This window comes from Bufo bufo, chromosome 6 (assembly GCF_905171765.1).
Source record: "Bufo bufo chromosome 6, aBufBuf1.1, whole genome shotgun sequence".
Taxonomy (NCBI): domain Eukaryota; kingdom Metazoa; phylum Chordata; class Amphibia; order Anura; family Bufonidae; genus Bufo; species Bufo bufo.
In genome coordinates this window covers 424,178,588-424,283,659 of record NC_053394.1, presented here as the reverse complement: position 1 = coordinate 424,283,659, position 105,072 = coordinate 424,178,588, and the positions used below count along the sequence as shown (strand labels likewise).

Sequence of the window (105,072 nt, the reverse complement as noted above, 5' to 3'; positions counted from 1 at the left end):
GGATGTGTCCCTGCACAATCTGACACTAATCAGTGTCGCAGGTATCAGACTGTGCAGGGACACATCCCCATCAGGACCTTTATTGTCGACTTCTAGGATTTCATTCATAACTTCTAGCAGGTGTAATGGAGGAAGGTCACAACATAGAGTCATAGGTATTAATGCTCTAGGGGGCGTGGACTGGCGCGCTGGTGAATGGACTCAGGAAACGTGGCTCCTCCCAACAAATACTAATCTACTGCCATCCAGTGCTTAAAAAAAAAAAACATCCTACACTAAAAAGCCCCAACACACCAGTCGAGACTAACCTAGCCGCTTTCCACCCTCGCTGGAAGCGGTTCAAGCACATACAGTGGATATAAAAAGTCTGCACACCCCTGTTAAAATGTCAGGTTTCTGTGATGTAAAAAAATGAGACAAAGATAAATCATTTCAGAACTTTTTCCACCTTTAATGTGACCTATAAACTGTACAACTCAATTGGAAAACAAACTGAAATCTTTTAGGTGGAGGGAAGAAAACTAAAAAAAACTAAAATAATGTGGTTGCATAAGTGTGCACACCCTCTTATAACTGGGGATGTAGCTGTGTTCAGAATTAGGCAATCACATTCAGAATCCTGTCAGCATACACCTGCCATCATGTAAAGTGCCTCTGATTAACCCCAAATAAAGTTCTGCTGCTCTAGTTGGTCTTTCCTGAAATTTTCTTAGTCACATCCCACAGCAGAAGCCATGGTCCACAGAGAGCTTCCAAAGCATCAGAGGATCTCATTGTTAGAAGGTATCAGTCCGGAGAAGGGGACAAAAGAATTTCCAAGGCATTAGATATACCATGGAACACAGTGAAGACCGTCATCATCAAGTGGAGAAGATATGGCACAACAGTGACATTACCAAGAACTGGACGTCCCTCCAAAATTGATGAAAAGACGAGAAGAAAACTGGTCTGGGAGGCTACCAAGAGGCCTACAGCAACATTAAAGGAGCTGCAGGAATATCTGGCAAGTACTGGCTGGGTGGTACATGTGACAACAATCTCCCGTATTCTTCATATGTCTGGGCTATGCGCAGGGGCGTAACTAAAGTTCTATGGGCCCCGGGGCAAACTTTGATTTGGGGCCCCCCCACTGGGCCCGACCCCCCCCTTCCCGTCATACACAGGGGACTGGCATAGCAGCAAATCCTTCATAGGGGCCCAGCCTTGGGGGCAAAATCATGAAATATATACAGAGCGGGCAAAATGGATAAATCTATATACAGGGGGCAAGGGCAGGGTCATAACGATAGGGTCGTAATGCCCCTGCCTTTATATAAATCCATTTTGCCCCTCTGTATATATTACATTTGTCCCCTGTGTATATATTACATTTTTTGCCCACTCTGTGTATATATATATATATATATATATATATATATATATAAAAAAAAATTCACTTTACCCCTATATATGTCATGATTTTGTCCCCCAGGCCGGGCCCCTATGAAGGATTTGCTGCCATACCAGTCCCCTGTGTATTGCCACTGTGCCAGGTGCCCCTCTGTGAGTTAAGAAGCCAGCGGTGTTTGCACATTTACACACCTTATCTGAGGAGACTGCTCCTCTCCCGTCATCCTGCATGCGCCGCGGGCCCGCGTGAACTGGTGAGATTACAGCAAGAAAGCAGCGCCGGATTGGTGGAGGTGGAGGCGGGGCTGGGGGTGGGGCGGGATGTAATTAACTGTGAGAGCACAGCGCTGTGCCGCCGGTCAGGCACGACCTGACTGGCCATTAGAAGATTAAACATTTTTAAATCACTGTGCGACCGCGATCGTTACCACTGGCAAAGGGGGCCCTCTGGGCCCCCCTGGCTTAGGGGCCCGGTCGCAACTGCGACCGCTGCGACCCCTATAGTTACGCCACTGGCTATGCGGTAGAGTGGCAAGACGAAAGCCTTTTCTTACCAAGAAAAACATCCAAGCCAGGCAACATTTTGCAAAAACACATCTGAAGTCTCCCAAAAGCATGTGGGAAAAGGTGTTATGGTCTGATGAAACCAAGGTTGGACTTTTTGGCCATAATTCCAAAAGATATGTTTGGCGCAAAAACAACACTGCACATCACCAAAAGAACACCATCCCCACAGTGGAGCATGGTGGTGGCAGCATCATGCCAAGGGGCTGTTTGTCTTCAGCTGGAACTGGGGCCTTAGTTAAGCTAGAGGGAATTATGAACAGTTCCAAATACCAGTCAATATTGGCACAAAACCTTCAGGCTTCTGATAGAAAGCTGAACATGAAGAGGAACTTCATCTTTCAGCATGACAACGACCCAAAGCATACATCCAAATCAACAAAGGAATGGCTTCACCAGAAGAAGATTATAGTTTTGGAATGGCCCAGCCAGAGCCCAGACCTGAATCCGACTGAAAATCTGTGGGGTGATCTGAAGAGGGCTGTGCCCAGGAGATGCCCTCGCAATCTGACAGATTTGGAGTGTTTTTGCAAAGAAGAGTGGGCAAATCTTGCCAAGTCAAAATGTGCCATGCTGATAGACTCATCCCCAAGTGCTGTAATAAAATCAAAAGGTGCTTCAACAAAGTATTAGTTTAAGGGTGTGCACACTTATGCAACCATATTATTTTATTTTTATATTTTTTCTTCCTTCCACCTAAAAGATTTCAGTTTGTTTTTCAATTGAGTTGTACAGTTTATAGGTCACATTAAAGGTGGAAAAAGTTCTGAAATGATTTATCTTTGTCTAATTTTTTTACATCACAGAAACCTGACGTTTTAACAGGGGTGTGCAGACTTTTTATATCCGCTGTGTCTGAGTTCCGACCCCGACCTCAAGTACTGAAAACATACTGCACCCCCACTGGACACGCTCACCCCGAGGAGACAGCCTCCTAAGTCCGGACCCGTTCTGATCTGACGCCAACTCATTAGCAGGTCAGCCTAGTCTGGAGGGGGGAAAGCCAGCCGCATGGGGTACTGAAGCTTGCACTCAGCCACCATCTTCACCCCCACCACTACAACAGCAATCAGTGGACCGAGCGCTGGGGAACATATCGAGTCATAGACCGCTGTGCTAGAGAAATACCACAGCACTTGAGTGCAGGAGGGATCCCTTGGAGCAGAGTGGAGAGACTCCCAGCCTGATCACAAGGCTGAGAATTACACTACTCACCAGGCCCAATAGCCAAATAGATTCTGGCTACAAATCAAGCTAAAGAGGCCCATCTGCCCTTATCACTGCGGCAGGCTTAACAAGGACTATTGCAACAGACCCACCAACTAGGAGCATTGCTCCAATTTTTCAGATCCTGCACAGGATCTACGCATCATTAAATAGCCTCTTTTGCTACCCACTACCCCACTCTCCACATCTGACCCCTACTGCACTTAGCGAAGAGACTGGTCAAAAGCCCTTTCTTCTTGAACCCTAAGGGCTCAATATAATGTGACCCTCCCATCATTCCAGCGGGGGACCTGAGGCATACTACTAGCCTACAGGATGCAAAACACCTAGAATAGAACAAGAGATAACTATAGCATCTACCAACTCTGACATGGATAAGTTCCTGACTAAACAAAACACTATGGCAGCTTCCAAAACACTGTCGCCCAAAGTAATCCCTGCATCAGACTAAGACCAAGCAAGTGATGATGGTGGTGAACACTCTGAAAATAACGAACCAATCTCTAGAGCATTTCTTACCCGTCTACTAACCTCCTCCCTGGCCCCCATTGCTAAAGACATCTCTGAGATCAAGCAAGACCTCCAACATCTAGGCCATAGGATTAATACGCTTGAACAAACACAGACGTCTGTCATAAACCACTCGGCAGCAGTCTCTTCAAATCTCCAAATTCAAGAGGCACACATCAAGTTGTATGCCACTATGGAAGATCTAGAAAACAGCAACAGACGCAATAATTTGAGAGTTAGGGGGGTCCTAGAATCAGTTGAAGCCACAGACATTGCGACTACCTTAACAGATATATTCTCAGGTCTACTTGAGGACTTCGAAAAACAGTCTCTGGTCATTGAAAGGGCACACAGAGCTTTGAGACAAAAACCCAAACCCGCTGAACCCCCCAGGGATATCGTCTGCAAACTACTAGACTTTCGTATAAAAGAAAAAATCCTACAGAATGCTAGATCCTCTGACTCTCTTATCTAGAATAGCAGCCAAGTAGCCATATTCCAAGATCTGGCACCATCCACGCTTGCAAAGCGACGATTGCTCAAGCCACTCACAGATGTCCTACGCCAGAGACAATACGTGTTTCGCTGGCTATTCCCGTTTGGCATCTCCATCTCGGCCAATGGAAACCTCTACACAGCTCACACGTCAGAAGAAGTGATTGCAGTGTCGGCGGAACTGGACATCCCACTGGATCTGCCACCAGTACTAGAAACGGCGCATTCAACCATCGACATACCACCTCTACCTGTGCTGTTGCCATGGGGAAACAGTTGAAAAGCACAAGAATCAAAGAGCCAAGAAGAAGTCCCAAAGAGCTTTGACTTCACTAAGACGTCTGGAACCCGCGTGAGCTGCTGAGACACATCTCCTGAGAGACTGCTACTAATCTGCTGAGTATTATATTTAACCTTCTTTTACAGGTTTTCACTGGTTGATGTTCTACGGGTGCGTCTGACAGTACCCCTTTACTATATTACAAACACCACAAGATGTTCAATTTTGTGTTCTTAGACATAGTACACATAATTCCACTACCGGTCACTCTAAAGGTGGTACACACCCCACCTTTACATTTTCCTTCCCAACTTCTGCCTCCCCTACCACACGAACCTCCTCACCCGAGATCATGTCTCATGCTCAGGCTATCAATCACTACACTCCCAGATGGCCACTGACATACAAGCGAGGTCTTTGTCTCATATAATGTGAGAGGCCTCAACTCACCCGTTAAAAGATCTCAGATCTTAGCACACCTTAAAAAACTAAAAGCGGACATCTTACTATTACAAGAAACACACTTAACCCAATCCAAATCCCCCACTTTCCACAAATCCTTCTACAATCAGTGGCACCATTCATACTCAACGTCTATGAAGTCTAGGGGAGTTGCCATTGCACTTAACAAACATGTGCCCTTCCAACATCAAGATACCCTTGCTGATGACCAGGGTCGTTATATTTTTATCAAAGGTAAAATAGCCAACACGTTAGTAACAATAGGAGACCTCTATGCTCCGAAAAAGAATCAAGACACCTGGAGTGCACGCACCATGAGAGAATGCAAACAATTTATAGAGGGAATCTTCCTTTTAGGAGGAGACTTAAACGCAGCCTTACATCCACATTTCTTTGTAATTTCACCCCATTTGGAATTTTTTTCCCGCTTCCCACTACATCATATGCAATATTAAATGGTGGCGTTAAAAAGTACAACTTGTCCCGCAAAACACAAGCCTTCATATGGCTATGTGTCACGAGGGTGTCAAGAGCCACGTCTGACTCCGTTATACCCGGGGTCAGGAAGTCGCAGCGGGTGGCTGCGCGTTCTATGTATAAAGATAGTGCTGTTTTTTAATGGTAGCTTTCTGGGTTTGCCTTGCAACCCTTTTTGGCTCACTCAGGGATCCGTAGCTTCTTCTCCTCAGCTGTCTCTTGTCCAGCACTCCTAACCTCCTTATATTCCCCTCTCCCACTTCTCTGGTTGCCAGATATAGAGCTTCCTGCCTGGACTTCTATACTGACCCACTGGAGCTGTGTAACTGTGTTTCCTGGTTGTTGTTCCAGAACGTTATCTGTTGTCGCCCACCTGGGATTATATGTTTGTCTGTATTGTCTGTCCTCTCCTTGGTGTTTTCCTTTTAGTGTCAGTGGTGTGGACTAGTGATCCCACCGCCCCGTTCACTACATAGGGCTCATCTTAGGGAAAGCCAGGGTTTACAAACTAAGAAGACAGGTTGGCATTAGCATGAGGTGCTTCAAACCCACATGCAGTTGTGCATATATATAGGGGAGCAAATCCTGCACTTGTGGCCCGTTGCTAATGGCAATCCCCAGCAAAATGCATACAATGGAGGATGCCTGCGGCGAACCACAAGTACCACAATAGACATCCTACACAAGGTAACAAGTGCGGATGTAATAATTAATATAACAATATAACAAAACAATAACAAACACAGGTGCACTCTGCAGTATCACTAAATCCTCAAACTGATTTTAAAATTGAGAGATTAGTCAACATGTCCTACGGTGTAGAACATGTCTAAGCCCGGACACCGCGACAAGGTTTCTCAAGTAGCCCGGGACCCTACACTCTCCTACCTGAGCCGTATGGGCGATACCAGGAGCCAGTGGGCAAATTACAGGAGCATAAGGCCGACTCACAAACAACTCACCAGTTACCTCCAGCATGTGGCCATGCTTGCAATGGGAGGAGGGAGGACTCTGTGAGTCCCACTCAAGACTTGCTGATATGTCCCAGGCCTCACAGGTGCACCTAAATGTGACCTGTAGATGGAAAACGGGCACATTTAAATAGGAGTTTCCCCAGTCGTCTCCATGACAGCACAAACTGAGATTGCCTTCCTCTGATAGGACAGGAAAAAGCACACAGAGAGGTTAAAACCCCACCCCCACCCCTCATCGCCAGTGTTTTTTCCTGTCCTGACAAGGAAGGAATGCCAGAGAGGTGCTGGGAGCTCTTCTGGGTTCCCTAGTCCTTTTTTTCTTCGGTTTTTACCTTTTTTCTTCTCGCCCTGCTACGGCAGGGGGTCATCCGTTAGACCGGAGGTCGGTTCCGGGGTCCGGCTCTTCCCTCCTCCAGGTGCGGTCTATGCCCGGGTCACCCTCATTCATGGTGACCCCGGCGAAATTCCCTCTGCGGCGGCCCAGGCGGGCTTGAAGCAGTGCGGTAGGGCGGCTGGAGCGACGCTATGACGCGCTTCCCTCCAGTCGCCAGGTGATGACGTCGGACGCCGGGAGGCGTGGCCAGCGTCGTGACGTCACGGAGGCCGCAGCCGGCGCCAAATTCAAAAAGGGACACCGATTCGGACCGCTCTGAGGCCTCTACGATTCACCCTACCTGCTGACAGCATCGTAAGTGGACGGGAGCTGAGAGGATGAGCGCCCCTACCACCACTGGCTCGGGTCCTGAGCCCCCTACCACTCTGGGCGGTGTGAGTAGCCTGCTGGCACCTTTTCTTATTGCATATTTTCCCTGCAGTGGCTGACCCTTTCCTCCCTTGTGTGTTGCAGGGAGAAAAGGAGTCTACCTCCTCTGTTAAATCCAAACCCAGGAAGTGCGGCGTCTGTTCTAAGCGCCTTCCTTCCTCAGGGTCCAAGTTACTGTGTAAGGACTGCACCTCTACCGTGGTGAAGGCAGAGTCCTCTAGTTTTATGGAGGAGATCAAGACTCTGGTCAGAACGGAGGTCCAATCAGCGTTGGCCGCTAGGGACCCCCCCTGCCTCCCCTATACCCCAGCCCTGTCAGGGCCACAGACCACCCTCCTCCAGAGGCCTGGACTACTCCGGGAGTGACCTGGACTCGGCCGACTCTGTTTTGTCAGATGCGGGGACTTCGGCTAGATCTCAGGAATTGGAGGAAAGTAGTGAGTACAGGAGATTCCTCTTTAACCCAGAGGATATAGAAGAATTGATCCGAACCATCAGGGCTACTATTAAGATGGAGGTCCCTAAGAGGTCCAAGTCAGTCCAGGAGGAGATTTTCGGGGGTTTAGGGGAGAGGCACAAATCAGTGTTCCCGGTCCCGGACAATATCCAGAAGATGATACGGGCAGAATGGGAGAAGCCAGAGAAGGGTTCCTTTATCCCACGGGGCCTCAAAAGGCGATACCCCTTCGACGAAGCGGACTGTGCCGACTGGGAGACCATTCCCAGGGTGGATGCTCCCGTCGCTAAGGTAGCGAAACGCACGGTCCTTCCGTTTGAGGACGCAGCGCAGCTCAAGGACCCCCTAGATAGGAAAGCCGAGAGTCTGCTCAAGAGAACCTGGGAAGCTACAGCAGCTCTCCTAAAACCGGGGGTAGCAGCGACATGTGTGGCTCGTACACTCGCGGTGTGGCTTGAACAACTAGAGCACCATTTAGCGAATAAGGCCCCTCGGGAGGAGATCCTGGATAGTATTCCTCTTCTGAAGAAGGCTACTTTCTTCCTTGCCGATGCCGCTGCAGAATCGGTTAGGCTTTCTGCCCGCACGGCGGTTCTGTCCAATACCACCAGACGGGTACTATGGCTTAAAGCCTGGTCGGGCGACTCCGTATCGAAAAACAGGCTGATATCCCTACCCTTTCACGGTCAGTACGTGTTCGGGTCCGACCTGGACAAAATCCTTGAGAATGCCACGGACCGTAAGAAGGGCTTTCCAGAGGACAAATCCAAGTCCAGGAGACAGTTTTTTCGGAGGCCCCAGCAGGATCCCAGGGCCGATAGGAGGAGCCGCGAGGGTCGCGGATTTACGAGAGGCGGGAGAGGAAAAGGTTTTTTCCTTAATCCCAACAGGGGAGATCCCTCTCCCTCTTCATCAAAACAATGACATCATCCCGGTCGGAGGAAGGCTCAGCTCCTTTCTAGGGGTTTGGGAGCAAGCCATCACGGATCCATATATATTAGGCATCGTAGAACATGGCTACACTATAGAACTGGATTCCCTTCCTCCGCAGAGGTTCGTCCTGACCAAGCTCACCAGGGGCCTCGAGTCTCCCTTATCCGAGGGCGTAAGAAACTTATTACGCCTGGGGGCAGTAGAAAAGGTACCCGCCAGAGATTTGGGGAAGGGTCACTATTCCCCCTTATTCCTGGTCCGGAAATCGAATGGCAATTTTCGGACCATCATAAATTTGAAACCCCTGAACAAACACATCACCTACCACAAGTTCAGGATGGAGACAGTCAAGTCAGCGGTGAAGCTCATCAAGAGAGGGTCTATGATGGCTACAATAGACCTCTCCGACGCATACTTCCACATCCCAATACAGGTCCGTTCCAGAAGATATCTGAGGTTCGCGGTGGAGCAAGGCGGGACACTTTGCCACTTTCAGTTCAAGTGCCTCCCGTTCGGCATATCATCGGCACCCCGCATATTCACCAAAGTGATGGCGGAGGTCGTAGCCTCCCTAAGCAAGGAGGGGATAATAATCGTCCCTTACCTAGACGACCTGCTAATAGTAGCAGAATCCTCAGATCTCCTTCACAGACACATCCAGGTGGTTCTCTCGCGCCTCCAGAACTTGGGCTGGTTGATCAACCGGGAGAAGTCCGACATGTTCCCAGACCATCGGAAGGTATTCCTGGGTATTCTCTTGGATTCAGTTCTTCAAAAATCTTTTCTCCCTCCGCTAAAGGTACAGAAGCTGAGGTCAAGGGTCCTCCACTTCACCAAACAGTCCCGTTGCTCAATAAGGCAGGGCATGGAAATGCTGGGCCATCTCACCCCCTGCATCCCCGCGGTAGCCTGGGCCCAATTCCATACGAGGCCTTTACAGAAGCTGGTTCTAAAGCAATGGAATGGGTATCGATCATCCCTGGACCAGGGGCTGTCAGTGTCCCGGGAGGTAAAGGCTTCACTGGGCTGGTGGCTCAAGGCAAAGAACCTGGAATCGGGAGTTCCATGGAGGCAGGAAAGTGTGTTTTCCCTCACGACGGACGCCAGCTCTTGGGGCTGGGGGGCCCTCACGGCTTCGGAGACTTTCCAGGGGATTTGGTCCGAGGACCAGAGAGAGATGTCCTCCAACTACAGAGAGCTCCGTGCGGTGTGGGAAGGCCTCAGGTCCATCCAAATACAGGCCAAAAATCGCCACGTTCTGGTCCATTCGGACAATTCTACAGCGGTGGCTTTTATCCAGCACCAAGGAGGAACAAGACACGGTCATCTCCAGAGGCTCTCAGACCGAATCTTCCTTTGGGCAGAAAAGAATCTACAATCCCTTGCGGCAGTACATCTAAAGGGATCCCTGAATCTCCAGGCGGATTACCTCAGTCAGCAAAGTCTGGATCCAGGCGAGTGGTCTTTGTCCCAGATCGCTTTCCAACAAATTCGGGACCGTTGGGGGAATCCCATCCTAGACCTGTTCGCATCAGCAAAGAATCGCAAGGTTCAGAATTTCTTCTCCCTCAATCGGAGAGACCCATGTGTGGCAATAGACGCTTTTACCCAGAGCTGGACGACTGGCCTTGTCTACGCCTTTCCCCCGATACCAGTAATCCCAAGAGTGCTCCAAAAGTTTCAGTCCGAAAGGTGCAGACTGATTCTGGTGGTCCCATTCTGGCCCAGGAGAAGCTGGTTCGGGCTCCTCAGGTCCCTCAGCCCGGAAGATCCCATTCGTTTCCGGCCGGAGGAGGGTCTTCTAACCCAGGGTCCCATACCGCACCCCAATACCAACCTCCTCAAGCTGTCCGCTTGGATTCTGAGCAATCCCTCTTGCTAGGGCTAGGGCTCTCTGAGAGAGTAGTTAAGACCCTCTTACTCAGTAGGAAGTCTAACACCTCCAAAGCGTACCTCAAGGTTTGGAGGAAGTTCGCCTCCTGGGGAGGAGTCAGGTTCAACCAGTCCACCCCTAATATCCCGCTTATCCTGGAATTCCTCCAGGATGGGCTGGATTTGGGTCTTGCTCCTAACACATTGCGAGTTCAGGTGTCTGCCTTGGGGGCCCTCTATAATACCAGCCTCTATGAGGTCCCCTGGGTAGCAAGATTCCTGAAAGCGGCAGATCGACTAAAACCCAGAGTCAGGAATATGGTCGCACCATGGAACCTCAACACTGTCCTTTTAGGGCTGTCAGATGTTCCGTTTGAGCCTCTGCTCTCCCTATCTATTAAGTGGCTCACTCTGAAAACCATCTTCCTAGTGGCCATATCCTCCGCAAGGAGGGTTTGCGAGCTCCAGGCCCTGTCCATACAGGAACCCTTCCTCAAGGTGCTAGACGACAAGCTCATTTTCAAATTAGACCCCTGTTTTCTCCCTAAGGTGGTCTCCTCCTTTCATAGGTCGCAAGATATAGTTATCCCGTCTTTTTTTCCTAATCCTAAAGACGAGCAGGAATCTAGATTCCACAATTTAGACGTTAGGCGTTCAGTTCTTCATTATTTGCACGCCACGGAGGAATGGCGTATCGATAAAAATTTATTTATCCAATTTGCAGGTCCAAATAAGGGTAAGAAGGCAGCTAAGAGCTCTATATCCCGCTGGATTAGATGCACCATTTCTGAGGCCTATAGAGCTTCTGGCAAGGAGGCTCCTACATCCCTTAGAGCCCACTCGGTTAGATCGGTCTCCACTTCTTGGGCTGAGAGAGCCTCTGCTTCGTTAGAACAGATCTGCAGGGCAGCTACCTGGAAGAGGGCCCACACCTTCACCAAGCATTATAGGGTGGATGTGTTTGCTGACGAGGACTTGGCCTTTGGACGTAAAGTCCTAGGTGCTGTAGTCCCCCCCTAAGTTACTTTGTTAGTTCTCAGTTTGTGCTGTCATGGAGACGACTGGGGAAATGAGTATTACACTCACCGGTAATCCGGTTTCCTGGAAGTCTCCATGACAGCACAACTTTGTCCCGCCCTTGTTTTTTTCTCTGTCAATAGACTATTTGGCTAGCTTTATGTTCTACCCCTTGTCCTAGTCCTGTTATAATACACTGGCGATGAGGGGTGGGGGTGGGGTTTTAACCTCTCTGTGTGCTTTTTCCTGTCCTATCAGAGGAAGGCAATCTCAGTTTGTGCTGTCATGGAGACTTCCAGGAAACCGGATTACCGGTGAGTGTAATACTCATTTATACACCTCCAGGAATCTATTTATACAAACTAAGAAGACAGGTTGGCATTAGCAGGAGGTGCTTCAAACCCACATGCAGTTGTGCATATATATAGGGGAGCAAATCCTGCACTTGTGGCCCGTTGCTAATGGCAATCCCCAGCAAAATGCATACAATGGAGGATGCCCTTATGCTCCTGTAATTTGCCCACTGGCTCCTGGTATCGCCCATACGGCTCAGGTAGGAGAGTGTAGGGTCCCGGGCTACTTGAGAAACCTTGTCGCGGTGTCCGGGCTTAGACATGTTCTACACCGTAGGACATGTTGACTAATCTCTCAATTTTAAAATCAGTTTGAGGATTTAGTGATACTGCAGAGTGCACCTGTGTTTGTTATTGTTTTGTTATATTGTTATATTAATTATTACATCTGCACTTGTTACCTTGTGTAGGATGTCTATTGTGGTACTTGTGGTTCGCCGCGGGCATCCTCCATTGTATGCATTTTGCTGGGGATTGCCATTAGCAACGGGCCACAAGTGCAGGATTTGCTCCCCTATATATATGCACAACTGCATGTGGGTTTGAAGCACCTCCTGCTAATGCCAACCTGTCTTCTTAGTTTGTATATATAGATTCCTGGAGGTGTATAAACTCCTATTTAAATGTGCCTGTTTTCCATCTACAGGTCACATTTAGGTGCACCTGTGAGGCCTGGGACATATCAGCAAGTCTTGAGTGGGACTCACAGACTCCTCCCTCCTCCCATTGCAAGCATGGCCACATGCTGGAGGTAACTGGTGAGTTGTTTGTGAGTCGGCCTTATGCTCCTGTAATTTGCCCACTGGCTCCTGGTATCGCCCATACGGCTCAGGTAGGAGAGTGTAGGGTCCCGGGCTACTTGAGAAACCTTGTCGCGGTGTCCGGGCTTAGACATGTTCTACACTGTAGGACATGTTGACTAATCTCTCAATTTTAAAATCAGTTTGAGGATTTAGTGATACTGCAGAGTGCACCTGTGTTTGTTATTGTTTTGTTATAAAGCCAGGGTTTAGGCACATGATCGGCGTACGGGTGAGGAACCCGTCTAGGGACGTCAGGGCAGTCAGGTGCCAGCAGCAAGGTGAGTCAGGGGTCACCACCTTTCCCTCTCCCTTGGACAGGGCCTTCCCATTTCCCTCCCTTTGCGTGACGCCGGTCATTACATTATATCTGGCCCTTATTTTGTGTAGGTAAAAAAAAAAAAAAAAATTTTTTTCTTTCTACCTACTTAGAATCCAGTATGGATCCAATTGCTGCTTTGTCAAAGCAACTTCAAGGCCTGTCTTTGGAGGTGGCAGGATTGAAGGCGTCGGTCCTCCAGCAACAGCAGCAATTGCAACAGACCGCAAGCCCAGCGGTTGCTACAGGTAACCAGGTTGTTGCGGAACCCAAGGTTGCTCTTCCTGACAGATTTTCTGGGGGAAGGGACAAATTAGTGACGTTCCGTGAGGCCTGTAAATTATATTTTAAGCTGCGCCCTTACTCCTCTGGTAATGAAGAACAGCGGGTGGGGGTTATTTCCCTGCTGCAGGGGGACCCGCAGTCCTGGGCGTTCTCTTTACCCACTGATTCCCAGGCTCTTCGCTCAGTGGATGAGTTTTTCGGGGCCTTGGGTCTCATATATGACGATCCTGACCGAGTCGCACTGGCTGAATCAAAATTACGGAGACTCCTACAGGGAGAGCGGCCAGTAGAGGAGTATTGCTCAGAGTTCCGTAGGTGGGCTACGGATACCCAGTGGAACGACCCGGCTCTCAGTTCTGCTCTGGGTTATCAGAAAGGATTAAGGATGCGCTTGCGCTGTATGAGACTCCCTTTTCCCTTGATGCGGTTATGTCCCTTTCTATCAGAATAGATAGACGTCTTAGGTACAGATTGAAAAATCCGGAGCAATTGGTAACCCCTCCCAAGCAGCAGTTAGTCTGTACGGACTTAGACGAGCCTATGCAGCTAGGAGGAACTACTCGTCAGGTCCATCCTCCTGAGGCTCGCCGTAGGCGTGGGGTTTGTTTTTTCTGTGGGGAGAGGGGTCATTTTATTAATGTCTGTCCTTCCTTTCTCAAAAACAAAAAAACGTCGGAAAACTACTAACCCCAGGCTGTGTGGAGGATGTCAGCCGGGGGGGTATACGTTTCCTCCATACGAACATCGCAATTTGTGTTGCCAGCGGTTGTTGTTTTTGGTGTTAAGACGGAGACTATTTCTTTTTTTCTAGACAGTGGAGCAGGAGTAAATTTGATAGATGCCCATTTTGCCCACACTATGGGTTTGTCTCTCTGTATGCTACAGAGACCTATTCCCATATTCGCTATTGATTCTGCTCCTCTGTCTCAGAGAAACCTCACTCACATTGTCCATAACTTACACCTTCGGGTAGGGGACCACCATAACGAGTTGCTTTCATGTTATGTTCTGGAGGGGTTTCCCACTCCGGTGGTGTTGGGTCTTCCCTGGTTGGTAGCGCACAATCCAGTGGTGGATTGGCAGGCCAGGGAGATATTGGAGTGGAGTGAGCATTGCAGAGAAAATTGCTTAAATAGCAATTGCTTAGTCGCCTCCATAGCTACCCTACCTTCATTTGTTTCGGACTTTGAGGACGTTTTTTCTGAAAAGGGTTGTCAGAAGTTACCACCTCACCGTCCTTATGATTGCCCGGTTAACCTGATTCCCGGTGCAAAATTACCCAAGACCAGGTTATATAATCTTTTGGGTCCGGAGAGACAAGCCATGAAAGATTATATCTCCGAGAGCTTGGCTAAGGGACACATCAGATCCTCTTCTTCGCCCGTGGCTGCAGCGTTTTTCTTCGTTAAAAAGAAAGATGGGGGCCTGCGTCCTTGCCTAGATTTTCACGAATTAAACCGGATAACCATCCGAGACCCATACCCTCTTCCTCTCATTCCTGACCTGTTTAATCAGATTGCGGGTGCTAGGTGGTTCTCCAAACTTGATCTTAGGGGGGGCCTACAATCTAATTCGTATAAAAGAAGGGGATGAGTGGAAGACAGCCTTTAACACCCCTGAGGGGCATTATGAAAATCTAGTCATGCCTTTCGGTCTGACCAATGCTCCTGCTGTCTTCCAACATTTCGTTAATGACATTTTTAGTCATCTTATCGGCAGGTTTGTGGTGATATACCTAGATGATATTTTAATTTATTCGTCTGATCTGAAAACACATGAGGTGCATGTCAGACAGGTACTGCAGGTCCTACGGACGAATAAATTATATGCTAAAATTGAAAAGTGTGTCTTCGCCGTTCAGGAAATACAGTTCCTAGGGTATTTATTATCTGCTTCAGGTTTCCGTATGGATCCTAGGAAGGTCCAGGCAATTTTAGATTGGGATCTTCCTGAGAACCTCAAAGCACTGCAACGGTTCTTGGACTTCGCAAATTTCTATAGAAAGTTCATTAAAAATTATTCGGTGATTGTAAAACCCCTTACTGACATGACTAGGAAGGGGACTGGTTTTTACTAAATGATTTGACGCCGCTAAAATTGCTTTTTCCTCTCTAAAAGAGAGGTTTACCTCGGCACCTGTACTAATCCAACCTGATGTCTCCCAGCCTTTTATTGTTGAAGTAGATGCGTCAGAGGTAGGAGTGGGGGATGTGCTGTCTCAGGGTCCGTCTCCTGGCAAATGGCGTCCTTGTGCTTTCTTTTCTAAAAAACTATCTGCAGCAGAAAAGAACTATGATATTGGCAATAGGGAACTATTAGCTATTAAACTAGCGTTTGAAGAATGGCGTCACTTTTTAGAGGGGGCAATTCACCCCGTCGCTGTGATTACGGACCACAAAAACCTTCTGTACCTCGAATCAGCTAAGCGTCTCACCCCTAGACAAGCTAGGTGGTCGCTATTTTTTACCAGGTTTAACTTTGTTATTACCTATCGTCCTGGGGCAAAAAATACCAAGGCAGATGCACTATCTCGTTGTTTCCCTGGAGGGGGTAATGTGAGTGATCCGGTACCCATTCTTCAAAGAGGAGTGGTTGTCTCTGCGGTACACTCTGCTCTGGAGGGGAAGGTGTTAGAGGCCCAGGGGGACGCCCCGGTCTCTTGCCCCTCAGAGAAATTGTTTGTACCGTTAAACCTGCGTCTCGAATTATTAAAGGAACATCATAATTCGGCACTTGCTGGGTAGTAAAGCAACCTTGGAGCTATTGTCTCGTCGTTTTTGGTGGCCAAGGTTGCGTCAGGATGTAATGGATTTTGTGTCTTCTTGTTCTACTTGTGCGGGCGCAAAAGTCTCTCATACACGTCCTGCAGGGTCTTTATTGCCACTTGTCATTCCCAATAGGCCATGGACACATCTGTCAATGGATTTTATCACTGACTTACCTTTGTCTGCGGGTAAAACAGTTATCTTGGTAGTAGTGGACAGGTTTAGCAAAATGGTACACTTCATTGCGTTACCCGCACTACCTAATGCTAAGACTCTTGCTCAGGTATTCATCAGTGAAATCGCGAAGCTTCACTGGGTCCCTCCCGATGTTGTTTCGGATCGGGGAACCCAGTTTATTTCTAAATTTTGAAAAGCCTTTTGTTCCCGTTTGGGGGTACACTTGTCCTTTTCCTCAGCTTTCCATCCTCAGTCGAATGGACAGACTGAGCGTACCAACCAAAACCTTGAGACAGACATATCGAAGATGTTTTGTGTCTGAAAACCAAGAGGTGTGGTCATCATATTTACCGTTCGCCGAGTTTGCCATAAATAATCGCCGTCAGGAATCTACTGGCAAGTCACCATTTCTTGGTGCATATGGTTTTCATCCCCAATTCTGTACTTTCAAAGAGGGGGGGTCTTCTGGGGTTCCCGAAGAGGAACGGTTTTCGTTATCTCTTTCATCTGTATGGCAGAAAGTGCAAGCTAATTTGAAAAATATGGGAGGTAAATATAAATGCATGGCTGATAAGAGACGGTCGCCAGGTCCGGACCTAGGAGTGAATGACTGTGTGGTGTTCTACTATGAATATTAAATTAAAGGTTCCCTCTTGGAAACTGGGTCCTAGGTTTATTGGTCCTTACAAAATAGTAGCCATCATTAACCCCGTGGCTTTTCGCCTGGAGCTACCTCAGACTTTTAAAATCCATAACGTCTTCCATAAGTCGTTACTCAAGAAGTATGTTCCACCTCTAGAACCGTCACCGCTGCCACCCCCTCCTGTTGTTGTGGATGGTAATCTAGAGTTTCAAATATCCAAAATTGTTAATTCTCGTCGGGTCCGCCGTTCTCTTCAATATCTGGTGCATTGGAGGGGTTACGGTCCCGAGGAAAGGATGTGGGTTCCAGCGTCTGAGGTAAACGCCAACAGGTTAGTTCGGGTTTTTCATGCCTCTCATCCTGAGAGACCTAGTCCTGAGTGTCCGGAGGCCCCTCGTGGAAGGGGGGGTACTGTCACGAGGGTGTCAAGAGCCACGTCTGACTCCGTTATACCCGGGGTCAGGAAGTTGCAGCGGGTGGCTGCGCGTTCTATGTATAAAGATAGTGCTGTTTTTTAATGGTAGCTTTCTGGGTTTGCCTTGCAACCCTTTTTGGCTCACTCAGGGATCCGTAGCTTCTTCTCCTCTGTTTCCTCTCCTCTCCGCTGTTTCTTGTCCAGCACTCCTAACCTCCTTATATTCCCCTCTCTCACTTCTCTGGTTGCCAGATATAGAGCTTCCTGGACTTCTATACTGACCCACTGGAGCTGTGTAGCTGTGTTCCCTGGTTGTTGTTCCAGAACGTTACCCTCCGGATCCCTGTTGGGCCTTGGTGGTCTGCTGTTGTCGCCCACCTGGGATTATATGTTTGTCTGTATTGTCTGTCCTCTCCTTGGTGTTTTCCTTTTAGTGTCAGTGGTGCGGACTAGTGATCCCACCGCCCTGTTCACTACATAGGGCTCATCTTAGGGAAAGCCAGGGTTTAGGCACGTGATCGGCGTACGGGTGAGGAACCCGTCTAGGGACGTCAGGGCAGTCAGGTGCCAGCCTCAAGAATGGTCAGAACTCTGGAAACTGAAATTTAATGTGGATAAGTGCAAGATAATGCACCTGGGGCGTAAAAACCCAAGGGCAGAATATAGAATATTTGACACAGTCCTGACCTCAGTATCTGAGGAAAGGGATTTAGGAGTAATTGTTTCAGAAGACTTAAAGGTGGGAAGACAATGTAATAGAGCAGCACGAAATGCCAGCAGAATGCTTGGATGTATAGGGAGAGGTATAAGCAGTAGAAAGAGTGAAGTGCTTATGCCGCTGTACAGAACACTGGTGAGACCTCACTTGGAGTATTGTGCGCAGTACTGGAGGCCATATCTCCAGAAGGATATAGATACTCTAGAGAGAGTTCAGAGAAGAGCTACTAAACTAGTACATGGATTGCAGGATAAAACTTACCAGGAAAGGTTAAAGGACCTTAATATGTATAGCTTGGAAGAAAGAAGAGACAGAGGGGATATGATAGAAACTTTTAAATACATAAAGGGAATCAACTCGGTAAAGGAAGAGAGCATATTTAAAAGAAGAAAAACTACCACAAGAGGACACAGTTTTAAATTAGAGGGGCAAAGGTTTAAAAGTAATATAAGGAAGTATTACTTTACTGAGAGAGTAGTGGATGCATGGAATAGCCTTCCTGCAGAAGTGGTAGCTGCAAATACAGTGAAGGGGTTTAAGCATGCATGGGATAGGCATAAGGCCATCCTTCATATAAGATAGGGCCGGGGGCTATCCATAGTATTCAGTATATTGGGCAGACTAGATGGGCCAAATGGTTCTTATCTGCCGACACCTTCTATGTTTCTATGTTTCTATGAGTCAGGGGTCACCACCTTTCCCTCTCCCTTGGACAGGGCCTTCCCATTTCCCTCCCTTTGCGTGATGCCGGTCATTACACTATGTGAACAGAAAAATAAAAAAGTTATGGCTCTGGGAAGGCAAACAACAAAAACGCTAACAAAAACATCCGGGCCTTAAAGAGTTAATCAGAACACTGATGACACATTACCCTTTACCACGATTTGGGAAGCCCACAAAGCCGTCATTTGAGGCGAATTTATTTCAATAGCTTCACATCTCAATAAATCTAAACAAGAAACAGTAAAGAAATGATACAGTGAGATCCAACAACTAGAACTCACACACAAATCATCTAACTCTAGAGATACCCTCCAGACACTAGTTTCCAAAAGGCAACAATCTAGAGATATCCTAAACGTACAATCAGCTAAATTTTACATGTCATGGAAAAATAGACTCTTCGTACATGGCGATAAGGTATCTAAACTAATGATTTCTCTCATTAAGAAACGCAAAGCACGCACGTACTGTATATACTTTCAGTAAAACAGCATTCAGGCTCATGGGTCACAGACGCTAAAGGCATATCTGACGCATTCTGTCACTATTAAAAAACCCTATATCAGCTAAGGGCACAAGACACAAACAATCAAAAAACCAAGAGACGGGAGGATATCAAAGACTTTTTCTCTTCTCTCCATCTCCAGATATTGTCGGGAGACCAACAAACAGAGGTCAGCAGGCCATTTACGCTGCTCGCAGTCCAGTCCATCCTGTTGAAGAGCCCTACGGGCAAGAGCCGGGGCCCTGATGGTCTCCCTATCTCATACTACAAATCCCTACGAGGAATTCTCCAACCCCTCCTCTTGCGCTTCTGTAGGGCTTGGCATTACCGAGACAACGCTTGAAGCACATATCTCGCTTATATGCAAAGAATGGAAAGATCTAGAACTATGCAGTAATTATAGACCAATATCCCTTTTGAACAATGACCTAAAAGTTTTTGCCGGCCTTGTAGCGCAGCGTTTGAGTCCCTTGTTGCCGAGTCTGGTCTCCCCTGAACAGGTCGGCTTTGTAAAAGGTAGGGAGGGCAAGGACAATTCCATCAGACTTTTATATCTCATGCAACACGATAACATATCCTGCTCCCCACTAGTCCTCCTTGGCACGGAGGCTGAGAAAGCCTTCGACAGGGTGGACTGGACCTTCATGACTGAAACTCTAAGCCATTTCCATATTCCTGACCCCTTTATCAAAGCCATCTCTCAACTATACTCCCGCCCATATGCGCGAGTTCGTGTCAATGGCCTACTGACTCGTTTGACATCCTAAACGGTACTTGGCAAGGTTGCCCACTGTCTCCCTCACCATTTATCCTAGTGATGGAAACTCTGATTCAGAGCGTAAGACAACACCCTGCCATAGCAGGATATATACGGTCAACGCAGTAGATCATAAAGCGGCAGCCTTTGCTGACGACCTTCTTTTGATTCTCACTGACCCTATAAAAGAACTACCAGCGGTACTAGACACGTTTACCAGATTTGGCTCCCTTTCCAACTTCAAAATAAACCTTGAAAAATCAGAGGCACTAGGCATACATATCTCTCAAGAACTTAAGAGCACTCTCGGAAGCCAATTTCCATTTAAAAGGGTTGTCCGGGTTCAGAGCTGAACCTGGACATTCCTCTATTTTCACCCCGGCAGCCCTCCTTTGCCCTGAGCTAAATCATGCAGGGCAAAGGCATTTTTTTTTAGATCCGGTGACGTACCGGGCTCTCCATGGGGCTGCCAGGAAGCCCGGTGACGTCACCGGCACTGATGGGTGGGACTTAGCGCTGCCCTAGCCAGTAAAACGGCTAGGGCAGTGCTAAAGCCCGCCCATCTGAGCCGGTGACGTCACCGATCCCACTGCCGGGCGGAAGCTTCTGCCCGGCAGTGTGTTATCATAAACAAAAGAGCCCGTGCCCGCGATTTAGCGCAGGGCAAGGAAGTGCATCGGAGCATGAGATGCTCCGATGCTAGCCTCAGGGGGGCTGCCTGGGTAAAAATAAGGGTATGTCCGGGTTCAGCTCTGAACCCGGACAACCTCTTTAAATGGCCAAAGCCATATAACGTACTTAGGGATTAAACTCGGCGCACGTTGGTCAGGTTTGACCAAACTCAACTACCTACCACTACTACAAAACTCTACATGAAATAGAATCCTGGTCCGCTCCCTTCATACCCTGGATAAGAAGGAAAAACTTACTAAAAGGACTCATTCTACCCAAATTCATTTATCTGTTCCAGATGCTGCTGATCAAGGTACCTAAGTCCTATTTTATAAAAGTCAGATCACTCTTCTCAAAATACACTCACCTAAAGAATTATTAGGAAAACCATATGGGGGTGTATGCCAGGGGGTGTATGCCAGGACCGGATGGCACACACCCCCGTATCCTAAGGGAATTAAGTAATGTCATAGCCAGACCCTTATTTCTGATATTTGCGGACTCTATACTGACAGGGAATGTCCCACAGGATTGGCGCATAGCAAATGTGGTGCCAATATTCAAAAAGGGTCCAAAAACAGAGCCTGGAAACTATAGGCCGGTAAGTTTAACATCTGTTGTGGGTAAACTGTTTGAAGGTTTTCTGAGAGATGCTATCTTAGAGCATCTTAACGGAAATAAGCAAATATCGCCATATCAGCATGGCTTCGTGAGGGATCGGTCATGCCAAACTAATTTAATCAGTTTCTATGAGGAGGTAAGTTCTAGACTTGACAGTGGTAAATCAATGGATGTCGTGTATCTGGACTTCTCCAAAGCATTTGACACTGTACCACATAAAAGGTTAGTATATAAAATGAGAATGCTCGAACTGGGAGAAAACATCTGTATGTGGGTAAGTAACTGGCTGAGGGATAGAAAACAGAGGGTGGTTATTAACGGTACACACTCAGATTGGGTCACTGTCACTAGTGGAGTACCTCAGGGGTCAGTATTGGGCCCTATTCTCTTCAATATATTTATTAATGATCTTGTAGAAGGCTTGCACAGTAAAATATCAATTTTCGCAGATGACACTAAACTGTGTAAAGTAATTAACACTGAAGAGGACAGTATACTACTACAGAGGGAACTGGATAGATTGGAGGCTTGGGCAGATAAGTGGCAGATGAGGTTTAACACTGACAAATGTAAGGTTATGCACATGGGAAGAAATAATGCAAGTCACCCGTACATACTAAATGGTAAAACACTTGGTAACACTGACATGGAAAAGGATCTAGGAATTTTAATAAACAGCAAACTAAGCAAAGAACAGTGTCAGGCAGCTGCTGCCAAGGCCAATAAGATAATGGGTTGCATCAAAAGGGGCATAGATGCCCGTGATGAGAACATAGTCCTACCACTTTACAAATCATTAATCAGACTACACATGGAGTACTGTGTACAGTTCTGGGCTCCTGTGAACAAGGCAGACATAGCAGAGCTGGAGAGGGTCCAGAGGAGGGCAACTAAAGTTATAACTGGAATGGGGCAACTACAGTACCCTGAAAGATGATCAATATTAGGGTTATTCACGTTAGAAAAAAGACGACTGAGGGGAGATCTAATTACTATGTATAAATATATCAGGGGTCAGTACAGAGATCTCTCCCATCATCTATTTATCCCCAGGACTGTGACTGTGACTGTGACGAGGGGACATCCTCTGCGTCTGGAGGAAAGAAGGTTTGTACACAAACATAGAAGAGGATTCTTTACGGTAAGAGCAGTGAGACTATGGAACTCTCTGCCTGAGGAGGAGGTGATGGTGAGTACAATAAAGGAATTCAAGAGGGGCCTGGATGTATTTCTGGAGTGTAATAATATTACAGGCTATAGCTACTAGAGAGGGGTCGTTGATCCAGGGAGCTATTCTGATTGCCTGATTGGAGTCGGGAAGGAATTTGTTCCCCCCTTAAGTGGGGAAAATTGGCATCTACCTCACAGTTGTTTTTTTTGCCTTCCTCTGGATCAACTTGCAGGATAACAGGCCGAACTGGATGGACAAATGTCTTTTTTTGGCCTTATGTACTATGTTACCATACTAATACGGTGTTGGACCCCCTTTTGCCTTCAGAACTGCCTTAATTCTACGTGGCATTGATTCAACAAGGTGCTGATAGCATTCTTTAGAAATGTTGGCCCATATTGATAGGATAGCATCTTGCAGTTGATGGAGATTTGAGGGATGCACATCCAGGGCATGAAGCTCCCGTTCCACCACATCCCAAAGATGCGCTATTGGGTTGAGATCTGGTGACTGTGGGGGCCAGGGCCGATCCTAGGGTCACAGGCGCCTGGGTGCAGAAATATTTCTGGCGCCCCCACATGGGCGTGGTTATCTTACTAACTCCTCCCCTTTACAATGTTTCTATGGCAACAACTTCAGCCCCCAACTTCAGCCCCACCAATTTGCTTTGACAATAACTTAGCCAACGGCTTTGACAAGTCAAAATAAATGTCATGTGCCAGTAGCCAGAGCCCCCCCATATCATGTGCCAGTAGCCAGAGCCCCCCATATCATGTGCCAGTAGCCCCCCTTATCATGTGCCAGTAGCCCCCCTTATCATGTGCCAGTAGCCCCCCTTATCATGTGCCAGTAGACCCCCTTATCATGTGCCAGTAGCCCCCCTTATCATGTGCCATTAGCCCCCCATATCATGTGCCAGTAGCCAGAGCCCCCCCCCCTTATCATGTGCCAGTAGCCAGAGCCCCCCCCCTTATCATGTGCCAGTAGCCAGTAGCCCCCCTTATCATGTGCCAGCCCAGTAGTCTCCCCTTATCATGTGCCAGCCCAGCCCAGTAGTCCCCCCTTATGTGCCAGCCCAGTAGCCCCCCTTATGTGCCAGCCCAGTAGCCCCCCTTATCATGTGCCAGCCCAGTATTGTACCTATATAAAAAAAATTAAAAAAATAATACACTTATACTTACCTCCAGCAATGCGATGCGATGCAGGCCGCCTCTTCCGTCTGTGTCCCTCGCTATACGGCTCAGGCGACGCGATGACGTCATCGCGCCGCCTGCACCGGCCTCTGATAGGCTGCCAGCACTAAGCCGGCAGCCTATCAGAGGAACAGGAGGGGACACACCTCTCCCTCCTCTGCCGCAGCACAGGCATCTGTATTGCCGTCCTGAGGACGGCAATACAGATGACTATGGAGATGAGCGCTTCCGCAATGGAGGCGCTCATCTCCTGCTCTGCCCTGCCGCCGGCCGCGGCCGCCCCCACTTGTCACCAGGGCCGCGGCCTTGCGGCACTCAGGCTTGCCGGCCCACCGGGAAATTTCCCGCTATCCCGGCAGGCCAGTCCGGCCCTGCGCTCGGCGCCTTTCGGGTGACAGCGCTGGGGTGCGGGGCACCCACTGCACCCCGTGTAGGATCGGCCCTGGTGGGGGCCAATTTTAGTACAGTGAACTACTTGTCATGTTCAAGAAACCAATTTGAAATGATTCGAGCTTTGTGACATGGTGCATTATCCTTCTGGAAGTAGCCATCAGAGGATGGATACAGGTTCTCATTCTGTTTACGCCAAATTCGGACTCTACCATTTGAATGTCTCAACAGAAATCGAGACTCATCAGACCAGGCAACATTTTTCCAGTCTTCAACAGTCCAATTTTGGTGAGCTTGTGCAAATTGTAGCCTCTTTTTCCTATTTGTAGTGGAGATGAGTGGTACCCGGTGGGGTCTTCTGCTGTTGTAGCCCATCCGCCTCAAGGTTGTGCGTGTTGTGGCTTCACAAATGCTTTGCTGCATACCTCGGTTGTAACGAGTGGTTATTTCAGTCAACGTTGCTCTTCTATCAGCTTGAATCAGTCGGCCCATTCTCCTCTGACCTCTAGCATCCACAAGGCATTTTCGCCCACAGGACTGCCGCATACTGGATGTTTTTCCCTTTTCACACCATTCTTTGTAAACCCTAGAAATGGTTGTGCGTGAAAATCCCAGTAACTGAGCAGATTGTGAAATACTCAGACCGGCCCGACTGGCACCAACAACCATGCCACGCTCAAAATTGCTTCAATCACCTTTCTTTCCCATTCTGACATTCAGTTTGGAGTTCAGGAGATTGTCTTGACCAGGAGCACCCCCCTAAATGCATTGAAGCAACTGCCATGTGATTGGTTGACTAGATAATTGCATTAATGAGAAATAGAACAGGTGTTCCTAATAATTCTTTAGGTGAGTGTAGATCTGGAAAAACAAACGACCCAGACTAGGTTTTTCGACACTAACACTCCCCAAAGCGCTAGGTGGACTGGGCGTACCAGACCTGTTCTTGTACTACTCGGCAGCAGTCCTCTCTAGAGTAATACATTGGGCAGACAAATTACATGTAGCACTAGAGGAATTCTCCTCTCCGATACCTCTTAGGACCTTACTAGTAGCACCAATTGACTACTTAGACACAATAACTTTCAAGAATGCCCTAACTCACGGGGTAGCACACTTATGGAAAGTACATGCAGCACACCTGCTACCGGCCCCCTCCCCGTTAGGACTCTTTCACACAAACGTATTGGTTCTGTTCAGTGCATTGGGGACCGCCCCCCCCCCCCCCCCCATACATATATACACTGCGTGCAGAATTATTAGGCAAATGAGTATTTTGACCACATCATCCTCTTTATGCATGTTGTCTTACTCCAAGCTGTATAGGCTCGAAAGCCTACTACCAATTAAGCATATTAGGTGATGTGCATCTCTGTAATGAGAAGGGGTGTGGTCTAATGACATCAACACCCTAAATCAGGTGTGCATAATTATTAGGCAACTTCCTTTCCTTTGGCAAAATGGGTCAAAAGAAGGACTTGACAGGCTCAGAAAAGTCAAAAATAGTGAGATACCTTGCAGAGGGATGCAGCACTCTTAAAATTGCAAAGCTTCTGAAGCGTGATCATCGAACAATCAAGCGTTTCATTCAAAATAGTCAACAGGGTCGCAAGAAGCGTGTGGAAAAACCAAGGTGCAAAATAACTGCCCATGAACTGAGAAAAGTCAAGCGTGCAGCTGCCAAGATGCCACTTGCCACCAGTTTGGCCATATTTCAGAGCTGCAACATCACTGGAGTGCCCAAAAGCACAAGGTGTGCAATACTCAGAGACATGGCCAAGGTAAGAAAGGCTGAAAGACGACCACCACTGAACAAGACACACAAGCTGAAACGTCAAGACTGGGCCAAGAAATATCTCAAGACTGATTTTTCTAAGGTTTTATGGACTGATGAAATGAGAGTGAGTCTTGATGGGCCAGATGGATGGGCCCGTGGCTGGATTGGTAAAGGGCAGAGAGCTCCAGTCCGACTCAGACGCCAGCAAGGTGGAGGTGGAGTACTGGTTTGGGCTGGTATCATCAAAGATGAGCTTGTGGGGCCTTTTCTGGTTGAGGATGGAGTCAAGCTCAACTCTCAGTCCTACTACCAGTTTCTGGAAGACACCTTCTTCAAGCAGTGGTACAGGAAGAAGTCTGCATCCTTCAAGAAAAACATGATTTTCATGCAGGACAATGCTCCATCACACACGTCCAAGTACTCCACAGCGTGGCTGGCAAGAAAGGGTATAAAAGAAGAAAATCTAATGACATGGCCTCCTTGTTCACCTGATCTGAACCCCATTGAGAACCTGTGGTCCATCATCAAATGTGAGATTTACAAGGAGGGAAAACAGTACACCTCTCTGAACAGTGTCTGGGAGGCTGTGGTTGCTGCTGCACGCAATGTTGATGGTGAACAGATCAAAACACTGACAGAATCCATGGATGGCAGGCTTTTGAGTGTCCTTGCAAAGAAAGGTGGCTATATTGGTCACTGATTTGTTTTTGTTTTGTTTTTGAATGTCAGAAATGTATATTTGTGAATGTTGAGATGTTATATTGGTTTCACTGGTAAAAATAAATAATTGAAATGGGTATATTTTTTTTTTTTGTTAAGTTGCCTAATAATTATGCACAGTAATAGTCACCTGCACACACAGATATCCCCCTAAAATAGCTAAAACTAAAAACAAACTAAAAACTACTTCCAAAAATATTCAGCTTTGATATTAATGAGTTTTTTGGGTTCATTGAGAACATGGTTGTTGTTCAATAATAAAATTAATCCTCAAAAATACAACTTGCCTAATAATTCTGCACTCCCTGTAGTTACTATACAGGTTCTTTTACTTGTTCTCTTCTGCATACAAGGCAGTTCATAGCTTTGCTCCTCTAAAGATTGCTAATACAAGACAAATACAAACACTTTGAAACAAGGAATGTCCCAGAATGTACAAGTCCACGTCCACTGAGAGTTAGGGCTCATGCACACGACCGTTGTTGTTTTGCAGTCTGTTTTTAACGGATCCGTTGTTCCGTATCTGAGTTGTTGTTTTTTTTTTTATTTAAGTCCTCTTCCGTTCCGTTATTCCACAAAACATATCCGCATGGTTTCTGTATGCGATCCGTTTTTTGCGGATCGGAAACTGAAACAGTAACTTATTAATCACCAAACACATGAGCAATATGGGCTGAACATAGCATTTCTACAGTATTGATCCGGATGAAATACGGATGTGTTCTATGTGCGTTTTGTATTTTTTGCGGACCCATTGACTTGAATGGGGCCTCGGACCGTGATTTGTGGACAATAATATGACATGCACTACTTTTTTGCGGAACGGAAATACGGAAACGGAATGCACACGGAGTACCTTCCGTTGTTTTTGCGGACCCATTCAAAAGAATGGTTCCGCATACGGTCCGCACAAAAAAACGGAACTGCAATATTCTACTTAACGTCTACCGACATTCATGGTTTGACTGATCGCTCTGCAATACCTATCCAAACAATGTATATTGTATTATATTGTCTTTTCTTTTCAATTATCTTTTTATTAAATTTTTACATTCTCAAGTAATAACAGAGTATAAGGCCTCATGCACACGACCGTTGTTTTGGTCCGCATCCGAGACGCAGTTTTGGCGGTTCGGGTGCGGACCCCTTCACTTTAATGGGGCCGCAAAAGATGCGGACAGCACTCCGTGTGATGTCCGCATCTGTTGCTCCGTTCTGTGGCCCCGCAAAAAAAAAAATAACATGTCCTATTCTTGTCCGAATAGGCACTTATATTAAAGGCTGTCTGTGCCGTTCCGCAAATTGCAGAACGCGCACGGACGCCATCCGTGTTTTGCGGATTCGCGATTTGCGGACCGCAAAACACACCACGGTCGTGTGCATGAGGCCTAAGACAGTGCAATTTCAAGTGGTGCAAGTATTTCCAGAACCAAACATTTAGAACAAAGTCACATTTCAAGGTAAGTCTCATAACCCAGGGATTTCGTTGATCCTAAGAAGAATATATTCGCCTTGTTCTGTCAACTTTCATACAGGTAAAGACAGGAACTTGATAAACAATGTCAATTTCAATAAGAACATATTAAAGAAACTGCAATGTAGACGGGAGGGAAGGGGTTGAGAGGGGGGGGGGGGGGGGGTAGAGGAAATTAATAAAGCCGAGATCATATACAAGCGTCACGAGTCTGTAAAGGGTGATAAAAAGAGTTGAATTTGGTGTGTGAGTGAGCAGTCCTGCGCAGTGGGGTTTCCTCACGTCTTATATTGTCTTACCTGTATAACATCTTAGGGTGGGTTCACACTAGCGTTAGAGATTCCGTTATGGCTTTCCGTTATAACATGGTTATAACGGAAAATAACGGAATCCATAAGACGGAAGGACGGATCCGTTCTTCTGCCCATAGACTTGTATTATGACGGAAAGCAAAACGGAAGCTTTTAAAAGGCATTCCGTTTGCTTTCTGTCCTAATAGAAGTCTATGGGAATCAAAACGGATCCGTCTGGGTCCCGTTATGCAAGTCCATCTTGCATAACGGGACCCAGACGGATCGTCATGCTTTCCCATAGACTTCTATTAGGACGAAGCTTCCATTTTGCATTCTGTCTGGGCATTCCGTTATTTTTCATTATAACCATGTTATAACGGAAAGCCATAACGGAATCCCTAACGCTAGTGTGAACCCACCCTTATATTGTCTTACCTGTATATTGCATTATATTGTCTTACCTGTATAATGTCTTACCTGTATTATATTGTCTTACCTGTATATTGTATTATATTGTCTTACCTGTATTATATTGTCTTACCTGTATAATGTCTTACCTGTATTATATTGTCTTACCTGTATATTGTATTATATTGTCTTACCTGTATTATATTGTCTTACCTGTATATTGTCTTACCTGTATATTGTATTATATTGTCTTACCTGTATATTGTATTATATTGTCTTACCTGTATATTGTATTATATTGTCTTACCTGTATATTGTATTATATTGTCTTACCTGTATATTGTATTATATTGTCTTACCTGTATAATGTCTTACCTGTATTATATTGTCTTACCTGTATATTGTATTATATTGTCTTACCTGTATTATATTGTCTTACCTGTATATTGTCTTACCTGTATATTGTATTATATTGTCTTACCTGTATATTGTATTATATTGTCTTACCTGTATATTGTATTATATTGTCTTACCTGTATAATGTCTTACCTGTATTATATTGTCTTACCTGTATATTGTATTATATTGTCTTACCTGTATATTGCATTTTATTATCTTACCACTTGATAATGTTAAACATTAATAAAGAAAATTGAAAAGAAAAGGAATAGATGCTCTAGAATCGTTATTACACAGGGAATGGAAGTAGTTAATAAAACAGACATGTCAGGAGAGGTGACCGGTCCTGTTTAAAGGGAATGTCTGAGTCCCTGAAGAAAAATTGGACATGGTGCGTGGTTGTCCCGATTCCCGTGGCTTTGTCTGCTGCTCCTCGCCATTGCCTGGTGGAAGTGTGATGTGCTGACGCCCTGCTCGTCACCGCTGCCGCCCGGGTGATGTGTGCAGCCAGCATGGCACCCCTTTAAGGACACACAATAAGGTAAAAAAATATGTAAACCTATCGGGAAAGTCCGTGTCACACTGGAGTTTATCCGAGCAGAATCCCCCCGCGGTATCCGCAAACCTTCCTCCAGATACGACGTCCACCGCCATATACATCCTGTATAACAGAGCAGTAAACGCCCAAATCAGGGTGAGAAGGGTTCACACAGCAGCTCAGCAGACTGTATCACACACTGCAGGCTTAGATACACCAGGTCAGCAGACAGTATCACACAAGATAGGATTAGATACACAGCTCAGCAGACTATATCTCACATAGCAGGCTGAGATACAGCAGACTGTATCACACACTGCAGGCTTAGATACACCAGGTCAGCAGACAGTATCACACAAGATAGGATTAGATACACAGCTCAGCAGACTATATCTCACATAGCAGGCTGAGATACAGCAGACAGTATCACACACTGCAGGCTTAGATACAGCAGCTCAGCAGAAAGTACCACACACCGCAGTCTTAGATACACCAGGTCAGCAGACAGTATCACACAAGATAGGATTAGATACACAGCTCAGCAGACTATATCTCACATAGCAGGCTGAGATACAGCAGACAGTATCACACACTGCAGGCTTAGATACAGCAGCTCAGCAGAAAGTACCACACACCGCAGTCTTAGATACACCAGGTCAGCAGACAGTATCACACTTGACACGCTTAGATACACAGCTCAGCAGACAGTATCACACAAGATAGGATTAGATACACAGCTCAGCAGACTATATCTCACATAGCAGGCTGAGATACAGCAGACAGTATCACACACTGCAGGCTTAGATACAGCAGCTCAGCAGAAAGTACCACACACCGCAGTCTTAGATACACCAGGTCAGCAGACAGTATCACACAAGATAGGATTAGATACACAGCTCAGCAGACTATATCTCACATAGCAGGCTGAGATACAGCAGACAGTATCACACACTGCAGGCTTAGATACAGCAGCTCAGCAGAAAGTACCACACACCGCAGTCTTAGATACACCAGGTCAGCAGACAGTATCACACTTGACACGCTTAGATACACAGCTCAGCAGACAGTATCACACAAGATAGGATTAGATACACAGCTCAGCAGACTATATCTCACATAGCAGGCTTAGGCCTCATGCACACAAATGCGTGCCGGCTGGGCCCGTGCTGCGGACCGCAAATTGCTGTCCGCAATGGACAGGCGCCGAATGTGGGGCCACCTTATGCAGTTCGCGGACCTATTCATTTGAATGGGGTCCGCGATCCGCATCCGATTGTTTGCACCGCAAAAAAGTAGTGCTTCTTATCCGTGCCTCCGTTCCACACAGCATCTCGTGGATTTCGGACCCATTCAAGTCGCCTAAACCGATCATGTGTGATACTATCTTTTGAGCTCAGAAATCAGTATCACACATCAGATACATTCTTATAGGGGTCCGAGGCATCTTTTATTCCTCCTGGGACGCAGTTGTTTGCGCTTTAGCAGAGCAGAGCTGTGTCGGCTGCGCTGCACATTTTCAGGCGTAATAACTACAATTAGGGTGTCTGTCTGCTCCTCCCTCCGCATAATGAGCCGGTGTCTCTATTCTCTTCCAAGATTATTCCAAATTATTTTAACAAGACCCTCAGAGCTGATAGTCCAGAGTATTCCTTCTCTAGAAGTCACCACCATATACACTGCAGTATTCCCCTGTTTTTTCTATAAGTAAGGCTTCTTTCACATGAGCGAGTTTTCCGTCCGGATGCAATGCGTGTTGTGGATACATAGAATCTGGACTGAGTCCTGACCCATCCATTTCAGTGGTTCTGTGCACATCAGGATCCGGACTGAATCCTGACCCATCCATTTCAGTGGTTCTGTGCACATCAGGATCCGGACTGAATCCTGACCCATCCATTTCAGTGGTTCTGTGCACATGAGGATCTGGACTGAATCCTGACCCATCCATTTCAGTGGTTCTGTGCACATGAGCGTCTGGACTGAATCCTGACCCATCCATTTCAGTGGTTCTGTGCACATGAGGATCCAGACTGAGTCCTGACCCATCCATTTCAGTGGTTCTGTGCACATGAGGATCCGGACTGAATCCTGACCCATCCATTTCAGTGGTTCTGTGCACATGAGGATCCGGACTGAATCCTGACCCATCCATTTCAGTGGTTCTGTACACATGAGGATCCGGACTGAATCCCGACCCATTCATTTCAGTGGTTCTGTGCACATGAGGATCCGGACTGAATCCTGACCCATCCATTTCAGTGGTTCTGTGCACATGAGGATCCGGACTGAATCCTGACCCATCCATTTCAGTGGTTCTGTGCACATGAGGATCCGGACTGAATCCTGACCCATCCATTTCAGTGGTTCTGTACACATGAGGATCCGGACTGGAGTCCGACCCATCATTTCAGTGGTTCTGTGCACATGAGGATCCGGACTGAATCCTGACCCATCCATTTCAGTGGTTCTGTGCACATGAGGATCCGGACTGAATCCCGACCCATTCATTTCAGTGGTTCTGTGCACATAAGGGTCCGGACTGAATCCTGACCCATCCATTTCAGTGGTTCTGTACACATGAGGATCCGGACTGAGTCCTGACCCATCCATTTCAGTGGTTCTGTGCACATGAGGATCCGGACTGAATCCTGACCCATCCATTTCAGTGGTTCTGTGCACATGAGGATCCGGACTGAATCCTGACCCATTCATTTCAGTGGTTCTGTGCACATGAGGATCCGGGCTGAATCCTGACCCATCCATTTCAGTGGTTCTGTGCACATGAGGATCCGGACTGAATCCTGACCCATCCATTTCAGTGGTTCTGTACACATGAGGATCCGGACTGAATCCTGACCCATTCATTTCAGTGGTTCTGTGCACAAGGTGATCCGGACTGAATCCCGACCCATTCATTTCAGTGGTTCTGTGCACATAAGCGTCCGGACTGAGTCCTGACCCATTCATTTCAGTGGTTCTGTGCACATGAGGATCCGGACTGAATCCTGACCCATTCATTTCAGTGGTTCTGTGCACATGAGGATCCAGACTGAGTCCTGACCCATTCATTTCAGTGGTTCTGTACACATGAGCGTCCGGACTGAATCCTGACCCATCCATTTCAGTGGTTCTGTACACATGAGGATCCGGACTGAGTCCTGACCCATTCATTTCAGTGATTCTGTGCACATAAGGGTCCGGACTGAATCCTGACCCATTCATTTCAGTGGTTCTGTACACATGAGGATCCGGACTGAATCCTGACCCATCCATTTCAGTGGTTCTGTGCACATGAGGATCCGGACTGAATCCTGACCCATCCATTTCAGTGGTTCTGTGCACATGAGGATCCGGACTGAATCCTGACCCATCCATTTCAGTGGTTCTGTGCACATGAGGATCCGGACTGAATCCTGACCCATCCATTTCAGTGGTTCTGTACACATGAGGATCCGGACTGAATCCCGACCCATTCATTTCAGTGGTTCTGTGCACAAGGTGATCCGGACTGAATCCCGACCCATTCATTTCAGTGGTTCTGTGCACATGAGGATCCGGACTGAATCCTGACCCATTAATTTCAGTAGTTCTGTGTACATGAGGATCCGGACTGAATCCTGACCCATTCATTTCAGTGGTTCTGTGCACATGAGGATCCGGACTGAGTCCTGACCCATCCATTTCAGTGGTTCTGTACACATGAGGATCCGGACTGAATCCTGACCCATTCATTTCAGTGGTTCTGTGCACATGAGGATCCGGACTGAATCCCGACCCATTCATTTCAGTGGTTCTGTGCACATAAGCGTCCGGACTGAGTCCTGACCCATTCATTTCAGTGGTTCTGTGCACATGAGGATCCGGACTGAATCCTGACCCATCCATTTCAGTGGTTCTGTGCACATGAGGATCCAGACTGAGTCCTGACCCATTCATTTCAGTGGTTCTGTACACATGAGCGTCCGGACTGAATCCTGACCCATCCATTTCAGTGGTTCTGTACACATGAGGATCCGGACTGAGTCCTGACCCATTCATTTCAGTGGTTCTGTGCACATAAGGGTCCGGACTGAATCCTGACCCATTCATTTCAGTGGTTCTGTACACATGAGGATCCGGACTGAATCCTGACCCATCCATTTCAGTGGTTCTGTGCACATGAGGATCCGGACTGAATCCTGACCCATCCATTTCAGTGGTTCTGTGCACATGAGGATCCGGACTGAATCCTGACCCATCCATTTCAGTGGTTCTGTGCACATGAGGATCCGGACTGAATCCTGACCCATCCATTTCAGTGGTTCTGTACACATGAGGATCCGGACTGAATCCCGACCCATTCATTTCAGTGGTTCTGTGCACAAGGTGATCCGGACTGAATCCCGACCCATTCATTTCAGTGGTTCTGTGCACATGAGGATCCGGACTGAATCCCGACCCATTCATTTCAGTGGTTCTGTGCACAAGGTGATCCGGACTGAATCCTGACCCATTCATTTCAGGGGTTCTGTACAGACGAGTAACCAGGCTGAATCCTGACCCATTTATTTCAGTGGTTCTGTACACAAGAGGATCCGGACTGAATCCTGACCCATCCATTTCAGTGGTTCTGTACACATGAGGATCCGGACTGAGTCCTGACCCATTCATTTCAGGGGTTCTGTGCACAAGGTGATCCGGACTGAGTCCTGACCCATCCATTTCAGTGGTTCTGTGCACATGAGGATCCGGGCTGAATCCTGACCCATCCATTTCAGTGGTTCTGTGCACATGAGGATCCGGACTGAATCCTGACCCATCCATTTCAGTGGTTCTGTGCACAAGAGGATCCGGACTGAATCCTGACCCATTCATTTCAGTGGTTCTGTGCACATGAGGATCCGGACTGAATCCTGACCCATCCATTTCAGTGGTTCTGTGCACATGAGGATCCGGACTGAATCCTGACCCATCCATTTCAGTGGTTCTGTGCACAAGAGGATCCGGACTGAATCCTGACCCATCCATTTCAGGGGTTCTGTGCACATGAGGATCCGGACTGAATCCCGACCCATTCATTTCAGTGGTTCTGTGCACAAGGTGATCCGGACTGAATCCTGACCCATTCATTTCAGGGGTTCTGTACAGACGAGTAACCAGGCTGAATCCTGACCCATTTATTTCAGTGGTTCTGTACACAAGAGGATCCGGACTGAATCCTGACCCATCCATTTCAGTGGTTCTGTACACATGAGGATCCGGACTGAGTCCTGACCCATTCATTTCAGGGGTTCTGTGCACAAGGTGATCCGGACTGAGTCCTGACCCATCCATTTCAGTGGTTCTGTGCACATGAGGATCCGGGCTGAATCCTGACCCATTCATTTCAGTGGTTCTGTACACATGAGGATCCGGACTGAATCCTGACCCATCCATTTCAGTGGTTCTGTACACATGAGGATCCGGACTGAATCCTGACCCATTCATTTCAGTGGTTCTGTGCACATGAGGATCCGGACTGAATCCTGACCCATCCATTTCAGGGGTTCTGTACACATGAGGATCCGGACTGAATCCTGACCCATTTATTTCAGTGGTTCTGTGCACATGAGGATCCGGACTGAGTCCTGACCCATCCATTTCAGTGGTTCTGTACACATGAGGAACCGGACTGAATCCTGACCCATCCATTTCAGTGGTTCTGTGCACATGAGGATCTGGACTGAATCCTGACCCATTTATTTCAGTGGTTCTGTGCACATGAGGATCCGGACTGAGTCCTGACCCATCCATTTCAGTGGTTCTGTACACATGAGGAACCGGACTGAATCCTGACCCATCCATTTCAGTGGTTCTGTGCACATGAGGATCCGGACTGAGTCCTGACCCATCCATTTCAGTGGTTCTGTGCACATGAGCGTCCGGACTGAGTCCTGACCCATTCATTTCAGTGGTTCTGTGCACATGAGGATCCGGACTGAATCCTGACCCATCCATTTCAGTGGTTCTGTGCACATGAGGATCCGGACTGAGTCCTGACCCATCCATTTCAGTGGTTCTGTACACATGAGGATCTGGACTGAATCCTGACCCATTCATTTCAGTGGTTCTGTACACAAGAGGATCCGGACTGAATCCTGACCCATCCATTTCAGTGGTTCTGTACACATGAGGATCCGGACTGAATCCTGACCCATTCATTTCAGTGGTTCTGTACACATGAGGATCCGGACTGAATCCTGACCCATTCATTTCAGTGGTTCTGTACACATCAGGATCCGGACTGAGTCCTGACCCATTCATTTCAGTGGTTCTGTGCACATGAGCATCATTTATCACTTATCAGCTCTGCTATCAGGAAAAAATCGCATGTTCTATATTGTACATTTTTCACATAGAGAAAGCTTCAATAAATTATCTTCCATACTATAAAGATAGTACAGGTGAAACTTGAAAAATTTGAATATTGTGCAAAGTTCATTTATTTCAGTAATACAACTTAAAAGGTGAAACTAATATATGAGACTCATTACAGGCAAAGCGAGATATTTCAAGCCTTTATTTGTTATAATTTGGATGATTATGGCTCACAGCTTATGAAACCCCAAAGTCACAATTTTCAGGTCCCCTTTTCTCAGGGGGTATGGATTAACTAGGTGACTGGAGTGTGACACTTTGAGCCTCGAATATTGAACCTTTTCACAAAATTCAAATTTTAAGCTGCATTAATGCAATTCCTTTTAATTTGCATTATTGAAATAAATGGACTTTTTCACGATATTCTAATTTTTATAGTTTCACCTGTAGATGACACGGCAGGGGTCTTTACCGAACATAGCCGGGCCCCACAGATGGCACAAAACTTCCGTATCTATGATGTTGTATAACTCTCCAGTGCCACATAGTGGCCAAACTGTGTAAGACCTGCAGCCTCCTAGAAGTGATGAAGTGCTCAGTGCTGCCATCTTGAGGCCAAAGGCTGCACTCACTTTTATTTTTAGTAAAGGCGATCTGTCCTCTCTCCTGACGCGTCTATTTTTACAAAATATTTTCATTTCCAACAAAATAATAATTCTGCAGTATCTGTTCTTAGAACCTGCTGTTGTTTCATTCCTCCATTACTCCTCCTGGAAATGTTAAGTACAAAATGACAACTTTTGCCGTCTGCCCAATTTGTCAAGTTTTTTTTCTTTAATACATTTCCAGGAAGAATAATTGAGGGGTGGCTCCATGCAAAGATTTACTTTTACGTGTCTTGAGACCTCTTTAAAGGAGAATTTTACAGTAGTTTAGATTTCTCTCATTTTTGACCCCATCCTTCAGAGTTGTATTTATCTCCTCACTTCTCAGGTCTAGCAGAAGTCACTGTCGCCCTCTACTGGCAAAGCGCTGTAAAAATTCTACTTGACTGTGAATTCTATCTGCTTCTGAGCATGCTGGGTGACAACCACTGCAGACTCCTCACTGTGTTGTCATCCAGCTTTTCCTGACTCCGGAAAGGCAAAGCTGCGGATCTGACACCTGATGCCCGGACAATTAGAGCTCATGGACACAAACTTATTTTCTTTCCATGTCCACTTTTTTTGCTTAACGTATGGGGAACCATTCATTTGAATGGGTTCGCAAAAATAACGGAAGTTACTCCGTGTGCATTCCGTTTCCGTATGTCCGTTCTGCAACGGATTGCGGACAAGGATAGGACTGTTCTATTAGGGGCCAGCTGTTCCATTATGCAAAATACTGAAGGCACACAGACATCATCCGTATTTTTTGCGCATCCGTTTTTGGCGGACCACAAAATCCATACGGTCATGTGCATGAGCCCTTAGCGAGAGTACTATACCCTCTTCATTGTTTACCAGGCACAGCGCCATACCTGTGTTAGTGGCTGTGCTTGGTATTACAGCTCAGTTCTATACACTCAAATGGGACTGAGCTATAAATACCTGGCAGAGCCGCTACCAAAAAATATGGCGCTGTGCCTGGTAAACTATGAAGCACTTCCACAATGTCCAAAAGGTGGACCTTCTACATTCCCAGATATCAGGCAAGTCTCCACCGTTGGTGTGTTGTCAGCCAGAGGTGAGATCGCACAGGAAGGTTGATGATGTGGAACAATAGCAGGTGGACAGTGTTCAAATGTAGCATCTCACGGGGCAATTTATTAAAGGGGAGCTCTGTTTTAGTAGCTACTTCCATTCCTCATGTAATATGAATTCCGAGGCATCTATTCTTATGATTCTATTATGTGCCATTCCTGTTGTATTCCTGCTAGAAGTTTATGAATTAATTTCTACCAGTTTGCAATAAAGGTCCAGCTGGGTGTTACCAATTGGGGGCAGTCTGATACTGGGAGCACCGATTGGATAGTGTCAGCCTTCATCAGGAGTTTGCTGGGGAAGCTTTTATGCTGTGGCTCTCTAGCGTTCGAAAACTACAATGCCTAGGATGACTTCGACCTGAGCTGTAAATTCACAGCAACTAGAGAACTGCAGGTAAGGAGGATAAAAGGAAGAACATGAATTCATGAATTCCTGGCACAAACGTGTCCTGATTTGCTGCCAATATAATTATTTCACCCACTTCCTCCATTTGCCCCTAGGTGAAAATCAGCCAGTGGATGACACAACCCAAAAGAAATGGCAACATGACTCTTCTTTCTCTCCAATCGCTGTCATTTACCGTCTTCATCACTCAGTGGTGACTTCTTAGTGGAGGTTGAGTAACGTTCAGCCATGCTCCTCTTTATCTGAATACAAATTGTACACGTGCCAACCTTGGCTGGGTCAACAGAAACAGCGCTTAATATGACCTAAGATCAAGTCAGACCAGTTTCTTGCCTATAGAAACCAGTGTATACATAAGATGAAACCATTTGCGTAGAAAGCTATAAAGAAGACTTATTTAAAAAAGAAAATGTATTTAGTGCCACTTTACCTCCATTGAATGTAAAGATGAATGCAATCTTTTGTTCCCTGATATATGGCAAAAAAATATCTGCTTTAATACTGCCTCCTATGTACAAGAATATAACTACTATAATACTGCCTCCTATGTACAAGAATATAACTACTATAATACTGCTCCTATGTACAAGAATATAACTACTATAATACTGCTCCTATGTACAAGAATATAACTACTATAATACTGCTCCTATGTACAAGAATATAACTACTATAATACTGCTCCTATGTACAAGAATATAACTACTATAATACTGCCTCCTATGTACAAGAATATAACTACTATAATACTGCTCCTATGCACAAGGATATAACTACTATAATACTGCCTCCTATGTACAAGGATATAACTACTATAATACTGCTCCTATGTACAAGAATATAACTACTATAATACTGCCTCCTATGTACAAGAATATAACTACTATAATACTGCCTCCTATGTACAAGAATATAACTACTATAATACTGCTCCTATGTACAAGAATATAACTACTATAATACTGCCTCCTATGTACAAGAATCTAACTACTATAATACTGCTCCTATGTACAAGAATATAATTACTATAATACTGCTCCTATGTACAAGAATATAACTACTATAATACTTCTCCTATGTACAAGAATATAACTACTATAATACTGCTCCTATGTACAAGAATATAACTACTATAATACTGCCTCCTATGTACAAGAATATAACTACTATAATACTGTTCCTATGTACAAGAATAAAACTACTATAATACTGCTCCTATGTACAAGAATATAACTACTATAATACTGCCTCCTATGTACATGAATATAACTACTATAATACTACCTCCTATGTACAAGAATATAACTACTATAATACTGCCTCCTATGTACAAGAATATAACTACTATAATACTGCTCCTATGCACAAGGATATAACTACTATAATACTGCCTCCTATGTACAAGGATATAACTACTATAATACTGCTCCTATGTACAAGAATATAACTACTATAATACTGCCTCCTATGTACAAGAATATAACTACTATAATACTGTCTCCTATGTACAAGAATGTAACTACTATAATACTGCTCCTATGTACAAGAATATAACTACTATAATACTGCTCCTATGTACAAGAATATAACTACTATAATACTGCTCCTATGTACAAGAATATAACTACTATAATACTGCTCCTATGTACAAGAATATAACTACTATAATACTGCTCCTATGTACAAGAATATAACTACTATAATACTGCTCCTATGTACAAGAATATAACTACTATAATACTGCTCCTATGTACAAGAATATAACTACTATAATACTACTCCTATGTACAAGAATATAACTACTATAATACTGCTCCTATGTACAAGAATATAACTACTATAATACTGCTCCTATGTACAAGAATATAACTACTATAATACTGCTCCTATGTACAAGAATATAACTACTATAATAATGACCCCTGTGTTCAACATTTATATTTATATATTATAACAAGATGTGTGAAAATGTGCTGGGTGTGTATTTCACCTAGAGTCTTCAGCTGGGTTAGAGAATAAGAATGCAGAAGGCTATTTTGCTGGAGCTGTTTTGTTCAGACTCTGTTGTGGGCTGGATTTTTTTGTACTGGTATGTAGTCCACACCCTTACTTCAGCACAGCTATTCCCCCTAGCCTGAGGAGATCCCAAGTATGGCTGCTGGGATCATTACTTGGGAATAAATAAAGGCCTCAGAACCTTAGTCTGGATCACAGCATGGTGACCGTGCCAAGCCAGATCCTCTTGACATGCTAAAGGCATACTGTAGGTTAGAGAGAGAAGTCTCTGTATAGTTAGAGCCCAGATGGACAGGTGTTTATTTGATGTTTTGTGTTATGCATTATGTACTGTGGCTTCACTCGTGATGGTTAACTTGGATGTGTTGTGCTGGATGATAAAAAAAGAACCATTTGGATTTTTTATATTAGAAGTCTTAGGCTGGTTTCACACGGGCGTTGCGGGAAAAGATGCGGGTGCGTTGCGGGAACATGCACGATTTTTCCGCGCGAGTGCAAAACATTGTAATGTGTTTTGCACGCGCGTGAGAAAAATTGGCATGTTTGGTACCCAGAAGTTCGGGTTTGGGTTAGGTGTTCTGTAGATTGTAAGAGAAGCTGGGCTGCGCGATCAATTGGATTAAGGTGAGTTAAATTATATACCGGTATATATTTTTTTTATCCCCTCCAGCCCTATTGTACTATGCATTCTGTATTAAGAATGCAATTATTTTCCCTTATAACCATGTTATAAGGGAAAATAATAATGATTGGGTCCCGATCATCTCCTAGCAACCGTCTGTGAAAATCTCACCGCATCCGCACTTGCTTGCTATTTTCACGCAGCCCCATTCACTTCTATGGGGCCTGCGTTGCGTGAAAAACGCACAATATAGAGCATGCTGCGATTTTCACTCAACGCACAAGTGATGCATGAAAATCACCGCTCGTGTGCACAGCTCCATAGAAATTAATGAGTCCGGATTCAGTTCGGGTGCAATGCGTTCACCTCACACATTGCACCCACGCGGAAATCTCCCCCATGTGAAAGGGGCGACCCCACTGCGAGTCAACAGATCCCTACTACACTGCTCAAAAAAATAAAGGGAACACTTAAACAACACAATGTAACTCCAAGTCAATCACACTTCTGTGAAATCAAACTGTCCACTTAGGAAGCAACACTGAGTGACAATCAATTTCACATGCTGTAGTGCAAATGGGATAGACAACAGGTGGAAATTATAGGCAATAAGCAAGACACCCCCAATAAAGGAGTGGTTCTGCACGTGGTGACCACAGACCACTTCTCAGTTCCTATGCTTCCTGGCTGATGTTTTGGTCACTTTTGAATGCTGGCGGTGCTTTCACTCTAGTGGTAGCATGAGACAGAGTCTACAACCCACACAAGTGGCTCAGGTAGTGCAGCTTATCCAGGATGGCACATCAATGCGAGCTGTGGCAAGAAGGTTTGCTGTGTCTGTCAGCGTAGTGTCCAGAGCATGGAGGCGCTACCAGGAGACAGACCAGTACATCAGGAGACGTGGAGGAGGCCGTAGGAGGGCAACAACCCAGCAGCAGGACCGCTACCTCCGCCTTTGTGCAAGGAGGAACAGGAGGAGCACTGCCAGAGCCCTGCAAAATGACCTCCAGCAGGCCACAAATGTGCATGTGTCTGCTCAAACGGTCAGAAACAGACTCCATGAGGGTGATATGAGGGCCCGACGTCCACAGGTGGGGGTTGTGCTTACAGCCCAACACCGTGCAGGACGTTTGGCATTTGCCAGAGAACACCAAGATTGGCAAATTCGCCACTGGTGCCCTGTGCTCTTCACAGATGAAAGCAGGTTCACACTGAGAACATGTGACAGACATGACAGAGTCTTGAGACGCCGTGGAGAACGTTCTGCTGCCTGCAACATCCTCCAGCATGACCGGTTTGGCATTGGGTCAGTAATGGTGTGGGGTGGCATTTCTTTGGAGGGCCGCACAGCCCTCCATGTGCTCGCCAGAGGTAGCCTGACTGCCATTAGGTACCGAGATGAGATCCTCAGACCCCTTGTGAGACCATATGCTGGTGCGGTTGGCCCTGGGTTCCTCCTAATGCAAGACAATGCTAGACCTCATGTCCCTCAGGAGACCGTCCGCCACCTCATCAGGAGCATGCACAGGCGTTGTAGGGAGGTCATACAGGCACGTGGACGCCACACACACTACTGAGCCTCATTTTGACTTGTTTTAAGGACATTACATCAAAGTTGTATCAGCCTGTAGTGTGTTTTTCTACTTTAATTTTGAGTGTGACTCCAAATCCAGACCTCCATGGGTTGAAAAATTTGATTTCCATTTTTTAATTTTTGTGTGATTTTGTTGTCAGCACATTCAACTATGTAAAGAACAAAGTATTTCTGAAGAATATTTAATTAATTCAGATCTAGGATGTGTTATTTTTGTGTTCCCTTAATTTTTTTTGAGCAGTGTATATATATATATATATGTAACCTAAAATGCTCTGAATTGTTGCTTTTGCTGTGAAGTTGGTTGGTATTTTGTGCCTCGGATTGTTTTGGTTTGTCATCATGTGTGAGTTGGGGTTTCTCCAGTTCAGAGTCGGAGCTTGTCAGGCAGTAACCAGTCTGCAGCCAGTCTTCTGCTGTAATATAACATGGTGTGTTATAAGATAATGGGGAGATTAGAAAGACTAATAATAGACCTCGGTTTTCTTCCATGGACCTCCCCGTCCTTGCTGCCTGCCGCTGACCTCCATGTAACTTACGGCTGTTGAATCTAAACATAGCTAATGCATTTTATTATCAGAAACTACAGATCCCTGTTTATTAAACATTTTCCTAGTTACCATCTTCTACTTTTACAGTTATTTCCAGGAATGTGGAGTGTAGAATAGATTATATAAATATGAGTTTGAACCCCCCCCCCCCTTCTTTGTGCTTCCAGGATCTGTGCTGCACAGACTCCACTTGTGAACGTGGAAAACTAAGCTATTACTCTAGCATCTCAGGATCCATAAATGGGGGCTTTAATCAAAGATTTTCAGACATAACAAGTGGTTGCACAAAGAGCCAAACTATACCTACGCGTTGCAGACAGCTGATATTCAGCATTTCAGGGTGAATTGCAGAAGTCTTGATTAAGAAAGTTCAATACTGGAAATATTGAGTCTTTGCCTAAACTTGATGGATTTGTCAATAAAAGTTAAAAAGATCTAAAAGAAATCAAAAACTCACCATGGAGAACTCTGAAGACAAAAAATGACTACAGGAGATTCTCAGGAAACGTTACTTTTGTGGACACCAGCAGTGAAACAAATTCAGGATGCCATTGCCTACATACAATACAGTAGGTAGTACTATGTCAGTATGGCAGTACTATGTCACAGAGTTTCAAGTTCCCCAATCATCTGGTTGTCACAGCTCAAGACCAGCAATCATAATTTCTGATATGAAGTTGAGAACCCCAAAACTAATGGCATTAATAATAAGTACTGACCTTTAATAAAAGAATACTTTTATTCTCCTTCCAAAGTATTTAAAGTTCTGTGACATGATGTTACATTTATATTTATAACCATATTACAAAATATACCCTAGACAACTATATAAAGTTCAGAGTGATCCATGATCCAGTTGGGTGTAGGCAATGGAATCTTTCTATATTTTCAATTTCAGATATCATGGGCAGTGATATAACTTCCACCACGTAACCACTGGCAGTGCTATGAATCCCATGGTGTCACTTACCTAGGTTACCCACTAGAACAGTGTTCGCCCTCTTTGGCTAACTAGTATGATGATCATCCACTGGTGACTCATTGAAATAGTGTCTACTCTCTGTTAACAAAAGGGGATGGAGTTGGTTTCTAGATGATCTACTGGAATATTGTTCACCCTATGTGGTTCAATAGTATGACGACCATTTACAGGTGACCCATTAAAATGGTGTCCATTCTGTGGTGGCTAAATGGAATAGTGTCCTCTTGTTGAAGGCTCAGTTGTCATGGAAGGTATAACAGCAGGGAAATAACCAAACACAGGGAAAACAAACAGAACAATAGACTAGGCCCCAAAGCTAGGGAGAAAGGGTCACCTCCTAGTGATCCCTGAAGCTTTCCCTATACTGCTGTGCACATGTGCATACCCTTATGGTGGATATGCACATGCCCTCGTGCCTACATCTATATACCCTGGGACAACCCTGAGCAGAAGGGAAAGGGGAAGAGGCGACCTGCTTCCTCAAGCAGGAGGAAGCAAGCGTCTCCCTAGAGGCCTAGACAAAAGACAACAAGGGAAGAAACAGAGAGGACTTATCTTCAGCTGAGCTGGAGCAGACAATCCACAACTCATCCAAAGCCCACAGGAATGAACTATAACCCGCACAGGCCACTGGGAGAAGGAGGAATAAATAGCAACGCTAACAATCAACCCAGTTCACCTGAGGGAAGGTGGATCCAGCTCAACTCAAACCAAAACAAAGAGACGAGTCAAACATGTGCAGCCAGCCTGGCAGATCTCCGCACATTCACAGGGCAAGGCGTGACATCAGTGGGATAATGTCTACTCCCAGGTGACGTATAACAATAGTGTCCACTCTATGGTAGCTTTATAAAATGATACCAACTCCCAATCGACCCATTAAAACTGTACCCATTCTCAGATGCCACAATGGGATGATGTCTACTTCCAAGTGACACTATGAAATACTGCCCACTTTGTGGTGGATCAGTAAGATAGTGTCTACTCTCTGGTGGCTCTGTAGGATGATGTATACTCCCATTTAACCCTATAGAATAGTGTCCACTCTCTGGTAGCTATAGAAAATGCTACCAGCTCCCAAGTGACCCACTGAAACTTTCCATTCTCTAATGGCACAAAATGATTATGTCTACTCTCAGGTGACCCTGTGGAATACTGCTCACTTTCTGGTGGTTCAGTGAGATGATGTCTACTGCCAGATGACTCCATGGAATAATGTCCACACTTTCATTGCTCCGTGGGATGAAGTCTACCTACAGACCCTATAGAATGTTGCCCACATTCTGGTGGCTCAGTCGGATGATTTTTACTCCCAAGTGACTCTATGGAATAGTGTCCACTTTCTGGTAGCTTAATGGGATGATGTTTACTCCCAAGTGACTCTATGGAATACTGCCCTCACTCTGATGGGTCAATGGGATGATTTCTTCTCAAAGGTGACCTTGTGAAATAATGTCCACTCTCAGTGAGATGGTTTACAATTCCTTCCAGTGAAATTTCAACCATTCCATATTGGCTCAGTGGGAAAAGTCTTTGCTTGTGATCCAGTAGGATAGCATCAACCCAGAGTGAAATTAGTGGAATAGCAATGACTCTCCAGTGACTTAGACTGCATGTGAGCTTGGGATATGGGTCACTCTTTGGTGACCCAGTGGAGTGCTTTCCATTCCTTTGACAACCAGTGGGAAAGTTTCCAGTCCCTGGTGAGTCAGTGTCCACAATCCAGTCTCAGGGAACCCTGATAGAGCCTACCGTTCCCCATCAAACCATTTTGTGCTTCCTGATGGTCTCGTGAGTTGGCTTTTGACCCCTAATCTAATCTGTAGATGAAGACTCCAAGTTATACTTGTAAAAAGATGTCATAATGCAGTTTCCAACTTGTATAACATTGTTATCTCCTACATTTGGCAATCGCTCTAATCTTTCATTCCATCTGTAATGTAACCAAACATAAAACATAGCAGAGTTGATGTGACATCAGATAGACCTGATTCAATATGACTCGTTAAACTTGTAACTAGGACTGTAACATCACTTGGGGATTTTATGTTTAATACACATATCACAATGTGGAAACATTTTACTGCTTTATTAGTTTGTTTCCAATGAAGGTCAAATCGGAGAGTATCGTAAAGTCTTGTTTGAACCCGTCTGTGTGGGATCGTAATGAGATAGAGTCATTTTAATGGAAAAATTTTGTATTAACCCCTTAGGGACGCATGACGTACCGGTACGGCATGTTTCCCGAGTCCTTAAGGACCCATGACGTACCGGTACGTCATGGGTTTAAACCCATTTAATTGCGGCGCGGCGGGGGTTAATCGGAACAGGATGCCCGCTGAAATCATTCAGCGGGCATCCTGTCACAACGCCGGGGGGTCTTGTGACCCCCCGTATCGGCGATCGCCGCAAACCGCAGGTCAATTTAGACCTGCGGTTTGCGGCGGCGATCGAGCAGTGCCATCGGGTCCCCATGCGGCTGTAGGGAGGACCCGATGGCATGGAAGGCAGCGCAATGTCTAAGGAAGGCATCGCGCTGCCTTCCGGTGACAAGCCTGTGAGATCCAGCCCCCTGGATCTCACAGGCCCCGGAAGCTGTATGAGTAATACACACAGTATTACTCATACAGCCAATGCATTCCAATACAGAAGTATTGGAATCCATTGTAAAGGAATATACCCCCAAAAGTTCAAGTCCCAAAGTGGGACAAAAAATAAAGTGAAAAAAAATTGAAAAAAAAAAGTTTTCCCCCCCAAAAAATTAAGTTTCAAGTAAAAATAAACAAAAACGTCATTTTCCACAAATAAAGTTAAAAAAAAAATTGGTTAAAAATAGGGGGGAACAAAAAAGTATACATCTTAGATATCACCGCGTCCGTATCGACGGGCTCTATAAACATATCACATGAACTAACCCCTCAGATGAACACCGTAAAAAATAAAAAATAAAAACTGTGCTAAATAAACAATTTTTTTGTCACCTTACATCTCAAAAAGTACAACAGCAAGCGATCAAAAAGGCGTTTGCCCACCAAAATAGTACCAATCTAACCGTCACCTCATCCCGCAAAACATGAGCCCCTACCTGAGACAATCACCCAAAAAATAAAAAAACTATGGCTCAGAATATGGAGACACTAAAACATCATTTTTTTGTTTGAAAAAAGCTGTTATTGTGTAAAACTTACATAAATAAAAAAAAAAGTATACATATTTGGTATCTCCGCGTTCGTATCGACCGGATCTATAAAAATATCACATGACCTAACCTCTCAGATGAACACCGTAAAAAATAAAAAATAAAAACTGTGCTAAATAAACAATTTTTTGTCACCTTACGTCACAAAAAGTGTAATAGCAAGCGATCAAAAAGTCATATGCACCCCAAAATAGTGCCAATCGTCATCTCATCCCGCAAAAAATGAGACCCTACCTAAGATAATCGCCCAAAAACTGAAAAAAACTATGGCTCTCAAAATATGTAGACACTAAAACATGATTTTTTTTTTGTTTCAAAAATTATATTATTGTGTAAAACTTACATAAATAAAAAAAAAGTATACATATTAGGTATCGCCGCGTCCGTATCGACTGGCTCTATAAAAATATCACATGACCTAACCCCTCAGATGAACACCGTAAAAACTTTTAAATAAAAACTGTTTTAAATAAACCATTTTTTGTCACCTTACATCACAAAAAGTGTAATAGCAAGCGATCAAAAAGTCACACACATCCCAAAATAGTGCCAATCAAACCGTCATCTCATCCCGCAAAAATCATACCCTACCCAAGGTAATCGCCCAAAAACTGAAAAAGTTATGGCTCTCAGACTATGGAAACACTAAAACATGATTTTTTTTGCTTCAAAAAAGAAATCATTGTGTTAAACTTACATACATAAAAGAAAGTATACATATTAGGTATCGCCGCATCCGTGACAACCTGGTCTATAAAAATATCACATGATCTAACCTGTCAGATGAATGTTGTAAATAACAAAAAATAAAAACGGTGCCAAAACAGCCGTTTCTTGTTATCTTGCCTCACAAAAAGTGTAATATAGAGCAACCAAAAATCATATGTACCCTAAACTAGTACCAACAATACTGCCACCCTATCCCGTAGTTTCTAAAATGGGGTCACTTTTTTGGAGTTTCTACTCTAGGGGTGCATCAGGGGGGCTTTAAATGGGACATGGTGTCAAAAAAAACAGTCCAGCAAAATCAGCCCTCCAAAAACCGTATGGCATTCATTTCCTTCTGCGCCCTGCCGTGTGCCCGTACAGATGTTTACGACCACATATGGGGTGTTTCTGTAAACTACAGAATCAGGGCCATAAATATTGAGTTTGGTTTGGCTGTTAACCCTTGCTTTGTAACCGGAAAAAAATTATTAAAATGGAAAATCTGCCAAAAAAGTGAAATTTTGAAATTGTATCTCTATTTTCCATTAATTCTTGTGGAACACCTAAAGGGTTAACGACGTTTGTAAAATCAGTTTTTAATACCTTGAGGGGTGTAGTTTCTTAGATGGGGTCACTTTTATGGAGTTTTACTCTAGGGGTGCATCAGGGGGCTTCAAATGGGACATGGTGTCAAAAAAAACAGTCCAGCAAAACCTGCCTTCCAAAAACCGTATAGAATTCCTTTCCTTCTGGGTTAGCAAAGTTTGTAAAATCAGTTTTGAATACCTTGAGGGGTGTAGTTTATAGAATGGGTGGTTTCTATTATGTAAGCCTCGCAAAGTGACTTCAGACCTGAACTGGTCCCTAAAAATGGGGTTTTTGAAAATTTCTGAAAAATTTCAAGATTTGCTTCTAAACTTCTAAGCCTTGTAACATCCCCCAAAAATAAAATATCATTCCCAAAATGATCCAAACATGAAGTAGACATATGGGGAATGTAAAGTAATAACAATTTTGGAGGTATTACTATGTATTATAGAAGTAGAGAAATTGAAACTTGGAAATTTGCAATTTTTTTACAAATTTTTGGTAAATTTGGTATTTTTTTATAAATAAAAATAATTTTTTTTTTACTTCATTTACCAGTGTCATGAAGTACAATATGTGACGAAAAAAAAATTCTCAGAATGGCCTGGATAAGTCAAAGCGCTTTAAAGTTATCAGCACTTAAAGTGACACTGGTCACTTAAGGTGAAATAGGGCTGAGTCTAAAATTGCATAAAAAATAAACAATCACAGTTTTCTCACGCCAGTTGGATACATCATAACATCTATCTTAGAAATGTTCTGTACTGCTCTGGAATATTGCTCTTACCACTGCCGGTATGTGACCTCCTGTTCCCTTTCACCGGGGTTGACCTAATGTTGGATGGTGCCCTATGCATTACCCTACCACCACCAAATAGTACTTACAGTATGGTACCCAAGTAACAGTGCCAAAATATTTGGTAGGATTTTGATACTGATGGCTTATCCACAGGATGGGTCATCAATATTAGATTGGGGGTCTGCCACACGGGACCCCTGCCAATCAGCTATTTGAAGAGGCCTCTTCCTAGGCCGGTGACATCATGTTCATCGGTCATGTGGTCTAGGTGCAGCTCAGTCCCATTCAAGTGAATTGGGCTGAGCAGCAATACCAAGCACAACTACTATATCATTAATGGCCCTGTGCTTGTTGAGGTGCAAGAAGGCCGAAGCACTCACCGGAGCGCATCGGATTCCGCAAACAGCTGGTCAGCGAGGGTCCCAGGATGACCTGTCCAATGATAAAACTGCTATGGAATTAATTTTATTATTCATGGTAGTTACAAGCCTCAGGTACCTGACCATCTTAGGGGTCCCCTACAGCAAGGACATTTGATGCACAGGTCGCACACCCCTAAGGCCAGCCCTCCTTGTCGCCTCATTATATGATTTATTTAGCTTTTTCATCCCATATTCCTTATCCAATTTTTTATTGTTTTAAAATCTAAAACCCCTTCACAATCGAAGATCACTTTCTTTTTTTTATTCCCTTGGGGTTTCACCTGAGTGCTTACTACACATCAGACAGAACTGCTTATGCTAAGATGACATGTGTAACTATTGTCAGTACACATGTGAGTAGGAAATGTCTCTGACAATGCAGGCCGCACCCCAATAATCCAGGAGAGAGGTGGAGCCCGAGGACTGACAAAAATCTCAGGACTTGCAAAGAGTCTATCAGAGGAAACTCAGACAGGAGCAAAGCTCAGGTGCAGTATATAGCAGCTCATTATATGTTTGTGCCTAGGTTTTATGTATATGTATAATTATGAATCATTTTATTTATTATTCTATATATATATAGTTTTATTTTTTATACTCTATAAGTAAAATGTATTTTGTACTAGTTTTATTATTTTATTATTGTATTTATTCATATTTTTGTCTGTTTTCCTACAAACATTCACAATGACTGTAATCTATTATACTAATTTATATTAAAGGAGGCAATTATTATCTAAGCAGGATAATTACCAGTAGATATGCGATACTGTTATGTGATACTGTTATAATTATTATTTTAAGAATTATATTTTAATGTAATCATTTTAATGTAAAAGAAGCGGTCAATGAATGGACAGGGAAGCTACTTGCCTTAGTACTAATTAATTAATAAACTAATATAATTTTTTATTATAGTTATATTCTGTATCATTTTTGGCCTTATTTTCTTTGATTTGCATAGAAAAAATAATAAAAGAATAAAATTATTTCTTCTAATTGTAATTATTAAAATTCTAAATGTTGCTATTTTTTATTATAGTTATAGTCTATATAATTTATCTTTATTTTAATACCATTGCAAAACTAATAATTTAACATCAATCATTTTCAATGGCAATATCTAGTAATAAGGGAAATAATAATAGTTATTAATTGATACACATAATGATAGTATATATAACTTAATAATTGGATTTTAATTTAATTATAAATCATTAATATTATTAGTATTATATTTTTATTATCATTATTATTAATAATAATGTGTATATTTAGCGCCAACATTTTCTGCAGCGTTTTACAATCAGGGCGTTCAAGTACAAACAGAGTCATAAATAACATAGCAGCAAACAGGTCAACAATTATAAGGAGGCGTTAGGGCCCTGCTCGTAAGAGCTTACAGTCTATGAGGAGATGGAGGTGACACAAAAGGTAAAGATGAATTAATAGTAGAATTATATTAATAGTAGTAATAAGAAATATATACATACAGATAATATATCTTACAGTCTGATAATGAGATAAATAATACTGACATTTAGAGATTTTTGCTAATATTACTTTTACACTATATCAGGCAAGATGACCAGTACGAAAATAGAATGTCCCCTGTTGCTGCCTTGCAGGTGCTGTTTATCTCCCACTTTGATGGAGTCTCGGCTGCCAGAGGGATAGGGTCTCTGTGAATGTGATGTTGTCTCACTGAGATGTCTTGCCATTCATCAATTCCGTTGTTCTACAGAACAATTAAATAGACAGCGTTCCAAATCCTTTACAGGCACCAGGGGCTCCTGAAGGACCTCATTGACTTATAACTGGTCTGTAAGGTACCACTCGTGGTGGAATCTACGAAAAACAGAGAGGAAAACGGAGCTTAATATGTCAATGGTTTGTTCAAGTGGTACTGACAGCAAGTTATAATAAATTCTTTGACAGAATACGTCTCAATGACGTCAGAATCCATGGCACATCTGGTGGCCACCCTGGGTATGGACTGTACAGAAGCCTGACTTCAATCTATGGACATTCTTTACAGTATAATGCTAATCCTTGATTACATAATGTAGTTTCCTCCTCCAGAAGACAGAAACCAGCCATCTTTGTGATGTTAATTTAGGCTTACTCTCAGGGTGTTGCTAAATTGTCCTTGTGAGAGGTTAATAGAGAAGTCCAGGATTGGAGACTGTACTATTGTGAGTTGTTAGGAGCCGTTTCCTGCAGATATCTTTTATATTGCTCTGTTTATACTACGTCCACTCTTATCATGAGGAGCACATTGTTACTCAGTATGTTATTATTAATATTATCCAGTGGCCACCATCAAAGGCAAAGAACATGGAAGTTCTCTGAACTCCCACAGAAGAACTTCATCCATGTTCCTCAGCATCATGATCTCATTTAGGTTAGAATTACACTCTAGATTCTTAGTACTATTACTGTATGCGGACCTTAGACACGTAACCCAAATTATTTCTAAAGTGATGATTCACGGGCAAATGGATGTTTTGGATAAATATTAGAGTAATGGTTTTGGAATGTTGCCTAATTCTAATTATATACATATCACTTACTACACATGCAGGATTCATTAGATTTGTCACAACATAGTTCACTTTACTATCTCCAGTATCAGTTGAAGTTACTCTTAAAGGGAACCTGTCACCGGGATTTTGGGTATAGAGCTGAGGACATGGGTTGCTAGATGGCCGCCAGCACATCCGCAATACCCAGTCCCCATAGCTCTGTGTGCTCTTATTGTGTAAAAAAAACGATTTGATACATATGCAAATTAATCTGAGATGAGTCCTGTCCTTGAGATGAGTCAGGGACAGGACTCATCTCAGGTTAATTTACATATGTATAAAATCGTTTTTTTTACACAATAAAGGCACACAGAGCTATGGGGACTGGGTATTGCGGATGTGCTAGCGGCCATCTAGCAACCCATGTCCTCAGCTCTATACCCAAAATCCTGGTGACAGGTTCCCTTTAAGCCTATATTACACTGGCCAATTGTGGGCCAGTTTATTGTTAACAAGTGTTTGTTTAATCTAATACAGCCCTTAGCTTTCTTAGCCATATTTTTCTAATCTTGGACACCAGTCCAAGGTCCTCTAAAATGAGAGACACTCTTTGCAACGATTCTCTGAATTGACTTAAAGGAAGGTTCTCATTTGTCGGGGACCCCTCTATGACTTAGAGTATATGGAAAGTGGTTGTCCAAAGTGGAGAATGATAGTTTCAGTTCCCACATGCTCTTGGCTCAGATAACATTACTTCAATGATCTGGATGGAAATCTCTAGGCTGTCTTGGGCAAAATAGAAAAAGTATTCCTGAACCCTTAATTTTGCTTTGTAGTCATTGCTCCTCCAGTTATTTATCCCTGTGGTGGTCAATCTAATTTCTACAAAAGTAGCCACAGAGTACGACTGATCTCCCACTGTGATGGAGTCTCGGCTGCCAGAGGGATAGGGTCTCTGTGAATGTGATGATGTCTCACTGAGATGTCTTGCCATGTTATTAATCTTCTCTGTATATGTCTAAATCTCTCCATCTACCTGGTTCTCTAGCTGTACCCTATTTCCATACATGTTGAAATGTCTGAAAATGATGGCCCTTCCTAAGACCACTGATGCTCCAGCTCAGCTGTCCAAATCTGAAGACAAGGGCACTAGGTTGTAACACTCACCCTGATATTCTATGCATAAGTTGATGACTTTGCTCCTTATCACTTAAGATGTTTTTTCTTGGTACCCACAAGGGCCTAGAAGGTTCAAAGTCCATCCTCAAACACAATAAAAAGACCCCACTATTCCAATACACTCCAATCCCAGATGGTTATACAAGGGTGGAGGACAAATAGCCACTCCTTGCCAAAGGTTAGGGCAACTGGTTTGTGCACTGGTGACTAGATTCTAGAAGGCTCATTTTAGGTTCGCCCAAGGCCAGCCATACACATTATATACCTATCAATCCCGATTACTCCATACACATTCAGGCTCAACATATCCAAGCATGTATGTGTTCTCAGTAGGAAGAGGAGAGGAAGATACTGCTTGACTCCAGGCAGTGGATTATTTCCCCCAAGAACAAAAGGATTGGGCTGTTGAAGTCCAACATGCCTGATCCTTATCTCTCCCAACATCTGCTGTCAGGGGAGAGTCAGGAGGCCCCTATTTACATTAGATGGTAGGCCGGTGTCATCAAAACAATTTGGCCTACATACTAGGGCTCAGATTTACTACTTAGGCTGTCTAGACCTGCACCAGATTTATCACAGTGGCTCAGGCTGGATGATAAATCTGTTTCAAGGATAGACATTTTGTCTAGCTATATACCAACTATTGGTTGGCTTACTTTGAGACAGAATTTTGTGCCAGAATGCAAATTTTGCATCTTGGACCACGTTCTTTCCCATGAGACTCTGCCCTTGCACGAAATAGCACCAATTTACACCACTTTTTAGACAGATATGAGGCACATTAGAAAATCTGGGACCCCATTGGTAGGGCTAGTTTAATTATAAAATACACATCCCTAGACCATCAGTAGAGAGCACTGAACCCTCAAAAGTCATTATGACAAATAAGGTGAGCACAAAGTGACCATAAATAATGAGACCTGTGAGATCACAGCCTGACTGGACTTTCATATTTTTCCAGGCCATAAGATGAGGTGAAGTGCTAGGTGTGCAAACATGGCATCAATCAGTGCAATCTCACTCGCAGTGATTTTAGGGGCACTTCTACACCCTGTGAGTCTTCACTACAATTTACTATTTTTTGTATTGTCTCCAAGAGTCACCCACCTCTTGCTTTGGACAATAGAAGTGTCTCTCTATAGAGTATAGCAGTACCATGGGCTGAAGAGGTAAAACTGGGGAAAGAAGACACCACAAGTATTCAGAATCTCGAAACACCGATACATTATGTACACATCTACGTGATTGATGTGTAAATGAGAGTCACACAATGTACTTCAATAATGGAATTCCCCTGGTTTGTTCTCAGGTATATTGGTCATGGTCATTGTGGACTGCCTCTGAGCTGTGAGGTCTAAGTGATGTTTACCAAAAAGTATGTTAATCACTTTGGGCTAGATCCTCCTTTTCAGGCAGCCACAAGACATATCCACCTTTTTGCCCTTGCGCAAATACATAATAGACTATTCCAAACTCAAAGGCGTTCTCTAGAGAGACAAATATGTTGCAGAATTTTCTCTGTTCAGCTATGGTCTACTTTGTATGCATTGCATGGGGAGGTTTTAAGGAGTTTTCCAAGAGTTTTTTTCACGGATGACCTATGCTCTGGATAGATCATCATTATCTGATCAGTGGGGTTCCTACTTCCAGAACCGCAGTGATCAGCTGTTTAAGAGGATAGTTTATCAGTAAAAAACTCTCTGAAAACCCTGTCCCTATTATTGGGTCTCAGAGGACATGGCTTTAGAGAAAGTTGACAGGTACCAGAGAAGGGGTTGATGCCCATTTCTCTATAGAGCATCCATGGATGCAGAAGGTAAATAAGGTCTTCTAGAACAAGTGGAAGTGCCATCAAAGCTAGAGGATTTTTTGGTACTTTAGTAAACTGCAGAATGGTCCCAAATAATAAAAAGATGGACCACAATCCAGTATCGGATCTTGTACTTCTTTTCCATTTGGGATTCCATACCCAGGAGTCCTTTGATTAAGTCTAGCTCACCTCTTAGTCTTCTAGAATCCTTAAAGGGCTATTCACATGTAAAGATTTTATGGCACATACCCAAATTTGCCACAAATATCTGATAGGTGCGGGTCTTATCTCTGGAATCCAAAGCTATTGGGAAATTATGTGTCCTTAAGAAAAGTACAGCAGCTTAGCATTGGCTAAGTTCCCCTTTTTCCCCGATAGGTCTCAGATAGCTTTTCTTCTGGAGCTTCCCTTTAAAGTTTGTAATCATATAATGTACGGTACATGATTAAGCAGTAACTGCTGGTGTGGCTTTAGTGAGTATCAAGGAAATACTCACGTGAAAAAAACATAAAAGATCCTTGTGTTATTATTAGGATTTTTGAGTCAGTGCCAAAATAGACAGAGCCAGAATATGCTCCTAGGAACCGGGCTGTCTTTACAGGGAAATACTGGTGAAAACTGGTGATACTTCCACTGTACTCTATCCTTGGATAGTCCTTCACAGTACTTTCCAAGAAATCACTTTTTGGCCTCCATATGTTCAGGCTATTGCTTACCACCACCAGTGAGTGACATTCCTAATGGAGAGAGGAACATCTGCTCTGTGAGAAGGACAGTCTAGCTATGGCTCTGCTTATTAGGGTGGCTGTCACGGTCACTCCCAGGCTAGGTGTTAGAAGGTCGGAGAGACTGTCTGCACGAGATGTCATCTGACAGCCTCTTTTAATTTCACTTTGTTGTTGGTGCATGATGGGCTCCGATATTTTCCTGACAGGAATATATTGGCAAAAGTCTCAGCTTTTAATATCTGCTTGTATGACTAGCTAGTATAGTCAGTGGCATATCCGTTTGGTGCATTTTTTTCTGTGATTTATATAATTCTATTTTCATCCGCACAATGCTCCGTTTTGTGTAGGGTGCCTTTGTGGTGCATGTGGACCGCGCCGGCATCCTCCATTGTACGCATTTTTTGCTGGGGATAGTCGTTTGCTGCGGTCCACATGCGGTGGGACTGCTCCCCCAATGAGAAACACGCTACAGTGTTTGGGGTTTGAGCAGTTCCCCCATATTTGCCACTATATTTCTGTGATTTTGTTCAATATGTATTGAATGTGCCTTCACCTGGCATTTAAACATTCTTTTGCACCTGGTAACCTCCATCACACGGTCTGAAATGGGTGAGGCTTACAGTCTTGCTTTATTCACATTGCATTAGTTGTCCTGCTATGCGGTTGAGTGGAAGCTTGGCTGTGAGCTGGATTTCATCACCTTCAGACCGTGTTCACACCATAGTTAGCGTAGTGGTAGGACCCTTGCCATGCTGAGAGACCGTGACGTGGTGCATGATGGGCTCCGATGTGTTCCTGACAGGAATATATTGCCAAAAGTCTCAGCTTTTAATATCTTCTTGTATGACTAGCCAGTATAGTCAGTGGCATATCCGTTTGGTGCATTTTTTTCTGTGATTGATGGTAATGACCACACCTTTAGTCAGGTGCAGCATAGTGGTCATTACTATTTAAGTCTGGCTACTACCTTCACTCCTTGCGGTGTATAGCTTTATTTCCAAGTGGAAGAGCTGGTGTGTGTTGTCTCCTCTGGTGTTCCTTTCTTCTACTTCAGCAGTTAAGTGTCTCATTCCTTTGTATTTGTTTTGTGTTGTTTCTCCTGCCTACTGGTATCTAGTCTGAGTCAGGACCCCTGTTCCTTCTGCTTAAGGAACGGGTCGTCTTTGGGCCCTATCACTACCTGAGGGCATTGCAGGGTAAGTTAGGATTTAGGTTCCAGTGAGGGAACGGTCCTACCACTGAGGTCCGTTCATTCGGTTAGCAGTCAGGGCTAGGTTTAGGATTCATTAGGTGGTGACCTTTTCCTCTCCCTAGCTTCTAGGCCAGATACCCCCGCCCCCCCTCTTGTGTTTTGTGTGGTGTTCCCTCCCACACCTCGTCGTGACAGTGGCTTTACGTAAAGGAAGATTTCCCTTGATCGAGGTCCGGTGCAGGCAGGGATTTCAGCTCCAAAAGACTGAGAGGTCCAGTGAAGAATCATTCCACAATCAATTTATCCCTGGGTGACTGCAAAAATTAAATCAGCTGTCCAAACTGGACAACCCCTTTTTGCCATATTGTCCCAATTAATATGGCTGCCATTACAGATGCTACAGGGTTTGCCACCCAGCCTTCCCAGGAAAAAATATTACAAAATAGGCTACAGGAAAGCTTTATCAGAAGAAGATGGCTTAAAGACCTGCAATTTTTTCTGATTTTTGATTTTTTTTAATGCTTTTCGAGCAGTAGCGTCGTCGATAGGGATCGGCTGCAGTCTAGAATCTGCAGCTGGCAAATTAAGGAGAAAGTAAACCGAATACTTCCGCCCTGTCTGTAAGCTCAGTTCAGGTCAACAACACTATACAAAGATCTGGAGATTATTACATTTACCCGGACATGGGTCACCGGCCCCCGCCTGGGCACCCATCGCTTTACAAATATAATAGACTTGTGGCTTCCTCTTCTCTTCATGTTTTTACATAAATCTAATTGTTTAGGGAATGTGAGCTCTTGGCAAAACATTGCGGCATTGAAAGGCAGGTAACATACATAAAATGCTAGAAAATTGCTTAAATAACAATTCCTCTATCATATTCTATTGGCTATTGCCGCAATACAAGCTCTAGGTGAGCCACAGTTTAAGGTAGCGTCAGTGTACAGTACAGACCAAAAGTTTGGACACACCTCATTCAAAGAGTTTTCTTTATTTTCATGACTATGAAGGCATAAAAAACTATGAATTAACACATGTGGAATTATATACATAACAAACAAGTGTGAAACAACTGAAAATATGTCATATTCTAGGTTCTTCAAAGTAGCCACCTTTTGCTTTGATTACTGCTTTGCACACTCTTGGCATTCTCTTGATGAGCTTCAAGAGGTAGTTCCCTGAAATGGTCTTCCAACAGTCTTGAAGGAGTTCCCAGAGATGCTTAGCACTTGTTGGCCCTTTTGCCTTCACTCTGCGGTCCAGCTCACCCCAAACCATCTCGATTGGGTTTAGGTCCGGTGACTGTGTAGGCCAGGTCATCTGGCGCAGCACCCCATCACTCTCCTTCATGGTCAAATAGCCCTTACTTTCAAAGTTTTCCCAATTTTAAAGTAATGATGGCCACTCGTTTTTCTTTACTTAGCTGCTTTTTTCTTGCCATAATACAAATTCTAACAGTCTATTCAGTAGGACTATCAGCTGTTTATCCACCTGACTTCTCCTCAACGCAACTGATGGTCCCAACCCCATTTATAAGGCAAGAAATCCCACTTATTAAACCTGACAGGGCACACCTGTGAAGTGAAAACCATTTCAGGGGACTACCTCTTGAAGCTCATCAAGAGAATGCCAAGAGTGTGCAAAGCAGTAATCAAAGCAAAAGGTGGCTACTTTGAAGAACCTAGAATATGACATATTTTCAGTTGTTTCACACTTGTTTGTTATGTATATAATTCCACATGTGTTAATTCATAGTTTTGATGCCTTCAGTGTAAATCTACAATTTTCATAGTCATGAAAATAAAGAAAACTCTTTGAATGAGAAGGTGTGTCCAAACTTTTGGTCTGTACTGTATATAGGTGAATGGGAATATCAACTTTAGGGGTAATATCAGCTGCAGATTTGCCACGGACTTTGTTTTACAGGCGGGTTTTAGAGCAGACTTTGGATTTAACGCAAATTTGGACATTGTGGATTTAACGCAAATTTCACCCAATGAATTCTGAAGCGTGAAACAGTGGTGAAAATCTTCAGAGCCTGCATCCGGCATGGATATACCTTACACCCCCATAGCAGAAAAATCCAACGCGTATTTGCCGTGGGATCCGAGGCCACAGGTTTGTAGTTTGCTGAGGAGCCAGCCACGGAGTAAGGGTCCATTCACGCGTACGTAAGTGTTTTGCAGTCTGCAAATTGCGGATCCGCAAAACACAGATACCAGAAAAGAATAGGACATGCTCTACCTTTTTTGCGGGGCTGCAGAACGGAACTACGGATGTGGACAGCACACGGTGTGCTGTCTGCATCTTTTGCGGGTCCATTAAAATTAATAGGTTTCCACCCATTCCGCAAAATTGTGGAACAGATGCGGACCCAGAACTACGGACCTGTGAATGGACCCTTAGGGTTTATGCACACAAACATATTTTCTTTCCGTGTCCATTCTATTTTTTTTGCAGACCGTATGCGAAACCATTCATTACAATGGGTCCGCAAAATAACCCGGAAGTTACTCCGTGTGCATTCCGTTTCTGTATGTCCGTTCCGCAAAAAAATAGAACTGGTCCTATTATTACGGACAAGGATAGGACTGTTCTATTAGGGGCCAGCTGTTCTGTTCCGCAAAATACGGAATGCACACGGACGTCATCCGTATTTTTTGCGGATCCGTGTTTTGCGGACTGCAAAATACATACAGTCATGTGCATGAGGCCTTAATCTGCATGTGGACACCCACTGAAGTATGGACAACTGCCTTGCGGTTGAGCATTTTTATCATTTTTGAAAAACACAGCATGCTCTAGATCCAGCATGAGTTATGTCATTTTTCCAATAGGCTTCTCCATAGTACTTGAAAAACTCTAGAAAATTGCATGCGTGAAGTACTACACATAAAAAAACATTTAAAAAAAACAAAAAAAAAACTAAAAGACAGAACTCCTAAGCCCCCTCTAATGGTGAGCAGAATTTTATAACTTAAAGGGATTGTCCGAGATTAAAAGCATTTGGTAAAATTAAAAAATTAAAAATAATTGTACTCACCGGGTAAATCTCCCTCCAGTCCAGTGCTGCTACTCCAGCGGTTCCCACGAGACTCTGTTTACTTCCCTGAGCGATTACATGCCATACATGTGTACATGACCACTGCAGCCAATCACTTATCTCAGTAGTGAGGCTAACATGTACAACACAAGAACACTGAGGCCAATGATTGGTCACATCAGCATGTCTTCACTACAGGACAAGTGGAGGACCTGTTGACATCACTGCTAGTAATTTCTGTTCTGCTCCTGTAACAGAAATAAAGGAAGTGCCAGATTCGGCACATAGCTGACATGAACGGCACTGAACAGATTCCAATGACTACATTGGAGTTTGTACATTTTCTATAGGGGAACCTGTTTTTTTACCGGACAAAAAAGTTCAGCATGGAAGACTTTTTTTGTCCTGTCTTTTTGACGGAATCTGTGACTAAGGCCTGGAACAGAGCCTCCATTGCCGATGTGAACTAGGTCTAGAGGACTAGAGCCATGGCGCTGGAGAGGATTTACCAGATGAGTATACATTTTTACAAATTAATTTCTGGACAGCCCCATAAAGATAAAATTCCGCACCAACCAGTGGGAGCTTAGGAGCTTAATGAATACGATTTATAAATTGAAGTCAGTGGACATGCAGTATACAGCAAGCTCCTGAGCTCCCTCTAGTGGTGACTGCAGGAAACCAACATTTTATTATTTAACGTTAAGACTATGCGGTAGCTCCAGAGCCTATAAAGATGTATTAAAAAATTAATCAGCACAGAATGTTAGACCTAAAAAGGACAAAGTATATTGATACTTTGGAGAGAGTTCAGAGAAGAGCTACTAAACTGGTACATGGATTGCAGGATAAAACTTACCAGGAAAGATTAAAGGACCTTAACATGTATCGCTTGGAAGAAAGACGAGACAGAGGGGATATGATAGAAACTTTTAAATACATAAAGGGAATCAACAAGGGAAAAGAGGAGAGAATATTTAAAAGAAGAAAAACTTCTACAAGAGGACATGGTTTTAAATTAGAGGGGCAAAGGTTTAAAAGTAATATCAGGAAGTATTACTTTACTGAGAGAGTAGTGGATGCATGGAATAGCCTTCCTACAGAAGTGGTAGCTGCAAATACAGTGAAGGAGTTTAAGCATGCATGGGATAGGCATAAGGCCATCCTTCATATAAGATAGGGCCAGGGGCTATCCATAGTACTTAGTATATTGGGCAGACTAGATGGGCCAAATGGTTCTTATCTGCCGACACATTCTATAAGTGTTAAAAAGTTACAGGCTATGTACACCTTTGGAGTAAAACATTTTTATGATTGCATTTAACTTTAATTTTCAATTAGCCTTTATCAAAAATATTGAGCTGTTCAGTCAGAAAGAATTTTTCTAACTGGGTGACTAGTACTTTCACTTTCACTTTGTGCTGGTCATCTAATTACCCTTATCCCTAAACTACTAAGAGGTCATAAACACTTATTTAAGCCACATTCTTATCAGTAAGATAAGGATTGAGCTTCAATGAGTGTTTATGATGTGAGAGCGCAGAGATAAGGAGCCCCTCTGCTCCTCAGATGACGGAAAGGACAAGAAATCCACAGGCAGCTAGTTGTCACACTGGTGACAGGTTTTAGAAGGTCTGAAAGATTATCTGCACATTAGTGATCTGACAGCCTCTTTTGGTTTTGGTTTCACTTTGTCTGTGTGTTGCTTGGATGTCCACACCTCATGTTCAGGTGTGGATCATGTGACCTTTACCTCCCCCTATTTAGTCTGACTTTACCCATCACTCCTTGCTCTGGATAGCTTCATTTGGTTTTTGGAAGAGCTGGAATGTGGTTCTAGTTGAAATCCTGTTCATCCATCATCCATCAGCCTCAGAAGTTAAGTGTTCCGCTTGTTGTATTTTGTATTCCCCCCCCCCCACCTTTGTTGTTTACTATGCCTCAGTGAGACACTGGTTCCTTCACCAGGGAAGGAGTGGGTTGTCTCTGCCCTGTCATTACCATTAGGGCATCCGAGGGCCACCTGGGTTTTCTAGGTTCCTGTATATGGGCATCTCTACCATCTAGAGGTGCCCATACGGATAGGAGTTAGGGCTAGGAGCAGGGTTTTATAGGTGGTGCCCCTTTTCCTTTCCTAGCAGTGAGACCTGGTGTTCTCCCCTACTACATCCGTGACATTATCCAGAGCCTATACCGCTATTTTTTGTTCTGATCTGTGCAGCTATGAATGCTATGACTGCACTGGTCGAACAGCTGCAGAATCTGACTTTGGAGGTAGAAGACCTCTGTGCGATGGTTTTGCAGATTCAGAGTCCACAGGCTGCTGGTTCAGGTGGTGGGTTCCAGGCCTGCCCTGAACCGAAGGTAGCTCTCCCGGACAGGTTTTCCGGGGGTAGTGACAATTTCATCTGGTTCAGGGAGTCATGTAAATTATACTTTAGGCTGTGTCCATACTCTTCTGGTGATGAGTGTCAATGTGTGGGTATGATTATTTCATTGCTTAAAGAGGACGCCCAATCTTGGGCTTTTTCTCTGCTGACCGGATCACCGTCCCTGCGGTTGGTAGATGAATTCTTTAGAGCCTTGGGTCTTATCTATGATGACCCGGATCGGATCTCTCAGGCCGAGACCAAGTTACGGGGTTTGCGGCAGGGAGAACGTTCTGCGGAGACCTATTGCTCTGAATTTAGGAGATGGGCTACGGATACAGAGTGGAACGATTCTGCTCTCCGTAGCCAATTCTGCCAGGGTCTCTCTGAGAGACTGCTGGACGCATTGGCTTTTCATGAAAATCCTGAGTCATTGGAAGCAGCTATGTCCCTTGCTGTACGTCTTGATAGGGTACTGCTTCCTTTGACACTTATGGTGGAGAGACACGGGTGGTTGTGCCTTGTGATGAGCCTATGAAGTTAGGAAGAGCTACTCCTGGAACTACTGGCAAAAGTTTGGGTCATGTGAAAGGAGTCTGCTTTTGTTGTGGCAAGAAGGGATATTTTGTGAATATTTGTCCGTACTTGCAGCATCAAGGTGTAAACAAAAAGAAAAAAAAAGTTTAATCCCCAAATTACTATTGGTAGTGTGGGTGGGGAGCAAGAAAACCTACTTTTGTCTTTTACTGGTAGTACCCGTTTTCTCCTGTCTGCCGAGGTGGAGCTAGAGTCCAAAACTGTGAAAATCAAAGCATTTATCGACAGTGGGGCAGGAGTTAAATTGATTGATGGAGAGTTTGTACGCATTCATGGGTTGACTACTAATGCATTAGAGAATAGTATTTCTGTCCTGGCATTTGACTCAGCACCTCTCGCCCAAAAATGCCTGTCGCAGGCAGTGAATGACATTTATTTAAGAGTGGGTGATTTGCATCAGGAATCTATCTCCTGTTATGTGTTGGATGGTCTGCCTGCTCCGTTGGTGTTGGGCTTACCATGGTTAAGCAAACATAACCCTAACATCGATTGGCAAGCAAGACAGGTTCTCGATTGGAGTGATTTTTGCATGGGCAACTGTCTTAATGCATCGTTCTCTATGGTTACCACTAAAACTGTACCCTCGTTCATTTCAGAATTTTCTGATGTCTTTTCTGAGAGTGGTAATCAGGAGTTGCCTCCGCACCGGGAGTATGACTGTCCTGTCAATCTTATTCCCGGAGCTAAATTGCCCAAATCTCGGTTGTATAATCTTTTGGAACCCGAAAGAAAGGCTATGCAAGAGTATAATCACCGAGAGTTTGGCAAAGGGACATATTAGACCATCCAAGTCCCCAGTGGCTGCTGGATTTTTCTTTGTAAAGAAAAAGGATGGGACCCTGAGACCATGTCTGGACTTCCGTGAGCTCAATCGTATTACCGTCCGTGATCCTTACCCCCTTCCTTTGATTCCGCATTTGTTTAGTCAGATTGTCGGTGCCAAGGTGTTCTCTAAATTGGATCTGAGGGGGGCATATAATCTGGTAAGGATCAAGGAGGGGGATTAGTGGAAGACTGCATTTAATACCCCTGAGGGTCATTTTGAAAACCTGGTCATGCCCTTTGGGTTAACCAATGCTCCTGCGGTTTTTCAACACTTTGTCAATGACATCTTTCATGATCTGGTGGGGAGGTTTGTCGTTGTATACCTTGATGACATACTAATTTATTCACCTAATATGGAGACTCATCGGGATCATGTGAGACAGGTGTTACAGATCCTAAGAGAGAATAAGTTGTATGCTAAGATGGAAAAGTGTGTATTTGCTGTACAGGAAGTGCAATTTCTGGGTTACCTGCTCTCATCCTCACGTTTTCGTATGGATCCCGAGAAGGTCTGTGCCGTGTTAGACTGGGATCGACCCGATAATCTGAAAGCGCTTATGCGGTTTTTAGGGTTTACCAACTACTACCGTAAATTTATTTTAAACTATTCATCGGTGGTTAAACCTTTAACAGACATGACTAGGAAGGGTGCGGATATTTCTGTCTGGTCTGATGCGGCATTACAGGCCTTTTCTGCTGTGAAAGAATGTTTTGCTTCGGCCCCTATTCTGGTGCAACCGGACGTGTCTCAGCCATTTATTGTTGAGGTTGACGCGTCTGAGGTAGGGGTAGGAGCAATATTGTCACAGGGTCCTTCACCCAGTAAATGGCGCCCATGTGCATTTTTCTCTAAAAAACTCTTGACTGCTGAAAAGAATTATGATGTGGGGAATAGGGAATTGCTGGCCATTAAGTTGGCGTTCGAGGAATGGCGGCATTGGTTTGAAGGAGCAATTCATCCTATTACGGTAATTACGGATCACAAGAATCTGCCCTACTTGGAGTCGGCTAAGCGACTGAACCCAAGGCAGGCCAGATGGTCATTGTTTTTCACCAGATTTAACTTCGTCACTTACCGCCCTGGGGTTAAGAACGTCAAGGCGGATGCTTTGTCACGTAGCTTTCCCTGGGGGGGTGAGTCTAATGACCCTAGTCCCATTTTATCTGAAGGGGTGGTTATATCCGCTCTTTATCCTGATCTCGAGGCCAGGGTGTTGGAGGCACAGGAGCATGCTCCGGACTCTTGTCCTCAGGGGAAGTTGTTTGTTCCCTCCGAATTACGTCACAAGGTGTTCGAGGAACATTACTGTACGGTGCTTGCTGGGCACCCTGGGAGTAGATTGACTGCCGGTCTCATCTCTCGCAGATTCTGGTGGCCGGGGTTGCCTAAGTGTATTCAGGACTATGTGTCAGCCTGTGGTACCTGTGCACGTGCTAAGGTGACACATACTCGGCCTTCCGGATCTCTGCTTCCATTGCCCATCCCGTTCAGACCTTGGACCCATTTGTTCATGGATTTTATCACGGATTTACCGAATTCTTCGGGAAAGACCGTGATTCTTGTGGTTGTCGATCGTTTTAGTAAAATGGCACACTTCATTGCATTATCTAGTCTACCCAATGCTAAAACTCTTGTGCAGGTGTTTGTCGACAACATCGTGAAACTACATGGCATTCCCTCTGATGTGGTGTCCGATAGAGGGACTCAGTTTGTTTCCAGATTCTGGAGAGCATTCTGTACTCGTCTGGGTGTACGATTGTCCTTCTCTTCGGCTTTTCATCATCAGTCGAACGGACAGACGGAGCGCACTAATCAGAATCTGGAGACTTACTTGAGATGTTTTGTTTCAGAGAATCAGGAAGAGTGGTCTTCATTTTTGTCGTAAGCTGAGTTTGCTATAAATAACCGTAGACAGGAATCCACTGATAAGTCGCAGTTTTTTGGGGCATATGGGTTCCATCCACAGTTTGTTACATTTTCTGGTGCTCATAATTCTGGCATTCCTGAGGAGGAACGATTTTCCTCTTCTTTGTCTTCTATTTGGCGGAAAATCCAAAATAACCTGGAAAAGATGGGCAACAGGTATAAGCGTACGGCTGACAGGAAACATATGAGTGGTCCAGACCTGCGAGTGGGTGATTCTGTGCTGGTGTCTACAAGAAACATTAAACTTAAGGTACCTTCTTGGAAGTTGGAACCAAGATTTATTGGTCCATATAAGATCACTGCCATTGTTAACCCTGTAGCCTTCCATCTTGAACTTCCTCAGGCATTGAAAATCCATAACGTTTTTCATAAATCATTGTTAAAGAAATGTGTTGAACCTGTTGAGCCGTCCTCCTTGCCTCCCGCTCCTGTCATGGTGGACGGCAATTTAGAATTTCAGGTAAGCAGGATTGTGGACTCCCGAGTTCTCCGGAGATCCCTCCAGTATCTCGTTCATTGGAGAGGGTACTGACCAGAGGAAAGGATGTGGGTTCCAGCGACCGATGTTAATGCTAGTCGTCTGGTGAGAGCATTCCACAGAGTTCATCCTGATAAGGTCGGTCCTGGGTGCCCGGAGGTCACCCGTAGAAGGAGGGGGTACTGTCACACCGGTGACAGGTTTTAGAAGGTCTGAAAGATTATCTGCACATTAGTGATCTGACAGCCTCTTTTGGTTTTGGTTTTACTTTGTCTGTGTGTTGCTTGTATGTCCACACCTCATGTTCAGGTGTGGATCATGTGACCTTTACCTTCCCCTATTTAGTCTGACTTTACCCATCACTCCCTGCTCTGGATAGCTTCATTTGGTTTTTGGAAGAGCTGGAATGTGGTTCTAGTTGAAGTCCTGTTCATCCATCATCCATCAGCCTCAGAAGTTAAGTGTTCCGCTTGTTTTATTTTGTATTCCCCCCACCTTTGTTGTTTACTAGGCCTCAGCGAGACGCTGGTTCCTTCACCAGGGAAGGAACTGGTTGTCTCTGCCCTGTCATTACCATTAGGGCATCCGAGGGCCACCAGGGTTTTCTAGGTTCCTGTGTATGGGCACCTCTACCATCGAGAGGTGCCCATACGGATAGGAGTTAGGGCCAGGAGCAGGGTTTTATAGGTGGTGGCCATTTTCCTTCCCTAGCAGTGAGGCCTAGTGTCTTTTCCCTTCCTTCTTGTTGTCTTTTGGTGTTCTCCCCTACTACATCCGTGACACTAGTAGAGCATGTCAGCTCTGTACAGAAAAAAAAGATTCCATATTGTTAATAAAGACTAATTGAAAAAATGATTTTTAGCTCAAAATAGGTACAATGCAATAATTTAAAAAAAATTGCCCCCAAAGGTGTACATAGCCTTTAAGATCTTTTTGCAGAGGCACTTTGCCTACATAAAAGATGCAGTCAGCCACTAAACAAGAATTTGTCGGCTGATAGGCGGCATGTTTACATTGCAATTAGTGTTGAGTGAATCGAGTTTGGACTGCTGTATCCTAAAACTAATTAGTTTGAAATCTTCATAAGGCTACATGCACACGACCGTTCCTTTTTTTGTGGTCCGCAATTTGCGGAACGGCACGGACAGCCTTTAATATAACTGCCTATTCTTGTCCGGCAAGCGCGGGCAAGAATAGAACATGTTATATTTTTTTTGCGGGGCCACGAAACGGAGCAACGTATGCGGACAGCACACGGAGTGCTGTCCTCATCTTTTGCTGCCCCATTAAAGTGACTGGGTCTGCATCCGAGCCGCCAAAACTGCGCCTTGGATGCGGACCAAAACAACGGCCGTGTGCATGAGGCCTAACAATAAGCCTCCGTATTATTATATATTTTTTTCATACTAGGCCCAGGGGCGTCTTTAATGCAGGGCAAGTTGCTCCTGGAGGGCCCAAGGCAGCTGGATCTTAAGCCACGTTGGCCAGTGGCGTAGCATGGGGGGGCAGCGATACAGATAGATGTGCTGCGGCAGGGCAGGGGACGGGAGAGGCGTCTCCCTACCCTGTTCCTCTGATAGGCTGCAGGCACTAGGCCTGATGGAGGTAAGTATAAGTGTTTATTTTTTTATATGGTACTACTTACTGGCACATGATTGGGGGGCATCTATGGGGGCACTTGTTACTGGCACATGATTGGGGGCATCTATGGGGACACTTGTTACTGGCACATGATTGGGGGCATCTATGGGGCACTTGTTACTGGCACATATTGGGGGAATCTATGGGGTACTTGTTACTGGCACAAGATTGGGGGCATCTATGGGGGTACTTGTTACTGGCACATGGTTGAGGGGTATCTATGGGGGCACTTGTTACTGGCATATGATTGGGGGGCATCTATGGGGCACTTGTTACTGGCACATTATTGGGGGGCATCTATTGGGCACATCTTACTGGCACATTATTGGGGGGCACTGTGGGGGCATCTATGGGGGCACTTCTTACTGGCACATTATTGGTGGCACTTTTTACTGGCACATTATTGGGTGGCACTATGGGGGCATCTATGGGGGCACTTCTTACTGGCACATTATTAGGGGCACTATGGGGGCATCTACCGAGGCCACAAAGAAGGGGTATTTTATATGGTGGAAAGGGGGAGAGGAACACTATGAGGGCATCTACCGAGGCCACAAAGAAGGAGTTTTTTATATGGGGGAAATGGGGGGGGGGGGAACACTAAGGGGGGAAAGAGGAACACTACTGAGGCCACAAAGAAGGGGTATTTTATATGGGGGGCTCTGTATAGGGGTATTTTATACTGGGGCACATTATGGTGGGTACTATGGGGAAGGGGAGAGAGAAGTACTATGGGCTCATCTATGGGGGACACTAAGAAGGGGTATTTTATACTTGCAAAATATGGGGGACACTGAGGGCATCTACTGGGGTACTATATATGGGGTATTTTATACTGGTACATTATGGGGGGCACTAGGAAGAAGGGGGAGAGGAGCACTATGAGGGCATTTACTAGGGGCACTATATAGGGGTATTTTATACTGGCACATTATGGGGCACTATGGGGACATTAGCTCAACTAGGGGCATTAAAAAGGGGTATTTTTTGCACTTCAATATCTATTTAAATATTAGCACATAAATCATCAGATTATAGATATTTTAAGGTCCAAATTGTACCAAATAATGAAGCTCTGGTCTAATCTACAGTTAGAAACCATACAGACACTTTAGTAAGGAACAATTTAGTAAATTTATTAATGCACATTTCTATATTAATTCCCCAAGTCAAAAAGAGGGACATTTAAGGATCAAAGAGGGACAGAGGGACTTGGGTGAGAAAGAGGAACTGTCCCTCCAAAAGTGGGACACTTGGGAGGCATGATCAGTGCCATACCCTTCACCCGTCACCTCTACTGCAACACCAAAGCTCAGTCTATTATTCAAGACCTTGTGGAGGTACGGGCCTATCTGTACTGCTGTGTAGCCAACTGTGCCATAACATCATGAAAGCATGGGTCACGTCAAGAATCGCCAACGATCTGGTTAAAGAGTCACTCGGCAAATTCCCTGCTCCACCTCCTTTATAATCTTCTTTTGGAGATTCCTCAAACATCTCCCAGAGTGTAGGAAGCCTTAACGTGTCTTTGCCATGAATTTCCTATCTTCAGTCCATCGCTTGTACATGACGGAACCTTGTAAGTTATATGTTCTTTGACTACGCTTGTAATTCTTCAGACAATGATGGGCATGGTGCCAGTCCGGAGGGAAAAAAAAATTATGAGTGACCAGGGCAAATTTAAGTGATGGTAGAGGAGCCACGTTACTACTTAAAGATGGATAGACAGCCAGCTCGATGCCAAAGTCAGTAGGTAAAAAAACTGGTTAAGCAGCATTCAGTGATTAGTCAGTACCAGGAATCGCTGCATGGGATGACTAGGAAAATGCCTTTCGCACAACATTGAAAACTCCCTGTTTACTTTTAGTTGTCTTCTGCTTTCAGATTTTCCTGACGGAGAAGTAGTTCGGGAGGAGGACAGACCTTTGACTCTCCAGGGCCACAACCAGTAAGTCCCGACTATTAATGATTGACAGTCGTGCTGATGTTTTGGCTGTGCTTAAGAAACTCGGTTTAAACCATGATCTAATATGTATTATTATTAGAGACCAATGTTGTTTACTCTACTTTGTGATGTTTGATCTAGTTTTATGTTTGCTATGTAACTTGTATTATATTGTGTTCATGGGATCTGGTCACTTATCAACTGTATGGCACATGATAGCCTTGGAGATATTAGCTCAGCATCACATGATGGGGGGCTGCACTTCTGTGTGGTCCTCTAAAATTGTATAACATGTGATAAGTCTAGATACATGGCTCAGCAGAAAGTATCACACATGATAGGCTTAGATACATGGCTCAGCAGAAAGTATCACACATGATAGGCTTAGATACATGGCTCAGCAGAAAGTATCACACATGATAGGCTTAGATATACCGGCTCAGCAGAAAGTATCACACATGACAGGCTTAGATACATGGCTCAGCAGAAAGTATCACACATGATAGGCTTAGATACATGGCTCAGCAGAAAGTATCACACATGATAGGCTTAGATACATGGCTCAGCAGAAAGTATCACACATGATAGGCTTAGATATACCGACTCAGCAGAAAGTATCACACATGATAGGCTTAGATATACCATCTCAGCAGAAAGTATCACACATGATAGGCTTAGATACATGGCTCAGCATAAAGTATCACATATGATAGGCTGAGATACATGGCTCAGAGGAAAGTATCACACATGATAGGCTTAGATATACCGGCTCAGCAGACAGTATCACACATGATAGGCTGAGATACATGGCTCAGCAGAAAGTATCACACATGATAGGCTTAGATATACCAGTTTAGCAGAAAGTATCACACATGATAGGCTTAGATATACCGGCTCAGCAGAAAGTATCACACATGATAGGCTTAGATATACCAGTTTAGCAGAAAGTATCACACATGATAGGCTTAGATATACCAGTTTAGCAGAAAGTATCACACATGATAGGCTGAGATACATGGCTCAGCAGAAAGTATCACACATGATAGGCTTAGATATACCAGTTTAGCAGAAAGTATCACACATGATAGGCTTAGATACATGGCTCAGCAGAAAGTATCACACATGATAGGCTTAGATATACCAGTTTAGCAGAAAGTATCACACATGATAGGCTTAGATATACCGGCTCAGCAGAAAGTATCACACATGATAGGCTTAGATATAGCAGTTTAGCAGAAAGTATCACACATGATAGGTTTAGTTTAGGTACTCACATGGTTCAGCAAACAGTATCGCACATTATAGACTTAGACACATGGCTCAGAAGACACTATTGTACATGATAGTGACGCAAATCCTGGAGGAATGGAGCAGAGGATGGGAGTAGTAGTTGCTCTTGCTGTAAGGCTCCTTTCACACGAGCGAGTATTCCGCGGGGGTGCAATGTGTGATGCGAACGCATTGCGCCCGCACGGAATCCGGACCCATTCATTTCAAAGGGGCTGTGTACATGTGCGTTGGTTTTCACGCATCACTCTTACGTTGCGTGAAAATCGCAGCATGTTCTATATTCTGCGATTTTCACGCAACGCTGGCCCCATAGAAGTGAATGGAGCTGCGTTAAAATCGCATCGCATCCGCAAGCAAGTGCGGATGTGATGCGTATTTCACGCATGGTTGCTAAGAATGTTTGTAAACATTCCGTTTTTTATCACGCGCCTGCAAAACGCATTAAACTGCATTGCACCCGTGCGATAAAAACTGAACAACTGAACGCGATCGCAGGCAAAACTGAATGGCTTTGCCTGCGAAATCATGCATTTTTTACTGAATGCATTTGCAAGTCATCCAGACCTAATCCGGACACGCTCGTCTGCAAGGGGCCTAACAGTCAATCGCAGTCTTCACACTGATGCTCCCTAGGGCCAGGGCAGTGTTAGGAGGGTGCACCCCAGTGGCGTAACTACCGGGGAAGCAGGGGCCCGGGCTGACAAGGGGCCCGGCGCCCGACAGCGTGTCAGTCAAGTTTAATCTTTTTTATTTCTATGCAAATTACCTTCCTAACGTGCCCAAGAGGTTGTCCCTCCGGCCGTTTGTGCCCAGCCGCGCCCATTATCGCCAAGCCCACCACCGCCCCGCTGTTAATTATTCACTGCTGTCCTCGTCTTTTTTTTTTTCTAAGTGCGCCGTAGTCTCGCGCATGCGCCGATGTTACTCACGTCCGGGCCCATGCGGTGTCCTGGCAGCTGCCTCAAGTAGTGTAATCACGCATGCGCCAGCTTTCTCCGCTTTCTAGCGCATGCGCGATTACATTACTTGAGGCTGCTGCCAGGACACCGCGCGGGCCAGCACGTGAGTAACATCGGCGCATGCGCGAGACTACGACACACTTAGAAAAAAAAAAAAAGACGAGGACAGCAGTGAATAATTAATAGCGGGACGGCGCTGAGCTTGGCGATAATGGACGCAGCTGGGCACAAACTGCCGGAGGGACAGCCCTTTGGGCACGTTAGGAAGGTAATTTCCATATAAATAAAAAAGATTTTTATAAAAAATAAAAAGGACAGGTGGGGGTAAAAATAGTATATCAAAAATTGGGCGGAGGGCTGGGGGTGCCCATACAAAAATTTGCTGTGGAGTCCAGGCACTTCTAGTTACGCCCCTGGTGCACCCCTTTTTTTTTCTTACTTGGAGCACTCCCTGATGTTGGGGCTCCTGCCTAATGGTAGTTCGAAAGCCCTTGGTGTTATGGTTTAGTGCGGGTGCAAGGCAGGAGGTGTAGGCTGCATTGGCTGGCGCATGGATTAGTAGTCAGTAAGGGTAGGTTCACATCACGTTTTTTCCATCCGTTTAATGTATGCAAAAAACATATACGTTAAAGGATGCCTCAGACTGATGCCATACAGTGGCATCCTCCATCACCATAGAGCTCCATTGTAAAAAAAAAATTGATTGGTTAACGTATATGTTTTTTTGCCGGACTCTGCAGGATACTACAGTGTGGTGTACTACGACTACGCTTTTTTATCCTTTTTCCCCCCAACATATACAGTCAGGTCCATAAATATTGGGACATCTACACAATTCTAACACTTTTGGCTCTATACACCACCACAATGGGTTTGAAATGAAACGAACAAGATGTGCTTTACCTGCAGACTGTCAGCTTTAATTTGATGGTATTTACATCCAAATCAGGTGAACGGTGTAGGAATTACAACAGTTTGCATATGTGCCTCCCACTTGTTAAGGGACCAAAAGTAATGGGACAGAATAATAATCCTAAATCAAACTTTCACTTTTTAATACTTGGTTGCAAATCCTTTGCAGTCAATTACAGCCTGAGGTCTGGAACGCATAGACATCACCAGACGCTGGGTTTCATCCCTGGTCATGCTCTGCCAGGCCTCTACTGCAACTGTCTTCAGTTCCTGCTTGTTCTTGGGGCATTTTCCCTTCAGTTTTGTCTTCAGCAAGTGAAATGCATGCTCAATCGGATTCAGGTCAGGTGATTGACTTGGCCATTGCAGAACATTCCACTTCTTGCTTTGTTCACATTGCATTAGTTGTCCTGCTAGGCGGTTGTGTGGAAGCTTGGCTGTGAGTCGGATTACATCACCTTCAGACCGTGTTCACACCACAGTTAGCGTAGTGGTAGGACCCTTGCCATGCTGAGTGACCGTGATGTGGTGCATGATGGGCTCCGATATTTTCCTGACAGGAATATATTGGCAAAAGTCTCAGCTTTTAATATCTGCTTGTATGACCAGCCAGTATAGTCAGTGGCATATCCGTTTGGTGCATTTTCTTGAGTGATTTATATAATTGTATTTTCATCCGCACAATGCTCTGGTATGTGTAGGATGCTTTTGTGGTGCATGTGGACCGCGCTGGCGTCCTCCTTTGTACTCATTAATTGCTCGGGATGGTCGTTTGCTGCGGTCCACATGCGGTGGGACTGCTCCCCCATTGAGAAACACGCTACAGTATTTGGGGTTTGAGCAGCTCCCCCATATCTGCCACGATATTTCTGTGGTTCACATGCGGTGGGACTGCTCGCCCAATGAGAAACACGCTACAGTGTTTGGGGTTTGAGCAGTTCCCCCATATTGACCACTGCAATTCTGTGATTTTGTTTAACATTCCACTTCTTTCCCTTAAAAAAACTCTTTGGTTGCTTTTGCAGTATGCATTGGGTCTTTGTCCATCTGCACTGTGAAGCGCCGTCCAATGAGTTCTGAAGCATTTGGCTGAATATGAGCAGATAATATTGCCCGAAACACTTCAGAATTCATCCTGCTGCTTTTGTCAGCAGTCACATCATCAATAAGTACAAGAGAACCAGTTCCATCGGCAGCCATACATGCCCACGCCATGACACTACCACCACCATGCTTCACTGATGAGGTGGTATGCTTAGGATCATGAGCAGTTCCTTTCCTTCTCCATACTCTTCTCTTCCCATCACTCTGGTACAAGTTGATCTTGGTCTCATCTGTCCATAGGATGTTGTTCCAGAACTGTGAAGGCTTTTTTACATGTCGTTTGGCAAACTCTAATCTGGCCTTCCTGTTTTTGAGGCTCACCAATGGTTTACATCTTGTGGTGAAACTTCTATATTCACTCTGGTGAAGTCTTCTCTTGATTGTTGACTTTACCACACATACACCTACCTCCTGGAGAGTGTTCTTGATCTGGCCAACTGTTGTGAAGGGCGTTTTCTTCACCAGGGAAAGAATTCTTTGGTCATCCACTACGATTGTTTTCCATGGTCTTCCGGGTCTTTTGGTGTTGCTGAAGTCACCGGTGCGTTCCTTCTTTTTAAGAATGTTCCAAACAGTTGTTTTGGCGAGGCCTAATGTTTTTGCTATCTCTCTGATGGGTTTGTTGTGTTTTTCAGCCTAATGATGGCTTGCTTCACTGATAGTGACAGCTCTTTGGTTCTCATCTTGAGAGTTGACAACAACAGATTCCAAATGCAAATAGCAGACTGGAAATGAACTCTGGACCTTTTATCTGCTCATTGTAATTGGGATAATGAGGGAATAACACACACCTGGCCATGGAACAGCTGAGAAGCCAATTGTCTTATTACTTTTGGTCCCTTAACAAGTGGGAGGCACATATGCAAACTGTTGTAATTCCTGCACCGTTCACCTGATTTGGATGTAAATACCCTCAAATTAAAGCTGACAGTCTGCAGGTAAAGCACATCTTGTTCGTTTTAATTCAAATCTGTTGTGGTGGTGTATAGAGCCAGAAATGTTAGAATTGTGTCCATGTCCCAATATTTATGGACCTGGCTGTATGTTAAACTGATGACAAAAATGTGATCTGAACCCACCCTAACCATGCCAGTTGTAGAAAGTAAATGTCTCTCTTTACTAATGTGCAGAATGGGAATTGTAGTACATCCAACATTATTACCTCCCAGATAGCAATGTATAGATTTGAGTAAGAAAGGGAATTGTAGTACTCATTCCTCGCTATCTTCCCAGAGTCTCTCTCTGCAGAATCTATGGCTGGCAATAGCACTCTTGCAATGGTGGCTGTAATTTCCAACTGAGGTCAGACCATGTGCGAAAGATGTATCAGCAATGTTCCTGTCACGCCCTATGGTGTGCTTAGTGACATTTTCCTTCACTTGGTTGCCCGTGACTACGTTTGGTGCTGTATGCAGGTGGTGGCAGTGTCTCGGCCTTCTGGCTGATCCCCAGGACATGGTTGCCACGCATGCCGTTGCCCGCGGCAACAGGCGAAGTCTGTGTTTATGTGTGTACTTCCCCTTTAAGTGTCCGTCTTCCCTTGCCTTGTGTTGGAAGGGTTAACTTCCTTCCTAGTATGTGTGCACTGGGTGTGTCTGTGTGTGGGTGTGGCTACATGGGCTATAAAGCCTCAGTGAAGATCAGTAGTCTGAGGGGTACTTCAGCCATGGTTAGCTGGAGTCATCCTCCTGTGATATACCATCTGCCAGTGGGGGCCACCCTTGTGGTCATAGCCTATGTTACATGGTGTTATGAAGGTGTGTGTTTGGTCTCTTTATTTATTGCAGCTTATGGTTTCCTGGGTTCCCGTGTGGTGTGTGCTGTGTCCCTTGTGTTGTTGTGGACAGCAGCACTTGCACATGGGTTCCAGGCTGTGTGTCTGTGGCAGGTAGGTGTGGTTCTTGTTTCACTTACCTGCCATTGCCATATGTCTGTTTATGTTTCCCCTTTCTTTATAGCTTGGCCAGTGAGACTCCTGTTCGTCCGTATCCTGGAGGAACAGGTAGTCTTACCCTTCTCCTAGTCCAGGGCCACCCTGAGGGCGAGCAGGAATATTAGGTTCTGGAGTATGAGCCCTCCCACCATCAGGGTCGGCTCATACAGCTAGGAGACAGGGTCAGAATTAGGGATTGATAGGAGGTGACCTGCTCCCTGATTCCTGTCCTGGCCTTGCATCGACCATCCATCTTCTGGCATCGCACGGCTGAGTGTTTTCCCCAACCTCAGCCGTGACAGTTCCTTTCACAGCAGTAAAGTCTATAGCAGCCTTTAACAGCAAAATGCCTTATTGACTGACTTTAAATGCTCAGTAATGCAGTTTCTGGACCTTTTTGGTTCTTTCCTGTTTGGCTCTCTCTTTCTGGAGTACTCTAAATGGTAAGGTCTTTCACTTAAAGGGGTTGTCCGGGTTCAGAGCTGAACCCGGACATACCCATAATATTATCCAGGCAGCCCCCCTGAGGTTAGCATTTGTTTCCGATCGACTTTCTTAGTTCTAGTGTCAACAATTGCCTAGCATCTTCTAGACAGCGTTGGTGTTCCTTCACCCATTCTGTTTCAGGCAGGTGGTTGACTATGTCTGGTACGGCTGCATCTAGGGGAATATCATCAGGTAATTTTCCTTGTTGAGCGAACGTCAGATAATATGGTGTGTAACCAGAGGAACAATAGACGGTATTGTTGTAGAGATAAATTAAGGGCTGTATTACACTACTAGATTTAGCAGACGATTGTCGGGAAGGAAGCATTCCTTTCCGACAATCACCTACTTGTCAGTGAAGGAGACCGCTGCATTTACAGTACAGACCAAAAGTTTGGACACACCACCTTCTCATTCAAAGAGTTTTCTTTATTTTCATGACTATGAAGGCATCAAAACTATGAATTAACACATGTGGAATTATATACATAACAAACAAGTGTGAAACAACTGAAAATATGTCATATTCTAGGTTCTTCAAAGTAGCCACCTTTAACTTTGATTACTGCTTTGCACACTCTTGGCATTCTCTTGATGAGCTTCAAGAGGTAGTCCCCTGAAATGGTCTTCCAACAGTCTTGAAGGAGTTCCCAGAGATGCTTAGCACTTGTTGGCCCTTTTGCCTTCACTCTGCGGTCCAGCTCACAACCAAACCATCTCGATTGGGTTCAGGTCCGGTGACTGTGGAGGCCAGGTCATCTGGCGCAGCACCCCATCACTCTCCTTCATGGTCAAATAGCCCTTACTTTCAAAGTTTTCCCAATTTTTCGGCTGACTGACTGACCTTCATTTCTTAAAGTAATGATGGCCACTCGTTTTTCTTTACTTAGCTGCTTTTTTCTTGCCATAATACAAATTCTAACAGTCTATTCAGTAGGACTATCAACTGTGTATCCACCTGACTTCTCCTCAACGCAACTGATGGTCCCAACCCCATTTATAAGGCAAGAAATCCCACTTATTAAACCTGACAGGGCACACCTGTGAAGTGAAAACCATTTCAGGGGACTACCTCTTGAAGCTCATCAAGAGAATGCCAAGAGTGTGCAAAGCAGTAATCAAAGCAAAAGGTGGCTACTTTGAAGAACCTAGAATATGACATATTTTCAGTTGTTTCACACTTGTTTGTTATGTATATAATTCCACATCGAACGATGTTGTTCTTAGTCATGATCTGAGATCTCAGATCATGACTAAGAACAACATCGTTCGAAACGCGTAGATCGTGGGGATTTAGTGGGATACAGTGTCACTGTTTGCTGTATGCACCTGTATTTTGGTGACTAAAATAAAGACCGGGATCTTTTCATCATGGCCTCTGGTGCTGGAGGCTTTTTCTATCTTGTGCATTTAGCTTGGAGTGGTCTGGCGGCTCTGTCTTTATCTTGATCTGTATCTTTTATTTTTATCTTTTGTCTTTGTCCAGGGAACCTTTCATCCTGGCTTCTGAGGCTCTTAGCTCTTTTCTCTCTTGTTCCAGCAGAGTTGATGGTGCTTCACTGGCCTTGGCTGTCCAACAGGGATGAGGTACTCTCCACTCCAGACCTCTCCTCTAGAAGGGGTAGTTTAGACTAACTTTCACTAACCAAACTCCTCCTTCTCTAGAGAGGGCTAGAATGAAAAGCAGGTTCTATTCTAGGTAAACTAGCTCTGCCATTGTTGCCGCCATCTGCTGGTAGATAAGTTACATTACACTTTAGGCCTCCTGCACACAAACGTTTTTTTTTTTTCCGTTTACGTTCCGTTTACGTTCCTTTTTTTGCCTTCCGTATACGGACCGTATACAGAACCATTCATTTCAATAGATCCGGAAAAAAAAATGGAAGGTACTCTGTATGCTTTCCGTTTCTGCATTTCAGTATATTCGTTCCGTTCAAACATAGAACATGTCCTATTCTTGTCTGCATTACGGACAAGGAAAGTACTGTTCTATTAGGGGCCAGCTGTTCCGGTCCTCAAAATACGTAATGCACACGGATGTCATCCGTATTTTCTGCGGATCACTTTTTTACGGACCGCAAAACCATACGGTCGTGTGCAGGAGGCCTAACAGTTACAAAATCAGAAATACAGCTTCACATTATGCAGGGATCTGGCAATAAATACACAAGATGACACAGAATCCACAGTAGGACATAGTGGGGGCGAAAAAGGGTGGTAATACCACTCGGGGTATTACATTCCCCGGCACTTAAGAACCAAGTCGCCCTCGGCTTGTGCTTAGGGTAAATATATATGCTCTCCGGGTACCTGAACAAATACAAAGTGCTGCATAAAGAACGGACTTACAAAGACTGACATATAAGACGGCTACCACTCAATAAGTGTACTTCACTTTATTAAGTACTACTCAACTCTTACTGTACAAAGCGCTCAATATTCCACGACTCGGCCATAATCGCATATGGAGCGTGGGGGTGTCATGTACTGTAATCTCTGCACATGGCATGATATGCCCACAAACAGAAGGGTGGCTTCATCCTGTAATCCCTTCCAAGCACCAAGGTCTATAAATATCTTTTCGCACGGTCACCTTGATGATTAAACAGGTAGCTAACCAAACATTTTTTCCTTAAGGTGGTGCACAAGGCCTTAGGACTAAAATAACCTTGGCTAAACACAAGGCTCTCAAACATATACACTAGGAGGATGAGGCTAAGCACTCCAATCTCTCCATACATAATAGCAGCGGGTTACCCTACACAATGTTAGACCTGCTTGTGATGTTTTGCCTCTTGGTTTCTCTGGTGTAGCAATAGGCTATATCACTCAGGAACCATTAGTATTCTGCATCCTCAGAGGCAGTCCATAATGACCAACAGCGATGTTAGATCTGCTTGTGACGTACCAGACGTCCTCAGAGGCAGTCCATAAAACTAAGCAAAGACACATGCTTACTATCTGGTGACCTGAATAAAGTGCAAGGACCATAATCCATACAAAATGCATATAAAATCAATTTGCGGCACCTGAAACACACAAAAAATAGTGCAAATCACAATGCATATATAAAAGGCACATTTTTAATGCTGTAAACTTAGTGCAATACGGCAATAAAATTACATCAGAGTCCATTTTCTGTGCTTGAGGGTAAAGTGCTCTGAACTAGAACTTTTAGTGCAACAAAGTCTTTTGTAATCCACAGGAACAGCAATGTCCTTATTTGTTATCCACATGAGGTAATATTTGTAGTCCACATAAGGCACAAAGTCATTTGTAATCCACATGGGTAACAATGGAATAGCAGCACAGGTCATGAGAACCATTTAGTAAAAGGGCTCCCAAACAACCTGAAAAGAGGGGGAAAAGAAAAAGTTAGCGCAATTCATGCGCAGCGGGGATGTAAATACTGATGATGGGGAGAGTCCTGACTCTCATGATAATCCAGGTGAGGGCTGAACCATGGCAACCTAATAACATAAAACAGATAAAACATGCCAACAGGCCCCAACCCTTCATACGCTGTCCACGGGGTGGCTCCCAAAAGTCAGTATTCTTTCAGTGGCAGACTAATGTTGGCGAGAGGCTCCCTATGGGAAGGGCCTCAGGTCCTCTTCACTACTGGAGCTGCTTTAAAAGGACATAAGAGGTTGGTCCTGCCTCTCGTAATCCAGGCGAGCTTTAGTGGTGGAGCGCCACTGCCCTCCTGTGGCAGAGCTGGGTAAAGACCGGGTGGTCACCTTCTTCACAGTAGCGGCCATCCTCTGCTTCATCGCAGCAGCTGCTCTGGTCATCCCGAAGGGTTCCAGCATCTCCGGCTGTAGAGGCTCCGGCAAATAATCTTCCTCTCTTGTAGGCGAATCTTGCGCTGCCTCCATCTTCCTCGGCATCTGACAATTGATGACTGTCGGGCTGATGGTTAACGACTCTATAGCCACACATGCTTGCTGTGGAAGAGATGTTGGGGGTGCTGGTAGGCCCGGCATGAGCGGTTCCGGCTCTGGCTGGGGTCTCTCCCTGAAGGGGAGCACTCCATTGCTGGTTTCCTGCAAGCCACGCACCCTACCGGTGATATAAGGATCATCCGGCTACTCTTTGGGTGCAGTCAGGGGTACCATTGGTTTTGGTAAGCAGACCATTGCCACCACGAATGGGCCTTGCAGTGACTCCATGGGGGTGTACTCGACCATGTCCCCCTTGTAAAGGTTATGACGGGCTTGCGGCAGATAAGGCCGCTTCACCGAGCGCACCTATTGACATAAAGTTCCCGTGCTGTTTTACTTTCCTGCACGAACCCGGACCCCATTTCTACCGAGAACCACATAATACTCCCGGTTCTCCTCTCAAATATAGGGTCCCAGGGCTGAGGCCGGTCCCACACGTTAACGGCCCAATCTTCCATGGCCTTTCTATATTCCCACATGTTGCGGGCCCGGGCAGTAATCTCCCTGCGGACCATTGGGTTCAGTCCATCAAATGAACCATGCTTTCTGGGCGGCAGAGTGGAGAATCTCCGACCGCCTCCGCCGCACCAGCTGGCTCGGGGAATGCCCGAGGTACCTCTATAGGGTGTCGCTGGACTTGTGAGAGGAAAATCTCCTCCGGCGCTGCCTTTGTTTTGGGGTCTTCACCACCCCAGGACATGCCGCTTCAGTCCTGCTGTCGTTGACGCGCCATCTTGCCGTCTTTAGCGCAGGCTGGAACTGAAAATGAAGGAGGGGCTTCCTGGGAGGGGCTTCCACTTCCTCACTTAACACAGTAACATCGCTCCCGGTGGGCAGGGCTAGGCTTTCCCGCTCTAACTGGGGGTGTTCCTGAATTTTCCTGCTCTGTTTGGGCAAGAAGAAGCTGCGCCATCAAAGTCAAAGATGGCTGATTAACCCTACGGATGCTGGAACGCTTGGTTTTGTGCTTGCCGCTCCGCAATAAATGAATCAAAGTCATTTTTAAAGGCAGTCATGTAACTCCAATAGGCTATAGAGTTCAATGGCACACAGTTTTAACGTATTAAGATCCTGTTCGTGACGCCAAATGTGGCGGGTATGAAGGACCATAGGCCAGGGGTCCCTTTAAGATGTTATAAGTGTTTTTTTGTTGTGACGCCAGTTGCATTTCAGCAACGATGTATTGGGTCCCTTCAAATAAATGGTGTTGGTGGTACCCAGGTGTAGGAATGCCAGAGTGGTGTAAGGGTTGCCTATAATGTCTCTTTGGGTGTTGTGGCGGTGCACGTATCACAGTGCTCCCACCTCAATATCCTGGAACCCCAGACGTGGTCACCCGAACCCGCTGTAGAGCAAGGGGTAGTTGTAGAAGGGATTGGTAGGAATGAGTTGAGTCCTGACTTGTATTAATGTTGAAAATAGCAGCTTTACTTGAATAAGCTTGCATCAGGAAACAATCTTCCAACTTTATCTTGATCACCAGCAAGCTTTGGCATTAAATTCTGGCAGGCAAACACATTAGGGTCTGCATCTGTCACTTTCTCTAGCTATGCTGTGTCAACTGGATTAAATAGAAACTTTTCTTTTCTTTATGCTGTACTTAGCTTGGAGTGGTATGACTCTGACTTTATCTTGATCTGTATCTTTTATCTTTATCTTTTGTCTTTGTCCAGGGAACCTTTTATCTCTCTTGTTCCATCAGAGCTGATGGTGCTCCACTGGCCTTGGCAAGGCCTGTCCAACAGGGAGGAGGGGCCTACTGCCTTCCCCTTACAGGGGGTACTCTCAACTCCAGACCTCTCCCCTAGAAGGGGTAGTTCAGACTGACTTTAACTAACCAAACTCCTCCCTCTTTAGAGAGGGCTAGAATGAAAATCAGGTTCCATTCTAGGTAAACTAGCTCTGCCATTGTTGCCGCCATCTGCTGGTAGACCAGGTACATTATACTTTAACAGTTACAAAATCAGAAATACAGCTTCACATTATGCAGGATCTGGCAATAAATACACAAGATGACACAGAATCCACAGTAGGAGATAGTGGGGGTGAAAAAGGGTGGTAATACCACTCGGGGGTATTACATTTGCAGAGTGTGCATAACTTTTGGAACAGTTGAGATTCAAAGGCAGATCCTTGATCCAAGAGAATCTTCTCTGGACAGTCATATGGTAATAGGAAGATTTTCCAAAGAGCTGCTACCAGATTTACTTGGTTTAAGTTTGACATGGTCATTGGCCACAACTTCAAGTGTTTTTTTTTACTCATGATTAGATGTAATGGTGCTCGCTGATCTTTTTTCTCTCCCCTGCTCAAAGCAGATGTTGGGCAATCACAACAACAAAATAATCGATGTCTGATGGTAGCTTCGGTTTTCTGAGTGCCAAAGTGTCCAGATCTGTTGTGGTACATTTCTAAGACCATCTTGACATCCCTCCGAGGTACTACCATTTGATGTAGTTGGTCATTGGTGGTAGGGTCAAAGGTTCTTCAGAGCAGTAGATCTTTTTTAGATAAACAGACATTTCTTTTATCACCAGGAAATGTCTGGGTCTGCTCTTTTTCTCTGGATTCTCTCAGACATTCTTCCACTTGAGAAAAAGTCTTGTACCTCTCCTATAACACGGCTCTCGGATTGGAGCCTAATACAGAGTTTCTTTTTGAGTTGGCAGTTCAGGAGCGACTTGCTGCTGAGAATGAGGCCGGGTTCACATCCGCTCTGTGAACTTCAGTAGTTCCGGTGAAGAAACAGACTGCCGGATGATACCATATCCGGAATAGCCAGAAACCACTGCGCACCGCCCGATCCCCATTCACTATAATGGGATCCGACGGGGATCTGGCTGCTTTCTGGCATATATGTCGGCTTTCAGCTGGACATAAAATGGTTTGTGTAGAATTTTTTGTTCGGCTGAAAGCCAGCATATACGCTGGATACAGTGACTGGATTCAGTGCCGGTGTTCACAGACGCAGATGTGAACCCAGCCTTAAAGGATTTCCTTGTTTTGCCTTCGACCTGATTGGTGTTCTCTTGGGGGAACCTAGAGAAGAATGATGGCATTTTGACTTCTTCCTAGCCATCATGAGTTAATTAAATCCATCTTCGTTGTCAATCTGGATAAGGCATCAGCATTTTCATGGGTTTTTCTTAGGCTGTGGAGTGCCTCTCTTTGTCGGTGTATGCTGTTCTAATTGGCCTAGTTGCTTCCGAATTTTCTCTTAGCTTTCTGCTAGGAAGGAGACTTGGTCACTCAGGGCAGAGAATGCATCTAGAATAGGAACTTTGATCACATGGCTGGTTTCTGCAGGCACAAGAGTAGGCAGTGGATTGCTGTCATTGGTAGATTCAGGCTTGTGGTCGATCCCTAGGATGTTGATAGCTAGTTCCTTGAAGTCTAAAAAAGGGGTGTCTGGGTGCTGCAGCACCTTCCTTGAACTGTTCCCTTAAGGTTTAGTCTTGGTTCTCAGCTTCTCGGGGGTCTACATGGATGACAGCCCTCAGGGCCTCTTGCAAGAAGGTTAGCGATGGTCCCAAATAGTTTCTATAATGATTTGCCCCAGCGGTACTCACTCAGATCAGCTGGCACTCTGTTCTTCAGTCCTGCATTGCAGGATCTTTGTAGTGGTTCTTGCCCGCCTGTTTCCAAGATGGCAACAGCCTTCAACTTATGACGCGGTATGGTTTATTTCTCTGTTCCCCGGGAACTTGTTGTAGATACTTAGGTTCACCTTGCTGGGCTGTGATTTCTTATTTTCGTATTTTAGGCAGGCTGTTGATTTTCCCACTGTCTACAGGGGGTACTCTAGCTGATTTCCACGCTTGGATGGGTAGAGCTAGACCTGGACAGCGAAAATCCAATATGCAGCCAGTAGCACGTCACTATACCTGTACTGTAAGCTGTGGTGAGTGAGGATACCCACGATAAGTCTCTTACAGCACAGTGTGGTTGTGAACTCCACAAAACACCCTGTGAACTCCACAAAACACCCTAGTAGGGCCACTTGCTTGGTAGGACACAGAGAATTTTGGATACTGTTTGTGATGCCAGAAAATATGCTGCAAGCCGCAGAGGAGTGGAGGATGGGATTAGTAGTGGCTCTGACTGTAACAATCACAGAAGTGAATAATAAAGGGAATTGTAGTACTCTTTCCTCTCTATCCTCCCAGAGTCTCTCTCTGCAGAATCTGTGACCAGCAATATTACTGTTGCAATGGTGGCTGTAATTTTCAACTGAGGTATACAGGGTTAAAGATGAGCAATGTTCATCTCACAACCGTAAAGTCTATAGCAGCCTTTATCAGCAAAATACCTCACTGACTCCAGTGCTCAGCCATGCAGATTCTGGACCTTTTTGGTTCTTTGCTTTATCTCTCTCTTTCTGGAGTACTGTAGAAATGGTGAAGTCTTTCACTTAAAGGGATTCTGTCACCAGGTTTCACCCCTGTCCGCTAAACATATGCTGATGTTCAGGGCCTCATCAGGATTCCTAATGTGGGCTTCTAAATGTGATCCGTAGCCTTATTTTGCTAAAAAACAGGTTTTACTAACCTGTCACTCAAAGAAATTAGGTGCCCAAGGGGATGTCAAGGGATGCAAGGTGCCGTCCGCACCCTCCGCCGTTCGTGCCCAGCGCCGCCTTTCCAGACTTCTGCACCGCCTCCTAATCCTCTGTGCCGCCTCTCGCTCTCCCTCCCTCCCCCCTCCTCGTGCTGTAAGATCTCGCGCGTGCGCACAGGGCTCTGAGAGGCTGGCGCCAGAGTGCAGGTCATACCTGGGTTGAGCGAAGAGCCGGCGCATGCGCACTTCGCTTCAAGAAGCCAAATCGAGAAGTCCGCACGGGCGCATCAGGCAGAGCCCTGTGCGCACGCGCGAGATCTTACAGCAGGAGGAGGGGGGAGGAAGGGAGAGCGAGAGGCGGCACAGAGGATTAGGAGGCGGCGCAGAAGTCTGGAAAGGCGGCGCTGGGCACGAACGGCGGTGGGTGCGGCCGGCACCTTGCATCCCTTGACATCCCCTTGGGCACCTCTTATTTCTTTGAGTGACAGGTTAGTAAAACCTGTTTTTTGGCAAAATAAGGCTACGGATCACATTTAGAAGCCCACATTAGGAATCCTGATGAGGCCCTGAACATCAGCATATGTTTAGCTGACAGGGGTGAAACCTGGTGACAGAATCCCTTTAAGTAGATAATCCTCAGAGGAGGTGATTCTCCAGAACTTTGGTCTTGTCCTGTGAGGAGTGAAGCACATGGAGCTGCCTCTCACTTCCTCCTCTAACTCTAGACTGAGCTAGGGGTGGATCCAGAATCCACACCTAACTTCTTGCAGGGGCTGAGTCAGGGTAATTAACTCCATCTCATCCATACAAAAGCTATGCTGGGTACATTATTAAAGTATGCTGCGGTTTGCTCTCCGGTATGAGAACGGAACAGAATGCATTTTGCATTTTGTTCAGTTACGTTTTGTCCCCATTGACAATGAATAGGGACAAAACGGAAGCGTTTATTTCCGGTATAGAGACCCTATGACGGATCTCAATACCGGAAAATATTAACGCTAGTGTGAAAGTAGTCTTACCAGATGGTTGGGGGCCACACAGAATGATATCGAGGGACAAATGTGGCCCCCGGGCCGCAGGTTGTGAACCCCAGGTTGTGCAACCCTTTTATAAAACCATCCACTGTTCCTGCTGTGACCACATCCGGAGGTGTCTATTCTACAGATTCACAGATCTCACAGTCAAAAAGAAGCACTGACGCCTCTAGAGACGGAAGCAGTGCCCCTGTGCCTTTTGAGGGGATTTTACATGGAAAAGGTTTTCGCCATATTTTTTGTACGGCCCATTTATATATTTGTATAGGTTAATCATGTCCCCCCCCCCCCCTAGACTAAATAAATGTAATTCTTTTAATCTTTCCTCATAACTAAAGGTGGATTTACACGGCCTGATATTCGGGCAGATTATCAAGAAGGAACGTTCCTAAGAATACTGAATCCCAATAATCTGCCCGTCTAAATGTGCTGCCGATCAGCCGATGAATGAGTGAAATGCTTGTTTATCGGATGATCCTGTAGTTCGTGCAGGCACATCAGTTATCATTTCTGGGCAGCAGGTCGTGTTCTCTAAACAGCAATCTGCTGCCCAGAAATGAGGACAAGCGATCGCAATAGTGATCCCTTCTTCTCATACTGTAAAGGAGATAGCTGCATGTAAATGCCGCAGTCTACTTCACTGAACGAGCAGCCGACTGTCGGGAGGGAGCGCTTCCTTCCCAACAATTGGCTTTAGCTTAGCCAGTGTAAACCTGCCTTAAGACCCCCCATGCCCCTTATCAGTTTGGTCGCTTTCCTTTGTACTTCTTCCAGCTCCAGAGCATCCTTTCTATGGACTGGTGCCCACAACTGAGCTGCATATTCCAGATGAGGCTGCACCAAAGCTTTGTAAAGTGGTAATATTACATCCCTGTCTTGCGAATCAATGCCTCAGTTAATACATGACAATATCCTGGTAGCCTTAGAAGCAGCTGGTTGACATTGTATGCTGTTATTTAGTCTATGAACGACAGGTACACCCAAATCCTCCTCTACAAGTGACTCTCCAGTGTTACATCCCCTAGGACTGTGATGGCTAACCTCCGGAACTCCGGCGATAAAACTACAACTCCCAAGATGTACACTTGCTTGGCTGTTCTCGGAACTCCATAGAAATGAATGGGGCATGCAGGGAGTCGTAGTTTCACCACAGCTGGAGTGCCGGAGGTTAGCCATCACTGGTCTAGGACTACTACTACGGTATTACTACCCAGATGCATAACTTTACATTTATCCACCTTGAACCTCAGTTGCCAAGCTGAGGCCCAATCACTCAGCAGCTGAGACTTGTATTACGGTATGTCAGCAAAATACCCAAACAGTGCCAGCTGAAGGACCCGTAAATACTGCCATACCAGTGCCAGCCACGGAGCCCCCAAACACTGTCCTAATAGTGATGTCATAACAGCACCAGCCACAATACCCCTTAAAGGGGATGTCCAGCACTTATATAGTATATTAGTAACATAGTAGTAACATAGTACATAAGGCCGAAAAAAGACATCTGTCCATCCAGTTCGGCCTGTTATCCTGCAAGTTGATCCAGAGGAAGGCAAAAAAAAACAACTGTGAGGTAGAAGCCAATTTTCCTCACTTAAGGGGAAAAAAATTCCTTCTCGACTCCATTCAGGCAATCAGATAACTCCCTGGATCGATATTGATAGTCTATTTTCAGGATAGGCCATCAATATCTGTTTAGCAGGGACCCAACACCACTCAGGAAGTCCAGTGCCAAAAGTAGGTTCTGGAACCACACAGCTCTGTCGATTGTGTAGTGAATGGAGCTGGTAAATGCAAAGCTGCTTCAGTTGAAGTGAATGGAAGCAGAAGCCAGCTCCTTCCACTACACAATGTACAGAGCTGTGTACTTCTGGTCTTACTTTCGGTGATGGAGCTACTCTAAAAAAAGATGATTGGCAGGGATGAAGGCTGTCAGACCTCCCCCAATCAGACTGTGATGGCCTGTCCTCGTGATGTACTGGACAACACCTTTAATGTCCCATAATCAGCCCATATTTTCCCATAATAGCAGAATTTTCTCCCACTCTGGGCCAGGCAGTGTCACTCAGTAATCCCCAAAACAGTGTTGGCCACCTCATAACATTGCCAGTCAAACATGACCCCATATAGTGCAAACCACAATACAAGTAAGGCTAATTTCACACATCAGCTAAAGGTATCCGGTAGGCTGTACCAGCAGAGGACCATTCTGCCAAAGTTCACCGGCCTAGCCAGATATGGCCATGCACCACCGGACCCTATTGACTATGAAACAATCCAACAGTGATTTAGATGGTTTCCTGCTTGAACGCCAGGTATCGACTGGACAAAATGCATGCCGGATCCAGTTATAGTTAATGATGTCAGGCATGGCAATATCTGTCTTGGCTGGATACCTTTAGTATATGTCTGAAAGTAGACTATGGTATAACATAATACAGTAATACAGCCATATTATAAATAACATGATTTGATGCCAACACTCTATCATCTCATAGGCCATTTCTTTTTTTGCTTTGTAGGAAACAATTGAAAGCCATGTCGGGTGAAGACAATGGTAAGGACAACCTTACAAATGAGTGTCCTGTATGTTACGAGCGTCTACAGAATCCGAACATCTCTGAGCGGAGGTTGAGCTGTGGTCATTCCTTCTGTCATGATTGCCTGGTAAAGTATCTCATGACGGCCAAGAAAGAGGGTTCCATAAAGAAGAATATCATATGTCCACTGTGCCGCTATGTGACATTCCTCAGCAAGAGGGGACTTATTTTGCCGCCAAATGCTGGAGAACTCAATCAGATTCTAGAGGTTCCTCACAGTCCTTCCTTTCTAAGCCATTCCACTGTAGTAGGGAACTCCAACACCTTGGTCATACCCATTCCTGAGACAAGCGGGTCACATAGTCCACAAGACCTTTGCAGGTGCACATGTTCTGTTGATACTAGCCCAAATCTAATAGGTCATTCATGTAGCTCTCAAGTCTTCATCATCAGTGATCAAGGACAACCAATGGAAAGCAGCGATGAAGTGGTCACCAGTAACGAAACGCACCATATAGATGCCAGGGCGAACTGTTGCCGCTCTCCATCTTTAATAATGATATTGTTATTGATATTTCTTGTGGCTGTCTTGGCGGCAGTTCTTCCATGGATATTGTTGGTCAAAAAAACATGAAGAGAAGTTTGCCTCCCTTCAAAGGTTTTGGGCCAGGAGAAGAAGTGTATTTGGCACTATCTAGTGTGAAGGAAAACATCTAATTTGAGATGACCATCACAGCAAAAAGTCTTGTCCTGCCTCATCCAGAGATTGCAGGAGATGCATGTCAGAGTATGTTGAATAAACCTAGACTGGAATTTGCCATATGCAAAGATGGTGGGTGGATACAATACAAGTCTGTGTTGGACTATAAGATGGTTCACTAAACAATGGCACCTTCTGGGGTCAGTTTTTAGTTAAAAGAAGATCCTTCTAAGCCTTGAAACAGGTCAACCATGGCAGGTCTGTTCTATTAGATAGATTACCACTGACCTATTTTTGTTTGCTTGAGACTGCACGATTTGCACCAATAACGAAGGCCTTTCAAATGTGGATCATTTAAACATGTATGTAAAAATATGGAGAGAGGCTCGCATATCTATACAAGTAGAATTAAAAAAATTATAAATATTTTCTTCATAATGGTAGGTTTGCGTAAAAGACTCTGGGACTCTCGAAACTATGCTGTGAAAATGAACCAATCTATTCTGATTTCTTTCATAAACACTACCACACCTGTTCATAGGTTGTGTGTGCAACTCAGCCCTATTCAATAAAATGGAACCCAAGCACAGGTGTGGCCCTTTAAGATGCATAAGACCTTAAGGTCAACAGAGAATCCTGCTTCTTAAGAGTTGTGTATTGACACCTCAACCCCTTCCATGGATGGCTAAGAGCGGCCAGTATACATGCATATTAATATATGTGGCATTCTATTTGTCCCCTTCCTATTTCTCCATTCTGTACTCCTGGGTGCATCATGCAGTAGGAAACTGGCTCTTAGTCCTGAATATAGTCCAAACGTAAATACCACATTGTGTACAAATGTGGCGAGCTCGTCTGGACTTGATTTACAAGATGGGTATAACTCAGAAAGGGTGGTGCCACCTTTTCTGTGGCCAAAGTGATGTGATTTTATACTGTCAAGAAGGGAATCCAGAAATTATGGGGTAATTACAGAGTTAATATGTCAGCTTTAATATTATGGGGTAATTACAGAGTTAATATGTCAGCTTTAATATGTGGTCACTGAACCTGGTTTGGAACCTTATAAAGATTGAGGTATCTGCCGGTACCGAAGCCGACTTTGGATTCCTGTTTTAAAATGTTTTTAAAGTTGTACAATTGAGGCCCAAAGTTATTCACCAAAGTCTCGCACGACTTCGGACTTAACGAAGTTTGTCTCGCCGAAGCCCATACCTTTTAATGCTGTACAGAGGCAGGTCTCCGTACACCATTAAAACAAAGTTCTTGAACAAATTGGCTTTGGATCTTGGATCTGAAGCTTGATTCGCTCAACAGTACTGGTAATATTTGCATATAGCTGTACAGTGGGCCCCCAGAATAAATTTTGTGCCCTAGGCACCCCTGTCTGACACTGTCTATGTTATGGCTCTGGGAGAGCAAGGAGTAAAAAATAAAAATGCAAAAACAGAAAAATGTCATGTCCTCGAACTGTTAAAGGGGTTTTCTGAAGATATTTTTATTGATGACCTGTCCTCAGAATAGGTCATCAGTATCTGATCAGTGGGGGTCCCCCACCGATCAGCTGTTTGAGGAGGCACCACTGCCTGCAGCAGCACCGCAGCCTTCTTGCAGCTTAATCAGGGGTGGCCAACCTTACAGACGCATAGAGCCAAAAAGAAAAGAATTTATGACTACCAGGAGCCACAAGCTATACATTTAAACACGAGCCACTGTATTTTTCGCCCTACAAGATGCACTTAGGTTTTAACAAAAAAATTTTATCAGACCTCAGATCAGACTCCTAAATCAGATCCCTATTCCTCATCTGACCTAAAACAAGATCCCCAAACCTCATCAGACCTCCAAATCAGACCCCCAAAATAAGACCCCAATGCTCAAATCAGACAACACAAATCAGACTCCCAGTGTCAGACCCTCAGTGCTCAGACCCCCCCAATGCTCAGATCTCCCCCCCTTCTCAGATCTGACCCCCATACTCAAACCTGACCAACCCATGCTTAAACAAGACCCCCCATGCTCAGATCTGACCCCCATTGCTCAGATCAGGACCCCCCCATGCTCAGATCAGACCCCCATTGCCCAGATCAGGACCCCCCTCATGCTCAAATCAGGACCCTCCATGCTCAAATCAGAACCTCCCATGGTTAGATCAGACCCCCATGCTCAGTTCTATAATTTAAAAAAATCTCTTCCCTCTCCTGATCAGGCACTGGGTTCCTTCTCGTGCACCTGCTACTCTGCAGGTCTGACACGCTCTCCACTGTGACCTGATGAGCACATCGTCAGGTCATAGTGCTGCTCTCCACGCACTACGTTCTCACACTGTGTGCATCAGGACGTAGAGGAGAGTGAGCTGGAGCTGCAAAGTAGCAACAGTGCCCGATCAGGAAAAGAGATCTGAGCATGGGGCGGAGAGTGAGCCGGCCTGACTGCTTCCTGGCTCCACAGCTAGAGCCGCACTTGAAGAAGCAAAGTGCCGCATGCCGCTCAAGAGCCACGGGTTGGCCACCCCTAATGTAGTCCATGTGACATCACGTTCATCGGTCACATGGTGTAGGCGCAGCTCAACCCTTTCACCAACAGCTGATCGGTGAGGGGTCCCGGGTGTCAGACCTCCACCGATCAGATACTGATGATGTACCCAGAGGATAGGAACACCCCTCATAAAGAGCGACCATTTTAGAGTTCATCATCATTGCACATGATATCAAGGAAAACAAGAGGATATTTATTGGGGGGGGGGGGAGAGTCCAACCAAGCTCCCTGCTTTGGGTAGAGTTCTTCTTTTACTATCAGCCATTTCAGTGCACCACGGTAAGAAAAGATTTTTACAATGTGAAAAAGTTTTGAAAAAGAGCTGAACACTCCCAAAAAAGTGCATTAAGAATGAAAATAACTTATTGATATATGTCTTCACATCTTTATTCACTGAGTTTTCTTCTGCACTGCAATTGTCAAGCTGCTATAGACAGTGCGCAAAAGTCAACGTAATAATTAAAAATGACTGTGATACAGAATAAAATTGTTTTTGAATAACAGAAATTGATGATGTTTTTTTTTATTTATATACTTATTTTTATGTATCATGACCAGCATTGTTATACCACAGACCCTTGGACTTACAGGTGCAAAATACTATATAATTACACAAAAGACTATTTTGTGGCTACAAAAATAACATATTAAATTTTTGGAGTGTTTTATAATCCATCCCATCCTGTAGTATAAACCTGACCATAGACATTAAATGCATGTTGGCCGATGTCGGCGGGATCAGGCGACCATCTAATGTGTATGGTGGTCTCCCCAATCACCCTTGATGGCAGCTGGATTTCAACATGCCCAATCCTTTTATTTTTGGTAGCTAAGGCTAGTTTCACATATCTGTCAATCCAATCCTCTGCTGACACAGCCTGCCGGATACTTCTATTCACCGCCGGAGCCCATTGACTATAATGGAACCCTATGGGGATCTGGGGGAGTTTCCGGCATCAGTGCCGAGATTCAGCTGGACAACAACTGGTGCAGGCCATCTACCAGTCACTTTCTGCTTGCTCCCATTCGCAACACATGCGTACTTGGCTGAGCATGCATGGGTGTAAGGGAACAGGAGAGATTGCTGTCCGTTGAATAAGTGTTCAGCCTGCAGATGTATAAGGCTGGATTTATTGTAGGGTATCATACGGAGGTAATTTACAGGGGGGCAGCTCCCTCTGATGACAAATGCCCTCCAACCCATCCCACAACGAGCCGTTTGGTTAGTATGACAGCCTAGAGCCTTGTGAAGGCTCCCTAACCTGCTATACTAAAGGTTACTATTAAAGGGGGTGTACCATCTCAGACATTGGGGGCATATTGCTAGGATATGCCCCCAATATCTGATAGGTGTGGGTCCCACCTCTGGGACCTGCACCTATACTTAGAACAGAGTCAGCAAAGTCCCGGAGGAAGCTGCTGTCCATTCATTCCTATGGGAGCAAGCGGCACATTAGGCTATTTTTGGCAGTCCCATTGAAATGAATGGGAAGCGCACCACGCATTCACTTCTATGGGGCTGATGGAAATAGCTGAGCCAGAGGTTGGACCTGCACCTGAGCCGGGACTTGCACCTATCAGCCATTGGGGGCATATCCTAGTGATATGCCCCCAATGTCTGAGATGGTACAACCCCTTTAAGCCTTATGTTTGGCAGGGCTTAATAGGAACATAGAGCTATTGCCATATAGTGCAATACTATTTTATTGCAGTCTATGGTATGTGAGATCCAAGGGGCACATGTTTAAACCCCATAGGGGGTACAAAAAAGTAAAAAAAAGTTTTACAATGTAAAGAGAGTCAAAAACAATAACAAAATTTCAAATCACCGATTTCACCATTTTTCAAATAAAATGTGTAACAAAAAATTTAACTAAACGTAAATGTACTGCCAAGTCCGAAAGTTTCCCAACTATTAAAATCTAAAAATATTTATCTTTAACTGAATAATAAACGTCATAAAAACAAAACCCATAAACCAATGCTGCAAACTATTCCACCCCATTAATATTTGGGGTAGGAACAGTGGTGTGCCTAGGGTGTTTGGCACCCAGGGTGGGTCCTTTTTCTGGCCCCCCCACCCCAATACTTAAAAAAAATGGTACCCCCTCACAGTAATATTGCCCTCATTGTACAACCTTCACAGTACTTTTGTACAGATGTGTGCCCCCTCACAGTATTTATGCCCACATTGTGCCCCCCTCACAGTAGTTATGCCCTCTCTGTGCCCCTTTCACAGTAATAATCCCCATTGTGCCCCCTTCGCAGTAATAATGCTCATTGTGTCTGTAGTGTCCCACTAGGTAAAGGTGGGCACTGCACAAAAGGGGTTAATGTGTCTTTATTACATTTAATGTTATGTGTATGCATTTCCCTGTGTTAGCTGGTGTCAGGCCTGTCAGGGTGTAGTTTAGCCTCCCAGACGTTAGGGGGAGATAGAGAGCCCTGGTTATATATAGGTAGGCCCAGACAGGGGAAGGTAGTTCATTCCAGGGGACTAGAGGAGTTACTTCATCCACCTGAAGCTCCTGAGGCTAGGATTAGCTCAGTAGAGACACCCCAGTTGCAAGACAGCACCTCCTGGGAGAAACCTACAGTCATTAATCATCCAAGCAAAGATAAGTAACACTGATGGGCAGATGCTTTAGAAAGAAAAGCAAGGATTTAATACGAGAGGAAGATATATATATATACCAAGGATAATAGCCACCATTTAGGCATCCGGGCCTTGGGATTGAAGCCAGACAGGAGTTCTAGAAAAGGACAGTGTACACTATTTCTGAGGAAAGGTACAACCTGATTCTGAGTGCATTGTGGAATTACCCTCTGAGTATCTTGCATAATTACTACCTGCCATCGTGTGGAATAAAGCCTGCTTGTAAAGCTGTGATCTAAAGGACTGTGTTAACATCTGTATGTACAAAGTTGGACTGTTCAGTAAAGCAACGTTTGGTTCACTATACCATCTGTGTACCTCAGTTATTCCAACTATCAATCGGTGTGCCACCGTTACAGGCACTGGCGTCACAAATCCAAAAGGGACCTTGCCCCAGGCACTCAAAATACCTGTAACATCCAGGGCACCTCATCCACCATCAGGCCTGGTCCCTACATACCGAGTGTGCCCCAGAGGAACTGTGTCTACCTCTCCTTCACTGCTGCATGCCTGCCCAGGGTTCTCCAATACAGTGAGCAACCCTCGATTGCCCATAACTGTGACCTCGCTTCGCTATACCCTGCAGGTCTGGCGTGCTGATGTCCCCCTTCAAAGTAATAATCCCCATTTGGCCCCTGTATAGTAATAATGCCCACTGTGCCCCCTTCATAGTAATAATGCCCATTTTTGCCCCTTTCATATTCTAGGTTCTTCAAAGTAGCCACCTTTTGCTTTGATTACTGCTTTGCACACTCTTGGCATTCTCTTGATGAGCTTCAAGAGGTAGTCCCCTGAAATGGTTTTCACTTCACAGGTGTGCCCTGTCAGGTTTAATAAGTGGGATTTCTTGCCTTATAAATGGGGTTGGGACCATCAGTGGAGTTGAGGAGAAGTCAGGTGGATACACAGCTGATAGTCCTACTGAATAGACTGTTAGAATTTGTATTATGGCAAGAAAAAATCTGCTAAGTAAAGAAAAACGAGTGGCCATCATTACTTTAAGAAATGAAGGTCAGTCAGTCAGCCGAAAAATTGGGAAAACTTTGAAAGTAAGGGCTATTTGACCATGAAGGAGAGTGATGGGGTGCTGCGCCAGATGACCTGGCCTCCACAGTAACCGGACCCGAACCCAATCGAGATGGTTTGGGGTGAGCTGGACCGCAGAGTGAAGGCAAAAGGGCCAACAAGTGCTAAGCATCTCTGGGAACTCCTTCAAGACTGTTGGAAGACCATTTCAGGGGTCTACCTCTTGAAGCTCATCAAGAGAATGCCAAGAGTGTGCAAAGCAGTAATCAAAGCAAAAGGTGGCTACTTTGAAGAACCTAGAATATGACATATTTTCAGTTGTTTCACACTTGATTGTTATGTATATAATTCCACATGTGTTAATTCATAGTTTTGATGCCTTCATAGTCATGAAAATAAAGAAAACTCTTTGAATGAGAAGGTGTGTCCAAACTTTTGGTCTGTACTGTATAATAATGGCAGCCTTTTGGAAGGCTATGGACATTATAAAAAAAAATACAGTGCCATATAATTAAAGGGGTTGTATCATCTCAGACAATGGGGGCATATCTCAGAGCTGAACCCGGACATACCTCCATTTTCACCCAGACAGCCCTCCTGACTTGAGCACTGGAGCAGTCCATGCTCCGATGCTCTCTTTTACCCTGCGCTAAATCGCGCAGGGCAAAGGCATTTTTAGGAGTTTCAGTGACGTACCTGGGCTCTCCATGGGGCTGCCAGGAAGCCCGGTGACGTCACCGGCACTGATGGGCGGACTTTAGCGCTGCCCTAGCCGTTTTACTGCCCGTCCATCAGAGACGGTGATGTCACCGAACACACTGCAGGGTGGAAGCTTACGCCCGGCAGTGTGTTATGATAAACAAAAGAGCCCGTGCCCTGTGCGATCTAGCGCAGGGCAAGGGAGCGCATCGGAGCATGAGATGCTCCGATGCTAGCCTCAGGGGGGCTGCCTGGGTGAAAATAAAGGTATGTCCGGGTTCAGCTCTGAATCCGGACAACCCCTTTAAGGAGAAAAAAACATTCCAGAGCAGACAATCAGCTTTAGGGACAAGTTTTATTAGCCTGAGCAACAGCTTAATTATTCATTAAAGGAGACCATCACAGGGTTCTCTGACAACTGCACCCGGTCCTCTGAATCTGGTGTCCATCTCTGTACATACAGTGTATTTTTACCCTGCAACAATGCCTCCAAAACAAAAATCTGATGCAAGTGCTGGTGATACAACAAAGAAAAGAAAAACAATCACCTTGGAAGATAAAGTAGAAATAATAAGGTTGTACTCTACACCGTACAAGAGTCTACAGTACAATATTTGAATGTTGAATTTAATGTTTAAGCATTTACATGCCCAGAAAAAAAAAAAAATATGTTAAGACAAACGTGTCCAAGTTCCATTTCCTATATAGAACACCATGTAATTTAGTTTTAATGAGTATGGAATGGGTGTAGAGCCACTTTCTTTAACCTCATTAGAAAGATGTTATCTAATATCCTGTCCTTTGGCTAGTGGTTAGTGCTTAGAAAAAGTGCCTGATTCGACTTATGAACAAATTCGACTTATGAACAAACCTACAGTCCTTATCTTGTACGTAACCCGGGGACTGCCTTGTATTTTACACTGCCTGTCCAAAAAAAAAGTCGCCCCCTAGATTTAACTAAGCAAATAGTTATGAGCCTCCTGTTGGATAATTACTGCATGGGCGACTATCTTTCAGCTGGCAACAAGTTATTTAACCCCAACTGGTGCAATGAGTTGCTTCTCATTTCTTAAACAACCAGGTGGAAAGACACATCTCGTGGTCGTGGAAAAGATGTTAGTCTGTTTGAGAAGGGTCAAATCATTGGCAGGCATCAAGCAGAGAAAACATCTAAGGAGATTGCAGAAACTACTAAAATTGGGTTAAGAACTGTCCAACACATTATTAAAAACTGGAAGGATAGTGGGGACCTATCGTATTCAAGGAAGAAATGTGGCGGGAAAAAATCCTGAATGATCGTGATCGGCGATCACTTAAACATTTGGTGAAATCAAATCGAAGAAAAACAACAGTAGGACTCAGGGCTATGTTTAATAGTGAAAGTAAGAGCATTTCCACAATCACAATGCAAAGGGAACTCAAGGGATTGGGACTGAACAGCTGTGTAGTTGTAAGAAAACCACTAATCAGTGAGGCAAACCAGAAAAAAGGCTTCAATTTGCTAGGGAGCATAAAGATTGAGCTCTGGAGCAATGGAAGAAGGTCATGTGGTCTGATGAGTCCAGATTTACCCTGTTCCAGAGTGATGGGCGCATCAGGGTAAGAAGAGAGGCAGATGAAGAGATGCACCCATCATGCCTAGTGCCTACTGTACAAGCCTGTGGGGGCAGTGCTATGATCTAGGGTTGCTGCAGTTGGTCAGGTCTAGGTGCTCCAAGAATGAGGTCAGTTGACTACCTGAACATACTGCATGACCAGGTTATTCCATCAATGGATTTTTTCTTCTCTTATGGCACGGGAATATTCCAAGATGACAATGGCAGGATTCATCGGGCTTAAATTGTGAAAGAGTGGTTGAGGGAGCATGAGACATCATTTTCACACATGGATTGGCCACCACAGAGTCCAGACCTTAACCCCACTGAGAATCTTTGGGAGATGCTGGAGAAGGCTTTGCGCAGCGGTCAGACTCTACCATCATCAATGCAAGATCTTGGTGAAAAATGTATGCAACACTGGATGGGAATAAATCTTGTGACATTGCAGAAGCTTATCGAAACAATGCCACAGCGAATGCATGCCATAATCAAAGCTAAAGGCAGTCCAACTAAATATTAGAGTGTGTGACCTTTTTTATTGGTGGCAACTTTTTTTTTGGACAGGCAGAGTAGGTTTTTCTCTGAACTGATAGTTTGTTCAGAATTGATTTTAATATCATTATTAATGTATTAAAAAGTATTTACAGTATAGAAAAGTGAGTGGATAAATAGTTCAGAAAGTGGTGACAGGTTTCCTTTAAAGAAAATACATTAGGAAAAAAGGATAAATATATACCTTGTGCCAGTATAAGGTATCATCATCTCTATCAGCAAGATCCACCCACGTATAATACAGAATGTACTATTGTGTTACAACATAGACACATATATCATATTACAACATAGGTGAATATGCTTGTTCCACAATTTAAAAAATAAATAAATAAATATATATATATATATATATATATATATATATATGTATATATATAGTAGAAATATAGCTGAGGAGCTAAAAATACTATGAGAATGTACTGATTACTTTTTGTTCCTCTCATTCTAGGTATTACAGGATGCAGTCCTTTTACAGACCAGTCCTTTTACATTGATGACCTACCCTCAGGATCGGCCATCAATGTCTGATTGGTTGATTATCATCACCGATCAGCTGTTCAAGAGAAGCTCCAGCAACTGGAAATAGGTGCCACAGCTCCATCTATAGTGTAGTGGACGGTGCTGGTTACTGCAGCACTGTTCCCATTCATGTCAATACCCAGTAGACAGAGCTGTGTTGTTCTGGTGCCTGCTTTCAGTGTTGGAGCTATTCTGAGGATAGGTAATCAATATTTTACTCCCAGAAAACCCCTTTAAAGTATTGTAACACCCCAGAGTGGTGTTATCACTTCTGCACCCTGCTACTGTCTTTATTGGTCTAACTAACCTCATGTCATCTTATGCATTTATTCCAGGTCCTATACACTGTGCTTTTCTAATGTTATGTAACTGTTCATATACAGTCAGGTCCATAAATATTAGGACACCGACACAATTCTAACATTTTTGGCTCTATACACCACCACAATGGATTTGAAATGAAACAGACGAGATGTGCTTTACCTGCAGACTGTCAGCTTTAATTTGAGGGTATTTACATCCAAATCAGGTGAACGGTGCAGGAATTACAACAGTTTGCATATGTGCCTCCCACTTGTTAAGGGGCCAAAAGTAATGGGACAGAATAATAATCATAAATCAAACTTTCACTTCTTAATACTTGGTTGAAAATCTTTTGCAGTCAATTACAGCCTGAAGTCTGGAACGCATAGACATCACCAGACGCTGGGTTTCCTCCCTGGTGATGCTCTGCCAGGCCTCTACTGCAACTGTCTTCAGTTCCTGCTTGTTCTTGGGGCATTTTCCCTTCAGTTTTGTCTTCAGCAAGTGAAATGCATGCTCAATCGAATTCAGGTCAGGTGAGTGACTTGGCCATTGCATAACATTCCACTTCTTTCCCTTAAAAAACTCTTTGGTTGCTTTTGCAGTATGCTTTGGGTCATTGTCCATCTGCACTGTGAGGCGCCGTCCAATGAGTTCTGAAGCATTTGGCTGAATATGAGCAGATAATATTGCCCGAAACACTTCAGAATTCATCCTGCTGCTTTTGTCAGCAGTCACATCATCAATAAATACAAGAGAACCAGTTCCATTGGCAGCAATACATGCCCACGCCATGACACTACCACCACCATGCTTCACTGATGAGGTGGTATGCTTAGGGTCATGAGCAGTTCCTTTCCTTCTCCATACTCTTCTCTTCCCATCACTCTGGTACAAGTTGATCTTGGTCTCATCTGTCCATAGGATGTTGTTCCAGAACTGTGAAGGCTTTTTTAGATGTCGTTTGGCAAACTCTAATCTGGCCTTCCTGTTTTTGAGGCTCACCAATGGTTTCCATCTTGTGGTGAACCCTCTGTATTCACTCTGGTGAAGTCTTCTCTTGATTGTTGACTTTGACACACATACACCTACCTCCTGGAGAGTGTTCTTGATCTGGCCAACTGTTGTGAAGGGTGTTTTCTTCACCAGGGAAAGAATTCTTCGGTCATCCACCACAGTTGTTTTCCGTGGTCTTCCGGGTCTTTTGGTGTTGCTGAGCTCTCAGGTGCGTTCCTTCTTTTTAAGAATGTTCCAAACAGTTGTTTTGGCCGCGCCTAATGTTTTTGCTATCTCTCTGATGGATTTGTTGAGTTTTTTCAGCCTAATGATTGCTTGCTTCACTGATAGTGACAGGTCTTTGGATCTCATCTTGAGAGTTGACAGCAACAGATTTAAAATGCAAATAGCACACTGGAAATGACCTCTGGACCTTTTATCTGCTCATTGTAATTGGGATAATGAGGGAATAACACACACCTGGCCATGGAACAGCTGAGAAGCCAAGTAGGAGGCACATATGCAAACTGTTGTAATTCCAACACCATTCACCTGATTAGGATGTAAATACCCTCAAATTGAAGCTGACAGTCTGCAGTTAAAGAACATCTTGTTCATTTCATTTCAAATCCATTGTGGTGGCATAAAGAGCCAAAATGTTAGAATTGTGTCGATGTCCCAATATTTATGGACCTGACTGTATAATGTGCCTGGTTCACCAGCAGGTGGCAGCAAATATGGCAGAGCTACAGTTAGATAGAATGGAACCTTTCACTCCACTCTAACCCCCCCTCTGGAGAGAGGTGGGCGAGTCCTACATCCTGCAGGAAGGGTGGGGCAGAAGTTCTAGTCAGTCTAGCTTACCCCCTGCTAGGGGACAGGTGTGCAGGGACGTGCCCACGCCAAGTCAGAGCACCTTAAGCTCTGCTGGCCATGGAGGCCAAAGCTTTAAGCCTTAGAAGCCAGGAGGAAAGTTCCCTGGCATAATCTAGAGACAGACTACAGAGAGAAAGTGCAGCATACAGAAGAAACTGTCAGTACAGCAGAGTTAGAGAAAGAGAGCAGAGTTGAGTTTGCCTGCCATTTTAATGCTAAAGCCTGCTGTAACCAAGATAAAGCCTGAAATCTGTTTTGGAAAATTGTTTACTCTAGTAAAGCTGCCATTGAACTTCATCTCAAGGGCTGGACTCAAGTTCTTCCTTAATCCCTCAATTATTCCCTTTATTTATTGCTTCGGAGCCAAAACCTGGGGTCCAGCGGTATCCAGGTATGAGCACCGTGACACACACACAAAGAGACATTTTAGGCTTAACATACCACTTGGCAATTCCTACACCTGGGACGTGCGACATAGAGGGCCCTAGGGGGAGGCGCCCCCGTTGCAGTATGAGCCAAATATCACCCATATTCCAACTCAAGATCATTGATAAACCATATATAATGCATCATTAGTGAGAAAGTCCATAGTTAAAGGGACTATGCCAGATTAGTAAAACATGTCTTCTTCCTACCAGAAACAGCGCCGCACCTGTCCACAGGTTGTATGTGGCATAGCAATCAGTCCCATTCATTTCAATGGAGCTGTGCAGTAAAGCACAAGAACAGTTGTGGCGCCTGTTTCTAGAAGAAAGCAGCAATTTTTTTTTGTATAATTCAAATACCTACCAAATTAGCATTTTGTAACACAAAACATCTAAATAATTTAAACACTAAATTCGCAAAAATACAACATAAAATTCCTTTCTCTGATATAAAATGCAGTTTAATTTGTGATGCAAAAAAAAATGTTGGAGAGGCAAAATATAATTTTGAGATTTGTGGGAGATAAAGCTTTTTTTCAAAATGGTAGTTTTGAAATGGAGACACTGTACAGAAAAATTGTGTACAGCTTATGCTTTACACGTCCATGTCCATAATGACGTCCGTGATAAGACGGTCAGTGTTTCATCTGTGACAATGTCTGTGAAGGGTCCATTGTTGATCTGTGTGTTTGTTTTTTGCCTACCACGTGTCATCAGTAAGGGGATTAAAAAGAATAATCACATAAGGAAGGGATGGTGACTGCCCCTGTGAAATCACCAGCAGGGGGTGCTGTGCTGGCCTGTAAGACTGAGCCATGCCAATGTATAGCAGGGTAATCTAGGACATTTCCCCTAAGTGCTACCACGCAGTGCTAATGCCCACCTTGTGGCCCCTCACAGAACTAATGCCCACCTTGCGGCCCATCACAGTAATTAAGCCCACCTTGTGGTCCCTTCAAAATAGTTATGTCCTCCTTGTGGCCCCTCACAGCAGTTATGTCCAACTTTTTTCCTGTCACAGTAGTTATGCCCACTTTTGTGCCCCCTCACAGTAGTTATGTCCAGATATGTGCCCCTCACAGTAGTTATGCCAGATATGTGCCCCTCAAAGTAGTTTATGCCAGATATATGCCCCCTCACAGTAGTTATGCCCAGATATATGCCCCCTTACAGTAGTTATGCCAGATATGTGCCCCCTAACAGCAGTTATGGCCATATAGGTGCCCCCTCACAGCCTCCCCCTCAGTAAAGATGCCCACATTTGTGCCCCCTCACTCTAGTTGTTGCCCCCCTTTTGCCTCCATTCTGCAGCTTTATGGGGGAAAAAACCCCTCTTCCTTGATGACGCGCTCCCACATCGGGCTGCTGGCTGTGCTGGAGGCTGATTCCCGGGCCTTCAGCACTCCTCCCACAGCCAGCAGCGCAATGTGCGGCCAGCAGGGGGAGCGCCGGAGCTCAGAAGAAAAGTGAATTAGAGAGTGGAGAGGTCTCCCTGCTTCACTGTGAAAACAAACAGCCCGCCAGTGACAAGAACTGCCGGGTGAGTGCGCCCCCCCTCCTTGCCTCTGCGCTCCCCCTGCCTCCTGCGGCCCCTCATGTTTGAAGAGCGCTCTGACGGGGGCTGGCATTCTCACAGTACTTCATGCAGGGCCCCGCCAGAGCGCTCCTATTACATGTGAGTGCAGCGGGCCCCCTCCCCCCGCCGGTCGCAGTCGCACCTTCTGCGACCGCGATCGTTACGCCCCTGATGAGGAGGTAAGTTCTAGACTTGACCGCGGCGAATCAATGGATGTCGTATATCTGGACTTCTTCAAAGCATTTGACACTGTACCACATAAAAGGTTATTATATAAAATGAGAATGCTCGGACTGGGAGAAAACGTCTGTAAGTGGGTAAGTAACTGGCTCAATGATAGAAAACAGAGGGTGTTATTAACGGTACACACTCAGATTGGGTCACTGTCACTAGTGGAGTACCTCAGGGGTCAGTATTGGGCCCTATTCTCTTCAATATATTTATTAATGATCTTGTAGAAGGCTTGCATAGTAAAGTATCAATTTTCGCAGATGACACTAAACTGTGTAAAGTAATTAACACTGAAGAGGACAGTATACTGCTACAGAGGGATCTGGATAGATTGGAGGCTTGGGCAGAGAAGTGGCAGATGAGGTTTAACACTGACAAATGTAAGGTTATGCACATGGGAAGGAATAATGCAAGTCACCGGTACATACTAAATGGTAAAACACTGGATAAGGCTACATGCACACGACCGTTGTTTTGGCCTGCATCCGAGCCACAGTTGCTCCGTTCCGTGGTTTGCAAAAAAATATATAACTTGTCCTATTCTTGTCTGTTTTGAGGACAAGAATAGGCAGTTATATTAATGGCTGTCCGTGCCGGTCCTCAAATTGCGGAATGCACACAGACGCCATCCATGTTTTGCGGATCCGCAATTTGCAGATCGCAAAACACACAATGGTCGTGTGCATGTAGCCTAACACTGACATGGAAAAGGACCGAGGAATTTTGGTGAACAGCAAACTAAGCTGTAGAAACCAGTGTCAGGCAGCTGCTGCCAATGCCAGTAAGATAATGGGTTGCATCAAAAGGGGCATAAATGCCCGTGATGAGAACATAGTCCTACCACTTTACAAATCACTAGTGAGACCACACATGGAGTACTGTGTACAGTTCTGGGCTCCTGTGAACAAGGCAGACATAGCAGAGCTGGAGAGGGTTCAGAGGAGGGCAACTAAAGTAATAACTGGAATGGGGCAACTACAGTACCCTGAAAGATTATCAAAATTAGGGTTATACACTGAGGGGAGATCTAATTACTATGTATAAATATATCAGGGGGCAGTACAGAGATCTATCCCATCATCTATTTATCCCCAGGACTGTGACGAGGGGACATCCTCTGCGTCTGGAGGAAAGAAGGTTTGTACACAAACATAGAAGAGGATTCTTTACGGTAAGAGCAGTGAGACTATGGAGCTCTCTGCCTGAGGAGGTGGTGATGGGGAGTACAATAAAGGAATTCAAGAGGGGCCTGGATGTATTTCTGGAGTGTAATAATATTACAGGCTATAGCTACTAGAGAGGGGTTCTTGATCCAGGGAGTTATTCTGTTTGGAGTCGGGAAGGAATTTTTTTCCCCCTTAAGTGGGGAAATTGGCTTCTACCTCACAGTTTTTTTTTTTGCCTTCCTTTGGATCAACTTGCAGGATAACAGGCTGAACTGGATGGACAAATGTCTTTTTTTGGCCTTATATACTATGTTACTATGTTAAGTCAGCTAGCTTAAAATTGGAACTTGTGTAATCCTCCCTTTCACTGCATGGTGCGGCTTCGTCAGGAGATAGTGGGTTATGAACAGTGTTCAGACCTGCAGCATCCCTGTGTCACGCTCGTGTGTGGGAGGAAAACACCACATCGAACATAGGAGGGAAAGGGGATACCGGAATAAGGCCTGGAAACTAGGGAAGGAAGATGGGCACCTCCTAGAGAAAACCCTAACTCCAGTCCTGACAGACTACCAGTATGAACAGGCCCCAAAGGTAGGCAGGCTCATACACCGGATACCTAGAATCCTATCTCACCCTATAGGACCCTGCTTTGGTAGCACCAGGAACTCAGCCGAGAACCAAACACAA

General features: G+C 44.8%; 1 protein-coding gene across 4 annotated transcripts; it reads left to right on the top strand.

The window, feature by feature from the left end:
• The first annotated feature begins 49,969 nt into the window (after positions 1–49,969).
• Positions 49,970–90,194, top strand: RNF222 (ring finger protein 222). 4 transcript variants are annotated; one of them, XM_040437513.1, is made up of 5 exons: positions 49,970–49,991; positions 54,169–54,260; positions 69,702–69,765; positions 88,504–89,193; positions 89,227–90,194. In XM_040437513.1, exon 4 carries the CDS (start codon positions 88,520–88,522, stop codon positions 89,153–89,155), a length of 636 nt encoding a protein of 211 aa, XP_040293447.1. In that variant the 5' UTR covers positions 49,970–49,991; positions 54,169–54,260; positions 69,702–69,765; positions 88,504–88,519; the 3' UTR covers positions 89,156–89,193; positions 89,227–90,194. The 4 variants fall into 4 exon arrangements, with proteins under 4 accessions (XP_040293447.1, XP_040293448.1, XP_040293446.1 ...); XM_040437514.1 differs by lacking the exon at positions 54,169–54,260 and having other exon boundaries at positions 49,976–49,991; XM_040437512.1 differs by lacking the exons at positions 49,970–49,991; positions 54,169–54,260 and adding an exon at positions 69,098–69,396.
• Positions 90,195–105,072: the final 14,878 nt, after the last annotated feature.

What these genes read in the sequence shown, in the direction of transcription:
- RNF222 (XM_040437512.1), top strand. Translation starts at nt 69,351, where the DNA reads ATGAATTTCCTATCTTCAGTCCATCGCTTGTACATGACGGAACCTT. An exon ending in CTTGTACATGACGGAACCTT is followed by an intron (nt 69,397 to 69,701) that starts GTAAGTTATATG and finishes TTCTGCTTTCAG; the next exon opens with ATTTTCCTGACGGAGAAGTA. An exon ending in ACTCTCCAGGGCCACAACCA is followed by an intron (nt 69,766 to 88,503) that starts GTAAGTCCCGAC and finishes TTTGCTTTGTAG; the next exon opens with GAAACAATTGAAAGCCATGT.